This window comes from Ammospiza caudacuta, chromosome 13 (genome assembly GCF_027887145.1).
Source record: "Ammospiza caudacuta isolate bAmmCau1 chromosome 13, bAmmCau1.pri, whole genome shotgun sequence".
Classification (NCBI taxonomy): domain Eukaryota; kingdom Metazoa; phylum Chordata; class Aves; order Passeriformes; family Passerellidae; genus Ammospiza; species Ammospiza caudacuta.
In genome coordinates, this window is record NC_080605.1 from 13,050,709 (window position 1) to 13,194,887 (window position 144,179).

The following is a 144,179-nucleotide window of genomic DNA, read 5'->3' on the forward strand; positions in this document are numbered from 1 at the left end:
CTGACCATGTCCCCAAATTCAGTAATGCTCCATCTCAGATCAAGGCAGGGGAGATGGAAACTCTGTTCTCAAAGTCCCTTGTGATACAGAGGCCAAATAAATGTTCAGCTTATGGGTCTGTGTGATTTCTGAATGATAAACTTGAAGTTCTGGTTGCTCTAGACATGCAGATGAGTCTGATCCCTTGCTTTACTTGACTGTGAATGAAGCCAACGTTTGCAGAGAAATCCTCTGTACTGAACTGGTCCCAAAGAGCATAAGGGATAGAAAAAGCAAGGGGAAGGGAAATATCCAGGGGAGAGAACTGAACAAAAGCTGTCTCAGGATCCACAGTAACCTTTTTTCACTACTCTTTGATGCTGCTCCTGAGAATTTATTATTTTCTAAATGAATAAGGTGATGACATTGTGAACAATATGTCTTCCTGAGGAGTCCAGGTATTTCTCACAGCTGCTGGGATAGGTGACAGACAAACTACACAGTTATTTGTGAGCTATGTAACATATATCTAGGAAAGCATATAAACTTTTGGGACATAATTCATACTTGAAGGCAGATTGGCAAAAATGATACAGTTGGCTCCAGTCTCCATGTTCCTACCACATGTATATAAGCCTAGATAAGATAGAAGCTCTTTTAAAGGGATTTATGCATTTGAGTTTTCTTCTGACTTCTGGCTCCAGATTTTTGTCTATAGATTAAGAAAACTCAAGCATGAAGGATTACCAAGAGTTTTTTCTGAAGGAAAAGATTTGGGAGGGGAGGAGCAAAACAAAAATGTGCCTCTGTTCCCTAAAACAAAAGCATATTCTTTGGAATCTCTCTATAGAGTTCTAAATAGGGAGCATATACCCTGGTCAGTATGTGAAAGGTACTTAGTCTAGTCCCACTGCCCCTCAGAAAATATACCAGGCCCTGGGAGAATCACTGGGGAAGCAGATATGACCTGTAAACAGAATAAGTGTTAGGGATTACCTCCTACCTCATGGAAAAACAAGTACTCTATTATACAGAGTAATAACTCAGCCCTCTATTCATAAAAGTGGGGAGTGAGGAGCTGCCTAATAGCTCTTTTTTGTGTGTTATAGAGCCTTTAAAATTTGGTCTATGAATTTTTACATACAAATACCTATATTGTGTGTCTGGTTTTGGGACAGCAAACGTACTGAATCTTGGAAGTTTGTACATTTATGTGGGGTTATAAAATAGTCTGCATATTTGAATTTTTAATTTTCCAATAAACTGCAAGAGTCAGTAACAACAAGCTGGTTCATACAAAAGCAGTGTGAAACTGCAACCTTATCCAGGGTGGGAGAGAGAAGGAGAGACCATGGAGGGCTGTGTGTGACCCTTTTTAAGTAGGAATCTCCTCAGTCCTAATAGTGCAAGTCTGATTTATAGTGGATCAGGGAGCTTTTGCAGGTTAAAACCTGTATTCTCCATATCACTGCTACTCCTCTCCAAAGAGTTCATTGGGGGCAACAAGGCAGAAAGAAAAGGAAGAACAAGGAGCCTGGAGACAAGGATGGTTTAAGACAGAACTGCTGGCAAAAGCAGCATTTATCTGACTGTGACCTGTAGATGCCTTTGTTGATGTGGGTGTCTGTGAGATTAGAAATATTAAAGGCTTCCCAGCAGAGCTAGTCCAAGGAAATATAAACCAAACCCATTTGTTTCAAGATAAAAAACCTCCTGATCTATCAAAAGGGAGAATTGCCATTATGGAAGAGATGTGATTTCTTCAGCTGCCCCTGGTGAGGCAGAGCACACAGAATTTACATGTACACTTCCCTGCACATATGTGTATTTGTCATATAAAACTGTTGGTAGAAAAATTTCAACAAGTTGAAGTAATTTAAAATTTCAAGTTTCATTTTCTTGACTGCTATTAGAGGCTACATCCAGCTGACTTAAAATGAAAAAAATATAAGTTTCTAAGGCATTTTGGAAATGAAATGTAGTTTTTGAAGGTAATTTAATGATGGTCGACTACTTATTCCATTTGTTGCTAAGACTCAGTCCTACTGCTGTGTATGGTCAAGCTTCATCTCTAGGCACTGTCATAAGAACTTGGTGGGTGTCAGAGTTACAGTTCAAGTCAGCTGAGAGGCACCTTTGATTTTGTGCCATGAAACTAAAAATCAGAACAAAAGTTTTATTTCCAGTTGAATATATGGGGACTTTTTAATCTTGTAAAATGAAAACAATTCTCTGTTCTTTATCTGCATGCAACTCTTCAGTTAAGGAAAATTTTACATTGCTATCCTATTGTCACTCCCTCTCACAAGAGGCAAAGTGAGTTTACGTAGGATGAAAGTCTCACCATAATCTTCTATTTTTAGAACTGAACTTTTTCCCCACAACTCCTGAAGACAAAACACCATGTGTGAGGTTGACTATTCTCATCATATTCCAGCTGAGAACAGAAATAAAAGAGCCAACATCACAAATAAGCCTTTTTCTCACAAGACTTACAGCACATTTTTTCTGATAGAAAGCATTCAGATGAATTTCCAAATTCTTAGATGTTTTTCTAAACTATACCCACATTTTTTAACCTTTTGTAGCTTTCCTTATATCTGAGACTAAAAAATACATTCATCAGGGCCATGGCTTAGAAAAACAATCATCCCTAGAGGATAAATTGTTTGTTTTCAGAGTTACTGCTATGAATTGTGAGGAGGGAAAAGGTTGATTAATTTCTGTCTAAGTGTCTTTTGTCTAAGATTCTCTCCTATTTGAACTAAGCTTTAGCCTGTTTTTCTTGATTTACTATTTCATATACATCTTTCTGACAATGATCCTTTAAAGTGATTATCCTTTGCTTTACTGCATGCAAAATGTCTTTAAAACAATGGATAAAATGAGGGAATTCTTTAGCAATCAATTCAATAGCCCTGTATTTATCACTTCCAATAAGCCTCATTATTTACTGTTCAGATTCATTTTCTCCAAGTTTCACTACTGATCAGCCTCATCACAGCTTTTCTTCTAAAGTCACTGTACAGCAGAGTGTTCCCAGCATTTATCCTGGGATACCATCTGTTCATCCTCCCTATGTTCATTCAGTGGGTTTTTCCTGCTCGTTCAGGGTTTTTTTCCTGCTGTGGGGCTCATGGCTGACTCAGGGCTGGAGCATTTCTCTGGGGCTGCTGTGGGCATGGCCAGTGAGCAGGCTGCTCCTGTGGTTTTGTCTCATGACAGCAGCCCTTGGCAGCAGCACTAACTTTAGCCATCCTTGCTCTGTTCCTGCTGCACCACTGGCCCTGCTGACACAGCTCTTTGTGGGGGTGTCAGCAGGGGAACTCAGCCAGCCCTGACAATCCTCCCCTCTCCCCAAATAAAGCCCAGAGCTGGGCCAGTTCCCTTGGTCTGGCTCACGGGTTGGTCTCACACATGGTCCTGCTGAGGCAGCTGAGCAGATGGGATGCTTGCAGGGCACAGAGGGAAGGAGCAGACCATTACACTGGCATTGCCTAACACCATATTCTTATAAGCCTCAGAGTACAAACAGATGAAAATATTAAATTTATTTCCTAATACTTGTAATTATAACTCCAGTCTAATGGCTAGGTTGCTGATTTTAAGGGAGTAGGTTTTGAGACTTAGGTGTTATAACTTATCATGTAGCCTAAATTAATTTATTTATTCTAATTGATTAAAACATTGTTAGAGAAAAATCCATAGTTAATACACCCCAGTTGGCATTAATGGCAGTCTAAGTAACTGGTATGGATCAAAGCATTGCTTCTTTTGCTAATTAATCTTTAATTGCAAGGCTAATACCATCTTTGGCTTGTTATCTGGCACAGTAAAGATACATGTTTAAAACAGCAACAAAGGTCCTGCAAATGGGGTCAGGTCTGGCTCTGTTCCCTGGATTAGTGTGTGCTCTGGCATTCAGTCAAATTGAACCAATTCCAGTGATTTCTATACTGTACCTGACTTGGGCTGGCTTTTCCTGCAAGTCTTGTAGGTCAGAAACCTGTGATTATGCCTTTGCTGCCCTGCATTCATTCTCCATATATTGTTCTTTGATCAAACCTTCAGAAATCCCATGGTTTAAAAGCTTTTTTTGTTTCTCTCCTCACTCTCTGCAGTTTCGCACAAGGTAAGCAATTGACAATTTCTGTTGAAGCAACAGGTTCATCCTTATTGTTGAAACGGGATGTGTTCAGTTGATACAAATTGCTCTTTTTGTTTTAATTTTATGGAGAAGGTGTGGAGACACAACAATAGAGGAACAGGAAAAGGTTACATGCAAAGCCCTGTCTTTGACATGTTTGTTGTGGCCTCATTGCAAAATTGGTGCATAATGAGAGAGCTCTGGTACACACCCATCAAATACCTCAGAGAGTTGGCTCTGAGGCATAGGCAGGTGGGCTGTTGGTGAAGAAAACTGAGGTGATAAAGGTATGATAGATAGAGGTTCCATCCTGATTTTCACAGGGAAAAACCTTCAGTTTAAGCTGTGTGGGCAGTGTGGCTTATTTAAATAGTGACTGCAAGTGAGTGTCACTGAGTGAGCTGGGGGTGCCTGGCAGAGGTCACCCCTTCCCTGAGCCATCCCACCAGGACATGCATCCCCAGCCCGGGAGGGAACAGCACGGGCTGAGCTGAGTTGAGCTGAAAAACCTGCTTCCAAAGAAAATTACTCCATTCCCACCTTGTTCTGCCCCAGGCAGAAAATTACCACAGCAAAAGTGAGTGAGACATTTCCATCTGGTTGAGTGAGTTTAGGCAGCTCTCATACCGGAGGGTCATAGGGAAGGAAGTGTGTGGAAACCCCTTTTCCACACAGGGAAATGTCCAACTGGAGCAGCCATCCCGCTGCACCTCTGCTGTGCTGCTTCCAGCAAACCACTTGTAACAAGTCATGCTGGGCCATTTGTGACTTCTCTGCTGAAAGATGGTACTGTTCCCATGGTGGAAGTCTCAGGTTTGGTGAAGTTTCATCTTAATTTACTACCTGTCCAAAAGTAATTACAGCTCATGTCACTGTGGGCTCCCAGCAGGGTGGTTAACCTCAGAACACTGAGGGTCCCAGGGCTTCTCTGGGACCTCCTCTCAAACCAGCCTGAAGCTGAGCTGGCTGAGCTCCCTCCCTGCTGCCACTCACGCTGCTGGATAATGAGCCAGTTCAGGGAACTGAGACAAAAATTGCTTTCTTTGGAGCAGGAGCCTCAAGCTGGCTGAGCTCCCTGAGCTGCCTCAGCGCAGCGCTCACATCAGCACAAATCACCAGCAGCACAGGAGGGTGGGGGCCAGGCTGTGGCAACTGTAAATTAGGTTGGCTCAAGGTGTTAGAGAAAAACACCCTGAATGGAAGCAGAAAAAATAGAAAAACTTCCCTTCCAGAATACTGTTTTTCTTGAGCAATTGAGCCACTACTGAGAAATGCAAGGATATAATGTAAAAAGGAATTTAAATCCTGCGTAATTCTAATTAAATTTTTAATTTTGTGTCATATTCGGGCCGCTTAAATTATAAATATTGAAGTAGATTTCCCAAAAAAGGGATTATTTCCACCCCTTCCCTTTTGTTTAAATACCTGTCATTCTGGTGATATTATGGGTTAATTAGTTTATTTTCTGAAATGTATTTCTGGAATATTTCCCCTTTAACTACTTCAACCCATAACCTCATGTTCTGAGAGTTACTTAACCTTTGGTCTTGTACAGTTTACTGGAAACCATTCCTTTCCTTTTAGGATTTCTTATTTGTGATTCCCTTAGCAATATAAACCACATATAGCTACTATTTCCTAACATGAAGCCTCACACAGACAATTGATGTTACAGTTAATTAACAGAAGAGTTTTAGATATTTCACAAAGTTGTTGACACCAGAAATGCTGTACATTAATAGCAAATGCTTGACATCATTTACTGTAAGAAGAGATTGTAATCTCAGATTAAAAGCATATTAAAAAGTAGATCAAATTTATTTTCCAACTAAAGGACTACTATAGGAAAGAGTTAACATTGCTTGGATATCCTATGTGTAGTTCTATGCCTTAAAAAGTTTGGATTTCTTTCAAGTTCTGCTCCAACATTTATTGGCTTACAAATGTTTTCTACACTAATTTTAAAGCTTAATTTTAAACTCTTTTAAAGCTTAATTTTAAACTCAATCAATTTTATTACAGCCTCAATATTATTTGTCAGGGAATCCCCAATGAGAAAAACTCCAAGAAATCCAGTAAGACTATTTTTAATACTCTGAAGATGTATAAATACCAATGTGGAAACTATTTTTAGTTTGATCTTTTGTCTGATTCACTGGTCTGTACCAATTGTTTTGAACCAAGCACAGTGAGAGCCTGGTAGCCAGTTGGACTGGGTTTACAACTTTGGAAGCTGCTTAGACAAATAAGTTTCAAGTACTGTCTTGACTGGAAAAGATTCATTTTCAGTTTATGGTCATACTGTAGCAGACATACCCCTCCCTTTGTAAAAATAAATACAAAACTGCATTCTGTGATATAGATCTTTAATACATTGGCTGGTTTTGGAAGGTGCTACTGTAAAAAAATTTAAAGCATAAAATATAGTTTTTCTTAACACATATAAAACTTGGAGCAAGCAATGTCCCACTTGGTGCCTCTGGTGCTTTAGAAGGCTTTTCCTTTTAATGTTTCTTGAACAACTGTATAAACCCAGGGGATTAGAGTCTGCTGCAGGAGAGCACCAAGAAGGGCAGCTGTTGTTCTCTTGAGCATTTTTTTGCTGAGCCATCAGGACAGCTTAATGCTACTACATGTTAAAAAAGTCATGCATTATAGTGATTGTGGAGACAGCCAGTCCTGCTGAGTCCCTGCCCAGCTGAAACCACTCCATGGCTGATTGATTGTTTCTTCTTTTTTAATTGTGCAAAACTGGAGAAGATGTGTATGTTGGAGTTATAATGGAAAGCTAAGTGGCAGATTCCAGAGACCTTTTCTTATCTGAATATATTTAGTTCAGCAAAAGGGTTTATTAAGGTAAAGCAAAAATTGCCATAAAACTACTTACTAACACCTCCCTGTCTATATTTTACCCATCTTCTTGGAGATGACCAGTTTCCATTATCTTATATTCTTTGCCTCCCAAATGTTACTACCTGGATGTAACTACTGTTATGATATTTTAGCCTAACAATCACAGAAACCAGAAGTAAATGACAAAACTAAAGAGTAGTCTGAACACTGAGCAATTTTCTGATGATATATTTTGCAGTTGTTGTCTGCTTTCTGAGTAATCAACAGATTGTGGACCTTGGTGTAAAGAAATTCTTTATAAAAAAAGGCAGACTGAATAAAAATAAAACTGAATAGTTAATTGTTTTTCCCAGGAGCCAGTGCAACCTTGAATGCTTTAAATGTTAACTAGCCAACATTGTAAATGATAAAGGCACATGACATTTTGTAATAATCATATTTTCAGTCTGTCAAAGTCAAGCAATTATAATGCTCAAAAAATATTATGCAATGAAATATATGAGAAAAAAGATTTTTGAGCACTCTAAAGGATGTATCATTTTAGAATGGATATATTTTGTATTTTAACATTAATCACTCTTAATGTCATGGATTATGGATTTGTTTTATACAAATTTCATTTTTTAATGGGAAGGTAATCTATTTAAGTTTGATACAGACCTCACAGAATTATTTACTAATCAAATAACATCATAATGTTGAATTTAACAAGTTTAGCCTTTTCTCTTACTGTTTTTCTCAATGGGAAAATATTTGTAGCTTATTGGTGTTATTTCTTCTTAATGTATAGGAACACCAGACCCTGGTCTCCAAAGGAGTAAGCAGTAGGTCATTTTATTTTGTACTTGTAGACAGATTTGTGCATATTCACAGGCATCTGTGGCCTTTTTGATAATGAAAGCAAAAGGACTGATCATATGATTTGGTTTTGCTCGATGATTAAGTGACCTGAACCCTTTCAATAAGATTTCTAGTTTGAATACATGTTAAAAATCCATTTTATGTGAGCATTCATTTAAACTCTGTTGTTTTGTTCAATATAAATTACCAGCCAAGCCATTCTTTGTATACATATCTGATGAATACATATATAGTATCTGCAAATACAGCAAAACTAAATTAATTTTAATGGGTGAACCTTTACTGAGTAATATTCTTCCAGAGCTGATTTGGATCACTTTATTAATTGAATAGCTCATTCTCCAGCTAGGAAAAATACTGAGATAGTATTTAATCAGTTATTCCTTTCTGTGTTTTGTCTTTTCTACTTTCCATAAATGTTTAATATACAGCAGTACCTTTATCCCAATCCACTCAATATATAAGGAGCTAGAGGATGCATCTAAGTCTGTTCTTGGGAAGGGGTTAGGGTAGAAAGATAAGGATCAGGACCAGCAGCATATCAGATGACTGGCTGTAATGAGGATTGATTCTGTGACCAAATCAAATAGTTAAAGCTCCCAGCCCTTGCTCTGTCAAAGAAGAACCAACCCTCTTACACTCTGCAATCTGGACATCCAGCCAGGCGGAAACTCAATCAACTAAAAAATGGAGAGGCAAGGGCAGCTAATGAAAACCCCCACCTCTACTCCAATGCAAAGGCAAAAATAAAGGTAAACCACCTGGCTGGCCTGTTTGACTTCAGACTGGGATGGATTACAGCAAAAAAGACACACAAGCACCTGCAACAGCTGGGGGACGGCAGCCGTGTTCCACGTTACCTCTCAGCTGAAACCTGTTGTGCCCAAATTAGGATGTTGAGTCAGAAAGCTCATTAGGTACAGACTGAGCAAGGGGTGAGCAGATGGGCTCTAAGGACTGCACAATGGATCCACAGAGGAACGGTGGAAGTCTGAGATTCAACCTGCCAGGGAGCCTTTCAAGTTTTCCGCCCCACTGGAACCTATTGTTTCATGTTGGCTTAGCCTGACCGAGTCAAGGACACAAGAGAGGTTTGCACAAGGCTGACAGTCCTGCTCACTCAAGAGTGAGCCCATTAGGCTTCCTGGGAACAGGCACATCAAGAAAAGTTTAGTAATACATTTATTCTAGTTGCTTATTCTGAATTATGGTAAAAAGCTGTCATGAGAGAAAATACCATTTTTTCTGCTCCTGAAGATAATTAAAATACTGATGAAGAAACATTGATTTATGGATAAGCAAAGTCTATGTATCATTTATGAAATGACAGTATATAAGGAGGGATGACTTGAGCACATATGATTGTGGTTATACCTAAGCTAATCAAAGGATATCAAATGTATATATGAAATACAGAAAAACCATTGCACCTTCAACTGTGTGTGCATTACACTTGGACAAAATAGAACCATTCCACAGAAGGACCATAGTATTTATAGATCCTAGGACAAAATAGCTAAAGGGTCTGGGACTCAGGTTCCATTTTGCTACTACATTTGGGTGATGCTTCTCCTTGTCCAGTACAAAGAGAAATACCAGCCCAAATCATCTGGCCAGGCTGCTTAAATTTTCAAATGGAGTGTATAAGAAGTATTCCAGACTTGAGTCCTTACTCAGATGCATGTGCAATCTAAGTAAAAAGAGGAACAGGAGTTGTATTACCCTCACCTTAGAGAGAAACAAAGACAATGTTTTTTGTCTATGTAAATAGCAAGTTACTTGTGCCCTTCTGAAGTCTGAAAATTAGACTGCACAAAAAGGGAAGCTTGGAACAGAGCCCATATTTTCTATATCCCAGTACTGTACAAGAGGACTGTCTGCTGGCTAGTGAACATTCAAAAATTAAAGTTAAAATATGGAAAAGTAAGTAAAAAGCCATCTTGGTCTTTTTTTTCAAGCCTAAGAGCTTTTAAAAAACCTCATCTGAGTTTCCACAAATATTTATCTTATGCAAACATCACTGTGCATTAAAGGAGTTTGTTCTTGTTCTGGTAGCAATCTCGGTTGTCATCTGATTTCACTCACAAACCACTTTAGGCTTTTTAAGACTCTAAGGTATCTGTAAAAGCAATCATTTCAGAAGCAAGTACTTGTGCCTGGAGTGTCCTTATATACTGGTATCAGTAATAATGCAGCTGGTAATTTTACTTTGCTTTCACTCTATGATCTGAGAGCAAAGTCTGTGAGGAGAGCCATGCAGTTCAGTGCCAGATTTCTGGACCCTTTTAGTCTTTTCAACATGTGTGATGGTGACCTCCAAATGGGAGGCTTACAACCTGCTCTGTAAAACTCTAGAAATATAAAAAGCAGCAAACTTTATGAAGTAATGTCTGCTTTACATGGCATGTTAAACAAACAATAAAGCAAAGCAATGATTGTTTAATGTAAAAGTATATTGAGGAGAAATATATTAAAGTGTATTTAATATGACTGCAGTAGGTTTAGGAGAGCGATGAAATTTCTTGGGGAAAACTGTAAAATGGTTAAATGAGACTGTGACCTCATTAAGTTTTTATGTGGGTATGTTTTTGTCAACACACACCTTGTCGGCAATCTTTTTTTTTAACTTTGTAATCTTGCTATTACAAATGCCCCATTGATCAAACAGCAAGCTCAAGATCTAGATAGAAGTGTTGTAGCCAATTCCTGACATAGGAAAACTTAAAAGGATGAGTGCAGATTTTCACTGAAAATCTATCAAAGTTCAGTCAAATTACTGTCTTGTACTCTGTTTTTTGCTACTGTGTATTCTAATGCCTGAATTAGCACAACTCCTAATTTTGCTAGAAAACTTTCCAAAGGTCTGCAATCTACTTTTGTTTTTGTTTTGCTTTTAATTCCCCAACGGCAGAAGTTTCATATTTCACCCAGGCACTGGTAATTAGCCAAGGAAATTATTTTAAATGCCAGATGTCACATATTAAATATAAATAACCTATGACCTTGTGTGCAGAATGCAAGCCTATTTCCTATATGACTGCTGAATTTAATCTTCTTCAGCATAGGCTCTGTACTGAAATACTATCTTCCTCCTGCAGAACACCATTCTGCTTGCTTAAACAATGGATGTGCCTTGTTAGCTGGAAGAGACACGAAGGCTATGATAATTTTGTTTGTATGCCATTTGCAAATGAATTTAAGGGTAGTAAGTGTACACATTGAGCAAAAAATGTCCCTTGTTGTACTCATGCTTTCTTCAATAGCAGTTGTAAAAGGCATAACCATAGCTGCAGCCAAGGAACACTATCTGCTCAATCCAGGAGTCTCTCTCTGTGCTTTCTCATCTGCCCTTTCTATGCCACGCTGGTGTGTGGGGCTTTTAAACAGGTCCAGATTCAACCACAAATGGGAATGAGATCAAGCACAAGAAATGCAACCTTCTGTGTTATATTCCTAATTTGAGGCTGTTTGGTTGGTTGAATCATGCAGAACGAATGCCTGACCATGCGTCTTGCAAAGCCTATTCTGGCTACAGTTGCACAGCTGGCTTTGATTTGCTGCCCATAGGAAGGAGGGAGGAATCCCTATTACTCCAACACAAATACAGATCTGGGATGTGGCTGCAGATCCAGAATTCCTAGCTATCCAGTGTCGGATGATGTGTGGAAAATAAAACACAGCACAATGTAGCCCTCAGGTTTTTGGAGCCGAAAGTCACAACACGCCTAAAAAATAGCCACAGCCTGGAAAGGATTCAAATACCACAGGAAGCACGTTCCTTCCTTCTCCAGTCACATGCAATAACTCCAGCTCCTGACCAGATCAAGGTGTATCCCCATCTGGATACAATAACACAGCCTAGAAGCAACAAGGACAGAAACCACCTATGCATATTAAATAAATGAATAAATAAAGGAAACTTCTCCTCACAAAACCACAAGTGAAATAAAGTTGCCCTTGTTACTGCCACCATTTCATTTCTCAGTAGCCAACAAAAGCCAAATCAGCCAGCCATGCCCTGGATCTCAAGCACAGAGGTTGACATAATTCTCTGGAAATTGATGTGAGCTCACTCATGTCAGATGTTTTACCAACTCCCTCCCAGCCACACCCCAATTGCTCTTCAGCTGTGTAGAAGAGGTTTGAAGGTGTATTTCTCTTTAGTTTCAGATGCAGAAAGGATGTGCTTTCTGGCGCAGTACAACAGAGTTAGCAAAATGAAAGCTATGGTGAAGGCAAGATAAAAAGAAAGGATGATGTTGGCAATGGAAGAACAGAATTCAAAGACATACATCTGCTTTTGAAGTAAAAAGCTTTATAAAGCTTACTGTAAATAACTTACCACTTTACCTTTTACATGTTCTCTAAATTCTTACCTTGTTAGCTAGGTGGTCATGTCATAACCAATTGCTCTGTTTATTTTAGGATATATAGTCCATTTTCTTTTTCAATTGACAGCAGTGGGTAAGATTAAAAGCAATACTTATATGCTTATATTATAGCTTTCTGAATGAATAGTGAAGACAAGAAAAAAAGGAGACAAGATTTACTTCACAGTCAAGGGAAATTAACAAGTCATTAATATTAAAATCTTTAATTTAGCATATTCATTAGAAATATAGTCTGAGCATCTTATCAAAGAACATGGATCAAATACTTGTGTTCAAGTCCACCCTTATGAAGAGAACAAGTTTGATTGTAATTTTCACTGGGGACGTTCATAATGAACAATCTACTGGTAGAACAGGAAACTGCTGTGGTTGCTCCATTTGCTGTAATCTGACACAACAATTATTTAACAATAAGACAAAGTCTAATTCAGCTGCTTTGAAAAGCAAAAGATTACCCCAAAGTTTTTAGACAAAAATTAGCTGTTAAAAGTAATTTTATGTATAGTGTATTTTACTGACTGGTTCATCGTAGATCTGTTTTCATTCAAGAATGTATGAGGGTTTTTCTTAACCTCAGTTAATCCAATTACACATACTTTTCCAGCTTGTCTTGCTACGTGACCTTGGATTTAGAGATAAAAAGAGGCTACAGGCCAACTGGCTGTGAGCTCCTTATAAAGGTTCAGGCTTCCTTCAGAAAAGGGAATTGTCTACCTTAAGAGAGCATGAATCTTTGGTTTAAGTGTTGTAAGAACAGTAGCTGTAGCTGCTCATGTATTTTCAGTAAAGAAATAGCTGGTGGTGTGTGGGAAGTGATAATGGCAAGGACAGTGCTTTACAAGATAAGTAAAAAACATATGGCTGCTTTTGCACTAGAAGCAACTTCCCATTTTGGGCAAACTTGGGCAAACTCCTGCTGTCCCAAGTTCTGCAAAGTATTTTTTAATATTATGTGTTCTGTTTCCTCTAGAATTGCAATGTCACAAAGTAGCTTTTCTTTTAGGCTTGCTTTCTTCAGCACAGATTACTGACCTTCCTCAGAAGTGCACAGAGAGAGAGAATTCACAGAGAATTCACTGCACTCTGTTAAGAGCCTCTGGACTGAGGATTATTCACTGTAGCTAATTCCTCTTCACGTGAGCCTTCTTGTCTCACTTTCATTCACAGGCTCTAATGAGAACATCCAGGTACAAATGCATGCCTGGGATTCTGACACACCTGTTGGGATCTGCCTAAACAGCAACAAATATGGAAAGACCCTGTGCATAGAAACAATTGGAATTATTTTAGAATCAAACAATATTAACCTGGAGATGGCCATAGAGTCACAACACACTAACTAGTTCAGATGATTTTTCAACTGAGTAATGAAGCCTTAGAGATAGTGATGATATTTCTGGTTAATATGAGTTTCAAATTAAACTGTGAATATTACATAACTGGCCGTAAGCAAACTTGACTATTTGTGAGTAGTAGTTTAAATCCCATCAATTTCAAAGTTTCAGCTCAAACCTAAAATCTTCCTAGGTCATATGTATTAAGGATTAATATTTTCCTTATTCCACAGCACACAGTGACTATTTCATTAAGTCCAGTCATTCCTTGGACACTCCAGGAATGGTGACTCCACCGTCTCCCTGGGCAGCCCCTTCCCATGCTTGACAACCCTTCCCATGGAGAAATTCTTCCTGATGTCCAACCTGAACCTCTCCTGGCATAGCTGAAGACCATGTCCTGTCAATTTTGCTGATTGCCTGCGGGAAGAGGCCGACTCCCACCTGGGAGTTATAGAACAGGGATAAAGTCACCCCTGAGCCTCCCCCTCTCCAGGCTAAACCCTAGCTTCCCCAGCCTCTCCTCACAGGACCTGTGCTCCAGACCCTTCACCAATTCTCTGCCGTTCTCTGGACATGCTCCAGCACCTCAATGTCTTTCTTGAAGTGAGGGGCCCAGAACTGGACACAGGACTCAAGCATTAAGCTCCCTCAAGTTGTTCTATGATTTCTTAGAGTGCAAATTCTAGATACATCAGGACAGTCAGAGTTTCTGTACTGCCATCTCCTGCAGGGAACAGATGCTCATGCTGCAAGAGCAAATTCTGGTTTATTTTGCCCTTCTTTTTGTCTTTTCATCTTAGTGCAAGGCAAAACTATAGATTCTGGTATGTTATCGTGCAGGCAGAGCATCCTGAAGCTGCTGTGATCTCTCTGCTGACTGCTGGTCTCCCTTCATTGATGACATACATTGCTAAGGAATATTTTAATTATTTCCCTTATAGTTAAAAACTTTTAGATGCAGATCTCGCAAAATGCAAGACTGAGAAGACACTATTCCATACTTTTAAATTCTTTTTGGAATTGCTTTCGGAGGAGAATTCCCCACAGTTCTACAGCCTTGCTGCAGCAGCTGTGGTGACCAGAAAGTGAAGGGCACAAGAAGTGCCACAGTGCAAGCCAGGGTGGCTGGGCACGGGCTGGGCACTGAAGGGGCTGGGCACTGGAACGCGCTGGGCACTGAACGGGCTGGGCACGGGAACGGGCTGGGCACTGAATGGGCTGGGCACTGAAGGGGCTGGGCACTGGAACGCGCTGGGCACTGAACGGGCTGGGCACGGGAACGGGCTGGGCACTGAACGGGCTGGGCACTGGAACGGGCTGGGCACTGAACGGGCTGGGCACGGGAACGGGCTGGGCACTGAACGGGCTGGGCACTGAACGGGCTGGGCACTGGAACGCGCTGGGCACTGAACGGGCTGGGCACTGGAATGGGCTGGGCACGGGAACGGGCTGGGCACGGGAACGGGCTGGGCACTGGAACGGGCTGGGCACGGGAACGGGCTGGGCACTGAACGGGCTGGGCACTGGAACGGGCTGGGCACTGAACGGGCTGGGCACGGGAACGGGCTGGGCACTGAACGGGCTGGGCACTGAACGGGCTGGGCACGGGAACGGGCTGGGCACTGGAATGGGCTGGGCACTGGAATGGGCTGGGCACGGGAACGGGCTGGGCACTGAACGGGCTGGGCACGGGAACGGGCTGGGCACTGAACGGGCTGGGCACTGGAGTGGGCTGGGCACTGGAATGGGCTGGGCACAGGAACGGGCTGGGCACTGAACGGGCTGGGCACTGGAATGGGCTGGGCACTGGAATGGGCTGGGCACGGGAACGGGCTGGGCACTGGAATGGGCTGGGCACTGGAATGGGCTGGGCACAGGAACGGGCTGGGCACTGGAATGGGCTGGGCACTGGAATGGGCTGGGCACTGAACGGACCGGGCACTGAATGGGCTGGGCACTGAACGGGCTGGGCACTGAACGGACCGGGCACTGAATGGGCTGGGCACTGAACGGACCGGGCACTGAAGGGGCTCCCGAAGGAAGCGCTCCCAGCCCCAGAGCTGCCGGAGTTGCGGAGGTGTTCGGACAGGGTGCTCAGACACACGCTGGGGTGTCCTGTGCAGGCCCAGGAGCTGCGGGATCCTTGTGGCTCCCTTCCAGCTCAGCATTCTGTGGTTCTGTGTTTGCCTGACTGCCGCTGTTCCCACTGAGCCGGAAGGCAAGCAGCTAACAGCTTCGAGTCCCGGAGCCAGCATTTGTTACCCAAGCGACATTCCTCAGCTTACGCCATCCCACCTAATTATTCCGGTCATTAGCTGGAGCCAAGAGCACCACCTATTCACATGCGGTGTTTTAGAACGTAACGCTCCGCACGCCGCAAGGGAATTCTGCTCCTTCGCTCGGACGTGGGGCCGTCTGCGCTGTGCAGGAGGGGTCACGGAGCGGGTCCGGACCGGGAGCGGGCTCGGAGCGGGGCGGGCGCTGCCGGCGGCGGCGGGACCGACACGTGGCACCGCGCCCCGCGCGCGGCCCCGCCCCCCGCGCGCCGCTGGCCGCGCCCGATTGGGCGCCGAGCGCCGCCTACAACTCCCGGCAGGCTCCGCGGCGCCCGGAGAGCGGGCGGTCTCTCTCGCTCTCAGTCGGGCGGCGGTCACGGGGCTCTGTCGGTGCCGTGACGTCACCGCGGGAGGGACGGCCGGAGGACGCACGGACAGAAGGGGGAGGGCCCGGCGGGGCGGGCCGGGGCGGGGGGCGCTGCCCGGGGCGCGGCGCGGGGGCGGGTCCAGCCGCAGCCCGTAGTAGGCGCCCGCCCCCCCCCCGAGTGACAGAAGCGTCCGGGCACCGGAGCTCGCGCTGGGGCCGCAGTCGCCGCTCGCGCCGCCGCCCCGCCTCCGGCCCCTCCGCCGCCCGGTGTTATGCGGCGCTCCTGAGGGGCGAGCGCAGCCCGGCTGGACCCGGCGCGGCCCTGAGGGGCGACGGGGTCTCGCTGCGCCTCGCCGGCCAAACCCATGACTACGGCAAACTGCGGCGCCACCGACGAGTTCGACTTCAGGCTGATCTTCGGCGAGGACGGGCAGCCCGGCCCCGGGCCGCCGCTGGGGCCCGCAGGTGCGCCCCGGGGCCGGAGGGGTCGCTCGGGTTCCTGTTTTCCTCCGAACGAGGCGGGGAGGGCAGCGGGGACTGCGCCGGCCCTGCCGCTGCGGGAGGCGGCAGCCCGGGGGGAGCGGCGCCGTCCGTCCGTGCCTCAGGCCGCGGCCGCTTCCCGGCGCCGCTCCCGTTCCTCCCGCGGGACGCGGGGGCTCAGCAGCGATCGGCCGGGCCTCTCCCCGCCGTAAGAACTTTCTTTGCGAAAAGAAACGCAAGCGCTCGCATCGTGCGGGAGGAGCCGCCCCGGGCGCGGTGGCGCCGGCGGGGAAAAGGCCCCGGGTTGGATGTGGTGGCCCCACGCCCCCCGAGCCCGGGGAGGGACCGGGCCGGGAGCAGCGAGGTGTTAACGGGGCCGGAGCAGGGCAGCGCTCGGGCACTTGCGGTGAAAAGTTTCAGCCGAAGTGTTCCCCGTATATAGAACATCCCAGTGTGTTCTGCAGACTTTGTGTACGTTTGCACGGGCGAACACCGCGTGTCGAGATGTGATGGTTTTTTTGGGTCCCTGTGTACAGATGCACGCATACATCTCAGAGTGCTTCCATTTTACTTTGTTTTGTAGTACTGGAGCCTGAAAATCCCGTTTTAAAATGCTCGTATTTCTTGAAACTGCAGAAAACAAAGTATTCCCAGTGAATTGTGGCGTGAAGAATCAATAAGGACCAGCTGTGCCTTGTTTAGCTGTACCACAGTTTGATGGCTGCGTGCTTTATTTTCTAACATACTTGAAATAAGTTTTGATTGGTAATGGGCTGTCTTATGTCTAAGTGTTAGATGATAAGATAGCTTGAAACACGGCTGTATCCAGGCTAAATGATGCAGCCATGTTGTTTGGCTCGGTTGTCTGCCTAAGTTAATTAGAAAAAAATTTGTTTGATACAGTCTGTGTGAAAGCACTCAGGATTAACTCCTTAGAAAATCCCTAACTTTCTTGATGCTCATATTTAATTTGCAAATTCATTCAGATCAGGCAAGGCTTTGTCTATTTTCCATCTCAGTACAATAGCAGATGGTGTGTGTTGTGAAGGGGGCCTGAATTCTACATAGATAAGTGCATTACAGTATCGTATGAAAACAATGGAAAACATGTGAACAAATGACAACAAAAATAATTTTGACACCCCCATTTCTATTATTTTGACATAAAACTGGTTGTCTAAACTATGTTCCTTTGTTGATGACAGATGAGAATGAGAGAAGTAGTTTCTCAGAAAGCTGGAAATACTAGTGTGGGATCAACTCACTGTTCTATTTGTATTTGGGTAGCAGTCCTTAATAAGATGTTCAGATATTACTCTGAATACAGAGAATGTTCCATGCTTAAAAAGTCAGAACTGTTCTTATGTCAAATTTAAAAATGTGATATTTGGACCATGAACTAGTTTGTTTGCTCTAGCTCTCAGTAAGAAATTCTGCATGTGAAGCTCAAGTAATTTTACTGTTTTGTAGAATTCTGGAGATGATCTTGCCTGCTGTGCACAGATGTGGCCTTCGGGGAAAGGGTTAGAGTAGAACTCTGCCTTCATGTCCTCTGTTAAAAGTATTGCCAGAGCTCATCTATTCATTCTGCCCTTGTATTTTACACATGAAGAACTAGAATTCATATGAGAGGTCCCATATTGGAAATCTATTTTTTCCTTTACCCCTCTTCCAAATACATTAGATGAACAAAAAAAAAAGTTCTTAGAGCTCCCTAAAGCATCTATTTCATAATCCCATATCACTTCCTTCAATGGTGATGTCTGTTGTGCTGCAAAGTAAGCGAAGGGTGTATGCTAATAATAAAACATGTAGGTCACAGGGAAAGTTGCCTAATTTGAAAGAAATAATACTAAAATTACTCAGTTTTCCATGATCGTGGAGAACACCTAAAAACACATTCAGATCCTTCGTGCTTTGTCTCTAAAAGTTTGAGACTGGCATTTGGATGAAGGAAGTGTCTGGTACTAAGTTCTTGTGCAAATAACATGGAAATCTATGTTAATGGTGTCTTTTATACTGAGACTAGTGTTGTGAGGATTTTACTCTTTTATATATGTACACATGTAAGTATATACAGTTTCATATTTATATTTAACTGTATTTGTAATCAAAAGCAAGGCAAAGTGAGCTATTCTTTCATTTCCTTGAAATACTTTAGGTATCTGAACTACTAAGGAAGTGCTAGTGCCAGGCAGTAGATTATCCCTTTTATGATATTAAAGATTAAAAGAACAGTAAGAGAAATCAGCTGGGAACTTTAGTTATCCACAGAACAATTTCAGTGGGTTTCAGGATATCAGGACTGACATTTGTAGTTTTGTGCTAAGTGGCAGGACTTGAGACCTGTGTTCTGCATTAGTGCTTCTTTGCTTGATCTGAAAGTTGTAGTTCCTGCTGCAGAGGAGAATGCATGAAAGATGTGTGAAGATGCTTGCAATCCCTAGTGTAATACTGCAATCTTTGCACAATACTTGGATTGAAATTAAAAGGGGTAGCCCATTTCCAGTAGGTTTTGAGTGGAGGTAAAAATTTGCTCAGGTAATTGCTAAATTAAAGATTCTCAAAAGCTCTTCAGCTGCTTTTGAGTGGATGTTAGGTACTGAGCAAGAGTTTCTGCAAACTTGCTTTCTGTTTCTCTGTTTGTTCAGTGTTCTTATCCCAAAGAACAAAGAAATTGTCACTTGGGTTTGTAGTGTTGAGCACTAAAAGTGTTTGGTACAGTTCTGGCTACAGTTCTTTCTTCATCTTTTTATGACCAAGGAATTCAAGCCTCCAGTTCCCAAAGGTGATGCTGTAGATCACTCTGAAGTGAACCAAATATCTTTGCTTTGCTCTTTGTTGCAAAAGTTTGGGTAGCTGCAGTAGGATTGCATTGTGCCACCTTGTATCAGGAATGTCTCAGTCAGCCCGTGCATCACGGAACGTTCAGGTGCTGCACAGTCTGAGAGATGTCACTGGCTTGCAGCTGTCAGTGCCAGTGTTTGATGTGCCCTCTGGTTTGGGCTTTTTGGTGAAGGGACCTTTGGGATGTAATGGGTGACACTGGAGTAACTGAATTAGCTGGAATGCTTTTGTAATGGTGCCCCGATTCCCTTCACCACCACCAGTTTTGCAATTCTATTCCGTGTAATTTGGGTGAATTTGTCTAGAATTTATTAGGCAATTAAACTGCATTGAGTTTTTCACGCTGCTGAGGACACGTTATACTTTTTAAATGCCAAACTTATCAAAATGAAAGCAAATATGAGTTGCTGTAAAATTTTCTGAAGTTGTATTTTAGGGGTTCGTCTTCTCTTTAAAAGAATGAGTTTCTACAAGGTAAAAGCTGCACTTGGAGTATATACTACTAAGCTGAGAATTTGGGATCTTACAGGGTTCTGTGTCATGCAGAACTATTTCTTCCTGGTATATGAAATCACAACTAACTTAAAATTAGAGGCTGCAAACTGTTCAGTATGCAGAAATGAAGAGTTACAGATGAGTTATTGATGCTGCTGTTCAGCCTCCTGCCTAAAATGTTCCTGTTATTTCTGATTAAGTATCCTAAGAGCTAAAGAGGGGCTAATGATTTGTTACCCCGTGAAACAGTAATATGAGTTTCACCTTAACTTCTACCTTTTGTTCTTGGATTATGAAGTAGAGAAGGAGAAGTTAATATTTCCATGTAAATAATCTTCCTTGGTTGATTTTGTTTATTTGCTTTCCCACAATATGAGTGCTTTAAAAGAACTGATCAAACTACCCTCCTTGGGCTTCAGGTTCATAGTACTTATTTTATTTTATTTTATTTATTTTATTTTATGAAACAAGATGAAAATGGGTTCTTCGTATTTTCTGTGACTTAACATTTGGTTAGGTAATGTTTGGTAATCTTGTTACAAATGAATCTTATGATATCTCTTACTTTTCTTCTGAAGAGTATAAAAACCATCCCAGTTCTGTGATGAATTTAGCAACTGTTCAAAACATCTTTGTGAGCTGCAGCCTCGTTCTGCATACGGACACTGTGTTTGGATTTGTCTCTTTCACTGATTTACAAACTTGTACTCCTGTTCTCCTCTGAGATTTTTTTCCTGGAGCTGGTGGGTTATTGGTTTGTTACTGGATAGCTCGACTGAAATGCACATTTTGCTATAGTGACTGTTAGAGTAATGCCTGATTTTTCTGAAGGTTTTCGTGTCAGACCTTTCTCTGTGAGCATCCATGAGCTGCTTGGGCTGCTCTGCAGTTGTCTCCTGCCCACATACCAAGTGCTCTGAAGTGATGATGGCTGCTGGATTTTCCCTCAGCTAGGCAGAGTTCTCTTGTAGTGAAAACTGGCACTATGTATGTGTTATTTCATTTATGTGTGCCATAGAAGTCTTAAAACCATTGATTTATACTGAAACACCACCACAATACTAGTCTTTATAGCTTTGCCTTCATCATTAATATGTGAAGTATCCTTTTCCCCTTCCTAAATGTGCATTCATGACAGGTATTGCTCTCAGGGATTGTTGGTAGAGAGTAGAAAACTGTCTAAGCTGTTGACGGGAGTTTGCAGCATGGTTGAACTTTTTGTTCTTTTCCCCGAGGTTGTGATTAAGGTAAATAATCTTAATAAAATCAAATTGTGGTAAAAAAGAGAGAGTAGTCTTATAATTAGATTGAGTGGGAAATGAAGGGCTGGGTGCTGGCAGTAGCTGTGAACTTATGGTGTGAGTTGACTGAGGATTGCTCTTGGTGAAATTTGATTTTGTGCTCAAAAGAGCTGGTCCAGAACTGTTGCAAAGTTTGCTTTCCCTGGCTGAGTTAAGAGGAGCTTGTGAGACATCTTTTGAAGTCTGTTTACCAGGCTACCTTGCACACCTGTATGTTTCACTTGAAGTTTTATTATTTTTTAAATTATTTTGATTCTATTTAGATTTGGATATCTATATAAATAGGTAGGAGAGAAAGTCTTTGCACAAGATGGTAACTGTGGTTAATATATATAATTTGGGCCATCCATCTAAATACAGCTGTCTGTGCTGCTCTGTTAACATTTGCTATACAAAAGAGTGCTCATGTGGTTAAGAATAGGATCAGCTGGTGCTATTCCAACAAAGGAATTAATGGATAAGTTACATGAATCCATTTATTTTTTTTCTCTCTTAGATATAAGTGACACTTTCTAACAGAAATATTTATCTGATAACTGAGTATTAAATATATAGTGATAAACCACCCCTTGAAGGAAATTGAGCTACTATCATTTTATTCTACAAGGTGGTGGATGCTGGTATCTGCATGTAAAAGATTGACACACAGGGACGCAATGCAAATCAGTCATATAGGCTGTGGTTATATAATCTGCTGATAGGGGGGAGGAGGGAAAACCAAACAGCTGCATCTGGCCAAAACCAGAGGGTCTTGTGACTTCAAGATAGCTTAGAGAAACACTGAGAGAGACCAAAGGAGAATGTTTACTAAAGTGCTATCAATGGAGTCAAGGATTGCCTGGCAATTAAAAGTAAGAGATTAAGATGGTAATCCTGGCAAGCTGACATGTTTGAGTACGTTGTGATTTTTCACAGTATTCTGGATAAATTAAATCTTGCCTCTTTGAATGAAGCTTGACCAGGATGAGACTATTCAGGGAAAATACCAAAATCTTTTGTGTGGTGTTGCAAAGCAGTTGTAGTTGCAGCTAATCTAATTTGATAACTTTTCTGTTTTGGCAGTATGGTTCTTTGATCACTACATACTGCATTGAGAGTCACTAGCTAGTGAGTCACTATGTATTGCAGGGATTTTTAAAAGGTCCCCAGTTTGACAAAATGTCACTTATTTTGTTTGTGAATTCATAGTTGCACATCACTCTCTGTCCCCTTTCTTCCCAACTGAATTGTGGGCAGACTGTAAATGAAAACAAATCCTGAGGTTTGGGCTGAGGGAGATGGTCAGATACAGGTCAGCATTTGGGCTAGTGCTTTTGTCTTACGTATTTCTGAAAAGTATAAATTCCTTGCAGTTTCTCCGAGTAAAAAGTAGCCCTCTGCTTAAAACATGATGGTGCCATTACTTTGGTCTGCATTGTCCAACTGGAAGCGGTTTGTGAGATGCCACCTGAAGTGTAGGCAGCTCTGTGATGTTGCTGTGAATGAGAGAGAATAAATTGGAGTAGATGGGCCTGGGTCAATAGCGAGCAGCAGTTTGGCTGTTCCCAGCAATAACGTAAATACGGGAGCTGTTGCCTCAAGCCGCCCTAGTGGGCCAGGGAGGTACGTGGAGCAGCCTTGGCAGGGAGCCCAGCCAGTAAAACAGCATCCAAGTCCTTGCATTTGTCCAGGCATGCCATGTGGGCTCGAATGACAGTGGAATTCAAGATGAGTGAAAGGATCAGTAAGGCTAAGTAAAACTGAGCAAGCTTATTAAGAAGGCAGCGTTCTCTTCTACCTTTAGTACATCCATCTGTGAGTGTTCTTGTGAAATACTGGCAAAAGAGAACATTAAAAAATCATAGAACTGTTCAAAGTCATTCAGGGAAGATGAATTTGAATCTGAAGCACTGCAGGTCTGCTGGAAGGAGAGAAGAATAAACTTTCTGGAGATCTGACTACAAACCCACGACCTTTCAGCAGTAAAGTCATGAAAATAGAATTCTGTGTGTGGTTTGATTTGGTATTGTGTGATGATTTTGGTGGGTTTTTTTCAAGCAGAAACAAAACCTTCATTTGAGGTTGCATGAAAGATGTTTGTAGATAAAGACATGAGCAAGTACTTAGAGCTAATTTATTAATACCAAAAATGTTGTATCATATTATTTATATTAATATTTAAGTTAATAGGAATTGCATGCTTAAAAATGGTCTCTCAGGCTGCACTTTGAAGATGAGTCATCACTTCTAAAAGTGAGAAATATTTTTAATATAGAAAAAATTCTTCAATGGAGTTGAATATTTCTGGTGTTTTCTGTTTTTTTTTTTTAGCAGGTTGATGGAGAGAGTTAATGAGAATCTTCATGGTTTAATGTCTGCTAACATTGCTTTTTTGGGAACAAATGCTGTGAGAAATGGTTTTTTAATCCCACATTTTAATGGTTTTAATGGTTTTGGGAAAAATGGAAGGATAACTTACACATACTTTGAGAGAGGTAGTATTTGCTCTGTGCTAGAGGGGGAGTGAAATTGTGCCTGATTGTTGTTGGGCTGGGGCAGAAGCTGTCACCTTTTAACTCAAGTTGTTGTACAGAGTAGCCCTCTGTGTCTTCATAGCCAAAATGAAAGTGTGACAGAATGACAAACTGCTAATCCAGTCATGTTGCATTTATTAACTGTTAGTGACAATGATTCATTGCTTTGATGGCTGCATAGTGCCTGTACTAATATCTGCAGTGATGTATAGCTGCTCATGTGTGTCTTTAGATGCTTTCTAGAAGTTGTTCCCTAAGTCAAGGACACGAAGGAGGAGGGAGATTCAGTAACTGATTACAAAAGGCTTTAATAGTGTCATTTGGGATAACTGTATTCAAACAACAAGGCCATAAGGAAATACATTATTTAATCCAAAGAACTACTAAGAAAATCTGTCAATATTTTGTATTTTGCAGAGCTTCTTTAACTGATGTAGGTCTCTGTGTTTCATCAGTGCAATTTGTCATGTTTAGTCTTTTGAGAGCAAATGCTGCTGTCCTTCAAATTGCCAAGCTTTTTGTGTTGGGGGCAGGAGTTAGGCTGATGTACAGTATGAGGTGATACCTCCAGTCCTGCTGGAATAAACACAAGCCATTTAGGACTCTGGGAAGAGATGCAAAGTTACACGTGGCTAATATCACCATCTCTACATTTTGGGGTGTCATTCTGAACCTTGCTGAGAAAAATGGTATTTGTGCTGAGCTTCAGCCTCCTCTTTTTCATTTGGCTGATTCATGTTTCTGCCTTTTACTGTATCAATCTAGCAAAGTGAATTCAAGGTGTTTCTGATTCTACATTCATGCAAGCAGATGGGAAAAGGCCTCTGGCATCAAGGCAGTTTCACATTGTCATTCTGGCTCATTACAGTTGATGTACACAGCCTGTGAGTTTAATGCACCTGAAGTCCACTGCATTATAATATTGGTGACAAGTTGTAATAATTGATGGTTTGAAATACTGAGTTAACTGTGTGGTAGGAGTGCCTGCTGTGGAATGGTTTGCCCTCTGCCGTGCAGGCAGCTGCAGCAGTACAGTGTGATTTGGCCGAGGTGTGAAGAGTTCCCAAACGAGTTTGTTCAGATATTATTGATACCAGTTCTAATCTCTGTGTCATGCTCTGTTTGATAATCAGAAAGGGAATGCCCCCATTTCAGTCTCCCCTCCACTGTGTGACTGCTCCCAACTCACACATCTTGCCTTGGCTTACTGCTCTCCTTTTCTACCAGTTTGCACAAAGACCCTGCTCTGTGTCACCAAACTCTCCTGTCAACTAAAATACAAATTTTCTTGCACGCTCCTGTCTGTTTTCTTTGATACAGCCCTGCTTAACACCTGATTTTGCAAGTTTGGTTTCTGCTCAGTGCTTGCTTCAGGGCTGGAGCAGTGAACTGGCAGTGTCTCTGTACAGAGCAGCAGGTTGCTGTGAGCGAGGTTGTGTTAGAAGTCAGTTGGTGGTAAAGGCATCCATGTAGGAGTTAGGTGAGGATTTCAGTTGATTCTGTTTGACTGACTGGAGAGCCTTTCCATGGAGCCTGTTGGTTTTGCCCCCACAAAGGAAAAGTTGTGCATGGTAAACTGGCCCACAGCAGCAAGAATCTAGGCAAACCTGGCCTGCTGGCAATTACAGCCCACGATTAATTCCCTTGTTCCCTTCACTCGGTATTTGCCTAATCTTCTCACTTACCTTTATGCTCAGTGTACTTCCAGTGGGTCAGGCACAGCACACCAGTTTGGGAGTGATCAGGCTTCTCTCAGGTCTCACATCTACACATCTGAAACGCTGTGGGGCTGCAAGGCTGCAGTCCTTTTGCAGACTCTAACACCTGATCATAGAATAAGAGAGTTCATGTTCAGAGCAGCAGTGTCAGATGGCTGCTCATGCTGTGTGATAGTACCTGCTGTGCCCATGCTCTGTGCTGTTCCAAAAGGCTGTACACTAATGTCTCTGAACTACTGGGTCATGCTAAGATTACCTTTGATCTGACAGTGAATGACAATGAGGTTTCATCAAACTGGAGGGCAGCAGCTTCTGTTTTGTCTACAAGGTTATTATGCAGTGAAGTACCATGTTCTTGAATGATACAGCCACAGATTAAAAATAGAGGAGTCCACAGAACTTGGAGGCTTCTAAAGCAAGAAGCAGATTTTTTTTAACCTCTTATGAGTATTAATGAATAATCCTTAAGTACTCAACCAAAAGCTTTATATAAAAAGTTGTCATTTAAAGACATGCTTCATATCAACCAGAGATAGCAGGAGAGCTGGAGAAGGCCCAGGTACAAACACTGCTGAGCGCATCCGGTTGTTATTTTCTGTTTTGTAACTGAACTTAGAGTGACTAATTCTTGTTGAATCTTACAGTTACAAGTGGAATTCTTTACCTGCCTTGTACATAACCTGTTAGCAATGTAGCTCAGAGCTGTTCTTTCCCTATTTGAAATGTAATTTCATTACTTCAGTGTGAAGCTGGATGTACACTAAGACAGCAGTTCTAGTTTAAATGCGTACCAGGCTGTGGCCTAAGGGTTTGTTTAGTTGCATGTTACGTTTTTATTTGATAGTGAACACCTGCAGTTCCTGTCCTGGTTGCTTGTTTCCTCCCATGTCCTAAAGCTTGCCATTCTGTCAGTTGTACATATACAGGTGTTAGTGCACTGTAAATATGATTACCAAAATCATCTGTGTTAAAAGAACATCTCTTCTCAGTTCCCCTCCCCCTTGGTGTGTGAAGGTGTGTGGGAGGGTGGTTGTTGCTCAAAAAACCTTAGTGTAGTTATACCCCGAGAGCCAGTATGTTCTTATTTTAGTCAGTGTCAGTTGTAAACATTTGATATGCTGGATTCTTCTCTTGTTTAAACTGCTTAAACTACTGCAGCTTCTTTATTCTTCTGTATTTCTACAAAGGATAATGAATTCTTATCCAGATTAGAATTGGAAAAGACTCCTTGAAGAGCTCCCACTGTTGAGAAGGTTCTTTTTCTTTTACATTTCCAGTATACTTACTTAACAAAAGAAAATGAGTGAAATTGTGACTAGCACAACAGAACAGCTTCTGGCATACATGACTGACAAAAGTAAAGTTCATTTTTATCCTTTTTTGAGTAATCTGACATGACCATGAAACAGAGCACAAAACCATCAAAGAGAGTAAACTGCTTCGTAAAATGAGAGTTGTAAATCATCCCTTTCTGAAAACTTAAACTTGCAGTACTTCATGTATTGCTAACTTTGGTCTAGAAGGATGTTTCCCCCTACTCCACCCTGCTACCTTAATTTTTTTCACAATTTATTCTTTTTCAGTACCATATTTGGCTTGCCAGTCAGTTGTACTCCTTATAAACTAATACATTGCTATGTTTCACTATGGGGTTGTGGAATTTTTTAAGCTGATGTTTAAGCTTGTAGGAAGTGTTTCTGGAGAACTGATAGCTCGTAATGGAAAACTGGAGTTAAATATCCAATTATAGAGCTTTAGTGCAATAGTATACCAAGAACTCTCATCAATTGTGTTTTTAAGTACACAAAATAAAAACTATTGATTATTGACTATTTTGTGTTCTCTGTGAAGATTAAGACTCTTCCTTCATCCCAAGAAATATATAAACTTGTGCAAACCTGCAGAGTAATGAAATAAAAAACCTGCCACATATGCTTTTTGTCCCTTTTTACAAATATTTTTGTAACCATTGTGTTCAGAAAGAGGTAATGGTAACTGTCATGACAGAAGTGGAAAACAGAAGAGTTGGTCATTCTTTTTGAAGCTTGTGAGACAGACTTGCCTGAGAGCACACATGATGTCTGTGTCAGTGTTCAGGTCTTTCCTCATGCTATTTAAAGGACTTGATTGCTGATCCTGTTTTCACAGTAGTAGTTTTATAAAACCTAGGTCAAGTTGCACTTTCTTCGTACCTTATAGCAACTCCTATTGTCTGAAAATGTTTATTTATGGGCTTATAAACTTAGAATAATAAAACAATTTGGATAATTCTGGCACAGGGCTCGTGTTCAGACATTTGATAGTAATTGACCTTCCTTCTCTGGAGAAATCTGGCTGAGTGCACAGCTGCACATGTGCATGTGCCAGTACAGCACTGGGGAGTGAACAACTGGTGGGCAAGCATTGCTGGTCCTGAATGTGCACTCTGATATAGCAAGTAGCAAGCAAAATGTACTTTAGAAGCAGTTGTTCTGGATATTATTTAATTATATTCCCCAGTTAGACAGCTTATGTTGAAGTGTAGTTAGCAGCTTAGTTAGGGATGAGCCAGCATTGTTTTAATGCTGAACAGGAGCTTCTGTACACGAGGCTGTTTCCAGACAGCAGCAAATGTACATTCAAAATGAGCAACCTTCTGGTTCTCATTGACAGTGGATGACACACATGCCTGATGTAAGATTGCAATGGAAGTCTGCAGCTTTATTTATCTTATACACTGTGAATATAGAGCATCTGCTCATTTTTGTGATCCCTCAGTACTGAACCTGATCTCAGCAGGGTGGGGAGGAAGACTCCAGTAAATTTCTAAAGACTCATGGCTTCTCTGTGCTTCTCAGTGGTAAAAGTCTTAGTAAGTAAAAACAAAGCTGAGTTTCTTTCTATGCCATTTGTCCAGAAGATCTCATTTGATTGTAAAAGAAAATGTGTTTGACGTGGTTTGTTCTTAGGAAACAGTGACTTGTTTTGTTTCTTTGTCTCCTTTAAAATGCTTGCTGGAACAAATAAACTATTAATACTACTTCTAAAACTGAAGTTGAACTTATTGGCCCATAATCCTTCATTATTTTTTAACCTTTTATTGAGTCCAGTTTTCTTTACTCTGCATTGCTGTTATCTTTATTAGCAGTTTATTCTGTTGGCCTTACCAAAGCAAAAGCATTTAGCACACCTGCCTGTTCAGTGGCATGAAGGGATTTGAGGTGAATGGCATTACTTCTCTTGCTCTGTGTATTTTGCTGTGTCTGTTTTGTCATCTTGCCCCCATGTTTTTGTGGTAGTTTTTGTGCTTTACCTTCGTAGGCTGCCCCAGTTTCTGTGTCTTGAGTGCTTTCATATATTTTATGGTCAGTGAAGGCCTCATGACTTGACCAACTTCTTTACTGTCTTTCCTCCCCCAGTAGGGTTGTTTGCATGTAATAGCTCTCCTATGAAGTAACCAGATTTCCAGAACTCCATTTTTTTCCCTTGGGCTTCTCCATAACTTTTTTCCTTACACTTGCCTATTTTGAGGCTTTCCTTTGTTTGTTTGCCCTCTGCTTCTGGAAGCCCCATGTTGGATTTGTTTTGTGCTGTTCTCACTGCTTTCTCTTTTAAGGGTTATCAACAAAGTTTTTTTCATTCTTTCTTTTTCCCCTCCCTCCCAGTTGTATGCTTGTTTGTATGTTTACTGGTTCCTTAAGATAGGTTAGAGGGCTCTTTCAGCTCTGCAATCTTTATTAAGACAAAAATAATATCTGGTAAATAATCTAGTAGAATTAATGACATGATTTGTGAAGGTCTTAGTGTTGTCCTTTTTGTGAGCAGCTAACAGGTTATTTAAACACATAAACTGTAAGGGGGAGGATTTGTGTGCACAGACTGAAATAAATCTACATGTTTATCAATTGAGTCTGAAAATTATGTGGGTGATTTAGACTTCAAACTGTGTTGTGTTCACAGTGTTTAGTGTGCTTTTGGGATGGGATATTCATTAGGTTTCTTGCTTCCTGTTTTGTGTGTGCAGCTGGGGAGGGGTAACAGCCAGCACAGCCAAACTCAGGACAGGGACCACAGAAACCTGAGTCCCAAAAGTTCTGTCTCCTGTCTGCTCCATCTCTGCCCCTGTTCTTCCCAGCTGGTGCTGGTAATTCTGTGCTAGTCTGATCTCTCCACCTCAGCATTGTGAAAGTTAAATTCTCAATGTACATCTGCTTTTTGTAAATCCCTGCGACACTGAAAGTAGAGAAATTGTCTTAAATATTTTAAGATTTCTTGATTATTGGTGCAAAGGAATAAGGCTCTTTGCAGTGGTGAGAGGTTTAGTGCAAACAATGTGCTGCTACTGTTCCTAAAACAATTAATGACAGTAAATGGTTACACACAGGGCTTGAAGACTTCCAACTGCTGTTTTTCTTTATTATTATTATTAATTTTAATTTTAAAAGTTCTGTGGCTGTAACTGTTTTATTTCTAAGTTTTGATAAGGTATATTATAGCCTTCATAGGATTGCCTTTTTCTTCCCTAGATCTATGCTTTTATTAATGCTGAGTTAGGAAACAGATATCTGTGATCTTGCACATTAATACACCAATAAATGTGGAAAACCTAGAACCAATACTGTCTGCATGTCATGTTTTGTGATGGAAAACAGCAAAAAGACCCTCAAGTAAAGTTTTAAAAAATGTTACCGTAGTGAAAGAACAGGGAAATGCAGTTTTGCTTCTGAGCTTGTGTTAATTGTGTGTGATATGTGCTGTAGTCCTTCCTGAGAATTCTGATTCTTTCAGTGTGTGCATATTTAGAAATCAACTTATGCTGATTTTCAGTGCTCTTAACACATATAGTAATAGTTAATGATATATAATATGGATAATTGTCATACATAACCATAATATGTATAAAATCATGCAGTGTTTATAATATTGCTAAGTACTCCTTAAATGCAATGTATGCCTCCTTCAATAGATTTCTTATAAAGTTGCTCCCTGGTCATGAACCTTCAGCCTTTTCTTTTTTGGTTTTTTTTGTGAAGTCTGAGGAGTGTAGTCCGTTCCTTGGTAACAATGTACTTTCTCTTCATTTGAAAATGCTTCCCTGTCTCTGAGGAGCTGATGTTTTGTTTCTGTTTTAGTTATTTTTAAGCTGATTGCTATTAATGAAATAGACTGACTTCATTAACATACTAAGTTTTTTGTCATGTAAAGGGCTAAAATACATAGCTTCCAGTCTGGATATTTTAACTGATTGTGAGAGAGAATACATTTATTTTAAAACAAGTATTATTAGTCTGCTGGTACTCGGGATAAAAATAATTTTTAAAAAAGAACTAATACCTAGATATGCAATTTATGTCATCTAGCCTGGATTTGTGGAAAATTAAAGAGTGACAACCCTATTTACAAGTGAAAAGAAACAAGAGTGGAATCACAATACCTGCAAAATAAGAAAAAAAAAATGTGTTTTCTACTTTTGTTTCAGACAAATGTCTCCTATTGGCAGTTAATTTAATATTGAGAAATGGGGCAAGAAAATTTGCTTCAGTTCTGTGACACAAAGTTGCTGATTTTGTTAACGGGACTTGTACTCCTTCTCAATTGCTTGTTTTTCTTTGGAATATTTCCTGTGTTTTGGATAAGTTAGTGAGGTCTGAGAATATTTTGTTTTGACTTATTTTGCTGAACAACTTGTGCTCAAACTTGATACAACTGCACTGAAAAATGCTATTTAGCGTAGGCACTTGAGAGTTTTCTAACCTACAAAAAATATATCTTAGGAATACAGTATATTAGTATCTCTAGTAATATTCCTTGTTAGGCCTCCTTTGGTTGAATGTTTTTAGTAGCTCATAATCTTCATTCAAGCTTGAGTCACTGTGAGATGCTTTCTGTTGTTAAAGTAGATCAATATTATGGATGTGATGTTCTGGTGCTTGTAAGTATTGACGGGACTTGCAGAAAGTACCTTCATCCTATTTGTGTCAAAAAGACAAACTTTTAATGATTTTTGATTAAAAATGTTTAATTATAAGTGGAATACAGTTATGAAAGATGAAGTTTGAATTGAGTGTTCAAGCTTAGATCCTTTCAGGATTTTAACCCCTTTTTTTGCTTGCATTATAATTTCTTTATGAAGATGTGTATAAACTGTGAAATCTGATTGAAAACAGGATATATGATAGAAAATCATACTGTAGTCATATTTAGTTGTAAAATAGACTGGGGAAAACTTAAAATTAAGAATTAGCTTTATTTTGTGTAACTAGTGTAATGGGAAATGTCTAGGATGTTAATAACAGTCTGGGAAGCAAAGGATTTTGTTTATGGCATTTATCCAAGTATTGCATTCTGACTCTTACTACTTTTTTTATCTTTTTTAATTTCGTTTTCAGATCTTGAGTCAGATGACTGTGCATCCATATACATCTTTAATGTAGAGCAGCCATCATCCTCTGTCAACCAGCCAATTTGTATTCCTCGCCATGGACTGCAGTCTCACTCCTCTCCTACAAGATTTCAGAGTCACAAGAACTATGAAGGCACTTGTGAGGTACCAGAATCCAAGTACAGTCCACTAGGTGGACCCAAACCCTTCGAGTGCCCCAGCATTCAAATCACATCGATTTCACCCAACTGTCACCAGGGGATTGAGGCCAGTGAAGATGAATTACACACAAATGGCACAGAAAATGAGTATATGGAAAGGCCTTCCCGGGACCATCTCTATCTTCCTCTTGAGCCATCGTACAGGGAATCATCCCTTAGTCCCAGCCCTGCCAGCAGCATTTCATCCAGGAGTTGGTTTTCAGATGCTTCCTCTTGTGAATCCATTTCCCATGTGTATGACGATGTAGACTCAGAGCTGAATGAAGCAGCTGCTCGATTTACCCTTGGCTCTCCTTTGGCTTCACCTGGTGGTTCTCCGAGAGGTCCCAGCGATGAATCGTGGCAGCAGCCTTATGGCTTTGGGCATGCCCTGTCCCCCAGACAGTCTCCCTGTCACTCTCCTAGAACTAGTATTACAGATGAAAATTGGCTGAGCCCCAGACCAACATCAAGGCCCTCATCCAGACCTACATCCCCCTGTGGGAAACGCCGCCACTCCAGTGCTGAGATTTGCTATGCTGGTTCTCTCTCTCCTCACCATTCTCCAACTCCATCCCCCGGCCATTCTCCCAGAGGAAGCATAACAGAAGACACGTGGCTGAACACTTCCATTCATAATGTACAAGGCCTTAACTCTGGGCTTTCACCATTTCAGTGTTGTACAGAGACTGATATTCCTCTAAAAACCAGAAAGACCTCAGAGGATCAGACTGCCACTTTATCTGGAAAAATAGATATCTGTCCTGAAGAGCAAGGTAACTTGTCATCATCCCTTGAAACTGCAGTGGATGATTGCTCTGGATCCCAGCACACCTTGAAAAAAGACTTGCCCGGAGACCAATTCCTTTCTGTTCCTTCGCACTTTACTTGGAACAAGCCGAAGCCTGGTCACACCCCTATATTCCGGTGAGTGATTGCACAGTGGCTCCTTCCTGGCCTTCCCCTCCTGTGCATCTTAAGTAGACATACAAATGCCCTTGTATTTCAGTGATGCATTAAGACTTCTTAAAGAAAACTTGTTGAAGGCAGATGGATGCTATAATTAGGAAAAAACAAGTTGAGATACCAAATACCCTTCATCTTTAAAAACACAGTAGATCATTGTAAATAGGATTAGTTTTATTTAAGTAAAGTTTGGGAATATGCACAGGGCCCAGCTGAATTAAATGTCTGTGGATTTTGTACATGCTTTGCAGTCCCATCTAATCTGAGCACTTGACATGTTAATAGAGCTAGGGAAACATGACTTACATGATTTTCTAAAACTGGGAGGTCACAAAAGAGGTACAGAGTTTATTTGTTTTTGTGTCAATTTACTTCTTTGGGCTCATAAATTCTAGAAATAGAATCAAAGAAAAAATTTGTATGCCATGCTGAAAGTCATCCAGAAAGAATGGATGTCTGGGCTGTAGTTCCAAGGTATTTCCACCATCCATGATAGAATTATGAAGGTCTTTTCCCTTTGCAGTCCTGTCATGTGCTAGCAGGATGATTTGTGGAGACTCAGAAGAGGGAACTGGTTTAATTGAGTGAAAAAGTCCCCCCCCCTTTCCACTTTTTAGATGGATCAGTTCTGTGATCTTTCAAGTTATAGAGCTTGTATAAATTCTTAAGAAGTTGTCATCCAGCTTGGCTTGTTAATATCTAAATCCATTTAAACAATACTTATTCAGCCATTTGGTTATTTTTTGCCTAATTTTATAACCATAGGTTTTAATTTCTCTGCACAGACTTGTACTGATTTTAGTAAATAGAAGTATTTTTTTTTTCTTCTCCTTTAATGTTCTTCCACATAACTGATTATGGATTTTGTTTACTGTAAAATTTAACAGTAAAGATGCAAAACTGCTGGCTGGATCTGTTCTACCAGGTCTGAAATGACTGTGTTAACAGATAACTGTCTTCAAGTCTTGGTGATTTTTAAAATTCCATTGCCATCTGTTAGTAATAGGTGTTCAATCTCTTTGTTGAGTCTTTTCATTCAAACTAAAACAATGATGTTTTAGTTTTAACTTATTTGTGTATTTTGGAATTGCATTATATTTGTGTAGGATACTAAGCAGTCCTAACTTGCCATTTTTGTTAGCTTGCATGCTAACATTGTTCCTAAAAGGTGAGCACTACTGTAGGGTTAGATGTCATGAACAAACAGGCACGGGCTGTGGATCTGTGGGATGAACAAAGTGGTTTGAAACATGGACAGCTCATACCTGTTTCCTCTTGTACTGCAGAGAACTGAGTACAACTGAATAAAAAGAAATTTTAGTGTTTTTATTAAAAAATAAAAATATTTTTTCAAATGTCAGGCTTTATTTAGAAGAAGGAACTGAATAATTTTTGTAAATATAAAATAGGCGAACAGAAGACAATGAAGACTACACCTATACACAAGGAAGCTACATGAACCTATTAAGCTGGGTGCATTTGCTGCCAAAAATGTTGACTGATTATTGAATTGGTGGAAATGGCTGCACTGGCAGCTGTGTCCTCGGTGAAATGTTGAATTACTTAGCAGTTGTAACCTGTTCCTCAGGGGCTATGGCAGTGTGCATCTTCAGCAGGTAAAACCTTCCATTCTGTCATATTGTATTTTGTAATTTTGATTCTTATAAACCTAATTTGACCCTTACATTTTATAAATAAAAATGAAATGCAAGACCCTCTGTTTCTAAATAGTTGATGATGGTGACCAAAAGTGAGTATATTAGTTGTCATAAAGAATTATGTAATTGTTATTTATGTGTTTATTCCATAATGTATGTACAATTGTATTAATTGTAGTATAAATTACAAGATATAGTAAAAATAGTGTACTTGTTAATGTCTTGATTGTGTTGTCAAGCACAAAGTAGTGCATGAAGTAAACAGCAGTATTGATTCCAAGCAGATAAAATAAGTACACACCCAGCTGTAATAACTGACCCCTGGGAGAAGGGGAGTGATTTGCCTTCCATGTTCTGTGGTGTGAAATGTGTAGGTAGCACCTTCTGCTCTGAGTGCTCTCTAAAGTTTTGTAAATCTGTTATCTATTTTATCTGTCAGGCCTTACCATGTTTTCCTCATTCTTCTGTTTTCACTAAGTGTGCAATGCTTAAGAAAATCTAAAAATGTATAGATGCTTTTGAACATTAGTCATATTTCACATGCCATCCAGCCTGGTTTCTTTGATGACTGCTTGTTATTTGGTCACAGAAACTCATAATCTGCCAGTCAGTGGCATATGAGAAATGTCTGTGTATTACATGGCCCAAGTCCATTTCTGCTCCTTGTCAAAGAGAAGTGTGGGCAAGGGCTTGGGCAGGGCCACTGCAGCAATTCCTTCCTCCAAGTGAGAGAGCTAGGCAGCAGCTTCTGAACAGGGAATAGTGCAGGTGGCTGCTGATGGTGTCACTCACCTGCTGTGATGGCAGACTCAGTTGGTCATTCTGCAGAATATTCAGCAACTAACTCGGTAATTTTATTTATTACATGGTTATTCTGGTTGCTGTTTAAGTTACCTCTTTCTTTCAGCCTCCCCACAGGGTGATGGGAAAGACATGTTTCTCATGTTTTCCTTCCCCTCCAATTAAAAAACCCTTTATTGGGATCTTAATGTAGTGATAGTAGATGCAACCTTCCCACTAGCATTTTACTCCAGCATTCCACAAATGTGCTGATTTTATCACTTTCTTTCATACTTGCTGTTTGAGTTTGAGTTGTAAGAGTTCCAGAAAGTGAAAAAAAGGTCTGTTTTACAGTGCTTTTTTACTCGAACAAGGGGAATAAAAAGAGTCTAGAGATCACCTTGAAGTCTCTGCTGAGCAGGTGATATAATACAATACCTTTGGTGAGGACTTCACTCTGCAAGTACAATTCATAAGAGATCAGGAGCATTGCTGGTGCTGACCTTGGTTGTGGCATTGTGGAGTTAAGGACCATCACAGGCATGGCCAGCCCTGGTGCAGGTAACATGGGGCTGTTAGAAAAGTGCTCTCTGATGCAATTGGAAATCATGGCAGTTCTGGTATTTTTGCGTTTTAAAAGCCTTGATTATCTTTTGCTTTAAACTTTCTATTTTAACATGAATGACTAGTGGAACAGTAGATTTTAGGTTTGGTCAAGTGGATCTTGAGAATCTAATTTGTGTCTCAAGCAAACAGGCATTTGCAGGGTAGTAAACTTAATGAGTCATTCTTTTTTTTTTTTCTTTGTTTGGCCCCACGGTGTTTGATGGCAACAAATGGTGCTTTTGTGTCTGGAAGATAACCAGGCAATATTCATTAATGGTCAAAAATCTTGAAATAAGACCTAGTTTCCTTTACTTGCCTCATGGAATTCACAGAGACTTACACATTGATTTCAAAACTACTACATAAATTGGTGTTTGTCTCCAGACTGTTTTGTCATTAATTTAATCTATGACACTGAGAAGTGATGGGACATCAAATAGTTTTTTTGTCCTAGTGGTAATGAACAAACAGGCTTTAACAGACATATTTACAGCTCAGAAATCATTTTAATGGTGGACATGTAATGGTAGCTTGAGAGTATTTTACTGCTGAAAACTAGGATGGCTGACAATGTAATTAACTCATTCAGGAAAAAAAATAGTTTACATAAAGTGGTAGATAGTGGAATACTTGAGGAAACTGTTTCTTTTGTTTGAATCTTTCTCTTGGAAATCCAAAGAATAGAGACGAACAGAATTCTGTCCTATTTTTATCATAACTGTTTTGGGCCTTCAGTCTTAATTTTAAGAACTGCACTCAGGTTGAAAGATTTCTATAGACGAAGTTAGTCTGCCAAGTATTTATCACCTATTTCTGATAAATAGAAATAACACCAGCTATTCTACTAGCAAAACTTTAAAATGAAAATGTTTGCAAATGACTGACTTTGAAGATAAGAACCCACTTAAGTGAGACAAGCAAAGGAACTTTGACCCTTTCAGGTTTTTAATAAGCAACGCTATCACTGTAATGTTTGCACACCATTACTGAATCCAGGGAAATTCAGGTAGTGTTTAGTGCAGGACCTTAGTGCTTGTACCTGTTATTCCTCTCTCTGCTTTGCTCTGGGATGATGGAACAGAGATTTCCCCATGGCAGTTCACTGTACCAGTACTCTGACAGCAATGTGAACTGTTCTGCCAGGAGCAGAATGGTATTATGAATAAACTCTATTGATAGGCCACTGTGGCAGCTGGAATGGCCCCAAATCCCTTAACTTCAGAATTTCACCATCAGGGAGAATATGGCTTTGTTCTAGGCAGTGAAGAGCAGCCACAGCAGTATCTTGGCTCTGCAAGAGACCTTGAAAACCATAGTATTGGATCATAGTTATGATTTGAAATTCTCAGGGGGTTGCTGTCTTGCAACACTGACTTGTCGCAGAATACACTGTGGGTTCATCTCTGCAAAAACTTGGGATGAGGAAAAAATGTGGAATAGCCATTGTATGGTCAGTGAGCTTTTTCTCTTTTGAAATGTTGGGAGGAGTTTTAAGTGGAAAATTATTTTTGCTGCAACTAAAAGTTAATAAAAGTATCTCTCTAGTAGATTTGGGAATCTCAACCAGTGAACTTTCACAACTATCTGGAGGTACTAAGGGGTATCTTTGAAAGGTTGCTACTAGAATTAGTAGCTACAAGGAGGTAGGAACATTTTCATACAGAGTGGCTAAAATGAGCTTTTGTGTCAGTTGCACCTGTGTTCAAAAACAGTGCTACAAGTGGAAGGTAATTGTTTTTAGCTGAATTATGTTAATGAGTCCCATAGGCTTTGTTCTTCCTTGTGTCCCACACACACTGCTCTGGAGCCACAGTCAAAGCAAATCCTGTTTCTGCCCCAGGCTTCTTCCTATGGCAGAGGGGCAGAGTCACCCATGAGCACACCCTGCCTTTTACAGCTCTGAATGCTCAAATCCTTCTGGACATGTCTGGCTGTTCTTATGCTGAACATCAGTTGTTTCCTCATCAGTCAGTTCTGTTTTGGAGGTAATGGTTGCAGAGAAGAAGGTATCTGTTAGATTAATATTGATAAAATCAATTACATGATACCTTCAAATGCTGTTGTTTCTGCTGAAAATGCTGCCAAGGGGTTCTTTCTTTAGCTCTGAGTTCCCTTTAATAGCTGCTGTTCTCCAAAGTCTTTAGTCTTGATGTGATATATATGAGTATGAGCTTTCTGAGACCTGCATTAATCAGCTCGTAAAACTCCCTTGGTATTTCCAGAAGAACATTTGTAGGTTTACAGATTGGTGCTGTTTCAACAATATGCAAAGATTTGATTTCATGAAAGCTTTAGAATGACTGTCACTCATGACTTCCCTGTCCTGATGTGATTTGGTCATTTACTAGTAGGTTATTGCATTGCTAATAAGGTTTTCCATTTAAAAAAAGAGAGAGAAAGCCTTTCACAGAAGTTAAGTCCCAAGCTGTTCTAACAGTAATTTGGCACCAAACTGGGTAGAATTTACTAATGAAACATGGAAATATCTACAAGCAAGTTCCTTCCCCATCAAGACTGAAAAGTGAAGGACTTTAAAACATGAGTTGTTATTTTTCCTAATCTTTTGTTCTAAAATAACTTGAAAAACCCCTCATGGCCAGCAGCTGATCTGGGTTCTGAATAGAAAGTTAGGTGTCTTTATCAATAACACAGAGCTGTCATGCTGTGTAAGCTGGGGAGAGACAGAAAAGTACTTGTTCATTTCTGAAGCAGCTGAGCTGCTTATTCTTCAACATGTTCCAGATACTTTAAGAGCAATACACCACTATAAATTGAATTGAAGTTCTGCACTATCAGAGATTGAGCACAAGTTCAGTGAACCTCAGTGCACAGTTGACAGCTGATAACTGTGGTGAATTAAATCTAGCAGTTCTACTGCTGATCCTCACCTATCAGTGTAGACTGAATAATATTTTCTTGAGAGCAGATCCTTACACGCAGTAAAGCTGGCAGCTTCAGACTGTTTTCCCATATTCAGCATCTGGTACAAAATAGCATTGCTTCATATGAAAAACTATTCAAAACATATGCAAGTTTGTTACTTCTTGTACCCCAAAAGCTGACATAATTTTTCTCATTTGATATTGAATTGTACATAGAATTAAAAAAAAAAAATAACAAAAAACAAAAAATCCCAAGAGTTTGTAGATTGTATTCTGTTGGGTTTTTTAATTGATCTAATGTGCAGTCTTGTGGGTTTCTATGACTTTAGGAAGGTGACAGTGCTGGCTAGGAAGTTCCCACTCTGTTTCCCACCCCTTAGTTCTGCTTGAAGGTGCGTAGGCAACTAGGACTTTGTTAAATTAATAGGATTAAAGAATTTACATTTCAAAATGAACCCAGGTTAGATCACTGATTTGGTTCAATGTGTACCTCTATAGTATTTGTCTAAAAAACGTGTAAGGATGATGTGGAAGCAAAAATACATAAAACTGATACCCTACAAGGCAGGAAGGTGCATGACAGAGTACCCTAAAAGCTGTAAAGAATTCATTGCTGGATAGAGATGGCAAGGAAGATATTCAGAGAGAAACAACAGTTTGGGTATCCAACATCAAAAGGGAAGCAGCTGTAACTGTCAGACCAGCTGCTTCTAGAGAACATCTGTTTGATGCAGTGCAGCCTCAAAAGCTGTGTCATTTACTGGGGAATTTCTTGCAATTTTTTTTAGCATTTTAGGCATCTGCACGTGCACAGTCCTCTTCCTTGCTCACTTATGCTGGTTTTTTTTATTTTTATTTTCTTTTTGTTTTCAAAGAATGACAAAATTTTGAGAGTTGGTTATTTTCTTGTCTCCATGTTTGTCCTAGTATGCCAAATATTTTTTCAGAAGATAATGTGAGTCTGATACAACTTGTGCCACATTATTGTTAATTAATTGCAGGAGGAGTAAATCTCTCTGAGACACTGTATGGAGAGTGGTCATGATCAACAAATACTTTTTTTCTTGATTGGATTTACCATTCAACTTCCAGTAATAGCTCCCAATAATTGTTATAGACTGTGATGCATTAACAGAGTTCTCTCATGTACCATATCTGTCCAGTGTATACCAGCTATTTTAACAGAGAAATTTGGGTACATAAGAGATAAAAAGATTTTCACTTTTAAATGCTCCTAATTGAATTTACTCTGCGAGGTAATTACTGGCTTGAATCTGACTGTTCATCATCTTATTAGAATGTTAAGTCTATAAATCTGTGCAGGTAAAAGGGTAGGTAAATATTAGTTTGAGGTTCTTCCATGTTATTTCTATTACTGTATTTTGTTCTTCCCTGGAGTGACTTTGCTACTGTATGTAAGGGTGTGTCTGTGGACAAGCTGAACACAACTTTGGATGTCTCTGTTGCCTGCTGCAGTAAGTCTTTATGGCTAGATAGAATAATAGTGTTCATTTTAATGATAGCTAACAAAATGCAGTGCTTGCCAAAGGAAAGCAAATACAGCAAGCTGTAAGACAGTGCAGAGTTAAAACTTCATGACTGTCAGATTCAGTTTACACTGTTCCCCCTAAACCACATTTGAATTTGCTTGCTGATATACTTAAGGTTAAAAAGTGAATTTAAAGGCATAGAGTAGCACTGGAAGTGTGGAACTGGGAGGTCGTAGAGTACCTTTCTTTTGCTCAAGAAATTCCATTCTAGTTCAAGATTTTAATGTACCAGCAAAACTGTGTTTTTTCACATAACAATTTTAAGATGATAGTTATTCTCGTTGGATTATCATTTGTTAGGGAAGTGACATCATTGTCTGTGTTTTACAGTGAAGGCTTTGTGCTGTGCCAGGTGGCACCGTTTGTGTAACCACATGTCCTTATCTTGATTGCAGCACATCTTCATTGCCACCTCTTGACTGGCCTTTACCAAGCCATTATGGGCAGTGTGAACTGAAAATAGAAGTCCAGCCTAAAACTCATCACAGAGCTCACTATGAAACAGAAGGAAGCAGAGGAGCAGTGAAAGCATCTACTGGAGGACACCCTGTAGTAAAGGTAGGAAGTCTGGCTTTCTTTAATAGAAGGTAATTTTTAAACTACAGCTCCTGGTATTTACAATGCTGTGAATTGTTACCTTTTGTGAAGCTTATAGCCTTCCTGGGCAAGATTTTGTCCCTTAAATATGATGGTAACTATTTTGAAAACACTGACCAATAAAACCAGTTCTTGTTGAGCTCAGAATAAGATGTAAGGTCCTGGTAAATTAGACTTGGCTTTGGCATCATACTCTCTTTGAAGAGAAAGATATGTGGGTTTGGTCTGGTTAGAATAACTGTGTGCATGAGATGTGATGTGCTGCTCTCTCACTTGGAGTGTTCAGGTGTGTACACAAATATCTTGCTCTGTGCTGGGGAGATTTCTGGGTTGCTTAGGGACAGTCACTGATGTCTCCTTTGATATTCATTGTGTCAGCTGGCTCACACAGCTTGGAATGAAACCCACCCTCATTCACCGAACATGGGCAAATGGTGCTGAGAAACTGTGGGGCTCCTTAAGATGCCTTGTTTATGTTTGCCACATCCTTAGGTGAAAGCAGTGTCCCTTCACTTACCTCAGTATTGCTTAATGGTCTTTATATTAATTCCAAGCCAGGTTAAGACAAAATTTAATGGCTTGTTTATAAGTCAAATCAGACAGCAGTTACAAAATCCTTATTAAAAAAGGAGGGGAGAAAAATCTGATTACATGAAGGTTGCAGCAGGTTTTGTCTTTTCCTCCAAATCCAGGAGGAAATATTTCATGTTCTTTTCCAATAAAGTCAGTGTTTCAGTCTTAAATATTTTGCTACAGTCTAGACATTAAAAATGTATTTTATATATTTATCCTCTTCCAGTAGTCAAAAGTGACTCATTACTATTGGAGACCAGATGCAAAGTGCTGATAGGATTGCCATAATCCATCCTCATTCTTTCTCCTACTCTTACTGTAGTATAAACATGTTATCACTTTTCCCCCTTATTTTATTCCTCCTCTTTGGCAAGTGAATTGTGTCAGTAAATTGTGAAATTTACATCATTACATTTCATCTATATCAATGAAGATATACTAGCAGAGTTTAAGTGTCTTGGATGATCTGCTGTTATTAATTTGTCTAAGCAGCCTCTGCTTCCAGGCTCTTCATCTGATGAATTTCTTCAGCCTGACTCCTAATCATATTCTTTGGGCTGCTCATCACTGTTTCTTCTCTGTTAGCTTACCTTGAAATTTTTCATTTTACACCTTTTTTCCTCTTCAAGTCTTTGCATCATTCCTTTCTCTCCCTCTAAAAAGAGTTGGTTATCTGCATCCCATCTTCTTTCTTGAATGTCTTTCCTTGTTTTTCCATTGCAGTTCTCAGGTTGAGCTCTTCATCCAGCTTTCATGTTCCCTGCAAAGCTGCTCAGTGTGTTTCTTCTCACAATGCTGTGGCCTAACCAGCTGCAATTCTCTCCTTTTGTCAGACCACAGGGTTTCTTAGCACAGCAGAGACAAGGTCAGGTGCTTCTTAGGGAAGTGTGTGCTGCAAAGTAGAGAAATTTGAGGATGCCTGGCCTAGGCTGGGGTTGGAAAGCTGGCAAGACACGTTCCTTCATGTGGAGTGGTGTGTTGCTTCAGTCAGTGGAGGACAAGTAGACACAACTTCCACATGCCAAGGTGCTCTCAGAGGAATTTAACACATCATTAATGAAGACAGAAACCTGAGAGATTTTAGCTGACAAAATAAATCTTTCCTGAACTGCTGTGAACCTCATTCAATATTGTTTAATTTTTTTCTCTGGGTGTTTGTCTTGCTCTAATATTTGCATTAAGGGAATTTATGCTGCGATTTGCAAGATTTGACAAATATGTAGGCTTTCTTTTGCTTACAGCACTAGATGATTCTAAGCTGCAGTACTGGATGCTTCTAACTGCAGTAATGCAAATTAGAAGAAACATCTGTAGTGGGTGACTTACAGCAATGATTTTAAAAGCTATTTATTTGCATTGAAATTGTGAAATACCTTGCTATATGAAAATGCTGTGTTGAAAATGAGGATGGCATTTATGTGTCTGACAGTCTTACACTTCAACACATGCATTGTACTTTGTCTCTCTAAATTAAAATGAATGCAAATGCAAATTAATATTCAACTTTGCAATTTGGTCTCTCTCTTCCAGCTGGACTGCAAATTAATTGTTGTGTTTGATAGGAGATAGGAAGCTGTTATGAAACAAAGCATTGATTTGTATTTACTTTTTACTTACTGCTTGGAAAAATAGCATGGGAAAGGCCAAATTTGGAACAGGTAATACTAATATCTGTAAGCAGGTGGATATTACTTTCATACAAACTGAAATGTTTTCCAGTACTTCTGGAAGCTTATTCCAGAAATCCACATCATAGCATGCACTACTACTTCTTTCTGACTTTTCTTTTTGGTGCTCTTAGCTTTAGAGCAATCACTTCATGTGTGTGATCATTGCAGTAAAGCACTCCACATTTTCCTGTGTGAAATGACTGTGTGTTTACCAGTGTCAGAGATCAGAAAGGAGCTGGGTAAAGAGAATAGAATCCTTTAATTGGAGCAGACCTACAGTGGTTGTCAAGTCTAACTGCCACATCTTTGGGTGCTTGAAGGCCTCTGTGCTTTTCCTTCTTACACAACTTGTTTTGCTTTTGAACATTATATTATAGAAAGCTGGAGTATTTAACCTCCAAACTGTGAAGCCTCTGTAGTTCTGCATATGCACTTGATGTATCATTTAAAATAAAGATTTTAAGATAGTACATGGCTTCAAGCCTTTAATGTATTAGTGCATGTCATTAATCTATTACTAATACTGCACCACACCTGTTGCTAGGACACTAAGCTTCTGACAAATTTGGCATCATCAGTTGTGAGTACATTTAATCAGCTTATTTCCAAATGGGAGGAAATTAAATAAGTGGAGCATCATGCTTTGCTTTGTATATCTCTTAACTTTAAGAAAGCTAATTCTATAATGATGTTCCCTTGTTTTTAGCTTTTTTTTAATGCTAAATGTTCTAAGCAGCAGATAACTTTCATTTTAAGCTCTGCTTTCTTGGGAGTATGTTCCAGCTAATCCTTGTCATCTGGAACAGTTTCTTTTACCTTGGTGGAGAATCTGCATGATAATGCTGACAGTTTACACAGGGAAGGAATAAATAATATAGCAGAAAGGTTTGCAAGGAGAAAGGTGGCATGTTGAGCTTTTGTCATCCAAATGATGTGGAAATTTTGTAGTGCATTGCCAGGAGACAGCCTCTGAGCACTCCCTAATTTTACCATTCTAATTCATAGGTTAGAGTCTGCAATTCACCCATCTAGGAGCCTTTTAAACAAGTAGCTGTCACATTTTATCCAACTCCAAATGAATAGTCATCATTGCTTGAATTTCCACCCTTCCCACGGGTATAAATAAAATCATGTTTGCACTTAGAATTTGCTAGAATGAGTTTTCTTCTGTCTGAACTGGTAGGGTTCTTCATGAGACCTCACTTGGGTAATGCTTATGATCAAAAACAGAAAAGCCTTTTAGAGCAGGTGGGCACCTGATAAGAATCTATTTGGGATAGTTTGGGGTTTTTTACTTTTGTATCCTAGTTTTCTGATCTAAATGAACTTTTCTTTTTTAAATAAACAACAAACTTGTCTTATGTATTGTGTTCCTGTTACTCATGTAATTTTCTGCAATTTTCTGAGCTCAAGGATTTTAAATTAATGACATATTTTGGTAGTAAATCATAAAGCCTGTGTTGTGCACAAGAAGTAGTATTTCCTTTTATTTTTTTGTCTTGTTGCTAGAGAAGAAGGTGATGTCCATGCTGGTCTTCTTGTAACCACACAGAGTGATGTACTGGGGGACTGTGGGCTCACAGCTGCTCCTTAGCACCTCTCTGTGTGCAAGCAGTGTCTGTCCTGGGGCCACTGTGGCAGTCAGGTGTAGGTATGAACTGTGATGGGTAATTGGTTGTACAGCTGATGGTGTAGCAGCAGACACTGTCTAGAACCCACTCACACCCTGGGTATGCATGATAGATTTGGAGTTAAGCTGTTTGGCTGTTAAGAATTTGCCTGGGCCAAAAGTGTCTTTTTCCTGTACTGCAAAGGGCTTAAGCATAGAATCATTCTGTTCCTCTGCCATAAGCAGAATTATTCCTGTAGCAGATTCACAGTAACAGAGGAGGGGATGCATTGTGGAATCCATATGAACAACTCAGCAGTTCTGCAGCTAAAAAAAAGATGTAAGATCAAAAATGAAAGCAATATTAAATAAAAGCCAGTTTATTTAGATGGCTACGCACTGCTACTCACTGACAAGCAGAGTTTTTTGTGTAGGGTTTCATGGAGATCTGTGTCAGCTCTGTTTAAAGTGATTGCAGAGCTTGAAGTCAAGATAAGCGCTGCTATGGCTGAAAAAAGTAAACTAATTGAGCAAAAGTAAACTCCCTTTGAACTGCTTTGAAAGTTCTGAGACAGGAATGTGTTCTCAAAAAGCCTGTCATACTCTGCCTGAGTCCTGATGGAAGAAACTGCAACCAACAAGACAGGATCTATCCAGGCAATGGCAGATGATCTGATACAAGTAAATTAACAAAGCATTGTCTAAACGAGTGTATGTTTCCTGGCCTGTAATTCTGTTGCTGTCACCTTTTCCCAGCTGTTCCCTGTGGCTCATGCATGTAACTACTTGAATATTAGGTATAATATTGGAATTCTCCCTCTTCTCTATGTCCAATAAACAGCACTCTTTTTCTGTGTTTTGCAACCCTTCCCATTCTTCCTGCCTTCCACTCTCTAATTTTCATGTTTGTCGTGAATTTTTTCCTGGTTTGTCCCTCACCAGAAGGCAGGCTGTATCCCAGCTCTAGTTGCCTCCTGTTGATTGGTGACAGCAACCTGCCAATAAATCTAAAACGCAGAAGGTAAATCTCAGCCTGTGTGAACTGTGTAATGGCAAAAAGCATTGACCTTTGGATGAGATTCTAAACCTATGTATCTTTCAAGAACAGTTTGATTTAGGCATCTTCTGCTTCAGAATCCCAAAAAGCGATAGCAAAAGGGATGCCTGTACTCACTCTAGAAAATGCAGTAATTGGTGTGAAAACCAATAAAAACAGTCATCTGCTTTTTGTATCATTGGTTTATTAAAGTTTTCTTTTTTCTACATGTTATGTGGGAGTAACCTCTTCCTATCCCAGCAATGCTTGTCCAAAAACTCTCCATAGCATAATTAGCATTTGGAGTTGGTATTTCAGGAATAGCACCGTTATTTTTCCAAGAGTGTGGTAGAGCCAAGTGCACATGGATGGTTTGATGGCAGATTACATGGGACTGGCAATTCTGCACTCTGTTAGCCTAATACTGTTGTAGCTATTAGATTATATTCTTTTTTGTGTAATGTAAAATGGGACAGGACTAAAACACCCCCAAAAAACACCTGAAGTCAGCATTTAAAACCCTTCCAATCCTGTCTGCAAGCAGAGTGTGTAAAAGTGTGAGATTTCAGAAATAGAAATCCAAGTTTTTAAACCTTGAAGAATGTTTTGTACATGTCTAAACACATGGAACCACGTCCAATAATGAACTGATATTTGCCATTACTCTTTTTGCTTTAGTCCTTTGCAGGATCTGTTTGTTTTTGTGATGACCTTTAAAATGTTTTTAATTGGACTTGTGCCCCTACCTAATAGTTTATTAAAGTTTGTTCCTTTTATCTGTCACTATTTTTTTCACAATTGCAAAGGTCTGTACTATTTTAAAGTCTTGAAGTCAGTCTACTTAATAAGTTTATTTAACAAAACACAAAGGATGACTTTTCTGATGTGTTTGCTTTTCCTTTTCTTTGATGGAAAGGTGCACCAAATAATCAAGCAACAGAAAATAGCACTGCACATCAGGAAGGGATTGAAATAGATGTTTTGGTTTAATGTATTGAACTTTAAAATCAGACATTTAACTTCTTGTAACATTATAACCTCTGCAGAATCAGAATGAAATTATAAAAAGAATCCAATGTGCTGTTAAGACTTTGTGAGCCAGCAGTTGGGGTATTGCATGATAGATCTGAATGGAGTTTCCTTCCATCAGTTTCTGCTGTCTCTTTTAAGCAGTCCACTGGAGATTATAGGTCAGCACTCACTGCACCTCTGCAAGGCTGCAAGGCATGACTGAGGTCATTTTGACTTTCAGTAGCTTCCCTGAGCTCTGCTTTCTTCATTTCATGCCCATGGTTTGCTCCAAGTTTTTCCAAATGCAGCTGTTGATAAATTCAGAATAAATTGTATCACTGGCATTAGTCATGGTGTCTTTTGTTTTAAATTATGTTCATCTTCATGCCCTTGGATCCTTGTCATCCCTTACTTGTCATCCCAAGTCATGGCTGATAGATGTGCTGCTGAGCTTGGCAGATAGCCCTTCAGCTTTTAAACCCAGCCATCCTCACAGTTCTTTAGGACAGCTGCTGCACACCACTCAAAAGGGAAAGTCTTGTGGAGAAATGTCTGCAGGAAAAAGTTCCATTGATCAAAGCCGTTCACTGGTGCCTCTCTGATCCCACTGTCCAAAAGATTCCAGCCTTGTGGGTCATGTCTCCCTTTTCTCAGAGGATCAAACATTTAGATGGTTCAGTTTTTTCTTTAAATAATTTCTTTTTTAAAGAAATTGGCTTTTACTTTTGAAGTGGACTGAAATTTAAGCAGTGAAGGTTCTTTTCCTTCAGGATTGTTTAGGTTTCATAGTGAGCTCAGTCTTCCAATGCAAAAGGAAGAAGCAGCTGATTCATGAGAACAGCTCTTTCTTTTCACCCTCTACAATGGGGCCTGCATTCTTCTCTTTTGTCCTCCTTACCTTGTCACTCTGGGAGTGTTCGAAGGAATACAGAAGTCACTGAAATGCATCCAGCTGCTGTGAGTGTGTCAAGGGGGAAATAACTATTTACAAGCTGCCTTTCATATCAAGGTGTTGAAGAGCCTTGGAAATCTCCATCTGAATTAAATGCTTAGTAAGTGCTTGTAGGTCTTTACACAGATGAGTTTCCTTCCCTGTTCTTCACATTTGAGCTGAGGATCTCTGTATAGATACTGGTGCATTTGGTGAAGATGGATTGTGAACTTTAGGGACTTGATGATGTCAACCTTGCATTGTATTTCAAGACTGTGCCCTATTTTTAGGGAGGCCTATTTGTATGTAAAAGCTTTCTTTCTAATCAGCCTACTTCACCAATCCAGTAATGCCCTAAGCAGTGAATTAATTGTGCAAAGGCAAAGGAGCACTGAAATGTTCATCCACAATTAGCAAGCAAAAAAAAAAAGGCACATAAAACGTTAGTATTAAACCTCAATGAATGTTTGATTAAGCATGGCAATTTCCTAATAAATGCTGGAAAGTTTTGCAGGAAAAATGCTTTAAAAATACAATTAAATAGGTTTTGACACCATCAGAATGTTGTTGGGTATCACAATATGCTTGATAGCTGAGCATAAAACCTAACTGATGAAATTATCTTTCCCCTACCACCACCACCCCATACACACACACACCCAGTTCCATGTTTTCTCTTAATTTCTGAGACTGAAACTGTAGGTGTATGGAATGCTGACATTATTTCTGGATTCAGTGACACTAGTAGGTATTTGGGGTTTTGGATATGTTGATTCAAAAACCCAGACTATTTCCAAGTATCCTAGTGATGTCTGTAAGTACCTGGTTACTGTGAGGTGTCTGTTTGCTCTTGGATGTTTTTTCCAAGCTTTGTTGTATGTCTTAAGAAATGACACTTTTACACTTGAGTAGAGATTGGTAAGACTTGGCCTGCAACAATAAATAGAAAACATGGACAGAACCTTCTTCATTAAAAAAAAAGGTGGAATGAGGAGGTAAAAATTTTAAGTATTAGAGACTAAAAAGAGTCTTTTCACAAGCTTTTCAAGTTGCTGTTTTCTTTAGACAAGAGCATGGAACCAATGATGTGTGAGCCAGCTATGGTCCAAATATAATCTACATGAAATCTGGAAAAATGCTAATTTATTTTTTGCAGGTTGATGCCTCTAAAATAAGGTGACCTCTTTGTTTTTCTCAGCAAGGAAAGGTTCTCACCACTGCCCCAAAATTCCAAGTTTAAATAGTGCTGTCTTTAGTGATCAAATGAATCCATATAGTCTCTAGCGTGACAGATTTTTACAGGATTTTCCACGTGTGCATTAAGAACATAGCAGTGTTTTTGTTGCATAAACTACAGCTTCTTGATGATCCAAAACTCTCTCCTGAAGTGCCTGCCTGTGTAGTTGCTTGGTAAAAGCCCTGAAGTGGCAGTGCCATGCAGGGGTTTCCTGTGTGCAGTGTAGTAACTGTGGAGCTGCTTTGGCGTGAAGCCCTTGTGGCTTATCCTGTAGTGACCTTCAGTCTTTAGCCTTCCAGCTTTAGTTTAACTTACGCAGGCACTGACCTTTGCTATGGAAACGATATAGAAACACAAAAACAACTTGGCTGAGTTTCCTCGGCAGAGCAGTGGGTGGTGGATCAGGATTCTGTTACAGGGGAGGGTTTCTAGAGGTCACTGGTGACACAGTGCAGTAACTTACTGCTTGTCTGCAGCACACTGTTTGCTGCTCCTGGGAAAGTGCTATATATATCTTTTTTTAAAGTAAAACTAGCAATTTTTTGTTTGTAGTGAGCAGCTCTAATACTGCACATTATTGGAATAAGTGCTGGGAGGGGAGGTTTACCTGAAAGCCTTCCTAGGGCTCAGCCAGTAGTTCAGGTTACTGTTCCTCTGTAAGTGACCCATGACTGAATCTTGAGCACACTGATACTGTAGTGCCTTACCATAATGCTTCCTCATGGTGCTGATTCTGCAGCACTTGCCAGTAGGTTGTAAAATGCTGTTTATTTAAATACCTATGGTCTGTAAAAACACACTGTGTTATTTGTGTATATTCTTTACTAAGGTGAACTAAAGGTTCATGGCTTCATTATGTATTTAAACAAAATATAGTATTTTTTCTCCCAAGTTAATTAAGTACTTATTTTCATTGAAAAACAATTAGCAGGTTAGGGATTTTTACTGATTTAAATGTTTGGGCTGTTCAACATACAGAATTGTGCATGAAGCAGACAAGGTGGTAAGAAGGCATCACCCTGCTGTCAATGAAATTAAGAACAATTAATATTTTTTTGAATGAGAGCAAAACTGTATTTAAAAGGAATGCATTTTAAATGCCTAAATAAATAATATTTCCTGATTCGAAGTTGATTTGGGGTTGTAGTTCTCTTTCATTATTCACAAGGTAGGTTTTACATCAATAATGGCAAGTCAGCCTGGAACTGCCAGCTTGCTTATTACACAAGATTTAAGGGGGAAATGTTCATTCTGAAGCATAGATTTGTGTAATAAATTTGGGGGTTTTCTATCCACAATCCTTTCAGCTGCCTGAGTTTCACTAGCACATCGGGCTGTCTGGTTAGCATGCACGGCCTGTTGAGCTCACTGGCTGTTGGCTGTGGCTGCTGGGAGCACAGGGACACTGCAGCCTGTCCCTGCTTGCTTGAGGCTGGGATGTTCCCTTTAATGAGGCTCCATTGGTGCAGTCAGGCCCTGAATTACACTCTGTGCTGAAATACATGGGGGTTGTTCTTCCTTTCCCACTCCCTGGCTTACTTTATTGCCACAGGTATTGCACACATTGGTTATATTTATTCCTTTACTTTGTGGGGCGACGTGGTGTTTATCTTTTTACTTGACCTTGAATAAAAGCAGTAAATTGCCTGCAATACCAAGTATATATTTTTAAGTCTCTGCTACCTTGTCAGAGTATATGGCCATAGAGTCTCCTGGGCAATACCAGTGTGACTGCTGGCATGGGGGATGTTTTACCTTCCTAAACTGAACTCCTGCTCTGCGTCCTCTGCAGAAGATGGTCTTCATGCACTGTAGAGAGACCAGCTTAGTTTTACAAGTATCCCCCACCCTTCCTTATCTCTGGTATCACCAGTATCTCTAGAACTGCTGTGTACATTTCCATTGTTCAGCATGGGGAAGATTAGCCTTAATTGGAAATTAGCTTTGTCACAGTGACCGCATTTGGAAGTCAGTCAAATTTTTGAATAGGTCTGGCTTGTATTTTTTTTAATTCCCAGTATTAGAGTGAACACATTTAACTAACGTCACATTTAGGCTGTATTCCATTGTGTTAAGATTTAATTTTAACTCTGAGGAAAATGGATGGTGGAGTCACAGTGTTGAGAACTTGTGACAAGATGGCTGCTGTAATGCTAAACTAATATGTGTCCTAATTTTCTTTAAACTCCTAAAATAATTCAGACTAATTAAAAAAAATAAATTATTCATTTGGTATTTAATGAAAAAGACACTTCTGGAAGGACACTGGAGTCCTGCATCAAGCATAAAAAGGAACTTATGCATGTGTATATATTTAATTGGTGTAACAGTCCCTATGCTCCACTGTGATGGCAACACTAAGAGGAAAGTTCCTTGTGGTCCTGATGTTCCTGGAGTTTATAGTTGACTTCTGACAGTGAAGGGAGAGAAACCTGCCAGTACACTGACTGTCACAGGAGGTTCTTTACTGTAACCATTTACTTACATGGGAAGCAATTTTGACAATCTAGACTGTCTCCATTCAGTGGCTGAAGGGATAGTTTGGTTTGGTTTGATTTGGTGTTTTTTAAGTGGATTTAGCGCTTTTCACTGAGAACTCCAGGGATAACATATTTGACAAAACAAAGTCTTTCCAGACTTCTGTGTAAACGTATATTTCTATTCTTGACTGAGAAAGCTCTAATAAAAGTGACAGACCTGGTAGGTGCTGCCACTTGAATATAGAAACCAGGCTTTCATTTGGTCCATGAAACTCCCTGCCAGGAGTGCTGCACCAGCAGTGGGGCTGCTGGGTGTGGGTGTGCTTTGGGCTTGTGTGCCGCTGACTACTGGCTTAAATTACTCTTCTAAGTAAGTTAAATTGACATGTTTTGTTTGGTTTTTAAGTGTTAGTTGTGTAAAGAGCTTGGATAATATTGTTGTGTGACCAAATAACTCTCCCTAGAGACAAAAATATTGACATGGCAAAACCACGTTTAAAGAATGACTGTCTGTCCCTCCCTCCCGTTTGAACATAAGTTGATGTCAAAGTCAATGAAATGTAAATCTGCTCCAGTGCTGCTTAGCAATTATATAACTTACAGCCTGCATCAATCTGCCAGTTGCAGCAAGGTGAAGGAAAAGATTTGTAAGAAATATTCTGTAGGCTTCAGATTTATAATAACAGGGGTTAAAGGAAACTGGTGTTACTGTTGTTTATGTTTGTTTCCTTAACAAATTACCCACGTACTATCATAAAATGGGCTTTTTCTTCTAGTTTCAGTTCATAATTTTTTTCTGCTGTTTCAGTGTTGCACCAGAGTTGCTGCAGTTAGCTCAAGCAACAGGTGGTTTTATGGTAACTGACTGCATTGGTGGTTACATGTGAAGTTGAGAAATGGAAATATGTATAAATTACCATTTGCAGAATTTGGGGGTTTGAAGTATTTTCTTTGCCAAAAATAAACCACACTTGATTGTCTAGATATTGATTGAATCTTCTTGTCCTAATTTGATACATTTTCATTCACAAAACTTCTTAAGTTTAATAAAAGTTGCTGTTCCATTTCACAGCAGAAAAGCTAAAAGTTTTTAGTATTTCTAGAATCTAGGTGCATCTTAGTAAAATTGGTAATTGGTAATTAAAAACATTACCAGAAACAGACTTATAGCATAGCATAGCTTTGATGTAGAAATTCTGTAGATAGAAAAATTGTCTTTGAGAGATTCAAAAATAATAACGATATTTTGACATTCATTCATTCATTCCAGTAATTGTTGCCAGTCCTTGTGTTTGGTGACAGATACCTGTACTCGGTTTTCTGAAGTTAGTAATGAAATACTGCTGACTGCTAACTCTTTGGACTAGTTGTGTGTGTGTGGGGTGCACCCACAGGTGCAGTGGGAGTCACCTAACCTGCTCTATTCCTTGTGCCCCCTCAGCTGCTGGGCTACAGCGAGAAGCCGGTGAACCTGCAGATGTTCATTGGCACGGCCGACGATCGCTACCTGCGGCCCCACGCCTTCTACCAGGTGCACCGCATCACCGGCAAGACCGTGGCCACTGCCAGCCAGGAGATCATCATTGCCAGCACCAAAGTGTTGGAAATTCCACTTCTTCCTGAGAATAATATGTCAGCCAGGTACTTCACAGCATGAGTCAGCCGTTTTGTTGCTATGTGTAGTTTTTATTTTCTTTGTTTGCGCAAAGGTAAAAGAAAAGTCCTGTAAAATCAGCGTATTTTCCACAAATCTGGCTCATGATGAAGTGACACATCTCTTATAGCAAGCCAGTGTGAGAACAGTCAGAAGTAAAGGAGCAGAGAGGCAGGGAAGCTCTCGTACAAATGTGTTATATGACCGAGGTTGTGTGTCTCATATGAATAATTGACCACTGTGTGGAATAGCAGCTGGGATTTGATGGGTACACTTTGTCGTTCTCTAGTCCTTTCTAAACTAGAACTAAATAGTGGTCTCTTGCTCCTTGTAAATGACATTTACTATGTTAAATAACTCACTTTGGAGGTTAAACAATGTGCAATAACAAATAATCTTTTAAACGTTCAAAAAAGCAGCAGCTGGACATTTACAAGACAAACCATTTCACCAGTACTTGCTGCTGTTTCCACACTAAGCGTTCTTTCAATCACAGACATTTAAAATAATCCTTAAAATACCATAATGGGGGGAAAAATAGAACAGCTTCATTCTTTAACAAAAGAAAGGCTTACAGAGTGAACTTTGGCAGTAGTTTGATTTATTTTTTCCATTTCTCTTGTGATCCATCTGTCCATCCTCTCCCATCTCCAGTATCGATTGTGCCGGTATTTTGAAGCTGCGCAATTCAGACATAGAGCTCCGGAAAGGAGAGACAGATATTGGGAGGAAGAACACCAGAGTGCGCCTCGTGTTCCGTGTGCACATCCCACAGCCCAGTGGAAAAGTCTTATCTCTGCAGACTGCTTCCATTCCCGTTGAATGCTGTAAGATTGCTCTAACTGTACATCTTCTATACTTATGGTTTCTGCATGTGTCAGGAGTAGTGTCACTCTGACAATATTTATTGCCAGAATTATGTACAGCAATTGTGTAAAAAGCATTGTGTGTAAAGCACTCAATTACCAAGTTAATGTATCTTTAAGTAAAGATGGTACTTGCCAACAGCTTGGAGGTTTAGAGGAAAAACAAGGGTTTGGGCTTTAGCAACTTCAGTAGTGCCTGTGTATGAGCAGAGGCAGCTGATACATCTCAGTGAAAATACTCATTCTAAAGCTGATACCATTTCCTTGATAAGAGTCTTTAGCATGACTTTCCCTATACAGTAATATCTAGTGGACAGCTGAACTTCTAGAGAGTTGATTTGTTAAATGTTGGCACTAAGGAGTCAAGGAATAACCTTAATCTGAGTTTCCGCATGAATTTATTTTATCTAGAAACCACTACAGTAATTTTTAATCCAGTACTTACTCCTAAACTAAAAATTGAATTTTCTGTAACGGTAGAGACTGTTGGCATTCATGTCTTCTTGGTGTTTCTTTTCTGTAATTACGTAATTTCAAAATAATTTTAAAAGCAAAGATAAATCATAGACAAATATGATTTGTGTATGTAAACAGATGGTAATTTTAGTTTCATCCCTGATTCTTCAAGTTAGACTCATAAAATAAATGTCATTATGATTAAAATTGTAAATAATAATTATTCCCTTAATATTTCTAAAGCTCAACGATCTGCGCAAGAACTTCCTCAGATTGAGAAGTACAGCATCAACAGCTGCTCAGTAAATGGAGGCCATGAAATGGTGGTGACAGGATCCAATTTTCTTCCCGAATCCAAAATTATATTTTTTGAAAAAGGACAAGGTAAATACTGTCTTGCTGGGTTTTTTTTTTTCAAACCAAGCTCAGTATCCGAGCTTAATTTTAAGAAATAAGGATGTTTTAAGAGTAGTAATTGGAAAGTTCATTTGGGCACTGATCTGTGTGCTGGTTGGCAGTTATTAATGAAGTAGTCCTTCTGATTCAGGAAGACAGAGGGTAACTAACTTGGAATGTGTGTATTTGAAAGATGCTGTACAGATCATACCATGTATTTGCTCCTTCTTACAAAAAAATGAAAAAGTGAAAATGGGATCTAATTGAAATGTAGTATTTAGCATTGATGCCATGTTACATCTGATTTAATCAATGCATAGGAACTGACTCCCTAGCTAATGAAATAAATGCTAGCTAGAAAACAATAAAACATAAAATCTGAACAGCTTAAATTATCATTCTGGTGACTCAAGTGTCTGATTTGAACTTTCAGGAAAACAGTAGCAAAAGAAATTATTAAAACCAAAAATTTGCTAACCAAGTGCAATTTTTGTACATCTTATTATTTCTGTATATATGTAAATAAGAATGGTGTTGTTTTTATTAGCAAATACAAAATGTTATGTAATCATGTGTTCTGCCACACAAGCTGAACACCTTTGGGAGAGGCAGAGCTGCTGCTTTCCCAGGTTCCCTGTAACAGCACCCAGTGCAGAGGGAGCCGAGTGCAGGGTGCAGGGTGTGGGCTATGCCAGGTCAGGGCACAGGGAGGCTGCCCAGGTGATTGCCCCTCTGGCACGGGCACCTTGCCCAGCTGAGGGTCTGTGCGTTCAGGGCGGGGAGCCCCGGGCCGTGGCCTGGGTTATCTGCTGCTGACTCAGCCTCCAGTCATCAGCAGCTTGTTTGAATCAGCACAAGTGGCAGCAGCAGCAGTTTGAGCACCCTTCAGGAAGGTTTCAGAAGGAGTGGAAAACCCTTCTGTGCCCTGCAGAACCCTTCTGTGCCCTTCCCCTGCTCAGAGCCCTTCTGTGCCCTGCCCCTGCTCAGAGCCCTTCTGTGCCCTGCCCCTGCTCAGAGCCTCCCTGCAGCTCAGCTGCCTGTGCAGGACCTGCACGCTGGGCTGCACTGCACAGTCCTGCACAGCAGCACCTGCACTGGCTGTACTGCTGGAACGCCTAAAGCATCTCTCTAGTCTGTTTACAGTGTGTGTCTGTCAGTTTAACAGCCTCTTTGTGACTGAAAATAAATCCTGTTTGATATTAAGTATTTAAATACTTTTAAGATGAATTATTAAAGTGTTAAGAAAATGCTTTTTGCTTGAATTATTTGTAAATTTTTCTCAACAGATGGACGACCTCAATGGGAGGTAGAAGGGAAAATAATTAGGGAAAAGTGTCAAGGGGTGAGAAACAATTTTTCTTACTTTAGAAAGCTTATTTTTTTTTTAATGTGTAAATTGATATTTTCATTGTTGTTCTAAAATTTAGACTTCATTTATTAAAATAAGTAGATCGCTGACTAATTCTGGCAGACAATTGGAGACTTCTGTGCCTTAGGAAGACTATAAAGTAGCCATTAAGAGGATGCTTTGAAGGAACTGGAAATAGCATGCTTGTTGTGAAAGCAATGAAAAAAGAACTTGAAGATTAAAAAGCGGAAACTTAAGATAATTTTGCTAACCTGACAAATTACTTCCAGTGCATTAAAATTTTTTTAAAAGCTTAATGATTCAAAATGCAGTATTTTAACTGCTAGAAGGTTTTCCTGTGCTCTGGCAGATAAGCAAAGCATCCTTTATATGATATGTCTGTTTGATTAAAGCATTATCTTCAGAGCACTTGTGTTTAAAAGAAAATAAAATTCTCCAAATAAAAGTTTGCCTGTAGTACTGTTTCACTATGTAATGTGCATGAAGTTTGCCAATTTAAAAATATTAGGGTGCTTTAGTTTTACCATAAGTGTTTCAGTTTTTCTGTAATTAACAGTTTCATTTGCTTTTAATGTGTAAAACTTTTTTATTTCAACTTTTCTATAGGCAAACATCATACTTGAAGTTCCTCCATACCATAACAAAGCCATCACAGCTGCAGTTCAGGTGCAGTTTTATCTCTGCAATGGCAAGAGGAAAAAAAGCCAATCTCAACGTTTTACTTACACACCAGGTATCAAATGAAAAATACAAAAGTGACATTTTATTTTGTTTTTTAAAGTGGACATACAAAAACACTCCAGACAGTTTTGATCCTTTGATAGGAACATAGGATTAGCTTTGAACTGTTTGTAAAACAGTTACTAAAGCTTATCTAATTAAAAAGCTGAAAAACAGAGTAGTAAACTCGAGTACTGTGACTACAGCTAGTTATTTCTTCATTACACTTTCTACACAATAATTTTTGCATTCTAATTTTTTTGAGAATTATGATGAATCTTAGAAGCTGCTCTTTAAATAACTCTGGTAATGACATGGTGGATAGTGAGATCATAGAAGAACAAATTTGTGCATTTTTTTCCACTCTCAAATGTCAAAAAAGAAAAAAAATAGGTTTAGATACAAGGAAGGTCAAATTATTTTTCCCCCACTCTGGATAGATTGCAGTTTACTGAGACAAATCAGCTTGTAACTTAGCCAGAAGTAAAACCAGGATATGTTAACTGCAGATGTAGTAAACAGCCTTTTCCTTCCCACTTGGTGTGAGGAAGAGCTTGCAGCAGATGTGCAGTGCCTGCTCCTGTCCTGCCCCTTGCTCTATTTCAGCTGTGTGCCCATTTGGAGCAGTCAGAATTCCCAAGGTGCCAGTGATGGTGGGGACCCTTTGGTGCTGCTTGGAGCACTTGAAGTCAGATATCTGAATGAGTCTTTAAAGATACAGATATTCATATAAACTTCTTAAAACTTCTGTATATGCTGACAAAGCCAACTTCCATTAGTTAACACAATTTAAAATAAGCTGTGCTCACTTGTTGTGCTCTAAAATTACCTACTTTTTAAATTTAGGCAGTGTTACTGAGGTGTCTGGTATGCCAAGTACACATTAACTGTGTTATCAGATTTCTGTGGTATTTGTCAACTGTTCTTCAAGAATATCAGCTCCTAAGATAGTTACACATCTATATTTTTGTTTGAAATATCTCTATTTAAATTATTTAAATGGTGGAACAAAATAATGACAGTTACTACTTAAATAAGAAGCAAGCTGAATTGTAACTGCAGCTGTTACTACACAAGCACTTAAAACACTCTATATGTATTACAGTTCATTTGACTGTAATATTTAGTTAACTGTATTTTATAAAGTAGTAAATGAGCATTTGAGTGTTAGTATTTTTCTACTAGTACTTAAGATCAGTATCTTGTTGTGAGCCTACCAGTAGTTTAAAAAAATAAACCTGTTACTGAAGGTGTGTCAGTTTGTAGCTCTTATAAGAACAGTTTGCTGCCATCACTGAAATTGGGGAATGAGCTTAAAGAGCTGCTGTAATAAAAACGTGGTGCACTACTCAGGCTGGGGTGTGTGTTGCCAAAGCTCAGCTGTCCTTGTGATCAGAGGCTAAGGAAGGCCTGAAGCCTGCTAAAAATTGCCTTCACCATTTCCTAGTGCATGATACTGAGCTCACATCTGCCCATTTTCGGTGGAGCCCAGCAGCAGCTCCCCCCCTCTGGTGACAAGAACGTCCTTTAGATGAACTGGACTTTCTCTGGCTGCTTTGCAAATGTCTTTAAAACCATCCATTGCATAGGAAGATGTGCTGGAAGGGGAGATGCTTGCCCTTGAATACCTGCTGGGAGAGTTGTTCTGGCTTTGCAGGGTTGGGGTAGCAGGCACAGAAACAAAGAAGGTGAAAGCAGAGCAGAAGGGAAGCAATGACACTAAACATGCTGCTGTGGTTATTAAACAGCAGTCAGTGTGTATTTGTCACAGGGTACAGATGGGCTGGAATTGTAAAACTGTTTTACTTTTTTCAGTTATAATGAAGCAAGAGCACAGAGACGAGGTGGATTTGTCAGCTGTTCCGTCCCTGGCCCTGCCGCACGCAGGCGGCGTCCAGGGCCTGCACTCCATGCGAGCCCAGCTGCCCTCCCCGGAGCAAGGGCGCCCCCGTGACAATCTGCTGTCCACGTCACCCAGGAGCCTCGTGTGTCCCATGCAGCCGCCCTACACGGCCATGGTGACCTCGGCAGTGCCACACCTGCCACACATGCAGGGCAGAAACCTCAGTCCAAGCGAAGAGTGTCACGTTTTGCCTCCTGCCGTGGTTCAGTCTTTTCAGGTAACATCAGCACCTCCCGTGAGGCCTTCTTACCAGCCTATGCAGCCTAGTGATGTGTACAATGGACAGCCCGGCCTTCCCATGAACTCTGCCTCCGGCCCAGCATTCGATGCCATTTCATTTCCGCAGGACACGGCTGTACCTCATTTGATAAATCTCAGCTGCCAAGCTCTACCACCGGTGCAGTTCCATTCTTCAAACCCAGGTTCTGTGTCAGCATCAAGTCCAGCAGGGCACGCCCTGGCACACGCAGCTCATTCGGGACAGTCACCTGCTCAGCTGCCGTCCATGGGATTCCACTGCCCAGGCACCGGGCAGGGCTCCCTGCCCTCTGCCATGAGCCGCTCCCTCGGCCAGGCCTCTCCGCAGCTGCAGCAGGTCCCGTTCCACTCTCCGAACCCAGCGGCCGCTTCTTCCCCGTCCCCGACAGCTTCGCACCCGCTGGGCCACTCGCCGCTGTCCGGCCCCTCTTCCCCGCAGCTGCAGCCTCTGCCTTACCAATCCCCCAGCTCAGGGCCCGCCCCGTCGCCGCCGCCCGGGGGCCGCTCGGGGCAGCCCTCGCCGCAGGCCGCCAGCCCCGCGCTCGGAGCCCTGGGCGCGGTGTCACCCCTGGGGCCCCACCCCGGCTGTGACTCGTCTCCCTTCGCGCCCGAGGGGGCAGCTGTGCACATCAAACCAGAGCCTGAAGACCGGGAATTGAATTTTCAAACCATAGGACTGCAAGACATCACACTAGATGACGGTAAGTGGATATAATATTGCATTTATGTTTTATGGGCATTAAACTACCAAGTGGGTGTGGGAGGGTTGTTCTGTTTAGAACACACTGCTCTTCAAAGAAGGAAATTTATATCATCAGTCATGGAGTCATATTTTTGTGTCCAAAGCAACAAATTATTTAAAACTAATTATATCAACTGTTTGTAGATACACAAGTCAAGCATTTTAGTCTGATTTGCCCACAAACTTTGGTTTTGCCATAAAATAAGGCTTGAGGATCAACTCTTACACTTTGACACCTTGTAGTCAAGAAAGTCATTTGAAGTCTTTTCTGATTGTGTCACTGATACGTTTCAGTAAAACTCATAATACGATATCTAAGTTGCATAGATGGAGTTTGGACTCTTGTTTCTTGGAGTTGTCCCAGTTTTGAAGGGCAGGCTGGTGTTTTGATAATCTATCACATGCATTTTGGCACTGTCTTGGTCTCCTCACAGACATTCTGTAGATACTGTCATCATTCAGCACCTCTGCTCACAGTGGCTGTTTGCTTTCTCCACTCTGACTACCTTTTTGAGAAGTTCACTTGTTTAACATAAACAGAACAAGGACATTATAATGCTAAAGGCCAGACTATAAAGGACTGTATTGTAAATATTTGGACAATTTTAAAAATTTAGTTATTAATTAAATAGTTATTTTCCAATCAAGTGAAAAAAGAAAAATATCAGATCCTAAACATCAGACTATTTGAGGTGTAGATGCAAAGCAACTTAAAGAATATGTCATGCTAATAAAGTCTGGAAGAACAGAAGGCCTGGCCTTAAAAGTTGTGTAAAATGTGTTTGGTTTTGATGAAGGGAATCATGCCAGTGTCTCTTTTCTAAAGTAGTCATAAATGTTGTGGTTTAGGGTTTTTTTAACCATCCCTGGTAATTACTTAATTGCATCAGGAGTAGAATAAAGACTTAAGTGTAGGCCATCTGTTAAGTGTCTGTGTCAGTCCCAACTCCCTGCATAAATTGAGCTTTGCTATTGTTACCTCCAGACCGTAGTAATAAAATTTAGTAAGAAATGCCTTTAAAGACATGGCACAGTAGGAGGAAAACGAGAGAAACCAGTCTAGTTGAGCTTTCAGTTCAATAGCCACCTTAATTAAACAAAGCTCTCTTTTTAGAAACAGTGTTTATCAATCAACTTAAGTTTATTTAGAAAGGAAGGAAGAGACTGATTCTGTCAAGGACTTGCTGAGGGGAGAAAAGCAAGGCTTTATGAAACAGCATGCAGCAAAAAAATAGCATTTTGTACTTCTGTATAGAGGAACGAGAGGGAAATCTAATGTTTCAAGAAGTGTCAGGTTAGAACCTACCTTTTTCTCATCCTTCTTCTCTCCACACCCACAAAAAAAAGTAGAAAGAAATCAAATATAACTGAATACTGTGGTTAGACTGTTCACAAAGTAAGCAGAAGTGTTTAGCACTTATGAATATCTTGGCAGTTTGTTTATAATTGTTCAGAAATTAAAATGGATGCACAGTAAAAAAGTTTTTTTCTTTATGTCACAAATATTTGTTGCTTTTTGATACTATTTCCTTTGCTTAGCACTGAAAGCACTGCCTTGTTCTGTGCTGACAAAGCCGTGGAATCACAGGAGAAGCTGTTGGAGCCCCACTGGAAGCGTGGCCACTTGCTGATGGTTCAGAGTGCAATGAACATGGGAGTCAAATGGCCACAGCTTAATTAACTTCTTTTTTTAAGTGATTGTTGTAGAAAATTCAAGTTCTGATAACTGCTGATTAAACATACTTCATGTATGGAGAACTGAGCATGGATTTAAGTGCTGAGCTTGCCCTTGGCAGCAGCCCTGGGTTTGTGAGCAGCGCCTTTCCCTTCCATCGTGCGATGATTTCCTGGGGTTGGCTTTGGGGCTTGTTTGCCTTTCCAATCTGCAAATACAAATCAGATGTTGAGCATGAAACCTGCTGTTCCCAAAGTCTGGAAGGGCACAGGGACAAGAAGCAAAACTGCTCAGTTCTCTCAATGTGAGTGAATACTTCCTCTGCTTAATCAGCTTTAAGGGAAAAAAAAACCCCATGTTTAGACAAGAACACTTTTTTCAATAATTTATCTGACATATTACTCTGGTTTAAAAAACAATTCTAAAATTTCTTTTTCTTGTATAATTGAATTTTAGTTTCTGTACAAATAGTGCCAAGCACAAATAGCAAATAGGCTATTCTACAATAATGTTATAACAATTAAAGAAAAAAATCCAAACATAATTACATACATAAAATGAGTGTTGTTACAATATGTTCTCCCAACTAATACATCAAACCTGAAAGCTCTACTTAGTTGGCAAATAGGTTTTTGAAGGTTACCAATTAAGGCAAATAAACCTCTCAAAATAAAACACTAAGGCAAAGCCAGTTGAAAATTCTTTAAATCATGTCTGGCTTACCGGCCTTAAATATTTAAATCAGTATTCTTAAAATAAAAAACTCTGAGAGCATAAATCATCTTCTTTCTTTTAAGTAATGTATACTGTTTCAAAATTAAAATAGTATCTATTTCTTTGCCAAGAAAATAAAATATTTCAAGAAATATTTTACAAAATTTCAGTGTAGTATGGAAGTGCTACCCCATGATAAATAAATCACAGAATTACTGTGTATCTTGACAGAATTGGATTTAAAATTCTTAAAGACAAAATCCCAATTAAAAAACCCACAAAACTGAGAAATCCCCACCTCCAGATGTGACTGTGTGCATATTAGTTACATAAATTCATTTAAGTAAGACCCCTAGAAATGACTCTTACTGCCTCTTCAACCAACATTCAGGTGTTTTCTTAAAACCACACCAAAACCCCTTCCCAGTCACTGCCTAATAGAGAGCTACAAAGCTGCTCCATCCATCTGTGCTCAAGTCAAGAGCATCTGGATTAGTCTTGATCCAGCATCTCCTGGAAAGTGGAACACATTTGCAGCTTCCCTGCAAAGTCCAAGGTGTTTGCCAGTGACCAGGTGGAGAACCTTTTGAAATGTTGCTGTGTTCCTTTGCCCTTTCCCTGGCTCTGTTCACTCTGTGGTTGAACACAGGTTACACAATGGAAGGACAGATCCTGCCCATGTGTCTGGCAAAGGACTTTCCTTTCCTTCCTTTCCTTCCTGCTTCTTTCCTTTCTCCCCCCCATACTGAACTTTGTGTGACTCTTCATTGTCTTGTTTTTCAGGAGGACCTTGTTGATATCCTTAGACTTTTCTAATGTCCACCTTGAATTTACTTTTATGTTTTGTTTCCCCTCTTCCTATCCTTGCATCCTACAGGGAAACCTAATTCACTTGAAACAAGGGATCAAAATGCATGAGGTCACATAGATACAAAATTCAAATTACAGTATAAAAAATATTTGAAACATAACACAATTTCAAAGTAGTATTGTGTGATACTACTTCAAAGGCATTCTGAAAAGTTCTCTTTTCTGCTTAGGTTTTGCAGTTGTGAGGTTGCACAAACTCAGAAACTTTTGGGCTGGAACTAAGTAAAAACAGCTCCATGCACTTTTATTTGTCCCCTCTACCTTTTCTGTCTCTCAGTGTGTTGGACCTTTTTTCCCTCAGCATCTCTCAGCAAGTCAGCCCTCTGGCCAACACCTCAGGGTAACATTTCCCTGGACAGACAGTGGAGTTTTAGGGCTGCAAACAGATACAAACAAGGCAGCTGAAGTGACAGGAAACAGGCAGCTGGTCGTGTCTGGCCTTTCCCATATCCATCATCCATACTGCTGCACAGCCATCTAATAAAGTTTCTTCCCCACTTCAAAGAAAAGCAACCCAAAGTTAGACTCAGTCTGGTTATATGATGAGGCTTAATTAATCTACCCCCTCTGTTTTTAAAAAGTGCTCCTAATGTAATGGTTTACCTATTCCCACTGTCAGGTTTTAGGTTTAAAACTGTTCCAGTACTGTCGATCTCAAATTTAATCTTTCGTGGTTTCCAGTTTAGGAGGGAATTTACTGTGGATTTCATGGCTTTCTACAGTGATGACATTTCTAACATGTACACCTGTATTTAACCATTTTTAAGGTATTATTTGGCTAGATTCAGCAAATCAGGACGACCTTCTACTAATCCTCTTATATGTTGTTACTCATTGCATCTCCATTACATAAAGCTGGAGATTAGAAAATCCAGTATGTGCATTTACTATAAATCATAACCAGAAATCCCCTAAGCACTTTGTGTATATAAAGCAATGAGGCTGCTTTGTCAGACACATTCCATGTAGAACTCTAGGCTGGTAGCATTCATTCATTTTAATAGTTCTGTGATAACTCTCTAGCTTATAAATTCTCTTGCTGAGAAGCTCAGATTATTCTGATCTTGGCTAGAAGACTTGTACATCTTTGCAGGCATATTTTTAACTGTAGCTTCAGCTTAATTTCTGGAGAATCAAAGTGTTGAGTAATAAAGTATTTGAGAAGGACTATACTTTGTACTTCTGTCTGTATTTAAAACTTACTTATTAAGATCAGTGTTAATTTAAGCAGCATCCTGCCACTGGAGGTCTGCAGAAGCACAGAAAGTACTGAATGCTGGAGTCTGCTGTAGTGTGGAGGAGAGCAGCTCAAACTTGAGATGTACATCTCCAATGCAAGGTGTTTGTATTGTCTCCTGAGTACAGAGCCAAATGTTGCACCTTGCAGTGTGCCCAGCAAGGCCAAGGACTCTGACCTACCCTGGGCCTGGAGCTGTCAGAGCAATCCTGCCCTGAAAGGCATTCTGAAAACTCTACCAGTATAGACTGTTCAGTAAAGTTGTGTTCAAACTCCTCCTTTCTTAGCATTCTGATTATTAAATCTGCATTGTCAAGCAGCACGAGGCAGCAGTAAAAAGCAATCCTGCAGTGAGATGTTGAGGTGATAAGGCAGAACCTGAAATGGATTGAAAGAGAATGGAAATCTACTTTGAGAAAATGTGTGTTATGAACACAATGAGGATCCAGACCGAGCAGTGGTCTAAAAGCTGAAGGGTGGAGCAGTGAGCAAAGGTGAAATGTTTTGCATCAGGGTTGTCAGCAGTTAAAGGGTGCTTTGACTGTATCTTCTAGGGGATTCACTCACTGTGTCCATAAAATCTGTGTCAGTGATGCATTCCAGTTACAGATTTCTAATGTGTAAAGATGTCAGCTAAATCCTCAGGTGTCTGTGGCCAGCTCTCCCTGGGAGAGCCACAGAACATCTTGTAACTAATGCACAGTAAACTCAACTGACTCACCACGTCAAAAAGATTCCCATTCAAGAATTAGAAGAGGTTAGAGACTTCTTCCATCAGTGCAGGTGGCACTTCTGCACCAAGGTGTGGCTGGTGGCAATCACAGCAGCACTGGAAGGAGCTCAGTGCACCTTGTGACCCCAGACAAAATCCACACAGACCCTTCAGCACCACTTTCCACTGCACAGCCCATGTGTCCTCTAGAGCCCAGGCTTGTCCTGGATTCTGTGTCAGACTCAGCTCTCTTCTTGTGTGAGAGAAAAGGTAAACATGACTGCAGTGAGTTGGTTTCACCAGGCTACAGAAATGCAGAGTGGGACAGCGCGGCCAAGCCATGAGCAGGGTATTTGTTACTGTAGCAGATAATTGCAGAGCTGGTGCTGTGATTCTGCAGGCACATTTCATTTTTCTGTACATTATGTGCATGGGAAAACTATACTCCAACATTCCATACAGTTAATTGGGGAAAAAAATAGTACTGATTAGTGAAGTTGGCATTAAACCTGAAATTACTGAAAGCAAGCCTGGCCTATGGCTTGGAATGTGACCTGCAAGGCACCCCCCTGTCTGTGGTAGTTTGCCACAGCCTGGCCTGACCTGTGACAGGTTTGGTCCCAGAGCAGCACAATCAGCTGGCTGCTCCAGCACAGACTACTGAGGGTTAATTAGAGCCTGGCAGCTTCTTCTTTTTTGTTAGGGAAAGTTGACACTCACTGGTCATGTGGAGTCAAAACCAGGCTAAATATACTGCACTAAGCAATGTGACAGAGTTGAAGAGGTTGTTCACATAAATTCAGCTGGTAGAGCTCTGTCTGAGGCTGACAGAGGAAGGTGCATGTCCCAGGAAATGTGTGCTGCACTCTGTCCATAGTTTTCCTTGAGGTTTGCTGGTCCTTGTTACCTCTGTCAGGAGAGCAATTCACTCACCTGTCCTCTAAAACACACAGTGTGTATCAAACTTCTTCTTATGAGGCACATTAAAAAACTCCACTCTCTGCTACTCACTGAAGCAGCACTGCAGACAATCATGCATTCTAGAATATTTTGGGAGATTTACTCTTCTAAAACCAGTATATCTTCTAGGTTATGTCCCACAGCCTGCACATCCTGCTCCAGTTCAGCAGCAGTAAAGGATACACAGGCCAAACTTTTAATCAGATAGTGCTACAAAAACAGGAAGTTAATTGACTGCTGTAGGAGGAGACCCTGAAAACCAAATGGAATGACTCCAGGAGCTCTTTGGTCTGCCTGTACCCATAACAGAACTCTAATTTCAAGTTGACTTCCTGCTTTCACCCAAACCGAGTGCTCATAATTGAGGGTTTAAAGCTTTTCTTAAATTTTCTTTACTTAAAGACTGAGTCAGGCCAATGAGTTCATTCAGAAAAGTATGAATTTTTGATCAGTTAAACAGATCTACCAGGTGTCATTTTTCTTGATTTTTGTTTGAGCTTCTTAGGTTTTATTTTGGCTTTATATTCTTTGGGTACAGAAAGCTTTCTCAAATGTTTAGGGTATTACAAAGTATAAAGGTATTTTTAATGTATATTTTTCTGGTACCTCAAGTTCTGCCTAATATGTGTGTTAGAACAAAATCTTTATGTGTATCACAGGGTTGAAAAGGCTGTTGTTTCATGTCCCACGTTTCCCAAACAAGAAGCAGTGTGTGCCTGAGGGCAGTGCATGCTCTGTTCCAGAAGGTGCTGGCTGGAGATGCTGTGTGTGCTGTGCATGGCACAATTTGTCAGGGACTGATAAAAGCAAACACTCACCACTGTCAGCAGCTTTGGTAGTGCATGCAAGAACCTCAGGATCTTGCTAAGGATGAAACTAATTAGAAAAATTGCTCAGAAATATATTTTCCTGCCAGAGTGACATATAATCCTTACTGTATAAGCTGTGCTGTCTTAATGGTGCAGAGGCTGTTGCTTTATAAGCTAATGAACTCCACTGTTCTCTCTGGAGGCTTTTTGGCAGTGTTTGTTGTCTGCTCTTTTGAAAGCTTCACCTTTCCAAAGAGGGTTGTTGGTACAGTTAATTTGTTTCCTCACGAGGCAGATTCCTGCCCATCTCCCTGGATTCATTAGATCTTTATTTAAATATCACTTTCTTGCTGTTTCTACCGTAATTGATGGGGGAAAATGATCTTTTTTAATCTCCTATTATTTGACAAGAATTTATCCTTAATTTACTCCTTTCCTTCACAATGGCAGCGGACATTTTCATTGAAACCCAGATAATGCTTTCCACTTCCCATTTAAACATGTGTAATTTTACACTTTGAACAATTAAGCATAAGAAGTCACCCAAAGAGGTAATTTGAGCTGCTTGAATTTCAGAAGGAAGTAAGAGTAGATTCCTTTGTTCTCCCAGGAGTCATCCCTAAGCAGGGCTTAGATACCATGCTGGCAAAACAAGTGTGTGCCTCTATCCAGAAGGCACAAATTAGCCAGGGTCCAGAGTAATTTTCTTAATTGTGTTAAAGCCTAGTGGACTAAATTTGCAACCCTGTCTTGGGCAGGGAAAAAAACCAAATCCAGCCCTGTTGTAAGCTCTGCCTAGCCACTGATCACAACTGAATAAACACAGACTTGTTGGTTAAAATAATGAACACACTATTTGACATTGATTTTTCCTCTAGGAAAGCAGTTCCATGAAATGCAGCTCTGCACTACCTGCAGGGTTTCTCATGTGTCCCAAGGCTGAGGGAGCCACCTGTGCCAAGACAGCACTGAGTGTCCTGGCACTGGAGCTGTGGTGGCCCCACTGCAGGGCCGTGCCTTGGGCAGGGTGTGCACTGGGACAGCTCCCTGTGCTTGGGGCAGAGGCAAAATGGCACAACAGGTTTGCTTCACTAGGACTCCTTTGCCCACCCTGGAGTTGCTGTCCAGTGCCACAAGTACTTCTAATTTGACCACAGTAAGTAAAGCAAACTGAAAAAACTGAGGGAAGAATGTTCTAAACACAAATACTAAAGTCAGATTTAAGTAGTATAAATGCATTCATGATGAGGCAACTATGCAGACATCCAAAAAAATAACCATTACTTTTATGGCTCTGGCTGCTAAATGAAAGTAAATATACAAGTAAATATACAGGAAAAGTGATAATGTTTTAAATAAGCACTCTGATAACTTATAAATAGTTACTTATGTCACATACGCAGTGTTTGTGAATGAAATGGGGGATTTCAATTTAGTGCTATTAAAACAAAAATGAAAATCACTTCCTGGTTGAGTGAACTGTAACTTTTGGTTTAGTCCAGTCAGTAGTTATGTCTGTCTTCTTCTCTGACACAGACAGTTTTATCTCTGACCTGGAATACCAGCCATCAGGTTCAACAGAGAAATGGACTCAACATTCAGCACTCATGTCCAACTCCTTTGTGGAAAATCTAGAGGGTGAGTCTGCTTACTGAAATGCTTCAATGTTTGAAATTGGAGCACAAAGGAAAGGGGAAAGTGTTGTAAGAGTTTTAAGAGCTGCAAGTGAAAAGCACTGTGTAATGCTGAAGTATTGCTATAACCAGACACCTGTGTATTCTGAAATAGTTGGAAATTTAGCATTTGTGAACCAGGTGTACACTCATTCAGTAAAAACCTCCACTCAGAGTATACAGAGCTGCCACAGAACTTCCTGTGTGCTGTAGGATCTAGTAAAATAGCAGAAGAGGATATGAAAATCTGAAGCCAAATATGGGCAAGGTAGAAGAGTGGCCAGATCAGTCAACTGAGAAATTTGGAATGTTTCTCTTTTTCAAAAAGATGAAGCAATGTCAATTTAAATAGATGGAATACAGTGGTATGCACCTCCAGTCAGAGTATTAGGAATACAGGTCCATAACTAGACTTAGAGTTGAATGTGCATTTTAATTGGGTAAGAATATCTGGATTTATTATTTCAGCTTCTTTATTTCACATATAAGCGAGATAATTAGGCCCTATGACTCTTCTAAATACTAATGGTATTAGAATTGTTGCATGGTCTATTGGTCTTGTTTGTGTTTAGACTTTAGTGGTTTTCACTTTATTACAAACATGCCTAAAATGCCAAAGAACTATGCTGTCCTTTTTCTCTCAATACATGCACATATACATTGTAAAGACTTATAACATTTTCTACTTTCTCCATAAATTTGTAAAGGTTAATAACTGTAAATGTACAGTAGATTTGGTGACAGTGAAATAACCAAGCTCTTCATAAAACTTTCACACAATTACTGTGTAGACTGATCCTAAGTTTGCCTATGAAGCTGAAATAAACCACACTGGTCTTTTGCCAGCTTTCAAGAAACTTAATTCTGCTTTCCTTACCTATCAAAATGTTGTTAGTAAGGTAAGTAGCTCCTATTTGGAATGGCAGAGCCAGGGAAAGGACTGTACACCAAGCTGACATTCCTGTGTCTTTAAACAGCAAATCAATTAGTAAAATAAGAGTTATAACTTACTTAGATTATTTCAGTGTTCTGCACTATATCCTGTGCAATTCAGAATCTGGTAGGTTCAGAATAATTTTTGAAGAGCAGGAGTTCTTGAAAAATAGAAATCCAGGCTAATAATAAAATAACCCTCAAATACCAGTGTCCCCAGGTGAAAAATAACACATAGTGTGGTAAACCCCAAATTTAGGCCTATGAAATGTATGCTGACAGGTCCCTTTTATAAAGGGCACACAAACAGAAACACATTTACACACAAGTGTTAGCATTTGACAAATGCAATTGAGAAACATGGCATTTTTTAAAATGAAAATAATGGGTATTTTGTGTATTTGGCACAATGTAGTGTGGTGTTAATACAGGATAGGATACAGAGGAAAGTAGGATGGTTTTGTACCTTGAAGAATGCTCAGTGTCAAATCAGACAAGTTAACTGTATCCACTGCCAGTACAGAATTTTTACAGAGCTAATTTTCAGGCTTAAATTCGGAAGAACACAGCTTCTAAATTATACTGCTGAGGAGGAGAGCAACTGTGACTGCAGTGTGCTGCAGGAGATCAGAGCATCTACAAAGGCAGGAAATAACCAATGGAATACTTGAGTCATCCTTTAGAGGAGGGGTAAGTGAGGTGACTGCTACAGGGAGTACCAAAACATGAGGAGAACCCACATGAGGAAATAGCTCTTTATTTGGTTGAAAGGAGTGCACAAAAACTTCTTGAAAAAATTAAATTTTGTTTTGTGGCAGTTTCAGCATCACAGACTGTGGCAAACTTGAAAAGGCAAACTGTAGAAAACAACCAAGCTTATGAAAATATAATAGATGGTCAGAAGGGTCACACAGTTGCAAGCAGTCTGCAGATTATTTATGAAGGTTCTTAAGTGTGCAATTACTCTGCTGTGAGAGAGACTACAAGCTGCTTCCACACGCAGAAATCAGAACAGAACATAAAAATTATGAAGTTAAATGGGAAATGTAACCAACAGATGACTAATCAGTTACTCAGTTAAAATTAGGTAAGTGATGTTAGAAAGTTTTGTGTATTGATGTTGACAGTTGAGGAACTAGAGATTCTCATGCCCAGAATCCTTTGAAAAAGAGACATGTGGCAGGATCTGCCTCAGTGTAAGGTGTCAGCAGAAAGGTTTCAGAGCAGTGACAGTGACAATTGTCCTCAAGTAGATGACATGGCAGACAGCAACTCTGGAAGAGCAAGCAGCAGTTAAGTGTAAAGTAGAACCTGATGTGGAGCCTGGGTAAATGTGACACTGCTGCTGCTCTGCTTTTCAGAAGGGTGAAAGCCAAAAACTCTCCAGAAACCTCTACAGCAAGATCTTGTGATTAAAGGAAACCAGGTAGTTAAAGTGAAATGAGAGTAAGGGAAGGAATCAAACCTGCACTCATCGATACAGTGCTAACTATTCTCATTTAAAGCTGTCTTGAATTTAAAATGAGAACCATGAGAACTTCTCAGTAGTGTTAAAAGTAGTCTTGAAAGGGTGAATAAATGCTAGGATTGTCCAGGGAACAGCAGAGAATAAGAAAATGCTACTCCTTAGATCTATTTTGTGGCCACATTTTTGTCCCTGATGCCACAGAGGAATTAGATGAATGCCTGTTGTTGGATCTGCTAGAACTCTGCAGCCAGAAAAAGGAATGAGGAGAAAATGCCAAATACAATAAAATGAGTGGGGGGCACAGAAAAGGTAATGGAAGGTAATTCCTGGGAAGGAAACCAGTAAGTGACCATCAAGTAATCCTGGGGCAGGTTCAGCACATCTGAAGAGCATTGCTATTGCTATGGGGAGTTAAGCTTTGCAATCTGCTGTCACAGAATGTTGCAGTTGACAGAATTTTGCACAGACCTTAAAAGATCCTAGAGAGAAAAATCCAAATGGGAACATTTGGCACAAAAGATGCTGTCTCTAACTCAGGAGTTCCCTGGGACAAACACATTTTGGAGGCTGATGGAACACCCTGGGGAAGCATTGTTGCATCTTGCACACGTCTCTGCTCTTGCCCATTACAGTGGTCTGTAATCTGAACTGGTTTGCCTGAAGTTCTCCATAGAGGTTTTCAGGAAGTCTTTTTGACTTAGAAAAACCTAAAATGTTTGGTAACTGCCAATAAAGATACTTGCTTGTCCTGTAGAAAGTAGATTAGTGGCTTCCTGCAAGGAAAAAGAGGTTACTTGCATTATTCCCTGAAAGGCCTGTAGGTTCATGAATTCCTTTTCTTATATTCTTATAAAAATATATATACTTAGGTATACTTCTGTTTTCCTTTGTGCTCCAGTACAAAATATTTGTCTTTTAGCACAATGAGAGGGGAAATTAGATACAGAGCAATTCAGAAGCATGTCAGTTTTTGCTTGGCATTTGATTAAGGAGGATAATGCCTTTACTTTTGATATTAGAACTTCAAACACCTTAAAAACACCTTAAGAGAACTTGTTACTCTAAATTCATAGTTCTGGGGGGGGGTTAATTTATCCAAAACATCCAGGAGTTTATTATTAGAAGCACCAGCTTCTAATGCTGATGTCTTGCTTCATAGCACAAGAGCTCTGTTCTGTTCAAGTCCGTGAACGTGGATCACTTTCTGTAGGTGGGGATTTCTCCAGAGGGTTGCTCAGTGCTGGAACAGCTGATGGGATCAGCACCCACAGCTCTGGGTGTCACTCACTGCACAAATGGCTGAGCTCTTCAGCCTAACTTTAGGTCTTAAAACTGTGCATAGCAAGTTGCAAAGTTTGAAGAGCTCATCCTGAGCAGCCTGGCTGTCAGGCTGTGGCTTTGTCAGCTGTCCAGGGCAAGCCTTCAGTGAGAGGCAAAATCCTCAGGGGCAGGGAGGCCTCAGTGCTCCAGCTGCTGCCCCTTGTGCAGTGAGCAGGGACTGGAAATAGGCAGACAGAGCACAATGGGAAATGAAAACCATGGGAAGAACCAGGTAAAACAGAGTCAGTGGTTGCTCTTATTTTACAGCAGATCCCAAAGTCAGAGCTACTTCTACTCTGTTCTACCCATATTGATGTCAGGATGCTGCTTCATATTTTTCAGTTTTTCATTTTGTAGGCTGGAGCCTCTGTCTGACATTTGGTGCTTTCTCAGTGCAATGTGTTGCTCCTTTCTCGATGCAGCACAGAGAGGGAAAAGCTTTGCAATGCAACATTGCAGTATCACCAGTACTGACCAGGCCAATCTAATCTGTTTGTAGCAGATTTTCTCCCCACCAATTTAACTTCTGTTCTGCACCCTCTGTTTTTAACTGTTAGTATAAATTTGCCAGCCAGGTTATGTTCTAGATAAATACAAAGGGAGGAAAAGGTGAAACTATTGCAAATAAAGTAACAGCTGAAATTCTGAAATCTGGGAAAACTGCCAAAGAGGTCAATTACATAGACAGAGAAAAGTTGCTAAAATAATTTTCATTTCACAACCCAATATTCAAAAAAGGAGAAAAAAGTGTTTTAAAAACCTGCTGTATCACATTTTGATCTGTGCCATATCTGACAAGTTTTCAAAGTGCAGGTATCAGTGTTGTATGGAGGAATGTGCCATGAGTGTACACAGGGTGGTGTGTGCACCCCTTTCTCTCTTTGTCTGCTCCAGTTGTCATTTCAGGATTATTGACCTGGACTGTTAGCACAGGAAACACTTTGTGGCATTTTTGATATCATCCACTCAGTTGACACTGATCATTCAGAATGATTTTAGGTATCAGTAGGTACCAAATGATTACTAAATATTAGCAAGGCCTCTGTAATGATTCAGTGTGTAAGGCATTTCTGGTTCCTCCTGACTTGAGGAGTGAGTGGAGGCTCCAGGCTGTGGGATCAGCAGTCAGCACCTGCACCACAGGTACCAAACAGGCAGGGATTAACTGGAGGGGCCATGCACTGAAAAGTCAAGGTCTACTTGCACAACTGTTCATCTAAAGTCTAAAGAAACTGGCTCTCTCCAAAGAGGCAGCAAAAGTATGAACTACAGAACACATGAACCCGGCAGCCAGAGCACAGAGAACATGAAAACCTTCCTGGAGATCTGTATTGCAGAATCCCAAACAAGCTCTGCATCCTTCCCCTGCAAACTTGTGCTGAAGAAAGGAAATGGTATCAAGACAAGGAGGTTTAACAAAGCCATGCATGCTGCTTTCCCAGTGTCTAGTTGCTAATGGGATGGCTCTTAAGGTTAAGCAAAAGGGAGTATGAAATCTTTATATTTTTAGGACAGAGTAGCCCCTGCAGCCCGTAGTCAAAAGTAGGAGAGGTAGGAAAAGTGGTTTTATAAAAGTAAAGAAATTTTCTTTTGTTTATAAAGCATCAGCAGTACAGCCTGAGCTTGTCCTTTATCAGAATTGTTGAAATTTGTTCCTCTCCCAATTTGTCACCTGAAGAATTTGAGTTTTGCTAGACAATATTGTAGAAAACCTGTATTTATGCACATTAATTAAGATTTCAGATTTAATCACAGACTGTTACATCTTGTGTGCTTGCCCCTCATTGGAAGAAGGTGACACGTCATGCATTCAAATACTGACCTGGATTTCTCTTTTAGTCTTTAATATAAAAAGGAAAATGTTGGATGATTTCACCCTCAGCCTTGTACATTTTTATGCAAGATTTTATCTCTTACTGACTACGTGATTTACATTTGAAACTGCTTTAATTTATACCATTCCCCATCAGAAAGACAAGTTCTGATAATGCTGGTATTATATGAATATTATATGTGCCATGAAAGATTAGAGACTGATCTGCTGCCTTCTGCAAGTTCTCCTTTCTCTGAAGCCTTTATTTTTATCCTCATCTGTACCTCATCTAAACAATGGAGAGTCTTCTGGAGTCTGCAGGCTCCCCCCAGTCCATTTGTTGGGTACAGAGTTCCAGACAGCTGAAATGGACATTCCTGCAAAGTACAGAATAGGAAGATGTGTTAGTTGGGAGGCCAAGGTCTGTAAAAAAATGCCTTGGTCAGACACAGCAGGAAAAGCATTTTCAGCCTTTTCTTGAGGCCTGCAAGGTGCTCTAGCAGAACACTGATTTACATCTTATTTTGAAAAAAGCACACTTGAATACTGGTTGGTTTTATAAATTAGCAATTCTTGCAAAGTCACTGGGACAAGTAAGGTTCTTCCACTAGAATTCTTCATTGGAATGAAGACATTTGTCTAAGAAATGGTAGATATCTCTAATGGAAATCCATGTACACCAATAAATCTGTATTCACCACATCTAAAAGTATTGCAAAAAAACCCCACTGAGCTACAAACAGCTTCTTATAAACAAATCAGTGATTATTTGGAATAAAGCAACACAAACTAACCTGTAGCTTTGATATTCTACACAATGACTTCTGCAGAAGTTTGGCAAATAAAACCCCATGTGACCAGCTATTGTCTTCAGAGTAATGTGTTCCAAGGAGAGTGCAGTGCCAATGGCTACGTGCTGTTCAGTTAAACACCTCTGCCTGTGGGAGCTACAAAACATTGCAGGACAGACCAGTTTGTGCTGATGGTGCTAGTACAGATACAGATCAGCCATCAAAACTTAAGGGAAGTAACTAATCATTTCAAAATACTGAACTTCAGAATGTTATTGGTAATGTTTTTATTGTAGCACTCATGAAAGTTTTAGCAGTACTGAGCAGCTGGGACACTGGGTTTGCACAGAGCTGCTGTTCAGTAGATAAGAGCTGTTGGAGCTCCTGAGAGCAGGCTAATGAATGCCCTGACAGAAGCTGCTGGAGCGCAGTTCTTATGAATAAGCATCTATCATTTGTTTAAAAAATAAAAAGTTGTGGGTTTATTTAGCAGTTTTAAACTTATGTATTGTGTTGGCCTAATCAAAGTACTTAGAAAAGTGCCCTACCTGCAGTCACACAATTTGCAGTGCCCTCGTGCAGTTAGGTTCATTGAATGCAGGTTTTTCTAAGCCAGATGAATTGCACATCTTGTAATGCTTGAGGGAATTGGCTGTTCCACGGTGTGATACACCCCTGTTGGAACCCTTGGGTTCAATACCAGGGCTGTAACAAGCTGTCCTTGCACTCGTGAGGAGAAAACCATTGCAGGGATGAATAACAAACTCCTCCATTACACACAGGGCTGTGCAGGAGGTGGTTTTAATGCTCTCCTGAGTGACACAACCTCTTTTCAGAGCTGAATTTTCTAAGTTACATGGACTTCAGCATATTCACATTATTAATAAATTTCCTTTCAGAACTACTTATGGATCCTACTGCAACAAATGGCAATGCTCAGGCTGTTCAGTGCTAGAAACACAATTTACACCAGCTGTAGATTGGTTTTGTTATGCTTCTACCAGACAGGAATAGTTGGTAGGAAAGTAAATCCTGCTATGGAAAATTAAGGAAGCGTTAAGAAAGGTGATGAAGTGCATCAACACTGTCCTGTAAAATTACCCAATAGAGTACAAAGTAGCAAAAGCCTGGGTTCCAGATCTGTTAAGATGTTCAATAGAAGCAGCTTATTAGCAGAACAAAACGTTCTAAACATAAAAATGGTCCTTAGTCAACAAAAAGATCCATTAAATACCTGTTTGTAGAAGGTCCAAGCAAACTCATGCAATGATTAAGGAAAGGCCTCTGTAATTCAGCCTATTCAAAGTCTTGCTGAGAAAGAGATAACTTACTGCCCACTCAGTAATGGGAATCAACAGGACTCATTGCTTCTAACAAGGAAATAATAATTTAGATTGTGGTTATGGTCCAATATTTTTCTAAAATTTGTCATTATTATTTAATGATATATTTTTCATGTCCACATAGAATGTTATTCAGTTTTCTTTGATAACATTACCAAGGTCCATTTTTGTAAAATAGACATTTCTATCACTGCTTTTACACTTAGCCTTAAAAATTATAATTTTTATCATCTTCCAACCTCAATTGTCCTGCATTTAATTACATAGGATTTAGAGTAGGACTGCAAGATTATAATTTCTTAATAACCTAGGTTAACTTTGTCACATTCATGGAGGTGTCCCTCACTTTTAAATAGTACAAGTTGATTAAACTTGACTGAAGTTGACACAAACTGGCCTGTATATTAGTCCATGCTGAATCTTCACTGTAGGGAAATTGACTGATATAATTCAGTTACTGTGGTTTCAGAAATGCAAGTATACAGAAAACTGGCCCAATTAATAGGTATGTAGTGTTTAAAAAGAATATTCTCTTAACCTGAATCCAGGTTCTTAGGAAGTTCTGTAAGTAGCCTGAAAGAGCCAGGAGTTGCTGGAGTTATTTGTTGTGCTTGTCACACTCTGGAACAGAAGGAGTTCTGTGGGGAAACCTCAATAAACCTGACCTGTGCTGTGCCTTTCAGTTACCTGTGTGTCATGAATGCTCATGTGCTTATTTTCTTCAAGGAGCTTAGGGATTCTCCTGCATGGATTATGGCAGGACTGTTGCTGAAGCCAGGCTCCTCATTCATCTCCTGTTACATAACAGCATCAAGGCTCAGCTCTGAAAGTATTTATTTTTAAAAGGGTTATGCTGATGAGTTCTGGCTTTTGGAAAGTATAAAAGCTGTCAATTTTTAATATTTCTTTTTTTTTATAGTGAATGAGATCATAGGAAGAGATATGTCCCAGATCTCAGTGTCACATGGAACACCAGTGGCCAGCCAGCCTGCACATCCGTGTCCTGGGTCTCTGGAGACGAGAATATCTGATGGAATCCAGTAATGGATAAGCTAACGACTCAACGTCCATGACAACGTCACAGTTTCTCTGAATATTTCTTCATCCTCTTCCTCCTTAGACTTACTGTGCTTCCAACTCTGTGGCCTTTATGAACTGGAACAGTGGATCCTTGCAAAGCCCTTTTAGTGGGTTACATTTTTGATGTAGAGACAGAGCATTTTAATTATAGTTCCTCAGATGCTGTAAAGAGACTTCTTAAAATGGACACACAGAACCTACACCAGATATTTTAACTGTTTTAAAGTTACAAACAAGCTTTGCTTTTTGCATTTAAATAGAAAACTTTTATATTTTAAGTGCTTCAGATGTGTGGAGGTGTTAGTTTGCTCTTATAATATTCACAGTCCTGAACGTGGAGGATTTAATGCACATCTTCAGTGTGCTGCTTGCCCTTAGAGGTAGTATAGTTTGTAACTGATGATTTGTAACACCTTTTGGTCATTTTGGAAAGCCTTTAAAGCTTCTGTTGTTTCATTTTTTTTTTCTTAATAAGATCTTCCAGTGGCAAGTTGTACCTGTCATCTGAAGCCAATGCCACGGAAGCCATTGTGTATATGAATACTGTAGTGTTTTCTTTCTTAGATTCATAGGAAGCAAAGCCAAATGTAGATCTGCACTTGTTTATAAACTGAAGATGTTACTTGATAGGCTGCAAAAAGACCATTCCATCATGAAAGTGTTGGGATAGAAATTACATTCCAAAATTTAACTTTTATAACTTTGTGGATAATCTTCCTGATCTTTATTAGCACAGGCTCCTTCTTGAAATAGCTTTTTTCTTAGCAAGTTACATTTGTAATCAAATTTGAGCAGTAGGATTTTAGTTTAAAGAACAGCAACGTCAAAGCCATGTTAGATACAGGAGAAAATTTAATGTTTGCTGAGGATCTAAATATTCCCATTATCCCTGCAGAATATGGGTTTGAAATCACCAGTTCAGTGGCGTTCAAGTTTTCAATGCAATAGATCATCTGATCACATCTGTTATCTTTTATATTCTGTATGCCCAACCATGCCACTTGGGAACTCCTAAGGAGATGACAGTTGCAGTTCCTTAAATTCAGGCTGTTTGTAAATGTCAGTTTGCTAAAAGTAATTTACTGTGAATAGTGGTTGGGCAGTACCATGTGTCCACGTTTCATTTCAAATGTGTGAAGCAGGAGCTACCAAAGAAATACACAAGATTCAGCAGCAGCAGTAAACTCTGCTGTGCTCTGAGGATGCATCTCCTTTATCCCCATAATCTGATGAATTTGAAAGAATCTGTTTACATCATTACTTAAAAATCTCTGCCCTTTCCAGTCAGACACTGTGGAGAGGATCCAGCACTGCCTGTGGAGGCCACAGCCTTTTCCCTGCCCCAGGAATCACTCATTGCAGAGCTTCCCTCCATGGAACACACAGGGTACACCAGTCATGGCAAAGGCCAGCTCAGAACATCCAAGGTGTTCCTTTTAGTTGCTCATTTGGGTGAGCCATGACGATCTAACAAAAGTTAAGAGTGAATTAACACAAAGAATTAGAAAATTGGAAAATATATTTGCATTGGATCCAGTTCAGGCAAGTGTAGCCATTTTAGCAGTTAACACATGGGGAGCACATGCCCTCTGTAGACTTCAAAGGAATGAAGGGGTCTGACAGTGGAGAGCAGTGCTGAGTTACAACACCTGGGAAAGCAAACACAGCCTCTACTGATGTTGCATTTTGGCAAACAGTGGTGGGGAGAACTTTGGATTGAGCCTTTTGCAGGCAGAACCTTACACCTGGAGTGAAGTCAGTGCCCAAGCAATACCACAGCTGTAATCTCATCTCTGTAACAGCTGAATCATGAACTTCTAAAGACCATATTAAGTGGGTAAAATTGTAATTTTATCATGTACTTCCTTTTAAGACTGCAGCTTGAGGCTACTAACTTGATGTATCATAATTATTTCAAACAACTTAATGCAAGGCCACTATGTACCTGCTGGGAATCTTAAGCATCCTTTTTGTGAATGTACTGTTGAGTGGTGCAAATCTTGACATTTGCAGGAAATAATTGGCAGGGCTGGAATCTGGAAAGTGTGATATTGCAATTGTCCCTCAGCAATGGTGCTTTTCTCTGTCCTCTACTCGTGTGTGTTAAAGGTCCTAGAAAGAACTCACATGCTCAGAAATACATCTACTTCTGTTTTTAACACCTTCAAAACAAACCAAACCACACAATGCTGTAAACCATGTCATTGTCTCACAGTGTGTGCTGGTGGCAAGGCACGTTCCAGTTTTCATTCATGTATTGGGTCTTTTGCATTAAGCATTGTTTGTAGGAGAATTCTGACTGAAAAGCTTTTCATACTGTATGGGATTTATGCTCCTTTATCCTGCTGGTACAGACTCTCCTTGCAAGTTCTCCAAGTAGCTGGAATTCACACTGTACCTAAAGTATAGGAGCCCAAACAATCCGGAGTTGCTATGCACTAAATTTTCTGATGCCTTTAAATACCTTGATGCCTGTAGACATAGAAATGCTTTCCTATTTAAAAATGAAATTTAAAAAAATATAGCTTTGGATACTAAAGCAGTTTTGTATTTGCCTTGTAAAAGCTTCAATACAAGGGTCTTAATTTTATTTTAGCTTGTGTGATAACGTAGATAAAGACTGTTAATCTTGTATAATTTTAGTGATATAAAAAGCACATGATCTCTATTGGACTATGCAAATTTAATTAAACAACAGAACCCGGCAACTGTTAATATTTTGTTGGCATCCACTTCCTTGTCCTTAAGTCCTGTCTTCTCCCTGAGTTCTTTCCCAAAAAATTTTAATACTTAGATTATCCTGAAGGAAAGCCTTAATGATGAGGTCGCTTTTCTGTAAGGAGGGTCAAAGATCAATGTTTGGGGGAAAAAAAAGGGGGTAGCATATTAATCCAGGGGGACAGGGGTGAGTTGTGAAATTACCATAAACTAGGAATCTGAATTTCTGTAGTAAAACTTACCTGTTATCAGGGAACTGCCACCCTTTTTAAACCAAAGAATGAAAAAATGGTTTTGTTCTGATACAAAGCTTTGAAACTCTATTTTTGATACTCATAATGGATGTCATTCCTTGAGGTTTGGAAATCGTTCAAATTGAAGTTTTATATTTAAAAATGTGGGACAATAAAGATTAAGTTCTAGATGTTTACAGAGCCTTGTATTGTAATTTCATGTACATTTTGTATTTTAAACATTTTTGTAAGTTATGATTGCAGTGCTACTTGCAGAAATAAAGGGAAAAACTTGCATTTAGGCTCTTAAATCATAGTGTTCAAATAAATAAAAATAATGCAAATACATTGTCATTTATTTGAAATGCAGACCCAAATGTAGTGGGAAGAATCTCCATTTGTGGTGCGGTGTAACCAGCTGTGCCAGGCTGGGACAGGGGAAGTGAGGGGCATTGGCTATTCCCCCTGGAAGGGCGATCTGACAGAGACTGGGGCTCAGATTGGAGCCAGCCTGTGACCCTCCCCCTGCCTCGGAGCTGATGGGCAGTGCTGGCCGGGTATCAGCCTGCACGGTGCTGCTGCTTCCCTAGTTGCAACTGTTACTGCTTCAATTAAACAGTCACGAGATCATTTTGAAAGATTTTGCCAGAAATTATTATTCAAAAGAGTTCATAATAAAAAGTAATTCCCATTCCTGAAAGTATATTATCATAGATGTAGTTAAACAGTTTCTGAAAAAAATGTGAAATTCCAACAAAGTTCATAGTACTTGCCAAATCCTGGCTGATCAGGCAGCCCGGAGGGAAGTCCCTGTGGGTACAGCCAGGCCTTACAATGTGTATCTCATCTCGGTGATCTCGGTGCTACTGGAAAGGTTTTTATTTCCCTTGCAGTTTCCTGCCGGGCCCTTTCCCTACCCAGGGAGGTGCGGGGCTGTTCCGAGCCGAGCACGGAGCAGAAGCTGCGGCCTTTGGCTGCCACGCTCAGGGAGAGCAGCGGGAGCCGGGATCGGGCCGGGCTGGGAGCAGCGTCCCGCGGAGCGCCCGTCCCGCCCCGTTACCTTCAGCTGCATTTGCCTATAAATACACCAGAAAGGGGATGCTCGAGTGGCACCAGCCGAGGCACGGTAAATATAGCCGAGCTTTAGTAAAAATAGCGCCGGCAGTTTGAAAGCTGTTCACATGTTCTGCAGGGTGATTACCCGGGGTATAATTAGCACACACCGACACCAGCAATAAGCCATTGACTGCGTCTCCTTTGCCGTCAGCTCAAGTCGCCTTTCAGATGCAAATGGGCTGGAGGCTGCTCCGCTCGGGGCTGGGGGGGCACAGGGGCGCTGGCACACGCGCGGCTCTCGGTGCACAGACCGGGCTTTATTCCAGGCGCGGTGGAAACGGCGCTTCTGCCTTGCACAACACTGGCTTGGTGTTGCAGGTAATCAGAGAAAAGGAATGTCCTGTGCAAGTCAGTTCCTTCAGAAGAGTAACCAGACGTTTTCACTTGGGACCCAAACCCAAAGGAAATGCTAGCAGAAATCAAGGTCTTTTACTTCTCATATTGTAGCCAGTATTTCCTTACAATATTCCACAGCACACACTCGTGCTATCTTCCTGCTGCTTGTTTCTGGTCCTCTCTCTCCCTGCCTAACTCAAAATACCAATGTATGTTCTGTATCTACCACACGCTCCACTGGACTGAATGAGGTGAGGATTGAGCTGTTTTGTCCCTACCTTTTTTCTTTGCCCTTTGGCTTCAATTAATTTACAATAACAGTATTCAGGAACTAGCCACTGCTGTAGTGAGTGAAGTATTAAGATATGTAGAAGGCCATGGAAAAGAAAAAAGGATTTTCAATATATTTAAATTCATGCATAGTTTTGCATACAGACTTCTCTGGTAAAGGAAGTTAACTCAGAACTTTATTCTGCCTGGTAAAAATATAATTTTTATCAGTCATTCTTAACAAACAAAAAGCATTGCCATTGCAGAGATCTTCTAAAAAATTATTTTACTCTAACCTACTGTTACTTTTGTTAACACCTGCTACATGCAAAAGAAAACAGAAGGGAAAAAAACCCAGACTAAGATACAGAAGAAATTTAAAAGAAGTATTTACTTTGCAAAGACTTGGATGTTCCATAGATCCTGTTTTTGAAGAGATTGATCCACTAGAAAAGTCAGGCTATACAAGTTCTGAAGTTGCAAATGTAAAATTTTCATTTCATTTGTGGTTTTTATTACTGGACACCGAAAAATAAATACTTACCTCTTCCTTCCTGTCATTGCTGTGACACCTGCTGGTAAGAGCTGGAAGAATGTTTGTAGTCTGTGCTTGTTCTTTCCTGTAATTTTTGATCAAAGAAAAGTGATGCACCTAAAGAGGACTTGATATGAAAATATTGCTTGGGAATGTGGTGCTGGATAATCAGTGGTGTCATATGAAGTAAGCTGGAGGGAAAAGGGAACAACTACTCTTCCAAGTTCTTCTGACAGTGGAATGATAAATGACTGATTACTTAGAAAGGTCCTTCTTGTAATAAAAAGCAGGAAAGACAGGGAAGCAGCAGTGTGGAAAATCCTGACTGTTGGGAAGGCAAATGTTTTCTAGAAAATAAGTAATTATAAAAACCAATAACCACCCTATGTATTAACAACTGCAGCATCTCTCAATAAATACCTCCACGCATTAATGACTGCAGGTTCTGGAATCAAAGACAAAAGTTCCTAAATCCAGCTTCTCCACATCCCCAAGGTTCTGGCTGCAACACCAACATCAAGGATTTAGGCTGGCATAGAGCATTTTTTAGGACAAGGCATGAAAGGTCAGGGTTGCTTTCCTAAATTTACTACAGCTTGGTACAGAAGGTGTGATGGATTCTTCTCTGCCAAGGAGGTAACAAACACACAGCACAGAATAGCTGAGTTTTGTCCTACATGCATCATAATTTTTTTCTCACAGCAATAAAAGGATCTGTTTGTAAATATTCCAAGAACTCCCTGGTGTATCCACCAGCCAAGTGTTTCTTGCAATGTGTTGGAAAAGGACAAGACAAACTTCTAGCAGTCAGTATGTCACTGTTTTCAAGTAGGAATTTCTCTAAGTATGATGCAAGAACAGATTTTTCCAGTCTTCCATCACTTGAAGTAGTTCTTCCAGAGCTGCTGCATAGCCTGTCCAAAGCACTGGTTTTCTATGATTTCATGAATTAAGGTCGACTTTCAAGGTTTGCCATTTTGAGAATTACATCATAATAAAGGTACAACAACCATTTACAGGTCAGAAACAGCTGCAGTTGACAGCAGATGTGCAGATTTCCAGTCAAACTGCCATTGGTTCAACTTTACCCTGTGTGTTTTCTAGGCTGGGTCTCCATGTGGAAAGGTTGCTCAGCCATTAATCCTCAGCCCTGCCTGTCTCAGCAGCTCCTGCTCAGGTCTGTGCTGTGTGATCAGTTCCTGCTGCACTCATCAGCACACACAGTTTTGCCAGCACATGCATTTCTGCATTTCCATGTTCCCACCATTTCTTCCCTTACCAGGAATAAAAATTGGCTGATAAAATCTTCAACAGAAAGCAACTATGAGAGGTCAAGGATAACTTTATCCAAGTAACAGCAAATACCAGCCTGTGACATTTGCCTGGCTGTAGTCACAGTAGCTGGAGGAGGAGTATAAACCATCAAGCCAGTAGGACAAATAAGGCAATACTCAAACTGAATTAAGTGCTACTATGGGATTATTTTTTTCTTGGGATATGAAAAAAGAAGCTATGCCAAGAATGTCATCATTGCCATCTGACCTCAGCACTGACAGAAGTTCTAATGGAAAAGCTGCACAAACAATGGAGGATAACAGGCAGTCCAACACTGGCCAGATCCAGGCTGGATGACATCGTGGCCTGGAGAGGCACAGCCATACATTTTGTACATTTTGTGGCTGTCAGCAGAGTTTGCTGAGAGACTCAAATGCTGCTTGCCCAAGCCTGAACCCTTTGGAACTAATCCAGCTGCTAAAATGACACTGGAGACCAATAAGGTTTCCTTAGCTAGAAAGAGGAATACAAAACATACAAAAGACAGAGAAAAGGAGGAAAAGAAAAAAGAGAAAATATTTTTGGTACTGAGCAGGTCTGTCTCCAATTACAGACTTCCACTCCTGTGAAAGGCTGACCTCAACTACTTCACAGCAGAAAGCAGGAAAATCTCCCACAATGTTCTTCTTAGATTTATTTTTTAGATAGCTGTAAAGCTGCAAAAATAATTTTTTAGATAAGCAACAATTAAACGTAAAGCAGGGCACATTCTAATGTAAATTGTTCCATTTTTCTGTGCCTTTTGTGCCCTCCTGTCCAGACCACCCCCACAGAGACTCTGCCTTCATGACTTTGTATCATTTTCACATATAGTACACTAAACTCAATATTTTTTCCAACAGCACATGAACTTTTAGCAGGTCAAATACCATCTGGACCAGATGAGTACAATGGAATTCCATCACTTACAACAAAAAAAAAATTTCCTGTTTGGTTGGAAGGACATGACCTAAAACCAGAACAATTCTGAGTGACATTAAATATTATATTTAAACAGCAACTCAGTCTTTAATAATCAAAGTAGAAAAAATTTTGAAAGCAATTAAATGTTGTCTTTACTCTCAGCTTGTAAGATAACTTTCAAGCTACCTGGTGTTTCCTTCATTCAAAATGCACTTGGTTGGCTTCACTGAAGGCCATTCTGCAGACAGCAGAGATGTGCTGCAGACAGGCCCAGCAAGCAGAATCAGCACTGGCTCCATGCAACATAAAATATCCTCAGGGGTGGAGTTAACAAAAAAGAAATCACATTGCTGAGATTCAAGGAGCTCGGTTGTTCAGTTCTGAAAATGTCCCCCAAGCTCTCAAATTTGTTTAAACAAGTGTCAAACCCTCATTTGGTGTTACTGGCACTCTCTCAGTCACATAGATACCATCAGGATCACAACAGCAAAAAGATATTTAGGATTACTTTTTTCTTTTTTTTTTTTTAAGAAGGCAAATTGCAGCTTGGGCATGGGGCCAGGGGTGTTATAAAATTTAATTCACATAGAGATCCTATGCAGTTCTAATTGCCCCCAAGAAAAGTCAGGGTAAGAAAAGCTGACACAGCACAGTTCTCTTGGGTCTCTTTTTCTGGCAAAATGTGTGGGTGCTCAGGAAACACACACCTGAATCCAAGTTAGCCTTCGTGAGCTCCCCAAAGGCACAGACATTTCGGCTTAAAGCCAGAAGTTAATGGCAAACCAGTTTTAGCTTTCTATTTGCAACTGAAAAGGAGGTTTAAAATCACATGCAGTTTGAATTATTTCTCTCCATTTGTGTATTTTGAGTCACTTTACTCTCAGTGGGACTCCCACAAAACAAACATAAGCAAGCAGGAATAGGAGGTGAAATCTCACATGCAGAAAGGTCACTGAGGGAAGCAGCCTCGCTCTGCCTGCACTGAACCAGCCGGGGTTCGTCGGGAGGGTCACGCTCTGCAGTGTCCCTGTCCTGAGCTCAGTCACGCTCTGCAGTGTCCCTGTCCTGAGCTCGGACAGGTCCCCGCTGCTCCCGCCTCCAGCTCATGCCGGGACCACCTCACAGCCAGAGGAGGGGAGCGCCTGACAGCTCCAGGATACCGTGGGTCCAGCTGAAAAGCAAAGCCTGAATTCCTGGGAGTGCTGCTGATTCTTCACCTCAGGGCTGGCCACAGACGAGTTCAGGGGAGATTTGCTTCTAGAACCAGAAAGTGCTGGATGGAGAAAAGGTTGGGAATCTGCTCCCCCTGAGTGGTGCTGGGTAGTGCCAGGTCTCTCAAGAGCCAGCAGTGAGGTGACAGAGCCACAGCGCTGTGCCCGCACACACACACTGACACAGGGCCGCGGTGAACAACAACGGGCATCATCTACGGAGGGGACAGAATTCCACACCTCATTGAGGCAAAACGCCTCAGCAATTTAGTGAAAGAACTGATGCTTAATGGCTGGAAACAATTACATGGCTATGGAAGGGAAACAGCCTTTATTGTAACTAAAAGGGTGGCCCAACTCTCCTGCCCAAGAAAAGAGAAGGATCTGGAAGAAAGGGGGTATCAGCTGAGATTAAACCTGGATAAATCTTCTACAAGACTTGAAAGGGAATAAAGGCTGTAAAAACTAAAGATACCCCACCAAAAATGTGCAAGGCACAAAAGCTAAACCCTTTAGTGAGGTTATCAGAAGGGGAAAGAGCAAAGCTGATTACTGCACAAAGAGAAAGCTTTCTCACACAGTATAAATGCAACTAGACTAAACACAGCACTGGTTGCTTATCTATTTCTATGCCTATATGTTTTTTGAAAAATAAAACAACTAACCTGACTGCTCTGAGCATTATGATTAAACACAGATTCACAATCTAAATCACTCTTAACTCATGCTAGTTAAAGTAATCTGGGTAACTGCAAGGCATTCCTTATCCTCACACGTGGTGAATGTAAAAACTGAGACCTCAGGACATTTTAGCAAGTGACCCAGGACATCTTGCACCCAACTGAAACACCAACAGAGCAGGTTCCCCCTCAAAGGGCACAGCTGCAGGAAGGGTTGCAGCACGTGTGCCACAGAAGCACATCCAATTCCTGGTAGCTGCTGGCCATACTGGAGGCTCCCTGCTGGGCATTCAGGTTTTGAAAATACACTGGAACTGCAAGGCTCACACAGGGCAGAACATCACAGCATTGAAGAACCTTTGGTAAAATAAATGGATGTCTTAGGATACCAATAATTCAGTATCACTGTATCATAGATGATTTGTGCTACAATTTTGTTTTAACCCACTTTCTGTCACGAGGTACTTCAAATAAATGTCAGAAAAAATCGTGTTAGTCACCAAGAAGACAACCTCCACTTAGCTGGAATGCAGCAAGTGTTTAATATTTATAATAAAGGTCAAGATTTAAGAAATATCGGGGCCAGCTGAATAAAGGTGAGTTTCAAGTAGGTATTATGTAATCACCTGGGTTTGTGCAGGCTACTAAGGTAAATATTTTCTTAAGCAATTATCATTTGAAGTCCAAGTTATTTTCCACTATGTCCCACTGAGATAAGAGAAAATCTGGTAAGTACTGTGATCTCCAGTTCCCAGAACTCAATATATGTTTTGGTTGACATTTCAGGTCACATATATAAAGCATTTTAGAGTCTTATTGGTTACAAAGTGCACCTTTTAGTCCTGGTCTTTGCAAACATATTGATCATGAGCAGTTCCATCACAATCTTTCCTGTAACTCAAACTTTCAACAATTCAACAGCTTTTTCAGCAATTTCCCTTCCTACTTCCAGAAAAATTCACCATCTAAAGTGAGCCTGAAACTAAAGGAACTTTAGGCTGCATTGGCTGTTTCCCCCTCAGTGAGTCCATATCAGATTCCAGTGGGAGAAGAGAAGGAGCAGCTCCCAGTTAAGATCAGGAGGGTTTGGGTGGGGCACTCACACCCAGCCCTCCCTGTGCTCCCAGAGGAACAAAACATGGGGAGGGAGCAGGACAGAGCTGTTCAGGGGCTTTTCTTATCTGCAACTCACATCTGCAGTGGCAGCCATGCCTGGAGCCAGCTCTTGGTTAGAGAGCCTTATCTCACTCCATTCTGTTCCTATTATTTCATATTTAAAGTCCTCCCACCCAGCTCCAAAATTCTGCTGCTATGAAAAGCTACTTGGGTTCATCTAATGCCTTATTTATGCCCCAGCATCACATTCACTTAACTAACAGATGGTGGTTGATGAACCCTCGAAATTTTTAACACAGGCTTCTAGTTTTATTAATTTAAAAGTAATGAATAATTTATATATAAACAATTAATATGATGTCCCTCTCTTGTTCTGACAGCAGCAGAGAAGCATCCAGACCACATGAAACAATTGCTTCCAACACCAGCTGTGCACAACTGCCCAGGAAGTCTCCCATCTGGCCCTGCCACTAAAGGTACTACCTGAAAGTTGGTATTGCACCACTGGTGGTTTCCACAAAACAGATGCAAAGCTAAAGGAACTAAAGAAACTAAAGAAAGGACACATGAAGGTGTATTTAAGAAAGGCAGCATTCTGGTACCCCACACTGGAAGTCTCAAAAAAATGGACTGAGGAGAATCGAATCAAATCAACCCCCTGTAGACTTATTTTCTAAAAAGCAGTGCAGAAAAATCACTTTTGTAAGCAAGAAGAGATGTGGCAAAAGAGGCTGGATTCAGAGGCATGGCCAGGTAGGACTGATGATTCAGGGTAGGCTTTCAGGCAGAGGAGCCATTTTGGAAATAAAAAAATGTGTCCTTCAGAGAAAAGGTGTTCTTGCTACAGTGGGGTTAAGAGGAAATCTTTGCTGTTTGCTCAGTGTTGGGAACATTTAAATTATTTTCTCTTTTTTTGTCTGCATAATTAAGGCTGGCCTTGATTGGCCTTCCAGCAACAACTGCAGTCGCTGCAGTGGCTTCCCACAGCTGGAGCAATGTTTACAAGGGTTCTCAGAACAGGCTGGGTGGGCTGGGAGCAGGAGGCACTGAGTGTGCTCACCCTGCTCACCAGCACCCACCGCTCCCTGCTCAGAGCCAGACACTCACCTCACCTTGTCAGGCACTCCTGGTACCTCCTATAAATACCTCCCAGAATTGGCCATTAAATTACTTTTACAGCAGAGCAGAAAGGATTATTTATAAAGTTCCACATTAGCAATCTTTTAGGGAACGCTGCAGTAAGATAAATGTAAAGGCACTTTTGAAAGAGAGGAATGCTTTCCCATCATGGAGCATTATCAAGAGAACATTATCTTTAATACTTTAATAGACTTGAGACAAAAGGCTGGATGTGTGGTTTGATTATTGGTGCATTTACTGTGTTCACAAAAAATTACTTTAAAAAACCAACTTTCTTTGTGCCTCAGAGTGAAAAATTTATGTGGGGGGAGGGGGTGAGTTAAAAAAAAAATCACAAGTTCCCGATCTTATTACTGTAGAGATAGTATGTGGAAAACAAAGATAATTTTAGACTAAATATTAACATCATGCTTCAAATGTACTCAAATGGGGCCCGAACCAGATGAGCTCATTCCACAAACAAAATCTATACTTGGGGCATATGAGGGCAAACCTGGGCTGCTGTTCAGGGCAGATTGCTGAGCCAGGCTGTGGGTGCAGGCCAGGCAGGGAGAGGCTCAGGAGAACCCCCTGTGCAGAGCACACACAGAGCACACCCCACTGAACATGAACAGGGCACATTCTGGAGAGGGAGCGAACACACAAAAACCAGTGTGAGACCCCTGAGTGTGGAGCACAGCCTAGGCCATGCCACTAAGGTGTTCTGGAAGCACAACCCCAGCAGCTGCTCATGATCTCACATGCAGGACAAAAGCTTTCCTTTCACACTTCTGTTATGTCATCCTTACCATAAATTGCCACTTTCATTTTCATATCTAAAAACCCCAAAACAAGCCTGCCATGCTTTACTGCTTTTGGCACTATGGAGCCACCACAGGGACAGGTACTGGTTTGGGTTGCTTTCCATGTTACTGATGGTTATCTATTTACAAACCTCACCACTGATGGAGAAATCAGATTGAGATCTTAGGATTTGTCTGCCATCCCTGAAAAATATCTGTTGGCTTTGGAGTCATGAAGGGCAGCAAGCATGAAATGTCTTTATGTAATTCCTAAAGCACAGCAGCAGAACCCACTTAGGAGAGAAGAGAGGGTCCCAGGTATTCTCCCAACATCTCCCAGTGAGGGGGATTGTCACAGCAGCTACCAATTCTGCACAACTCCATCTAAACAGGGATCTGCAAAGCACTGCATGTTCCAAAGGTACTCACAAAGAAAGCTACTGAAAAACTCATCTCTGGGTTTCAGTGTTCCACTGCTGATTTGGGAACACATGATGGAGTGTTTCTAACATGAAAATTAAAAAAACACCCTATGGTTTATGTGGGTAAAAAATAAAAATTAATTTTAACCACAGGATCTTATTTTCCCTGGGTACACTGAACAATAGAAAAAGCCATTCAAGTGGGGGTGGGGATGGCAGTGGTTTTGAGCATTCAGGAAAAAATGCAAGTCCTCTTACACAAAGAGTTTCTGGAGTTCAATTTTCAGTGGCATAGTCTGCTAAAGAGTAACCATTTTTCCCCTGTAAACTTCACAATTTTTTAATCTGAAGCAAATATGAAACTGAATATTCCTGAAATCAACAACAATACATAGGAATGAGAAGAATTTCTGAAGAGACGATGTGCTTGCTAAATAGAATTTAAAAGTTACTCTAATTCAGTAATAGCTCTTCTGAAGGATTTCTGACTCAAATTGCAGAGTTACAAATTCAAGGGCTCCAAGAGCCAGGCGTGTCTGCTTCATTACTGGCTCCATAATTATTCCTCAAAGTTCCTTTTTACAGCGACAGCCACACAAATTCTGCATGTCCCCCCTCACTAAGCCTTGTTTAAAGCAATAAAAACTGAGGTGCTGGCATAAGAAAAACTGTTCCTTGGCTCTTCTTTCTGATTTCAAATCCAATTTCCTATTCTGTATCTAGAGGCTAAACATCATTTATGCTCAATGACATACACGCAATGAACGATCTGCAATTGTACCCAGTAGCCCCTTCTTTCCCCCACTTTGGTTTGTCCTGATTGTCTCCAACAATTCTAGAGCCTCTAAGTTATAATCAGTTGTGAGTGCAGCTGCTGAGAGCAGCAACACGAGCAGAGCTGTGCTGGGAGCTGCATTCCTGCTTGCCCCATGCAGCTGTGCTCATGGGCTGAGCCTGGGCTGCCTGCAGCTCTGGTCCTGCCCACCCAGAGCTGCTTCAGCTCCATCTACAGCGCACTTGGGCTGATTTCTGTGTTCGTGGCTTCCCAGAGCTCCCCAGGAGCAGTGTGCCAGCAGGGCTGCCCTTTGCTGCCAGCCCGTCCCAGCCCACCGGCAATGTGGGCCCATGCTGCCTCCTCAGCACGTTTGCAACCTGCTTTTCCTGTTCAAAACAGGTCAGAGAACCATCCCACCCCCTAAACCACTACAGGAGTCATTATCCTGGTCATTGCAAGCCCTCTGGAAGCTCCAACATCCAAGGCTGAGCTTGCTGTGAGTTCCCACAGTGCAGCTGCACGGGACCGTTCAGCCAGAGTAGCTGGGTCGGAGAGGGAACCACTGGTGGAACCTGGTGCCAGTGAACAGAATTAAAAAAAAGAAACAAACAACCCATAAATCCAAAATATTGTCTTCAATGCATCCACAGTCTCCCCTGTTGTTAGCACACTCTCTGGGATGTATTATCAGTGTCTACGTCCACGGCCTTACCATTTTCTTTCTTCCCCAAATTATCTCCAAAACCGCCTCCATTAGCTGAAAATTTGGAATCCCTTCTTCTCTGGGGCTTACTTTTTACAAGACAAGATCAGGTCACTTTAAATAAAACCACAGACATGCTGTTATCAGTTACCAATATCTTTTAGCTGAACAAAAAGATTTTACAGACAAGCAGAAGCCACATTTGATTGAAAATATGGAGCTGCCATCCTTATAGGCCTTTTCCTCCTCACAAGCAAGAGAAAAGGTCAATTGCTGTTGTGAGCACTACCAGGTGTAACTCCAGCTCTAGGACACATCTCATGGCCTGCAGATCATCATCCATCCATCATCTCTGCTCCAGACACCATCAGGAATATGATGCACCTGACCTCGGATAAAACATTTTAGAGCAATTTAACACACACATACAAAATACCCAGCATTGTAAGCAATCTGGCAGCTTATAATAGCAGATTTAGATTTAGACAGTTTATAATCCCAGACATAGATTATAAACTATATAAAAACTAAGTAAAAACTAAGCAAAATTGATTGGTTTTCTAAGTTTTTGCATTGCTTTTCAAAAAAACAAAATAACCAACCAAGCTCATCCCAAAACAAAACAAAAAAGACCAAAAAGTCCTGAACTTTTCAAGAACATTTTCATTTCATGCTATTGCTACAATTAATATTCAGTGTAGCCTGTGTGGATTTTCACAGTGAAGTTCCCAATTGCACAAGGACTGCATTGCATCAAACAAAAGGGGCACACCTAATCCAATGGGAATGAGTCCCACACTTTCAGGGCATGTTTGGCCAAGAATTCCTTGGACTAAGTCTGGTGACAAATGTGACACTCCAGGTAAGGCTCAGACTGTCCTTTCCTCACTTTAACCTCTCATGCCCCAGCCAGGGAGGAGGAAGGACCTGTTCCTCACCAGCCTTTGCACCAGGCAGTTCCACCACACCTTTGCATTTCTCCCACAGCAGAACTTTGTGTGCCTCCCATCCCTACTGAAAGCAGTCCCAGAGAGATCCCAAACACTGAATTAGTTCAGAAAACAGCAGGAAAAGATCTTACTCTTCCTAACAAACCCAAAATCTTTCATTCAATGTGGCACAGACAGCTAAATTTTAATGCTGTTCCATTGCACACAACAGATTTCAGCTTTTTGGAGCTTCTCACAGAAAAATCCAGTGAGACTCCCCCTTCCAAAATACATCATTTTTCCTCTCCTCAGTTATTGTGTTGTTTCCTTCCACCTCTCACCTATTCTTGTGGATAGTAGTAAGAAGCAATAAAACAATATTTCATTCATTTTGCTCTTGCATACTTCTAAGTATTATTATTTAAAACGTATCCAGAGTGAAGATTTTGAATATTTTTGCACACAAATACAATTTTAAAAGTTGCATCAAATTCAAACATCCCAAGTTATTTTAGTAGGGGATATACACATTCAAGTGATCCATACCAGCAGCACATTAACTTTTCCCCTACCTCCAGCAAGGAGAAGATAAAGTGCTGATAACGAGGAATGATTAAAACCAAACAGCAACAACAAAAAAGTCTTTCAAAAGTTACAATGCTGGAACAGCCAAGCTGGAAGGTAGGGACCAGTACAAGACACTGGTATAAACCAGAACAATTGCACCTTCATCAGGTCTGTTGTAAAAGCTGCTTTCCCAAATTAAGCACAACAGGTTCTTCTTATTTTCACTTATTGCTCAACAAGAGAAGAATGTCCTAGGAGGTCTAGGAGCAGTAGAAGGCCCTGTTTAATGTCCCCAGACTTCAAAGCAACAGAAATTCACAAGGATGACTCTGGTGTTTGAGGGTTAAGGGTTGTGGGTGGGAGGCTTTGTTCCTTTTTCTAACTAGTGGAACTACTGATATGCAACCCCCCACACTCCCTCCCTTTCCAATTTCTCTTGAAAACATTAGGCAGCCCCAAAATGTGGCAAGTGCTGGAGCAACTCAAGATTTAATACAAAACATTAAAAACCTCTCCCCATTTTTACCCTTCTTCCTATATGATCTGAACTCCACAGTGCAAGTGAGTGTGGTACTTTTGGGGTCTCCCATCGTTGGGAGGAAATGTGGAATCTGACTCCATGTTCTTAGAAGGCTAATTTATTATTTTACTATATTATATAAAAGAATGCTATACTAAAGAATAGAGAAAGGATGCAAACAGAAGGCTTTACAAGATACTAATGAAAACCCTGTGACTCTCTCCAGAGTCCTGTGACAGCTGGACTGTGATTGGTCACTAAGAAAGAACAATTCACATGAAACCAATCAAACAAGCACCTGTTGGATAAACAATCTCCAAACCACACTCCAGAGCAGCAAAACACAGCAGAAGCAAATGAGATAATGTTGTTTTCCTTTTCTTCTGGGGCTTCTCAGCTTCCCAGGAGAAGAATCCTGAGCAAAGAGGGCTCCAACCCTGTTTGTTACTGCAAATGCCATCTGCTGTAAAGCCTTTACACTACAATGCTGTTCTACTGATTTCTTTCTTGAAGCCAGAGACTAAAGAGTAATTTTTCTTTCATTTTGGTCAACACAGTATGTTTTCATTAGGGTGACACTTAAAGCACTCCTTTTGTCTCCAGTCATTGCCACTGGATTGCTAGCAAACATTTGATGCATTTCATTTTTAGAGCAGTTTTTAAAAGTTAATTTTTTCCCCCGAATAAATGCGGTCAGATACCACTGTGATTTTCACACCTTGAAATCAGTTTGAACATTTCAAAGCAGCCGTGTTGAATATCAATGAACTCGGAGAAAACATTTATAACAGAAAAACAAGGACAAATTTGGGGGGGGGGGAAAAAAAGGAAAAAATGAAAAAACAACACAACCAACTTAAATCAACAATTTTATGAGCTGCAAAATGACCTCGGACTTTAAGGCTCTCAGACACCAGAGTGTTCCCGGACACTGGGGCTCCCGGCTCCAATGCTGCTGTTCCGAGCTCCTTCCTGCGAACCCCGATGGAAAGGGGACATCTGCTGGCAGCAAAAGATATTCTCCCAAAGACACAGCTAACATTGAATCGGCACAGTTACAGCAGTACCTTAGTAATGTTTACAGAAGGGAGGCATTTTATTTATACTCAACTTTATATTATCAGCAAGTACACAGAAAGCCACAAAAATTAGCTATTAACAAACTCCAAAAACATGTATTTAAAACTATTTAATACAAAAACATGTATTTAAAACTATTAATACAAAAACATGTATTTAAAACATCTTTTAAAACTATTATAAAAACATTGCAAGAAAAGAAATTGCAATTAGCAAGAGTAAATTAACATGCTGTCATCTTTATTTGAAGATTTGCATTTCAGCTGCATATCCAGCTAAATAACACAGTAGCCCTCATCTATTCCTTTTCAAAAGATTTATAACAAGTAGATATAAAAAGGCAAAATTTACTACAGGCAAACCTTGGCACATCAGGAATTTTCTGTTTCAGAATATTTCAAGTTTTCCTTAGATGCAATCAGCTTTTAGGAGACACTTCTAGCAATAGACTCAAAACATATTATAACAGATTATAACAGATTTATAACAGTTCTATGTAAGACAGGACCCAGGAGGTTGAACTGCCAGCCTTCACCAGCAGTTCATTTTAACTGGCTGAAATAGAACAAATACTATTTCAGAAATGAAGGTGCTGAAAAGCCTTTATTCTTTAAAAAAAAATTTAGGAATTGAATTCCACTAATAAAATATTTGTTGAAAATATCTCAGTTCAAATAAACAAACAAAACTTTTAGGCCTGTCTTGGGCAAGCCTGCTCTGCAAATGAGGAAATCCCAAGGAGAAACACCTGATCTGGATGCACAGCTGTAACTATTGAAACAGAGAACATTTCAAACTCTTCAGTCTCACCTCCAACAAGTATAATAAGAATAAGCTATCTTCTCTCTAAGCTGGGCAGGAACATCCCATGGGATAGGCCAAGACAGAAATCATCTCCAGGTAAAATTGTCAGTCTCAAGAGAGTGGGAGCAGAAATGACTAATGAATCATCTCCAAACCAGCACTGTCAGTATTGTGGAATACTGAAGAAATACAACCAGTGGTAATTCTGTTCTGCAGTTACTCAACATGGCAACACACATGCAGGTGAAGGATTTTGTGATTGCAAGCACAGAAAAAGCTTCTTTTTGAGAATCCAGTTTTGTGGCTGAGTGTGAGGACCCTTCCTTTAACAACAGTAAAAGTCAAATCAGAGTTCTTTACCAAACTTCACTACTTCTTAAAGCTTAACACTTTTTTTATTTTTCTATTAAGCTACATGCATTTAAAGACAGGGATTCCTCTGATAAAGCTTTGCAGCACAGCATAGTCTAAAACTTCAATCACAAAGAGTAAATGAATTTATCAAAGAACACAAAACACTTCGGCCTTACCCCAAGCTCCCAGCATTCACCAGTGATGGAAGCCATCATCCAAACACGTGTCATGGAAGTATTTATCTTCTATTTGGGAAGGAGAGCTCTTGGAATTGAAGCCAGCTCATCAACTCTAAAGCAAAATTCCAGGTGAGCAGCGCCCAAGGGACACTGCTGGTGGCCGCAGCAGCAGCAGAGGTGAAGCTGAGGGCTCAGCGCAGCTCCACGGCCACGAGCTCTGCCTCACCTGAGGGCCCGGCGCAGCCCAGGGGCCGGGGCACAAAGCCTGCGGGCCGGAAAGCTTCAAAGGCCGGGTGCCAGCCCAGCCCAGCGCGGCCCCTCTGGCCCTGCAGCCAAACTCGGGAGGACCGGCCCGCTCGGGCTCGGCCGTCCCGGTTTAACCGAGCCAGACGGCAGCGCAGGGGGCGGCTGGCGGAGCTCCGTGCCACGGGGCCCGGCCCGGCTTCGCCTGGCCGCTCACAGGCGCAGCCCCGGGCAGAGCGCAGTGCTCGCAATGCTGGTGCCGCGGGTTCGATCCCCGCGTGGGCCATTCGCGCTACGGTTGGGTTGGGTGGTCTCTGTGGGTCCTTCCCTACTCGGAATATCCTGTGAATATGATGGATCCCTGCCCCAGCCACCGCCCTATGTTAACATCACCTCGTTTTTCAACGTTCCCCCCTTATTTTTTTGTCTTTTATTCTTTTTTTTAGACAAGACCACAGTTTTCAATATGACCAAGAAAGTCAAAGTTCACAGAAGAGCATCCTCAGGCCTGGTCTCTTGTCAGCCCCACCTGGAAGGCTCTGGGCTACCCAAAATGCTGCCACTCCCCTTGCAGTCATTTTACACTAGTAACTGCTAAAAACTATACTCTGGTCCCATGTTCCACATGTTTGGTTTCACACAGAAAACCACACAGCCTGGAACACCCCCAAGTTCACTTTCTAGAACTGCTTTCCACCATCTCATGCTAAACAGGGAATGAAACAGCAGTGGGTGATAGGTACAGATTTCACACATGGCAGAGCCTGTTTGCAGTTTGTGATGGGCATGGGGCTGATCCCCAAGCAGAACTGTGATCATTTCCAAGTAAGTCACAATGGTGTTAAACGAGTAGGGAAGAGTGTTTGCATCTAAATCATGACTGATATGGCTGAGGTTCTCCATTCCAGCCCTGCCTCACCTTGCCAAGGAAGCAGAAACCCACAAGTTCCATTTGGGTTTTATAAGAGGAAAAATGAGAAGGTTTCAATAGCCTGCAAAGCTGTCACCAGCTGGACTGTGGCAGACTGTGTGTGATAAATGGACTACACAGCTACCAAATTTTCCTCCAAGGCACAATGAGAAAGGGTAATTATCCTTCATACTGTTCAAATTACTTTCAAAGTAAGATTTTTTGGTAGACTTCACCAAGATGAATATTGGAAGTAGGTTAGTGTAAACCCTCCCATTAAAAATAAAATTAAAAAGCCTTCCCTCCAGTCCCACCTGATTGTGCTGAAACTTAATTTGGGAGATTTTGATGATGAAATGGTATCTGGTATGAGATATGTCTGACTAGAGAGAAACACACCTTATCTTGATGTGATCGCCTCCCCCTGTTTAATTTTCAGTACAAAAAGGCAGACTGGCTGCATCTTGACTTAAATGTAGCATTTTGGGTTGCACAGATAAGTGAGTGACCCGTCAGTCAATGAAATGCAAACACAAATGCAATTTCAAGTTCAATACTTTGTTTCCTCTGGCAACAGAAAGAGAACAGTAAGCATGTAAACAGTTACGTCATGTTGCCTAAAATGCGTTGCACTAGGAGAGAAGCAGGCATCATACAGATTTCTGGCTTACTAGAACATGCAAAAAGACAAAATGAAAAAAAAAAAAAACAACCCACAAAACCAAAACCACAAAAAAACCACCACAATCCCCCAAAAAACAGAGATGTCACAAAGTACAAATGCTCATCTAAATCTAGGAGAAAAGTGTGTAAAGCTATTTATCAAAGCCTGATGCTCTGTGAAAATACATTAAAGCAAAGCATAAATTACTTTCAAAAGGCAATGCACATTGTAAGCATCTCTTTTATTGTGATATAAAGAAGCATACATCATTCAGTTCTTTAAAGTACAACTCAAATTGTACACTAACAAAAAAAGATCAATTCAGACATCCATGAACATGTCAACAACAGAATTCATTACATTTTGCTCTGCTGGTATTGCACTTGGAATGATTTAGAAGTAAGGCACAGTAAAAACAAAGTCATTTAGTGCTTCTACAGCAGATGTCTTTTTTTAAACACATGCTACATGACGTAAAAGTACTTCTAGCTTATGTATATACACATAAGGGAAAAAGAAAAAAGCATGCACTAGAGAATTCAGATTTCAACATATCTTGCTGTTTCATAATATACAAATAAAGTAGTTTAAAGATGTAAACAAATTGCATGCACATAAACTAGAGCAAAATCTTTAATACAGTATCTGAAAGCTATTATGCTTAAATAAAAAAATATAACTTATTAGTACTCAGGTTTATGTGCCATTTTTGGTCCTGTAGAGATTAAGAATATGGGGTTAGAGGCAGGATGGGAAGAGTGGATTTTTCTGGTTTTGCTGTTGTTTTTTTTTTTTGCTTTACACATTGCAGCAGTACACTGGTAAGGTCAAATATGGCTTTTGCAAAACAATGTCTAATGAAAACATGAAAAAGCACAATTGGTTCAGGATCCAGCATCCTGATATTTTCCAGTCAAGAACAAAACAAAACAAAAATCAATATGATCTACGCTTTGAACTGGGTAAGACATGCATTCCAAAAGACCTTTCTAAAGACATTTAAACTCTACAAGAATGAGACACTTTGTCAAGTGTAAACTCTTAAAAACTAAACACAGAAGGATCTGAATGACTCAAGCATCGTTTTCCACTTCAAATGCTACTGAGTAAGTTTCGCCTGTGGCCCCGGTAGCTGAAGTGATACTGGACTGTCTTCAGAATTAACTGCATGCCAGGAGCAGCTTTGCTTCTTTTTACACAGGTACATTAGAAATTAAGTAAATTAACTGCACAATTTTTGGCTTCACTTTATCTTTGGCATGGGAGATGCCATTTTTCAAATTAAAAAGGACATGCACCATGCTGCATTCGAACAGGTTATGCTGAAAAGGCACATTTGTTGCTGCCTGGGTGGCAAGGGAAGACTTCTTATTTTGCAGAGGGCAGGGTGTTGAGTGCAGCATCCTCTCCTCATCCTCCAGAGTGTTCAGTTAGACCAGGTACAGTTGTACACTGTGGCTGCCCAGGAGCTGTCCATTTCTCTCAGCCACTGCTTGCTTAGCTAGATCCAGGCTTGGAAAAGTCACCAACGCCTCGCCACTGGGCTGCCCACTAAAGTTGTAAAGCATGAGGATGGAATCTGCTTGGAGCTGCAATGGTACAAGAAGAAAAAAATTAAAAAAAAAACTATTAAGACCAGCAACAACACCTGGACACCTGGAAATGTAGTTTTTAATGCTGGTGCATTTTTTAGTGCTTCTGGCTCACTCCACTCCTGTGTCCATGGTGAAAACATTCTGGAAGTTAAGAATGGGAAGGAGAAGGAATCAAAGATTAAAAGAAATTTTAGCTTGGCAAACTGCAGCAGCTCTGACTCTGCTGGAGTGCTGAATATAGTGATGTAGACATAATTCTGTGCAAAAATTTTTCTAGAGAAGCAATTGAGATTAAAGGAGAGAGTTAGATGTTAATAGGAGGTAAATGGAGCAAGAAATTCAGGCACTAATAATTCTTGTACTATAGGGACTACTGGCCAAGTGACAAAGGCTTTTAAGGCATGTCAATACCCACACACAAAGTTTAAAAAAAAACACCAACACACATGCCAAAAATAAAAGCGCTGTGTGAGTTCTGTGTTGGGAGAATGAGCTGAACTCAACACAGGTATACAGCACAAGGAAGATTTTCCAGAACAATTAAGTAAAATTTGGTGTAAAATTGAATTAAATAAATATTTATTGTAATTTTAACAAGGCTAAGGAAAAGCAGGTTAGCAGACAAGATTATTTAATCATTGCAGTTGATTTACTTTTGAGCGCATTTGCCCTCAAAGTCTTAAAAGGCAGGTCCAAATTGCTAAGTTCAAAGCAGACATTACAGTCAGCCCTATTTTACCCCATCCATTTTCCATAAGATGCAGGAAATTCTTCCAAGCTAAGTTTGAACTCCTGGTTGCTGGACAGAAATGAATCTCAGTGAAGTTTCACAATGAGAGACTGAAGGACCAAAAGCTCAGCATACAAAGTTAGTTTTTTTGAAAAACAGTGTCAGACAAAGCAATGCTGGAAAACCAACCAGTTTTATGAATATTAATTCAAGTTATGTTCATGTGACATATGTTCTCTTGAGTTTATAAAAGATTAAAATGTTTAAGTGTTTCATTTCTGTAGAACTTGTGTGTGTCTGGTAGACTACAAGAAGCAGCAGACTTCTCAGTTATTACCAATAGCATTTCATTCATGTATCATACCATATATCAGCTTTACATTCAAACATATGAAAATAAATCAAGTGCATGCTAGAGCTTCACTCACCCAAACACTGAGCAAGTAAAAATATTCTTAAAATATAAGCAACAGCACACTTTAAAAACCAAAACCATGCATAAGGCAGTTAGTACAAACTTTCTATCATTTCTTCTCAGAAAACTAAAGTTAGTTAAGAAATAACATGCAAAAGATATAAAAAAGACAGATAAAATACATAACCTCTAAAGCCCACTTTTAGTTTGGAATAAAACAATCTTGTCTTATTTCAGAGTAACCCCCTCTCAAAGAGAAAGCTGTACAGAACTTGGATTGAGCTGCAAATCTGACTTAAAAGATCCTCTGCTCTAAACCAGCTCTTTGCTGTTAATCCATATGGGATTACTCATTTACTATCAGTCCAGAACAGAATTTTAATATTTCAGCCCAGAGTCAGCTGAAAACCATATGGAACACAGTTAGACCTCTGAGCACAGAAGAGAGCTCTAAGAATATAGTTTAAATGGCAGTATTGGTGTAATACCAATGTAGGGGTCTAGAAATTCATGTTATGAGAGCTGCACAAAAAGTTAGCAAAGAAGTCTACACATTCTGCAAGCAACATAATTAAAAGGACTAAATGAACCTCTTCAGTTTAATTTTAAGATATATTTGGTTTAAGTACTTTATTATTATACAAATAATTCTAGAGAAATAGATTTTCTGTATGTACACATGTGTTTTGAAATTAGCTTCAGATTCATGCAAATATTTTTCTTGATTTTCTTTTAAACTCTCTAACAGTGGTACCTATATAATACTACCTTGTACCACTTACAATTCAGACTGAGCTACTCCATGAATTGGCCAAAGACTGTTTCCATGTCATACTTAGTAGAAACCAAGTGCTGATCTGGTTTTCCAGTTAATCACCAGACCATGCAGTCCATCTGCTCCTTACAGATCAAGAAAACAACACAAGAAAACAACTAATTTGAAAACAACTGACTTGGTGGTTGTTAGTGAAAGTACATTTGTCTATGATAGTAATTCTCTTAAGGCACAGTATGTGACTGCCGTTTTTAAACTGAGAGGTTGTTCTGTTTTTTTCTTAAGGAAAAAGAAAATGTACTAACTAATCAGTAGACTTTTGAATGGAATACAGTAGTACTGTGGCATCATGTAGTTCACATAGGCCATAATAAAATTTCTCTGAGAACTATGTGTAAGTGCCAAAAAATGCAGGCAAATTTACTGTTAGCAAACCTAGATAGTTGCATTAGAAAGTCACTATAACCAAAAAACCTCCTCTGGAAAAACTAATGCAATAGTTCATGTTGCATTAGGGAGAACAAGAAGGAGACGTTAATCTCTAGCCAGTTATATGGTACAGAAATACACAGCCAGAGGTCTGGGGGTTTTCACACACATATTTCTGTGTTCTTCCTAGCATTACCAGGGAGAAAAAAAAATCATCTTCTATGACTTTACTAAGAGAGAAATATTGGACTGAAAGGTTCACATGAGATACAAGCATCAACAAACCATTCTGGAGGTTGAACATACCATCTGAGCAGAACCAGGCAATCACTACCTCCACCACTGCTGCCCCAGCAGCCACAGATCACAGCCAGCCCATTTCCTCGGGTTAGTTGATTTTTGAAGCAGGAAGACTGAAAGCAGGATCCCAATGCAAGCTACTAAGGGGGAGAGCCACAAGCAAAGGTCTCTGTAGCACCAAGCCCTTCTTTCCCTTCCCATTCACCTCTGGAGAGCCAGGCTCTGGCAGTCACAGCTTACCTTCTTCAGAAGTTACAAAGTTACAAACAGACCCACTCTTTCGGTGCTTGTAACACACTCCTGGCTTGATCGCTCAGCTGAATTAGGCCATTGTAGTCATCAGGTGCATACTACAGTACAAGTGTGACATGGGACAATCAGCAAGAGAAGGAACAGTCTGGCACAGCAAGCCACACAGACCATCATTTGCAACCACAATTAAGAGCATCAGCTATAACAACTGGCAGGAGACACTGAACTGGACAGAAACAACTTTTATGTAAGATAAAACATACATTAATTGCATTACTGGTTGTAGAAATAAAGTAAGTGCTTGTGGGGAATGTTCTAAACTGTGTATTTGAACTGCTCCTTATCAAGGAAGGGAAATAGCTCAGACCATGAAGTGCTCCTTTCTTCCTTCTACTCATGAGATGGCAGCACCAGGTAACCAAACCCTTACATTTTCATAAGCACAATCACAAACCCAGTGATGGCTCTCATTGAGACAGATGAGCATCTTCCATTCTGCACAATGAGGTGGGGCATCAGAATAATTGTATGGATCTCACTCAGATCTTTTATGCACTCATGGAAATGAAGTGTAGTTTCTCTAAGGAAGAGTGAAAAACACTCCATAGGCTACACGAATGTAATGAAAGAAAATCAATGCCCCAGCATGAATGCACTCACAAGGTAAAATAGCATTTATGCTAGTGTAGTGTATTAGAAAATGAAATAAACTATACAGTGTAACTGCATCATGACATATTTGAAGAAACAATATATTAAAATGAAAATAATGACTGCACAGAACAGTCACACTATCAAATTAGAACAAAATCCTCATATGTGAATCAGATCTAAGAATTCTTTGAGATGCTGAATATGAACAGTAATCACTCATACTACTGGTCTGGTACAAATATATATCGTCAGGAAATACATCAATATGAAATATTGTTCTTAGCACATAATCTTTCCAAATCACATATCCTGGGAAGGGACTGAGCATTCTTACACATGATGCAGATATTACTTGAGTGGTTCCTGTAATCCAGAAGACAATAGTTTTTAGCATAACCTGAGTTGTAGAATATCTTTTCAGTGGCAGGAAGAGTTTCCTGTCTCCCCCCCTGACAGACTAATGCTTTAGATGATTGCCAAATGCACACAATGTAGGCGCACTGTGCTGCCTTTCCTTTAATATTTCTATCATGCAAAAAGTCTCCTGCCAGCTTAGGGAGAAAAGGAGTATATTTGGGCATACAGAACACATATCCATCCAAAGGGAAGCTGAAAAGAAAAACACCAACCATCTTGTACACACCTTTCACAGAAAACAATAACCAAGAGCCCAGAGAACACAAAAGAAAAGAACCCCCCAAAATTTTACTACTGAATTCTAGCCACATCTAAACCCATGCCATTAAGTAAAAGACAAATATAAGAAGTATTTTCTAGATAGTCTCTGCCAGGGCAACCAGACCGTGCAAATATTAGATTTATGATTCCCAGACCTGCCCTTGAAACAAATCTACAAAATGTAAGTTTACTCTTTGGCAGGAATGTCTCAAGATAGTACATACTTTAGATTATCAGTAGATGTACAGTAGGCAAAGTTCTACAGTTTTACTCTTGTAAGGGACAGTATTTCATAAGTTACACTTGAAATGGAGTAAACAATGTAGAAAATATGAAAGTTGTAAAGATATCCTGTACAGAGTTGTCAGAGCTTAGGCAAAAACCTAAAGAAAGTGAGAAAGAAAGAAGAAAAATAAATTCATCAAAAGACCTAGAAATAGAAGTAGCATCTAATCACAAGGATAGGTGAGAGACTGCAGTCAATTAAAACAGAAGCTGTAGAACAGTAAATTCTTCAAATAAAATTAAAACTACCCTAACTTGCCTAAGTAAGCACATGATTGTAAATCTTTCTGATTCAGTCTGCATTTCAAAACCCATAAGAACAAAACAAGAACATCCAACCACACAGGACCAGACCAAGTGTAAACTGGTTAATAAAGATGCAATACACTAAACTTCCTCCTTGAATTTTCTTTTTCTTCAACCTATTTTATTTCTTTGTTCTTCTCTTGCTGAGAGAAATATGGGAGTGTCTTCCCCTCACAGACTGCGCACAGATTTAACCAGGTCACTAACCAGTAAGTCATTGATTTCCATTTCATTTTTACAGTTCCTACAGTAAATATTCAAACTCAGTCTAAAAACAGCACATACAAAGCAATCTAGAGAAAATAACCCACTGCTAAAAAAAAAAAAACAGCATTGAAACTGGAAAGTATATTTAGACACACTCCAACTGGGAAAAACGGGAGCAAATGATAGAAAAGGAAAACATCATAGACAAAATGGCCACTTCAGGAAGGCAGCTGCCCGTAAACTTTATCACAGAACAGTTCCCAAAGAGAACTCTCAGACTCCGGAAAAAAGCCTAGCTAGACTCAGCCTGGAATACAGGTTTGATGGTAGATAACTGCAACCTTGTGCACAAGAGTCAGGAGAAATACCCTACACTGGCTTTGCCCCTAGAAGCACATCAATTGTACCATAAGACTGCCAACACAAACACCCACAAATACCTGAATTCTGTGTGGGAAAGATACCACCTGAACCTTCTGTATATCAGAGACTGAAACAGGTAATGCCTGTTCCAAAAATACAGAGGGTGCCACTTCAATCTCTTGCTTCAAGCGTGGGAGGCAACAGACAGAAACTGTAACCTCTAATTTACTGGTCCCAGTCACACAATGCTTTCTCCACACAGGCAACATTTCCAGGTGGGAGATAAATTTAGGAATAAAGCAAAACAAGCAGTGTGCTCTATTCTGAGAGTGTGGGGGTGAGCATGGAATAGTGTCTGTGTTGCCAGATGACTTCCAACCTCAGTAAGTGGGAATTAATTCTTCCTCTGCCACTTCCCCCTTCCCTTCCCTAGTCAGAGGGTGCCATGCCTAGGACTGGCACACAGATGATGGGGTATCCCCCTCTCAGACTGCAGAGAATCAGATTCCAAAAAGATCTTAAAGGAAATAGAGAATACTTTGTTTAAGCACACATTTCAGAGAAAGAAACTCCTAATCCCTAAAAAGTCAGCAACAATGAAGTCTGTTGTCCTGACAGAGCTGAGAAATGTCATTAGTACCTTTGGAATTCAGCCATCCATCCACTTCCCTTCACTTTCTTAGTACTGTTTTAACCACAACTCATCCTCCTCCCCTCTACCAGCAAGCCTTAAATTCTGTGTCTCTGAAGCCTTGGAGAATTAATATACTGCAAAAACTCTTTATAGCTGCAGACAAAAGACACTTAAGGCCAGTAGGGCTTTCAAGAACACTATTTATTTTACACTTTTCTTATGTAGAAACATGTACACAAAGAAGTCCTTACATTTCCAATCCAGCCTTTTTCAGCAAATTCAGGGGGCTTTTAAAAAGTTCAGGTGGTGACCTTGGCCCCTAAATCTTAGTCATCTTCTAGTCTCTTTGCTGGGGTTTTTTTTAACAGCTATTCTTACACACAACTTACCTAAAGAGCAAGTCTGCTTTCTAAGAACTAATCCACAGGGTCTTTTCCAGGCAGGCATGAGTTCACATTCATGCCAACCTCCAAGAAACTGGGCAAGTACTACCAAAAGGAGGCTGAATCCTGGCCAAGACAACAGCTGAGAATTGGTTTTTGGTCAGCTAAGACCACAGGCACAGCTAAACTACCTCTGCTTTTACATTAACCTAACAGTTCTTGTTATGATACCAACTCTGCCGCTATTTGCATTCTCAGAAAAAAATTATTGAGAAACTGCACACCAACAAAAACCCACACAAACACACACAAAACCCAAACCAAACAAACAACAAAACCAAGCCAAATAACAACAAAAAGAGAAAACTGAATGAGAACCCCTACCCCAAAAGAGTCTCCAGTATTTGGAGACTAAAATATTTTGCATTAATTCCTTTAGTGGCTAAATAGTAAAACCTATTAAGTATTTAGACATTAAATAAAGAAAAATAAAAATTCTTCAGCAAAAAATTTTGTCCTGCTATGTGTCAACTTCACATATATTCATCACAATTACTACACCTGTTCAATAATTATTTACTGGAGTTCTCTCACTGCTTCTGCAGCTACAGAGTGATGGCCTGATGTAACACTGAGGAGTTTTGCTGTATGTTATTACTACATTTGCACCACCTCTTCCACAGACTTCAGCCCATGATATGAAATACGAGTTACTTTTCTGAATTCCTGAAGAGTTTCCTCACAATCCCATCCATGGATCACTCACTTCAACATAAAGCCCAGAGACCAGGATATGCTGAGCAGCTGATGAATGGCATGGTGAGGGTTTTGTTGTTGTTTTGGTTATTTTGGGGTTTGTTGCTTTCTCAATGTGGTTTTAGTTGGCTTGGATTGTGTGGTTGCTTTTAGCTATCCTTTAGCTATGTATCCAGCACATAATTGGACTCAAATCAATGGCCCTATTGCTTTACACTAACACTAAAAACAATTTAATGTGAATTACTGAATCAGAGAGTACTAATATTAGTTCTTTTGAGGATTACAGTATACTACAATATTATACAGAAAGGTGATGGGGAAAATTGCCATCTCCCTGATTTACTATTAAAATTCTTCCCAAGTTTTTCAATTGCTTAATCCAAGTTACAAGAAATACATGGGAGCTGGAAGGAATTTCCACCAAAAAAACCCCCAAGAAAACAGAACTACAGGAAGAAATTGAGCTGCTGAAACACTAAACAAGAGGCTAATACTAATAAAATTAAAAGAAAATTAAAATGCTGATCTGCAGACTTTTAAATTATTTCTTTTTAGAAGCATGTACTGATGTTGAGATCAGCTTGTTGAAGCCCATGATATCTCTTAAGAGGCAGGTCTGGTATGAAAAGTGCCTTCACTTAAGTAGCAACAGGTGCACACATGCAATATACAGAGCCCATGAAGCCTGAAGGAAAAATTCAGAGGAGAATAAAGCAAGAACTAAAACTTAAACCCTGTTCCTTCCAGACAAGGACACACAAAGACAAAAATCACCCTTCCATTTCAGCACCTCCGATCCGTTCCCAGAATACCAACACAGAACACCATTGAATACCAACATCAATTAGCTGTACACAGATTAAAACCATGCCCAAACCACTGATGATTATTAAGGGCTCACTTTATGAACGAGCAGAAGCATCGTGCAATAAATCCTTGGGCAGCAGCAGCAGAAAATGAGAAAACAATGTGAAGAAAGGGGAGGAAAAAAGAAAAAAAAAAGATTAGTTGTTGCTCCAGAGATGTAATATTGTCCCATTAGAGTAAGTCACCATCTCTTTTTCCCCTGAAGGAATGAAAGACTATAAAATTAGCATTACCACATGCGAGATTCCAAGAACAATTCAAAAGAATTCCTGGTTCCCTTATAAGATCTTGAGCCTGATCTCATTTGGACAACATCTTCTAAAGAAGTCAGAGAGGTGACCAATTTAATAACAGTAACTGATGATCACAGGAGGTTGCAGCAACAGAATATAGGTTTCACCTTGTGGCAAAATTTCTGTTCCTATAACCATTTAATTGTGCAATACAAGCACCAGGAATTGCTCTCCAAATGCAGAAATGAGGAGAAGGGCAAACTTAGCATGAGACACAAAGTCCAGGTTCACTAAACTGAAGATTTAACAAAAGGCAGAGGTGCTAGAGGTGGTCACTGATCTGTTCCATGCATGGACAGGTTCAGGCCACATTTTTCAAAGGTAGTTACACTTCTAGCTGAATTTCAATTTAGCAAATAAGCTTCCATACTTAAGGTTTTAATACATCCACCATCTATCCACCAAAACCCCCAGGCAGCAGAAAACAACTAAAAGGCAAAATATCGATGGCTAAACAATGGGATGAATGTTTATTACTTCTCTGGGTATCATGAAAGCCACAAATAACTGAACTCGGTTTGAACTCTGGAAATATCTGTGGAACAAAAAGCCCTAAAATACAATATGCAGCTTCTTTTTACTGTTTGTCAAAATTCACCATACTTTTTATGTGATAATCTTTTTCCACTGAAAAATCGAGTATGCAGAACTGCTTTCAAAACAAAAATGTAATGTTCAAAGAGAAGACACAACAGGTAGAGCATTGCATCTTCCAAATACTCAAAACTTGGAACATACACATTTAAGCATTTGTTCTCAGTCTACAATTATTTGCATACCAGATATCTGGCTCAACAAATTAAAGCTCATTGTCTTCTAAGAATCTAAAGGTTAAAAAAAAAAGAAGAAAGAAAACATACCATGCCTGAATGTTTCCTATTACCTCTTGCAATATCACTGTTATCCCAGAATGTTGAAGGACAAACATGCAAATATTATTGCCTTTTGTCACAAATCACTTGTTTACTTGCAGTGGTTTGAGAGCCATAAAGAGGATTTTAGGTCAGAGCTTCTAAGTAGTACCCAAAAGGGCAGAGTTGGAACTGTGTAAGTGCTGTTACCCACAGGGGTTAAATACTCACCAGAACATATTCAATTACCTTTCCTTTTAGCAAATATGTCATGACAAACCATGGATATAGATACAGTATCCTCTGAGACAAAAGGCAAGAAGACATCAAATAAGGGCTGCTGGAAAACAGTGTTTGTAGCTGGTGCCTTTTTTTTCTTTTTAAGACTTACCAAGAAGATAAATTTCTATTTGTTCACCTGAGAGCATTCCATCAGTCCATACAGACTGACATTACCTGTAGTATATTTGCTGTCAAAATGGACAGCATGGATAATACAGATTTTCTTTAGTTTGCAATGTAATATAGCTTTAATGAAAGATGCTCCTGCCTGTAACCAAAATTATTAGCAACTGAAACAATGTTTGACCAAGACATCTGTGTCTCTTTTTGCAAGTCACCACACCCAGCTTACAGCTCTCTGTATTAGAAATCAGCAAACTTTCAGTGTTGATGGTCAAACACTGACCCTACCAAAAGGATCCCACCACCAAGTGGCCAGGACAGAAAACTTCTGGCATTCCCTGCTTTCCTGTGGCAGCCTCTTTGCAGCCCCACTCCCACTGGGGCTCTGAGCTCTTCAAACTCAAACCCAGACACCAAATCACTGCTTCCAGATCAGGATTTGTTTATTTAATGAGAAGGAAGGCAAATCGTGTGTTACTCTTCAGTCTGCCAGTTAAATATACAACAAGCATCTTGCAGTTTCCAAAAGTTCTTGCTTGGTCAGTTTGGCCTTCACTGATCAATACTCAGAGGTCCAAAGAGGTCTCAAGGAGAGGGCTACATACTAACCTGGTACCCCTGGAAGAAACTGAGTATCTCCTTCATTCCTGTGTTATATGGCAAGCCCTGCATCCGGACCAAGGCTCCAGGCTGGGGCAGGATGGGAGTGTGGGTGGCAGTGGCAGCAGCTGCCACAGCTCCTGGGGGAGCTGCAATGTACCCCACCGTGGTAGGAGATACTGGAGGGCTGAAAGAGAGAGAGGGAGCAAAATTGTTACAAAACCCAGTAACTGGTTCTACTATGAAACCAAAAACTTAGATTTGAAAAATAATCCAAATATCACACAAAAACAGAGTCCCGATGTGGATTGTTTTGAGGACTTTCTTAATTTCTCTTCAGTGTCTCATGATCTATTTTTAGAGAAGGGAGGGAAGGGAAAATGGCTAACATTTGTAGTTAAAGACAAAAGGAGTGGCATTTGTTATTTCACAGGGGAGTAGGAAAAGTAGCTGCAGATGACTTGTTGTAAGATCGTTAATGAAAACACAAAGAAATAAAGGGGAGGGGTGTTGCCATAGTATGAAAAGGAGGAAAACACCCTAATCTGCCATTTCTGAGCCACAAAATAGTGAGTAATTAGCATCTCCATCACTGGTCAGGGCTCATTAGGAAATTCCTAGATACTCAAGCTAGCAAGTGTCACACAAGCCTAGGAGCTATCAGTGAACAAGCTATTTCCCCACAACCCCTGTACCAGACTTCAGTGACTCATGCTGATACCATCGGTGGAAGGGAAAAGGTGGAGATTTGCTTTGCTTTCACATGTAAAAATGTTCTTTGGTCTCACTGATGTACAAAATCAAACGAGTACACCAAGTACACACCTATGAGGAGTCTTTCAGCATGAAAACAGTTTTGTAAGTAAAAGAACAAACTAAGAGGTGAGGGTAGAGGTGTGGATTGACACAGTTTCTCTTCTGGCCAAGAAATAGAACTGCCTTGATGACATTGCCTCAGTACCAAAAATACCCTTTTTGGCCAACATTATCACGAGATTGAAGCAGAACTTACAGAGATGAATCCCCTTACAAGGTCACAGAGAAACAGTTAAAACGGTTTCTGCCTCTGTTGCTGAACATTAAGTTCCCAGGACTACCTACACGAGAAGTGCAAATTTAAGAGCTGTTCACAGGTGACCACAGAGTCACCTACTGCACTGGGATGAAAGGTTAAGAGGAGCAGTGAAATCTCGGGGTCACCTGGGATAGTAAGCTGTGTAGTTCATGTAGAGCTGAGCAGCCTGAGCTGGGTAGTAGGTAACAGTTGGAGGAGCAGCTGCAGAGGCCTGGGGCGTCCTGGTGGATGGCAGGAGGGCTTGTGGCTGGTAAAGGGCTGCTGCCTCTGCTGGGATCACAGCTGCTGTTTGGAAAGCAGCATAAGCTGGTGGAGAAAGACCTAAAACCAAATCAAGACACAGCAACAAAAAAGCAATCAGAATGGAGAAGTCTCAGATGAGTAACTCCTCTCCTACAGCAATGTGATTGAAACCATCTGGGCATGATTGATGAACCCTTGAGCAGAGACTGCTCTCTAGCCTCTCCCCTGGAGACCTTTGCTACATTGCCACGAAAAACAACTCGGGCATTGGGAATGAGTAATTCCTAAAAGTTCACAGCTTCTAGATGTGAGCAGCCTTGTCTAAATGTAAATGGAAAGTAGGGAACTACAGAGTTAATAAAAGAAAGCATAAAGCCATGTGCATAGAGAAAGCAGGCGTGCACACCAACACACCTTGGTGTTTTCTAACAGAAGTTGTACTCTGTGGGACAAAAGCACCACAATAGTGCTTGGGCATCCACATGGGTGCACACATGGGCAACCATAACTACTGACCATGAGACTTCATGTATAAGCATCCTGAGACTTCAAAAAGTATTTTTAGGAAACAGCAAATGGAAGGGAGAATACTCCACTAGATCACCAGTCTGATGGTTTTTGATGAATAAATACCTAATTTGTCCAGGAACAATAAGCTTGGCTTGGTGTGCAGTCAAATTGGTTTTATGTACTATATTTGGCAGCTTTTTATTATTTTGCAAATACATCAGTATCTGCTTTGTGATTTGGTAGTGAGACTAATTAGAACAACACAGTAAAATTCCATTATAGCTCCTCAGTAAGGTTCACTGTAATCTTAAAATAAAAAAAATAAAATCCATCCAACTTCACCACTCTATGGTTGGTTAGTATATCATCCCAGTGGGTGTTTTCCTTCAAAAACAAGCCCAAAGAGTACCTTCTGAATGCTCTGAGGCAAGATAGCAAGAGCACTCATTGGCAGCTGGAATATAGAACTTCTCCCCATTTTAAAAATCCCTCTTATTCCAAGTAGGTTTCACTACAGGCAAGTCTACTGCAGAGCTCAGAAGAACAGTACACCCATAAAAAGCAAAGTGTGCAACAATTTCACTGGCAAGGCCTTGCTGCCCTCTACTCACCACCGAAAATACATTAAAAATGCCTCTGATCAGTCCCATTATTGCCCAAAGGGAACAATTCCAATCTTAGCATGTACACAGATGGATGATTATTGATCATGGCAAAACCCGAGTCAAAAGGTGAAAGGCCACAAAGCTTCAGCACCTACCACATATCAGCCTTTAGCAGCAGAGAGCAGAAGAATTGGAGACTTACATGGTAACTTACATGGCGGTGGGGATAAGCCACTACGATTTAAAGTGCCACCCATTAAAACAAAGTTCATCTCCTCTCCAGAACACTGGAATACTTCCACATAACGGTCCTTCATCATTTTTTTGTGACATTTTTGAGCCACCATAAAGGCTTTGTCAGCAGATTTCATTTGGATAAAAGCATCACCTGACGGTCGTCCCTAGGGGAGGCGGGGAAGTAATTGTAGGTCAACCTGTTATGAAATCACCCAGATCACAAGAAATGCAGAAAGGACTAAGATCAAACATCTCCTGAAAGCCTGTATCCTTATTCCTTTTCTGGCACAAATGACTCACAACTCAACAATTCTATTTAGGAGCAGAAAAATCAAGACTCATGCAACAAGTGCCCAGTTAACACAATGCTGCTTCAGTCCTCTGCAGAAAGAAACAGAATCATGTAGCATGGAAAAAAATGTGGAGGTCTCTCATCCAAAAGCTGTTCAAAGCAGGACTAACTTTCAATTTACGTCAGGCCACTCATGGCCTTCTCCACTTGAAATCTGAGCATCTCCAGGGGTGAAGGTTCCATATCACCTCTGGGAATCTGTTCAGGTGCTTCGCTAATTTCTCATTGTGGTTTTATTTTTTCCCTTTTCCATCAACTGGAATGGGAGTTTTTGGATGTAGTTTATTCACATTGTCTCTTATTCTTTTGCTCTGAAGCTCTAGGAAGAGCCTGGCTTTGCCTTCCCTACAACTGCTTTCAAGGTAATAGTACAACAGCATAAAGTTCCAGATCCTTTCGTAAAGTCCATAGCTGCATTGGAAGTTGATTTCCAGGCCTGATTTTCTGCAATCTGACAGATATACCTGTCTGTATAAAATACAAAAAACTTTCTTAACCTAAAAAATATACACACACAAAAGAAACTCCTAAACAAATATAGTAGATCAGTCATTTGTTTTCTTTAATACCTCAGTATTTCTCTCATTAAGAGCTTACTTTTAACACAAGACAGCAGGGAAAATATATCTGTATGATCACATCATTAAAATACACCCAAACCACAATTTTTAATTATCAACTCTCTTTAAAATCTGAGCAACTGCTAATCAAATTAGAAAAGCTCATTTTGACACAAAGAGCACTCAACACAGCAGGAACTCTGAAGTTGACAGAGCAGCTATGCCATCTAAAGGAGAGATTTTTGTAATGTATCTCCAGCTTCTGGCTGAAAACAACCTCCAGGATAAGGTTATCATTCAAAGAACAAGCTTCATCTTTCCCAGGCTGATGCATCTATACATACAGAGAGAGAAAAGCAAGGGTGTATGTAAAAGGGGAAGAGAAATGAGGCAAAGACAGATGAAGAGAACATTACATTTTCCCAAGGCTGGAGAAGACTAAAGCCAAGATCAGGTAAGCTGCCCTGACTCCTAACCTGTTCAGTCAATGCAAAGTTACTCCTCCCATGCAAAATGCCTTACCTGCTGATTAAGGACCATGTGAACTCCATGGGGCTTGATATCCCCCGTGGCATCTCCCATAAATTCCAAGATGTCATCAATGCCAGCAGTGTAGGGAAGGCCCCTGAGCCGCACGCAGTCGCGGACGCTGCCCGTGGCGATGGTGTACGGAGGGGGGATGACCGGGATGATGGGAGTTGGAAGGGTTGGAATAAGAGGTGTTGACATGTATCTATTGAGTACCTGTTGGCAGAAAACCCACAGCAATGCAGATTTACAATCATCTGTCTGAGCACAGGGCAGTTCTCACAATACTATTTCCAACAAACCCTTCTTATACTAAGTCACTGCAGTTACTTTTCTGTTGGGCATTTGAAAGTTTTAAACTCAGAAAAGAGAGAGGAAGGCTAACAAATTCAATTTGCCAGACCCCAATGACAGACTTTTCTCATGTCAATATAAAAAAGTTAAAAGTCTATTACTGTTTATGGCATCTCAAAAAGGAACATCTGAAATCACATCTGTGCTAATAAACCAGTATTGCCACATACAGTTCTTAGTTAAATCAGGGTAAATTAAAACCAGTCATTTTAAAAGGACTGAGACCTGAAATAGCCAGTAAGTGAAAGTACTAATTTTAATTTATTTTAAAAACTGATTGGTTAAGTGAGAGTGCTTATTTGTTTAACCCCAGTGCTCATCTCCAAGTACAGATTTTCTGAGGAAAAAATAAAAGTTAAAGATAAGAATATAGGAGACTTTGATCTCAACATTTTCTCTTGACTCATTTCCAAATGACAAAGGGATCATACAACACATGTAGGGCTTACTGCTGAAAACCATTTCTACTGATGATTATCACAAATAAACACATTCTGCCAAAAGAGCTACTAAAAGCAGGTCACAAAGCTTTAGTTTTGTTAAAAGTTATTCAGCTTAGGGAGTTTGTTTCAACAATGTCCTTGTAATGCATTTCAGGACAGAAATCTCTCTCAGTTGTGTGGAGAATATTGCAATTACTTTGTACTAACACTAAATAGATGAGAGCTGGCTTTGATTCTTGTAATTACTCAAACAAGTAGCCCATAATTTCCTAAGAAATAATCTCTTGCCCAGGCAGCAAAAAAGTTTGGGTGTCAGCCTAGACAGATGTCATAGAGGAAGAAGCAATGAATATAAGCTATATCCAGGTCTCCCTAAAAAAAGTGGAAGCAGAGACTTGGTTGCTGTGACAGAGTGATTTTGTTCCTTAGAGGATTTTGCTTCCTTCTCCCTCAGGAGGGAAGTTATGGGGGACAGGGAAATGCCACTTCCCAATCCTCACAGCCCACAGATTCTTGGCTGTTGTAATATTCATATCACAGTAGTGGCAATGATCTGCAAGTGTGGATATCCTTTCCCTTGCCCCATCCCTTCTACAGAAAGATTTCACCTGTCACATAAATTGCACAGTAACTGTATTATTACAGTTTTATAGCCAGTGGTTATGCAAACACCAGACCAAATCTAATACTGGTTCCCCCTGGAGCCACCAGTCTAGAAGTATTCTGTGTCAGGAAGAAAAATACTATATGTGATATTTTTCATAGGGACAAGCTGCTGGTGACAAAATATAATGGTTTTACCAGTTTAAGAAGGTAATGATAGGAACTGGTGAAGGACAGGGGAAAAAGGAAACATATCACCTCAGGGAAAAAAAAATCACTTCCTTTCACCAAAAAAACCAGATATATCTTCTTAATTCTTAGTTTCCAAGAAAGCAGTTGCTCATTTCATGCATCCAGATTTGGATTTAATATTAGAAATTCTGTACATGGAGACTAGCATTTAAAGACTGCAGATTTTCAAGAAGTATTACTACAACACTATCAATCTACTATATTTTTAGAATTATTTTTGTGATTTCAGTCAGCCTTTAAGGAGAAGAAAAACATGATTTTCACTTTATAGCCTGAAGGAAGGTAAAAATAAAACCACCCAAGCAGTGGCAGCTTAAAAAAAACCCCAAAACCAACACCCCCTCCCCGATCAAAGCAAAACCAATGCTGCACAATTTTCCATGCCCATTAAAACCAATGCTGCACAATTTTCCATGCCCATTAGGAAATATGTATTGACCTTTCCTGACATTTTTCATATAATAAATGTTCATGATTCTCTACAACATATTTGTGTGTAAGCATTAGAAGAAATGTTTCAACTGTTCTGTTTTGAGTCTCACAACCAATAGTTACAACCTGTTGGACCTCTGCCGCTGTGCTCCTGAAGAGTTCAATGTAACGTTTTCCAAGTATTTCTTTGTGCTTTTTAAGTGCATTCTGTGCATATTCTTCACAGGAAAACAACACAAATGCATCTCCTGTGGGCCTGCCATCTGGGTACTTGACAAAGAGAAGTCCCTCTTTCCCTCCTGTGACTGGGCACTCCGGCCCCAGGAAGCCCAAGACATCTTCCTGGGTAGCAGTGAATGGAAGTCCTCTCATCCTGATGATAACTTGATTCTCCTTGGACAAGAACTGGGCCACTTCATTGGAGGTGCCTGGCAGAGAGAACAGCACGTGGTCAGCTAAGAACCTGTGGTCAGGGCTGGGCACCCAGTTCCAGGGGATTCAGCAGCAGCGGGGAAGCACTAAGGAATAATACAGTAGGTAAGCAGCCAGCAACAAAACCAGACAAGACCCAAAACACTACTAACTCTCAGCAATCTGTTTTGAGGGGAAAACCTCTTCATCTGCAAGTGCTTCATATTTTAATAAAATTGGAGCAAAGATAAGATTAGTGTGAATTAATACAGGATACATGGATGCTTCCACTGCAAAGGCTGGTCTTCCTCCAAGAAGGAGGAAAGTCTGTGAACATCACAGCTCAAATGCTCACAGCTCAGTTTCAGCAACTTGACAGGGTCAAACATTCTTGGAAGACAAAACAGGAAAAGCTACTTCATTATCCATTTGCATCCTCAGTCAAGGAAAGAAAAAAGAACTTGAACAACATTCCTACGAACTGAAGTAATCACACTGAACTCCAGCATCACTTACCTCCTGCAATTTTTAAGAATTCTTCTCCAGTTGCTTTGTAAACCTTGAAAGAAAGAACAAAACATATGAAAATCACAATGTTCAGTTTTAAATGACACATATACTTTCAAGAGACTTGTGTTTTGGTACTTTGAGCAAAACAGAAGTGCAGTTTGGTTTTAAATGAGAACATAGCTTAAAATATTCAGGTTTCTCTCCAAAGACTTGTTTCAAGTCACAACTTTTTACCTCAATGTATCTGCTACCCATGTGATGCTTGTGCCTTTCCAGGGCAAGGTCTCTCTGCTCAGAATTGACAAACCGAACCAAAGCCTCCCCATTTCTTCTTCCTTGGGAATTCAGGCAAAGAGCCACACCACCTCTGGAAGGTAAAGCCAACAAATATAAGTTTAGTCTGAATCTTTAATACATTTAATAAACAACTGTGTAAGAATAGTAAAGGAATCAGACTTAAACATGAAGCTTACAGATGTAAAAAGAAATTGCCAATATCCAAAATTTAATTCTTGTTGTAACAGAATTATACTTTAAAATCTGTTTAATTGAGCTCGTGGATCTCATGTTGTTCATCATTTTCTCAACTCCCATAAAGTTGCAAATTTGTCCCTCCTATTATCTCAGATGTACATTTGAAATTCCTCATCACTCTAAATTAAAAAAAATATATTTTTTCAGTGTTGGAGGTCTGGAATATATATTAAGTGACAAGTATGATAAATAACTTCACTCTCTTCATATAGAGGTATACACATAAATCTATACATAGGTATATACATGAATCATATGAAAATTTATTCCAAACAGTACTTAGAAGTTTCTGAATGTGGCCTGTTTAGGAGGTATATAAGAATAATAAGTTGGCACAAAATTAAAGCTTTTTTCATGTCTCGGCCTCTGCTTTGATTAATGCAGTAGGAGTTTCTCCCTTTTGATACTAGCAATAAATGAATGTATATTGGTTTTCCATTGATAAGTCTCTTTTCTTCTTCACACATTTCTAAACTTTCTCTTGCACACTCTAAGGCTGCTAAACCTGTTCAGCTGTCATGGCCACAGCATGGGAAGAGGTCAAGTGGGGAAAGACTGAAGGACTCCAGTGGGGAAAGTGGGGGATGTATGTAAAAGAAATATTAAAGGGACTTGCTATTAAAGGCAAAGTGATAAAGTGATAAAGCAAGGTAAATTTTCCTTATCTTACTTGGCAATGTTGAGTCCTTTGAAAAATCGAGCGATGTCCTGGTCTGAAGACTGCCATGGCAAACCTCTGGCACGTATTACTGTCTCACTGTCCACAGTTTCAGACTTACTGCTGCACAGAAAGAAAAAAGAAGACAAACTAAGCTTTCATCCAGGTTTTCCAATATTTTACCAAACTTCAGATTGCAACTAACTGAATTGTAAATTGGGAGCATATTTTCTGTTGAGACTCTCCTATCTCCATTATTCCTTTCAATAAAGAAATGGAAGATAACTTGGATAATTCCTTTATATCTACAACACTGTAGATGCACAATGTTGTCACCACATTGCAGTTCCTTAAACAAAAAAATAGGAAAACTGCCTCAATGCAAAGTAATGAGGAACTGAATTGATTTTATTTGAAAGATCTAGCAATCCAAGCAACACAAATGACTTATGCCTAAAATATTTCAGTCTGGTCACTGAAATGCATTTGTAAAGAATGAGCCATCCTGTCCCTTCATGCCTGAACCCAACACCCAATTCAGCATGTAAAAGCACTTTGGGAAGCACCACACAGCTCAGCTCATGCAGGGTGCACTGGCCATCAGCCCTGTTGACTTAGGGAAAGTTCACAAATATTTCTTCACCCTGGGTAAGATAAAACAGCCTCGCTGCCATGCAAAACAGAGGCAAGAGAACAAAGAGCATTTAACTTGCAGTGACTTTAAAGAGGTGGACTAAAGTGCAGCATTCAGCGTGCCAGCCACAGTCTGGCTGCACTGCAGTGACTGCTGAGTACACTGGGCTGTTCTCAGGAGCCAGCCTGCTTTCACATGACCATGGGGAAATATTCACAAGCTTTCCTTGCCGTACACAAGACTCATCTTTGTTTGTAAACAACCGTGACAAGGGCACTTACCAAGGACCTGTTTCATACTTGTGTTTCACAGTTTCAGGCTCAGTAAATATGTGATCTGTGACAAAACAAGAAGTTTAAATATAACCAGAGTCAGAGATTACTTAAGAATGACAGCATCACTGCCAATTCTTTCAGAAAAGAAGGATTTCAGCATTCAGTATAAATAGTTAACTTACTACAACCTTCTGAAAGCATGCTGAAAATGATAGCCACCATGGTCTTCACTTGCCACACGCCAAAGTCCTCCTCTGCTTCATCTGTCCCTAAGCCTAGATCTAAACAGGTGATTATAGAAAATAACAGACTTGCACAATCCTTTGTAAACAAGTCATAAGGCTTTCCTGAAATTAGCACAGAACTAATAATCAAATGTACTGGTCTTAAGAGGGACATGTGGCTATTAGACATGTTACTCTGCTCATAAACTGGTTTATATTCACTGCAACAGACAACAGTTTGAAAACTATTGAGAGCTTACATAATCTCAGTGTTAATAGTCCAAAAAAGGAAAAGCTGACTAAGTTCCTATCACTTTAAACATAACTGAACTTCAATCCCATTCAGATGGGCCCCAACAATCTCTCTAATTTGAACTGAGATATAGAGTATTGTTTGGGTCTTGTTTTTGCTTTATTTTCAACTCATTTTAGTCAGGATCATGCAAGATAACTATTATCTGCAAACAGTGGAAACCTGCAGGCCAGCAGGTGCTGAAAAAGCCCACTGACAGCTCAGCTTTTCCTTTAAGATCAAGCACCAATGCAAGTGATGCTTTTCTTTGGCAGATTTACTAAATATGGTTTAGAAATCAATTAGATTCAATTTGGGGGGGGGGGGAAATACAAGGAGAGCCACTCCCCTGACACACACTTAAGTAGACACTCCTTTCACTTTCCCTGTGAGTTTATAAAACCCACATTTAGTTTTATTTTTCTAAACTTTGTAATAATCACAGAGATAAAACTCAAGGAACTGAACTGCTTGTGGGATATAAGCTGCAGCAAAAGGATACATTCTGCCATGGTCTTGATAGTCTGGTCTTTCACGGCAGCTGAACTAGGGTAGCAAGTGTGGAATTCTTTGCGCAGATCATAAAAGGAATAGAAGCAGTCTGACAACAAGAAGTTCTACAAGGAAGGCAAAAATATTTGGTTTATACATGCTAATCCTTTAAAGTTCAAGTAATACTTTTGAACTGAATGAGGCACTCTCAGAAATTACGTAGTTCCACATCACCAGCTTGTAGGTGATGGAACAGTTTGGTTCCTTTGTAACACAGTTCAAATTCCATAACTCTACAGAACTGGATGTCTACATGAACAAAGTCAAATAGCCTCTGGGAGTCAGACCCATGGAAAACAGCTGGAGAGGATGGCTGGGAAAAAAATATTTTAATATGTCTACGTTTTACTGTTAATTCCTATTTTTGACACTATTTTATCTTTTGCGGCTACACTGAAAAGCAGATTTGTACCAAACCACAATGACAAATTTTAAATAAATATTGTCACGGAATACAAAATCTCTTTCATCAACTTTCAGAAAAAGATCCAATAACTGGCCAGCTCCTTCTATGTCAGCAGGTCTCATTCTTGTGGGGCTCCTGCAGACCCTGCTAAGCCAGCAAACTCAAGAGTCACCACCTTGCACAAAGGCAAGGTTCTCCTCCCTGTGCATGACAGGGTGCTCTAAACCCTCCAGGAACTTGGAGCAGAAACTGCTGCTTCATGTGAGAGTAGCAAACAAGATGCAGCTCTGCTTCCCACTGAATAAATGCAGATGGGGAACCACTGCCAGGCCACACCACCACCTGTACGCTTACCCTCCACAGGACACTGGTTTAATACAAGCCTAAGCAAAGCAATAGTTCTTCATCACTTCTGCTGAGGTTTGATCTGTACCTTGGTTTATACTCCACACACAAAGTACTTGTATTGCCTCTGTCTCTATCCTGTTTTTCCTAATTTTCCTCATCCTTATGCTCATCTGGGAGTCCAAGCAGTGTGGCTGACTTTCAAGAGCAAGTGCCTAAAATAACTACTCGTGGCTCAGGCAGGGAAGGGGTCATCTTCAATAGTCTTGGGACACTCCAGCTCCCAGGTGGAACTGTATCACTCCCCTCCCAGTGCTGCCTCTCTGCACCAGTTCTGATCTTGTACCTTCTTGGATGTTTCTGGGTGGATAACTTGTCGGATGAGTAACTGGCCATCACTGCAGAGTGTGTAAGAGCTCCTTCCAAGTACTTTCAAATCACTGGATACCAGTTGACTAAACTGGAAAATGAAGAGAAATTTTTATTGTAGTGACTGATAATTTCATGCACCTGCATTACTTCAGCACTTTTTAAAAAGGATATAAAGTAATTCAACATTTTGTAAAAGTTTTTGAAAAAACATGATGGAGAACAGACATGGGCTCCTGATTAAAGAAGGCAAATAAACTGCATGAATTTGTGGAATAGCAAACAAGAACACCCAGAATATAGTAAAAAAAAAAAAAAAAAGACTAATTAGGAAGATACAGCAGAATTATGAGTTTATATGAAAAGTGATAATACTATACTGGTAATGTACAGAATCTGGACTAACTATAATTTAAGTTATTAAATATTTGAAAGAACTTTGAAGATAAATCACAACATTGATTTTGCAATACCCTTTCTTCACCTATAGCACCTCTGATTATATCCTTAATAATTTTTTTTAAGTTCAAAAACAAAAAACCTACTCATTAGGTTTTAATTATGTTTCAAAAGTCATATATTAAGAAAAGCCAAACAAATAGTGATCTAATATCTTCAAAAGTAAAATGATAATCAAGTCACGTCCAAGCTAAAAAAGTTCTTGGTATAGATAAAATGTTATGAATACTAGATTTAAAAAAATTATTCCCAGCTCTAGGGTGGCTAACCCCCAGCAGATTAATTCTCAAGAGGAAAGAGCTCCAGCTGTCTTATTCTACTTTATTTTCCATCCTTAAGATAACAGTTTCCAGCCTTTTATTACTCTATACCAGTGTTAAATTCCTAGCTCCTAATAAGTCAGCTAGCATATTATAGTACCTACATGTATCAGTAAGCAGTAGCTTGTTAACTAATTTTCAAGGGGACAAATGTAATTATTCTAAGCTTCCCTCTTGATGCTACTCCCTCCCAGGAAAGCATCTCCTCACAAACAAGCAATAATTACAATCACAATGCAATAGCCACCCACTGCTCTCAGCAACAGACTATAACTCCAAAACAACCACCCCCAAAAGCAAATTAAAAGTTGACTTGAGACTTAGACAATATCTTTGTGCTGTCTTTTAACCTCTGTATGGGGAGAAAAGAGAGTTGGTTTGTTTTATCACAACACATGTGACACTACATCATTACAGTCTCTGCTCAGGAAAGGTGATGTCCTAATGACCTGATCCCACAGCTACACAGAACCCACAGTGTGAACAAGAGTTGCAGCACCTGCAGCCCAAAGTTAAGGCTCCACAAGGGAAAACACGTGTATTGAACATGATTTAGAAGGAGCAGAGACATGATCATCCAAGCTTTATTTCAAAATAACTGCTCAAACCAATCCTGGGGCTTGGGCAGCTGACTAGAGTTCCACTACCATTCTGAGTTCAGAGTTCTGTAGTAGTGGGTACTACATCAAAACAGGGAACTGAGGGGCAGAGCTGGGTAAGGGGGGCACTCAGCTCAGCACCTTGTGTTAAGTTGCTTCATTTGCAGATATATTTACAGATATAGACAGGAACATATCTATAAAGTGAAGTTACTTAATAGCAGAGAACATATTTGAAACTATAAGAAGGGTGAATATCCCCACAAAACAAAAGCTTTTATAATGCAATTGTCCGCACACTACCAAAACACACAAAAAGAACAAATACACCACCAACAGATAGTGTATAACTAACTAAAACAACTAACTAAAAATCAACCATCCCAAACTTGCAGATTCCCAAAGCCTGTTTCCTCCCAATTGCTAGTACAGGTTGTGGTCCTACCACAAGCCGAAGTCTTGAAGAACCTGAGGCTTTAAAGCCAGTTATTGTTCAAAGATGATTTAAAGTCAGAAAATTGAGATCTGAGAGTGCTCAAAATACCTCAGATGATGTGTAAACATCAGAAAAAGAAGAAAATTCCAGTGGACTCCAGAGGAACCACTTCAGAAAAGTAGTTCTGTGGATGGCCACAGTCACAGACCAACAACAAATATTCTCACCACAATAACACACATGAGAATTGCTTTCATACTAAATGCAGCAACTTATTAGGTTTTTTTGTTTAACTAATGCACACAGTAAAGAGCAAATATTTGTAAAAAGGGGTTGGAAATGGTGATAGGAATCAGCCTCCAGAGGGGGTGCACAGGGATTCTTGCTGAAAGGAAGAAAGTCTTACTGATGAACAGCAATAAAACACTCCCCAAACCTTCAACTTTGTACCCTGTGTTACTGGAGATGCTCAAGAGCCAATACAGGCAGTGCAGTTAGGGAGCTATTTTGATCAGGTACAAGAAGAAATCTAACCCACACAATCTGAAGAAAGCAACAAATGTAAGCAGCCTCCTGCTGTACACATAAAATGTAAGAACTGTAGATCAAAAAGATGTCATCAAGTTATAAAACAAAAGGAGAAAAATGTTTGCACAAGGGAGGAAATGCTCAGGTCAAATGGTGTAAGTCAAGTTAGTAAAAATCAAGACTGTTGCACTGAACTATTCAAATTTTTTCCAGGTGGTATTTCCCACACAACCTACAGCTGAAAAGAAAACACAGATATTTTCAGAAGCCTGTACTGAGAAGATGCCAGAGTAGTAAAATATTGCATAAGGACACTGATAAGCCCAGAATTCCAACTGCACTAAGGTTTAAAGAACTCCCAAGGATCAGGATTTGTTTTTATTTGTACCAAGCGTTAGTACTTGCACTGCATATTTATTAAATGTCAGTGATAACATTCAACATTGCAAACTCCTTTCCAGTGGAACAATCAACATGTCAAAACAATACTCTACTTTTCTTACCAAATGCCTGCAGCTTAAAGTGCCTTAGATAAACTGCCACAAGGTTGGCAGGACTTGCTGGGAGCTTATTTAGAAACTCCTATTTTAAAGCCAGCCTGTTTCAAACTTTGGGGTGTACTGCTCTGGAAGAGGACAAGAAGACTGTGGGAAGAATAGTCAGGAGATATAAGCAACCTTTGTTATCCAAATCAGCTCAACTATGGCATGGGTTAACTGAGGAGAGGAGGGGGTAGCAGAGTGAATGGGAAGATTCACTCAGAATCAGAGCATGGGGCAAAACATGCCATTCCCAGAGGAATGGCAGATATTTGAGATTAGCCTGAAGTAGCTTCTTTCACCCACAGGAGATGTCTCCTAATTCTGCAGAGGTTGAGTATCAGAGCCATAGCTGTGGACCAGCTCTTGCTGCTATAGATGACACTGGACCCTCAAGTCTTTCAGGCAATAGACCCACTTGACCCACCCATGTGTCAAACTTGTTAAAACAGCTAGGGCAGATGTGTTTGTAAAGCCACATTGTTCAGCACAACAAGCCACACCAGTTAAGCAATTCAACACTGCCCAGGAAAAGCCATCTTCAGCCTCCTTTCTTGCACCACAGATTTCAGGCAGCATTTCAAAAGCCAGCCTTGAACCAGCATCCACCCAAATGGAGCAAGCACAGGACAAGTTAAGACCAGCACCAGATTTACATTACGTTTTTCTGTCTCACATGTTGAACAACCTGTCCACAACTCTGTCATTTCATAAATTCCGTCTCCATCTCCTTCACTCCACTAATAAAATCCATCTCAGCTATTTACCTGCTGTCATTCACCTTCATGCTGCCGTCCAAGCACGCCTCCACTGCAGCAGGCAAAGCTGCCCCACCTCAGCACTGCCCCCACCAAGCTCACACACCCTGTCTGCCCTGCTCCTCTGCTCCTTCCACAGCACTCACACTGCTAATTACCTCTTTGCATCTTGCAACCAGCCCTCATTCTGACTGCAAGAACCAGTCTATTAGCATCATCCTCCACCTCTCCTGCTTATTCCACCAGATCAGTCTCTCCAGCAAAGCTCTGATGAGTCATTCCTTATTTAAAGGAATTTGTTCAATAATTCCACACCAAGATTAAAAACTGAACAGAGGGAAGAGGAAGAATCAAACAAACTGCTCTGTATACTTGCCTCCTCGAAACCTAAAACAGTTCTTAGAGAAAAGGTGGTGAGAGGGAAGGACAGACTTTGAACAGCAGTTTGAAAAACTGGCTAAACAGGATTTTGGTCATGTAGCTGAGAGTACAAAGAGATTGAAGAGACATGTTTTGCCAGCAGCAAATCTGGATGAAAGCCAGCACAAGCTGCTGTGTTTTTTACTGATGAATCCCAAGGGACTAAAATAACAGCCCACTTCGTGTTGCCTTAAATATAGCTGAGCTAAGATGTAGATCTTGGAGAAACAAGAAGATTCTTCATTAAGCTTTTTCTACAGTTATGATGCACAAAAAACTAAAATAAACATCTGTCTATTTGGATAGTCTCATTTTCCTTACTAAAAATAGCTGCCATCCTTGAGAAAGGCCACTGCATCTGTGCTGTATCTGTGCCTGGCATGGTAATTAAACACAGATAATTCAGGCACAGAATGCATCCATGCTGTCAAATAGAACCATTTCTAAAACACCATGGTACTCTGGGGGGGTTCTTTCTTCAAATCACCTCTGAGAAGTAACAGAAAATTCAGCTGTCCCTTATGCATCAGATTTCCAGCAGCTCCTAGTGAGTCTTTAAAGCAGCATCCTTTCCTTTAGTCATGCACAGAATTTCTCTGTTTTGCTTCTTTTGGCCCTACTGACCCATCACAGCTAAGACAAAATCATCCACAAAGCTTCAGAATTAAAGGCATCCTTGCAGTTTAAGCAGGTCTGGAATTCCATGCAAGTATAACATAAAAATCAAAAAACCAGCTTAGATTGTAGTTCACACTGAAGCTAGACTTGAATCTATTTTCAAGTAGAAAGATGAGTTATATTTATCAACATTCTTTGCACAAAGAGTGGTCCTCACAGTGTAGGAATCTGGTTTCAAATCAGTAGTATCAACAGGATGTTACTAAACTGCCCGGAGTTTACAATTTGGTGATTGCAGATGAATACATGGTCAACTTCCTGCCAGATCAGCATATCAAAAAGTGCTCATTTTTTCTTCCATGCCATCTTTAAACTTGGGAGGGTGAACAGATCATATCTGGTCCAGTCAAAATTGGAGACATGAGACAGAGAGATGATAATTGATTTGGCTTAAAGCCTGTCGAAAGACTTTGAACAGGTTTAGCATACTAGATTAGTGCTTTGCAAAAAAAAAAACAAAAAAACAAGCAAACAAAACAAAAACCACCAAAACAAACAAAACCCCTGACAATAAAACTTTTTCAGGAATGACAGTTTTTTGTCATTATTAAGAAGAAAAATATCAGGAATAACTTAGAAGAAAAATTATTTTGGTTAACTTAGGACTTACATTCTGATATATTCCCTTGAGCTTAAAAATCCCTCATATTACTAAAATGAAACTGTTCTAGAGAAAATGAAAATAAGATTCCACAGATCTGTAAAGTACCCTGAGAAGAAAAAGGTTTTATCTGAGGCACATAAATGTGCACTGCTTATACCTCCTTTGTGCAAACCTATGACTAAAGCCATACTGTTTATAACCATGGATGTTTTCCAGTCTAACTTGTGTTTTAAAAAAATCATCATCACTTATTAGACATTACTGCAATTCACAACATTAGAGCTTTAGACTCTCAGGCTTTTGGTGTGAGTCATTCTTTGCTTGTAGCATTGAGCATATAACAATGATCAGTCTTCTTGGAAAACAAAGGATAATCTTCAAAAAGGTTTCACTAAAGATTTTCTATTCTCAGTTCTGTTTCAACAGGCAAAAGGCACTGCAGTTGTTGCCTCAAAGCCTGATTTTATGCTAAGTCCTCTACAATTTATTCCAGAGAACACCCAAACCCAATTATACAGTTGCAGGTGTGGTTCCTGAAAGAAGATCTCCAGCAGATGAACAATGAAAGAGGCTGCTCAGAGAAGTTGCAGATTCTTCATCATTGAAGATGCTAAAGATCCAAGAGGTCATTGTCTTTGGCAGCCTGCTCAAGTGTCCCTGCTTTCAGTGCTTGGGCTGGACAACATCTACAGGTGCCTTCCAGCCTCAGCTGTTGTGTGACTCCCTGCACTTTGGATTCTGTTTTGCCCACTCTGCAGCTCCACCAAAGATCAGGACACCAGTGGCACCACAGTGTGTACCTGAGGGGCTGGGGGTTTTTGGGAAGGGACATGTTTGCAGGATGGGGGGAAGTGAAGGAGATCAAGAGTTGAGATGCAGCCAAATCTCATTAACAGAACCTGTCTGCCACTAAAACATTAGGAAGATTGGAGCACCACTGAATTCTGAAGTTTGTCCAAAGACTTAAAGGGTCTAACACAGCATGAGAAAAGTCAGGAGTAACAAGCCATGGCTTTGTTATACAAGGCTTGCATACACACAACACACCATGACATGACAGCCTAGGGAAATATTTTCACTTGGTCATTGTGCCTCAGTTCCTACACTCATGAGGGTTTCACATTTATTTACAATACTCTCCATGAGCAGTCTTCTGCTCCTTCACTCTTCCACTCCTGGTGATAATGCCAGCCTTATCCATGCAATGGAGGAATTTAAAGCATGTCAATACTACTGGGAGGTGCACAGACTGCATTTCAGCACTATTTACAAGTATGATAATCCTTTATTGTGCTGGGTAACTTTTTAAACAGAGAATCCTATAGTAAGCCCTTGCCTTTGTTCATCTGTTAACTGATATTCCACATGGCTGATAATGGATACATGGTGACCTTGTACTGAAATTGCTGTATGGAAAGAAAACAAAAAGCATAACCCCCAGTGTAGCCAAAAGCTACAAATCACTTATTTTCCCCTTCTAGCTAAATAGGGGTAAAAATACAATATTTAGATACCAATCAGACATAAACATGAAAAAGAAATTGCCCCTTAGTGTGAATTCATTGCTGGGCAAACAAGGTAGCCCAGGTTCACTCACTAGAAATGTTCAAAATAATATTGCCAGTTGATTTCTCCTATTAGGAGGAAGGCAATTATTTGCTCTACTGAACACTAATGCCTGAGATTATTTAGCGACTGCAGACTAGCTTGAACAAAAGCATGGGGCCCATTTCCAGCTTGCCAGAGAATCTAATTTTGCCCAGTATGACCAGTCAAGTTACATATCACCTTATACCTCTGGATGGCCTAGAAACTACATTAAATAACAGAAGGATCAATCAGTCACAAAGGCCATCATAAATGTACTCAAGAGAGACATTACATATCCAAAACCAGTTAGAGTACAGATCCCTCTTGGAATTTGCAAGTGTAAGAGCAAATTTACCCTACTAAGTCTGGAGGAGAGGCAGGATGTGGCACTGAGCTTCAAGCACTGGAGACTGCCTTCTCCTCGAGTACATTTTGCTGCTTCTTACACCTGATAATCTGCTGTCACTTTGTCTTCTTCCCTGAACAGAGGTCCAGAGCAGGTGCTGCACACTCTGCTGCTTCTCTAGCTGTTCCAGAGCAGTTTCCTCCACAGCAGCTGCTTATTTAGACAAACCCCTGTTGTTGCCTCTCACAGAAAGAAATTAATTCTTTTCCACTCATGCTGTGAGCAAAAGGTGGCAAGAGGGTCTCAGCTATCCTAGGCTTGGGGCTCTGCCATGAAATTCCAGTCACAAATCTTCAAAAGAAGCAGTAGTTGAAAAACACAGAATTATGCTTTTAAGTGTATTTATGATAGTCACTTTTATTTTTTACTTTGTTGGGAAGCTGAAGTTACAGGAAATAATACCACCTTGTCCTCCTTGTTGTCACCTCACAGGTCGCTCAAGAAAAAAAGGTCTACAGACACCTCTTATAATTACTGCAAGACTTCAAGGGGGAAAATGGAAAGTATTCTTCAAATTTATTGCATCCTTTCACTCCATAAAACAGAGAAAATTCCTTTAAAATTCATTATACTCCTTCAGAATTAATAAAGGGACTGGCTACTTTAAACTTAGCTAGTGAGAGTAGCCTACAGCTAATTTTCTGCATAAAAATAAGTTTGTTCAGCATTGTTCAGCAACAGGTGGAACATGAAATACAGAAACAGAGCAACAACTGTCATGGTTTGTCTATCCAGTGATACTCTGTGGAGCACAGAAAACAGCCCATCGTTACTCAGGGCTGTGGTAAACTGTTTTAAAGATGAAACTTCCACACTATTTCTTTCTGTGGTTCATTTTAATTGGACCTGGGTCTTTGTGCAGCAAAGTAAACAATAGCTAACTAAATGCTTTAATTCTTCCTAGGAAAGAATGCAAACATCTAACCTTCTGCCATGACAAAGATCTGTCCAAACCATGCCACTTGAGCACTTTATGACCATTTTTGATTAATTATTTCTTAGATGGATGTTTGAAACACCAGACTATTTGCATGCTTTCCAGCTATGGTATCTACAGCATCTAATTCGGGTAATGCATTAAGCATAAAAGGCAAGACCATGGCTCAGGCCATCTGAATGTCACAGCAATCAGGTCACAGGCTTTTATCTTCAAAAACACAACCTGTTTTAATAAGAGAGTGTTGAAATATGCAGAGTACTCCACAAATAAGCTACTTGAAGTTAGCCTTGTGTAAGATAAAGCACCCCAGTCCAGCAACATAAGAATTTCAGCGTTTGTGGACTTACTTTACTACTACATTATGTGTCAGGAAACTGCTAAATAAAGAAACACTTACTGAGATAAACTGTTTTCACTTTAAATTAATCTGTGTGAAAGAGGCCACAGCTATCAAAACCAACAAAATAACACAAAAAATATGCATATCTTCTAAAATACGTAATCATTTGTTAGCAGAGATTATTCATAAGTCTGATTTTAAGCAAAAAGAAAATTTTGAATACTACTTATACAAAAAAATCCCTACTCTGTCAACCTTTTACCTACATTTCAAGCAGGTTTACAATGGTGCCTCACAGTCCTCACAGGCTGCTTGCTATCAGCTCAACTCACAGAGCAAGTCATTACAGCCTGAAAGACAAGGTTGAACATACTTTCCAAATTCTAGGTTTTAATTAATGCCATGACTGCAACATTTCCCAAAGTCTTGATATAAGCACAAGCTCTCTCTCAGTGTTCTATACCTCCCCCACTCCCACTCACCTCTGTTTCAAGGACAAACTTTTATTAGCAATGTGATCTTTAGCACTGGCTCTATTGACTGTAATGCTTGGTACTGCTCTATTTACTCAACACTACCTCATTGTTTGTAGTGCAAGCTTAACCAGTTGTAGGAGAATAGCCAATGCCTGCAAAATTAAAACTTTTTTTTCTAGTAGGTTGTTTCTCAAGTTGGTTTTTTTTTTTTTTTTTTTGTAGTAGTAGTACTCAGGGAAAGTAAGAAGATGAGGCAACACCAAAAGAATGAAGACACACTTATCATCCACAACCCAGTTTCCTGCATGATTTTCTCATGCTCCTGCCTCTCCATTAAACTTGTACTGTAAGAATATAATAATCATGGACTTTTCTCAATAACAGTCTTGAAATTTATGAAGTATCTTTGCTTATGTAAGAATCCAAGTGATTCTTGATCAAACCCTTACAAATACCAGCAAAAGAAAGTCAAACTGTCTTGAATTGACTCTGCTTTGCTTTGTAAATGGGGGAGTGTTCCCTTTCTTGTACAAACATGTTTTCACAAATAAATAAAGGACAAGTGGAATTAGATCCCTAAATCAGTTTGCCTTCAATCTCTCAAACTTTCAAATCACAGATTAGAGCAAGCATCAAAAATTGGTAATGACTCATAAGGAAAAATGAGAGTGAGAAACTATTAGATATGATTTTAGCAGTTCACAACTGAGTAATATCAAAATTTACACTTGGTCTTCCAAAGGATTCAAACCTGGCCAACACAGAAGGACATTAATGGTTATATTACTTGGATGTTGCTTCCTCTTACAGAACTACATCCTCCCTTTCAGGTAACTTTCTGCTTCCAAAGCAAGTTCCTTATGACCAGGAAGGCTTGACATGAGTTTGTCTGGATGTGAAGCAAGTCACAGCTTCTTGTGCTCAAATCTTAGTATCTGACACTTATAGAGAAAGGATGTTGATTTCTATTTTCTTTTGTTTCTTTAAGCATAACCACCAGAACAGCAGTTTTATTCTGTACTTCATATTTACAAGGTGCAATCTCGCATGCTTTACAATAATCTGAAGTCATGTATAACTTTAATTCTGTTGTAAAAAATAACACTGAGACACTCAGGTTGCCAATCAAACAAACTGCAGAACTCTGTCACAGTCATATTCTTGTGACAATTATGTATTTCCAACTCTGTATCTCTCATGATCCCACTCCCATCCAATGGTATTTGATTAAAGAGGATTGGTGTGTTATACAATGTTAATAAAATATCAATTTCTCAATCGTTTTTTGCAACACTCTGCCCACTGCAGCTCTACAAAGAAAGGCAGCAGAAGGAAAGAGAAACCAAAGTATTTTGAAATAGAAATTTGAGGGAAGTGAGAGAGTTGGTTTTAATTGTTTGGTTTTGTCTCTCATCAAAAGGGGTGATCATTTGAATTTCTATTCCCAATACCTTTTGCTTAATATTTATCCCCTTACATCTACCTTCACAGCATGTGGAATTAAGGAATGAGGGACAAATAAGCAAAGCAGCTGTTTGTGAACAAAGCAAGAACAGAGGCTATTATATAGAAGTACACTGGAGCAAGTTGTGAACAGTTTAAAGAACATCACCTCAGTTTACCACTGAAACAAGATTTGTAGAACAAACTTGACTTCTGACTCAAGACACTCCTAGAACACATGTCAAGGTGTCTTTCAGAGCATCAGCATTTCCTCCTTTTTATTGGAATATGGTTGTAGCTAACAGAAAACAGCATGAGATCTCTACAGGAAAGAAAAAGCACTTCTCGAGAGCAGAGGAGATGGCAAAGACATGAACATGAGGGAGAATTACTGTTTTTGTTTCTAATTAAGAGATATAAAATTTCCTCTCTAAATGACAGAAATTATAAAATGAGAGAGGGTTGACATATTGTTGCTAAAAATTAATCTTTAATCGGCATTTTTAGTTCTGGCCACAGCACTGCTTTGCTAGCAGTATCAATTCCAGTAACTGTGCATCAGTCTGAAACCCAACTGCTCTGCAAAGAAGTGCTGCAAGAGATTGACAGAGACATTGCCCTCATTTGGCAGCACTCAGCTACCCAAGAACTTCATATATAACTGAAGAGTGTTGGTTCATTAAAAGAGGGGAAAAATCAAGTAACCAACATACAGACTGACAAAGTGTGCAACCTTTTCCAAAAATTACCAGAGGAAGAGAGAAAGAGCACAGACTTTCAGACAAATCCACACAGTTTTCTAAGCTGCTTCCATGTTAACAGCAAAAACAGATAGAAGCACTGCACACATAATTACTGCCAAAATAATAGAATGCAAATGACAGAATCATTTAGGTTGGACAAGAACTTCAAGATCACTGAGTCTTACCATTAACCTGACAGCACCAAGTTGACCACTAAACCATGTCGCTAAATGCCCCATCTACATGTTAAAATCCTTTATGCTTCATTTATTCCTCAGTCACTTTTGAAACCCCTGACAATAATTCATTAACACACTTCCAGTGATTTTTTCAGTAGCTATTTAGAGCAAGTTAGAGGAAAGAAGTTCAAAGTCCCTGAGGACCATGCAATCCAGCAATCTTTGTATTAAAATGGTTCTACCCTCTATTTTGCTGTCTTTCAATGATGTAAAAAAAATCCCATAAGAACAATTTCAAGAGAAATTCAAGTGTTTAGACATATTATAGGTGTGGAAACATCCAAATGTATTAGTAACACAGTTTACAAACATGGCACAACATCACTCCCCGTGAAGACAGGCACCTCAAGCTGTTCTGCAAGCTCATAGTAAAGTTTATTTGTCCATATATGCTAATCTCAGACTTGGTAATTAATTGTTACTGTTCCACTTCACCAGAAAATGTAGCAACATCTGCTATCACAAAAAAGTCTACTCATATCTTCAAATCACTGGGCCAAATTATTCACTTCTCATGAATACTGTCACTTCTAGTTTTAAGAGAAGATAGCCCAGCTTGCCAAGGCTCCCACACTTTTATGCCTATAAGGAAAAGAATTCGCAGCTTTAGACAAATTCTTTTACTAATTAATTCTTTGCTCATTCAGAAGTGAAACACCTAAATACAGGAACAAAGCAAGGAAACCTTCCTATTTCCTACAGGGAATACTTGAAGAATTCAGATAAAAGTATTGCAGCATTTGGAGAAGGTAAGGTCACTGATTTTCCACACAACATAACAGAACATAAGTGCTACCAATAACAAATGGATTCCCATGGTCTACATATGCATATTTCTGTATACACATATATATATTTAATATACATAACAGAAGAACTGTTTATGCTATCAAGTCTTTTCTGGGCTTTTTGAGGGACCAGATTTGAGTGTTTCAAGAACAATGTAATGGGCTTCAGAGCTGGGTAGCACTGAGAATTTGTAAAGACAAAAATAGTTTATCTAGGCCATTATCAATAGAATTGCAACTAAGGTTCTGAAAAAAAAAGTTAGCCATAGCTAAAAGAACAATAAAAATCCACACTGCAACATCCTACAGCTACAGGAAGCATTAGCACATAAGACATATGCAACATAATTTAACCAATCCTCATCTACATTTATCCATGAAAATAGGGAGCTATTGGATGTTAATAAATGTGAAAACTCTACATAAGGCTACCTGCATACAGGACACTCAGCCCTCCTGTAAGAACAGGAATCTATCACTTACCTACCCTGGGAACCTGAAGGCCCTTGTGTCTGTCAGGAAATCCTCATCACTCACTGCTGATGCCAAACCAAGGCCACAGTTTCACATTAATTGCTCAGCGCCCTACCTGTATTAAAATGTTACCCTCCTTTCACCCACACCTTAGTGCTCTGGCTGCCCTTGGGAAAACTTTCTAATCTGCCACATGAGCATCAGACAAAACCACTCCAAACCAGAACTGCCTTCAGCTCAGAACAGTGCCCTGCTCCAGCTCCATCTGCAGCCCCAAAGGCTTTTGTACAGGCAGAATGCAGGAGGGAGGGCCGTGTAGCAGCACCTGCCTAAGTGAAAGTTGCCACTGAAGTGCTCAGGAGCAGAAACAGCTTAAGCTGGTATCGCCATCAAACGTGTTGGATCATGAAAACACAACCAAAGGGTGTAGTTTCACAGGATGTGAGCTTGGATAGCAAAGCAGTTTTAAGTTCCCAGCCCATCTGCTCATTTCAGTGATCCTGTTTACAGCACAGCTTCACAAAGGGTTTTACTGACACAACAAAAAGATGGCAAAGTCTGGTGCAGGGCCAGGGGAGAAGCTGGCTTCACTGCTGAAGCCAAATCTTGTGAAACGACACCCTAAGTGTTTGTTGTGGAAAGAACAGCCTGTCTGGTAACACTTGCCAAAGATTCACCAAACACCTGCTCCAAACCATCAGAACTCAGACCCAGCAAATACTCCAAACTCTGTTAGAAGTTTTATTGAGGTGATGCAGCCAACAAATAATCTGAAGTTGGAAGATCAACTGTAAGACTCAAAAGAAAAAAAGTCACCCTGCATTTTCAGATTTTTCTGCAATTTGAAGACTGAGAGGTGTATTAAAATGAATTTTATAAATCATTTAACCAAAATGAAGATGCGACAGCTGGCAAGGGAGCCAAGAAAACTTTCTGCTAGCACTTTGTGAAGAAGAAGCTGCAGAACAAGTTTCTCTTAAAAAAAGGGTTGTAACCGGTTTATCAGGTTAGAGGAATTCATGAGTTCTTCCACCTCTCCCCCCATCCCATTTGTTTCCAAAAGCTCATTTAACCAGCTTGTTTCTTGCTGAATTTGCTGAAAATAAATTACACCTGCAGCTCAGCTAGGTGATCAATAGGCATCCAAACATGCTTGAGGGAACTGGCAATTTGCTATCACCTGATAAAGTGGCAACCACTCAGTATTTTCAATTTGAGCATTATTTAGGGGAGTAGTGGGGGGCAAAGGCCCAGCTTTGTCTCTCTCTCTATAAGAATATGAATCAAAATATTCACTGGTGTATTTGATTGAGTATATTCAATCAGCAAGACAAGGAGAGTCTTTTAAACAAATTTTTAATATTTTAATATCAATCCATAGATTAAAAATGAATGTTTTTAGTAGGTCCAAAAGCAAAGCCAGGTCTCACATGGGAATGTCTCCCTTTTTATGTATATTGTTCAAAGAAAGATGGTAATTACAGCTAAATACTGCAGACAGTTCTCCAGCATTATTAGCTCTTCTTAGACATCTTTTTTCAGGAAGACATGCAAATATTGCCTTGCAAAAGGAAAGTAACATGTCTTAAGGCGAGTCATGCTGATTCAGCCAGGTTTTCTATATGGGAGGGATTAAGAAATTCACAACACTTTCAACTTCGTATGGGATCTTTAACTTAGAGCCCCCGTGGCTACAATCAGAGAAGCACATGAGGATGGCAGCTTTTTGATGACAGAGTAATGGGGCTGAGAGAAAGGCAAAGTTCATTTTGGTTTTGCTCTTTAAAAGCAAGGTTCCATTCCTACAAGGTTTCAGAGAGCAGCCTGAGAATAACCGCTCTCCCTTAAAAGCTTGCAAAGTGGGGAACTATAAAGCTACAGCAATTAATTAGAAAAATATAAATAACATGCTAAATAAGCCAGTCCTGTGATTTGGGGATCTGAACAATGAAACTGGCAAGAATGTCCCAGTCATGCAGGAAGAGAACTATTCCCTTTGGTAAGTAGTGTAGTTGATACATGTTTAGAAGCTTAGATCACAGACTCAAGAGAGTTCCAAATACACACTTGAACAAGAGATCTCCCACTTTGTTAAATAAAAATCCTCAGTTTTCTACTCAGTGGCATTTTACAACATCTCAGCAGCTGTGAGTTCACCATTACTGGTCTCACATTAGAGGTAAGTTATTAATGCCATTTTGAACCAAATACATCAAGCAAGGGGCTCCCAAAGGGCAAACATTTTATAATTTCAGGTAACTATTTCCCTGACATTTGCACATACTCCACCCCCACAAAGGAAAGCTATCACAACCCTGCACATCACCTATGAGAAAATACAGATGGATCCCATAGCTGCAGTAGTACCTCTGGAATCAAATGCTTGTTACCCCTGGACAAGTACAGTATTAAACACCTTGCAACAAAACATACAGAGCATATGCTTCAGCAAGCAGCTTGGTTATTTGGGGGCAGTGTGCTTCAGGACTTTACCTTGTACAATTGCAACAGCCAAAATTTATTGAGAAGGAACACTACTTCAGAAAACTTCAAGTCAAACTCAAGTAGTAAGTGTGCAAAAATATGAAGTAAAATTAAAAATATGCATTATTTGATGAAGTGCCTGGCTAAAAGCAAGACTTGACCATAGGCTACAGGCCTTTGGTAGACCCCATCATTGCTGGAAAGTAAAATATACAGCAATAGAAGGAGACTTTCTGTGGTCAGGGGAATGACTCCAGACCCACAAAAGCTGATCTGCTGTTTGCCAGCTACAAATCACTGATTCAGAACTACAGAATGTTTGAAGTTGAAAGAGGCCTCTGAAGCATGGATAAAAGTTACAATGGATTTGTGCTCAGTGGTTCTCACTTCCCTCTACGTGTGGAGATTGAGAACCCAAGGCAAAAAACCAGAAGCCGACACAACTTTCATTTACATGATTGAGATATGTGCTAAGGTGAGCAATTTTCAGCTGCATCATCAATTTTCTACCACAGTCCAGGCAGGGTGTGGAAAGCTAATTTCACGTACTCTATAACATTATCTCAAATCAAGGTACAAGTCTACTTCCTTTTCCTCCTCCATTTCAAATAACCACTTCAACTACCTGTTGCTTTTGCTAATCAAAATGCTTAACTAAGAAAAAAAATTTGTTGTCACCTGATTCATCCCTAAAATATATGATGCAATTAAAATATCCTGTGGACTTGTCTTCAAAAATGCAGGAAAGGATTTACTAATAAAGAATATGGGGTTTTGCTTTTTGCCACCACTGTAAGTGGGAAGTTGAATTAATTCTCTCCTAATTCCCACAGGAGTCAGGACACAGAGGGGAAGGGAGAAGAGTTTAGGTAAGGTGATGGAACTGGCCACATCACAACTGGCATCCAACAATTAACAGCAAAATCATTATTTAGTTGCATAGATATGCAAACAAAAAGGAAAAAAATTGTTGTTTTTCAAGAGTCTCTACCCACCTACACACAAAGGTAGTATTTCCTTTTATTTGCTAAAGCAGACCCACCTACAGTGCAATTTACAGCAATAAGATACAATCTCTCATAAAGTATTGGGTATAATTAAAGTGTGTCTGTTATAAAGGTAAACAGAGTGTACTAGGCTAAGCTGTTCCAGATGTCTTTAGTGCAAGATCTGGGACAAGATCAAACCTGCAGCTGCACATTTTCTCAGGGGTTATTATGGAGCTTTAAAAAAAAAAAAAAAATCACCTCTTGGTCCTGGACTCTAACAAAACAAATGCAAGCAGAACAAATGCCACTGCAGCCAATGCTGACAGATGTTAAGCCACATAGAAATTACGTGTTCAGAGACACTCCAGAGTGTAGTGTTAACCATGCAGTATCAAAGAGGGTTAGGACCAAGTCTGCCAAGTTATCTGTGTCACCAGAAATTACAGCAACATCATGAACCTGTTCTACTGCCTAAGCAAGTTTCTGCTGAAACACACCTACGAATGATTCAGACAAGGTGTGGAAAGGCAGGTTTATATGTTACACAAAAATGCACTATTGTATTTTTCCATTCAAGCACATTTCATGGATAGAAAAGACAGTCAAAGTAAGCAAACTTCTGGGAACTGCATTATGTGTACACTATTTGTGCTAAGTTTTTTCAAGTAGCTTAAGTCTTCTTGAGCTGTAAGTATCATACAAATTTTAGATTTACTGTCTCAATGTGATATTAAATGAGACAAAGAGCAAAACTACAGACATCAGAAAATAATCAAACCAAATCACTTTATAATCCACTCATTAATCTCATCTGTAAAAGAATGATACACAACAAGCATATCTGATGTTACATGAAAGATTTTGAAGATTTCAGCTGATTTTAAGAATAACAAATGAGAAAAAGGTTTTCAATATACATTAGAGCAGTGAACCTGTAGATTAGAATGTACCATGTGAAGTTTGAAATTTTGATTAGCACTGCTTTATTAAGCAGTACTCTTACTGGCCTACTCTTTCAAAGCTTAAAAGAAACTTGGAATAAAAGTAGACCCATCAAAAAAAAAAAAAAAAAAAAACCCACAGAAGTCAGATCTTTCAAGGACTCACAGCATCAACTCAAATAATCTGGTATCATACACAACTGTTTCAGAATTATGGAGTTCCCATTTCAAATGGTTCAGGTCTCTTTTGGGTTAGCTTAAAAACAAGCATGAAAACTTGGCTAGTGATTTCAAAGTGAAAGACAAAACTAAAATCCGTTTCCTTTTTCAAATCCTTTAAATCTCATTCACAGGCTTCACTCTGAAGAGCCCCTGCTCCCAAAAGCAGCAGCTCACCTGCTGAAGAACCCGGTCCAGTGGTTCAGCTTTGCCCAGTCCCTCTGGTGTTAAGCCGCTGACTTCGCGACACTGGTCACTTAAGTCCAAGTTGTCTGCTTTCACCAGGGATTTGTGTAGTGTCCCTACCTAAAAACATTCAAGAAATTATGGACAAAAGTGAGGAGCAATCGAAATAGTTCTTTCTAGCATTGTGTTGAGACTGCAGAAAAATCAGAAAGGTGCAGTATCACCTCCCGATAAACGCCAGGAAAAACCGCATTTGTCTATTTCACAAATCGAAACCTTTGGCCGCGGTTTCTCTCCCTCCCACCCCGGAGAGCCACGCTCTCTGCTTCGCAGTATCCAAGCCCATTTCGTGGGAGGCCTTTTGCAGTTAGCACCGACTTTTGCGGGAGTTGTTAAATACAAAGGGAAGATCACTAAATATTAAGGCAGTTTCGTGAATCCACTAATGAAATTGATAGTTTGTTTTATCAAAGCCCTTCATCTCTAGGGGGTTATTTATGATAGGGCTTTTGGGGAGAAAAAAATACTAGAGATGACTTTTAGGTTGGCCTAAGAATTAAAAGAAGTCAATATTCTCTTAAAGGTTATCCAAACATTGGTTAAACAAACAAAAAGCAGGCCCAAAGGGTCCAACGGTGACCGTGAGCCGGCTCCCAGGGAAGCGAGCACGCTCGGAGCCACCGGGGGGAACTTTTTGTTTTAAAGCTTCAAAAGTCCGTAGACATCCTCGAAGCTGCACATGATTTAAGGCGGACGAGGCAGTGGGGTGTGGAAGCGGCCAAACTTTCTTGAAAAGTTACTCCTTCCCTGAAGACGGAACAAAAAGGAGCTCCCCGAGCGAGCGGCCCGGGCAGGGAATGAGCCCCGGGCAGGGAATGAGCCCCGGGCTCGGGCCCCGCGCCCTCCCCTCCCCTCGGTGCATTTGTGAAATGAACAAACGGCTCCGGGCAGGCGGCGATGCCCGGCACAGCCCGCTCGCCCCGCGCCGGGGAACGCGCCCTCGCCCCGGATATCGAAGCCATACCTTCTTGTTCTGTAGATCCACAACTTGCCACACCAAGAGAATTAGTTCCCTCTCATCCGAACCCAGTTTAGCCCCATATGCACCAGCTGTTGCCCCAAACAACACCACCAAAGAGTCACTGTGCGAAGCCGTCATGACCACAGGGGGAAACAACTACAATCAAAAGCAGAGGTCAAAAAAAAAAAAAAAAAAAAAAAAGAGAGGGAAAAAAAAAAAAAGCAAAAGAAAGACACACTAACAAACAAGGAAAAAAAAATTAAACCAAAAATTTCCCACAAGGCTCACCCCCTACCTCCAAGTAATCAAAGGGAAAAGAAGCGAACGAGAAGTCACGATATAAAGAGGAGAGAAAGAGCTATTTAGGATGTTGGGTATTTGAGGAAAAAAAAACATGGAGAAAGAAAGCTCTCATCTCTACCTGTTCCCGGTGATCTCCTTCCCGGGGGGCCGATTGGGAGATGAAATTAGCAAGCTGTGGGTTTCTCTACCTCTGACATCATGGCAGCTCAGTCTGGGCTTGGGCTTTTTTTTTTTTTCTCTCTCTCTTTTTTTTTTTTCCTTCCCTCTTCCCCTTCCCCTCTCCTGAGTTACCTGCCCTTGGTGCAGCTCATGTGACTCTAGTCAATCTCCCAAAGGGACAAGGCCATTGGGCCTCTGGAAAAGGTGTAGGAGGGACGGAGGGAGAATCAACGCCTGGCTGATCCGGCCTGATTGGTTTTTGAAGGAGATCAGAGGCAAACTCCCTTTCTCTGTTGAATTCAGCCTGCAGGAAGTGCCTCTACCTGCTTTCAGTGCGGCGGGTGCCGCCCGGCGCTGGGTGCGGGCTGTACGCTCCCGGCGTGCGCGGCACTGGGGCTCGGTGCGATCCGACCCGCACCCCGTTCGGGGCAAATCTGAACAATTTACGTGGCTAAAACACAATTTATGACTTAGCACTGAATTCCACGAAAGAAAAGTCTTTACCTGCTTCTAAGTAATTGCCCTTTGTGCACGTTGCTGTGTGTGTATCCAGCTACCGACACCAACGCTAATGTGTAATGAAAGTGTAACATTCCACACGGATTTTTAATAGATATTCCAGGCAGAGAGTACTTTGCAAATTGGGCCCTGTCTTTAATATAATTTGTGAAGATGGGTCTCAATGGAACAATTCTTTTTGTTTTGAGAAAGGATGTGTCTAGGAAGTTTTGCAAAAACACAGTGTAAAACCTGCATTTTCTCCCCTACAAGTGCTGGATAAGGAGCTGTCTCCCGGGCATTAACGGCAGTCCAAGGTGGGCAGCTTTTCTCCACTCGTCTCTCCTCTCTCACTGGTGAGACTACAACGGGATACACCACCAAGTTTAGCTGCTATGAAAACACTCCTGCTTAACAGCAGCGGCAATATTTGTAACATTGGGGACTGAGAAAAATTTCAGGGATATTTTCAATTTGAAATTTTAAAGCAGAAAAAAAAAAGATCAAAAGGCTTCTAAACTCTTTTGAAAGTTATTTTTTTCTACTGCCACCACAGATGAGTTACTAATGATTTTTAAAGGCCAAATGCTTCAAGTTAGACTAGTCATAATTTTTCTTTTGTTTCATTAAGTCTTCAGTTTATATTTCAATATTAGTGTTGTGTTGAAACAGAGTTTTTACTGAACAAAAATTGGTTCTGCTATTGAGCTACTGATGTCTATCCTGGGAAAATGAAGATCTGGGCATTTAACTATGAATATCTGATGGCTTAAATCATTAAATCACATTTTCTCGTCTTCTTTCAACATTCCAATTTTATAATTGATTAATTATAGCAGTTATTATGGACCTCCTTCTAGCAAGCGCTGATTCCTCATGCTAACGCCACCAGCAAGACTAATTCCATTTATTTTAATGAAAACAAATTACAGTTCAATGATGCTGTTCAATGTGAGGTACCTTAGAATTCATGTTTTACAAGTATTTACCTAACAGAGGCCATGCAGGAAACCTTGCACAGGTGCATCTCACTGGACATCACAAGACAGTTAAACACCTCTCAGCTGTTGTCTCTGCAACTCACGCAGCTGCCTGAGAAGCAATCCTGGAAATACTTTGTTACAGAAAGGGCAAATTCTTGAACAAAGTTGAAAACTTTAAGCTGCAACATGTATATATTTATATATTCAAAATATTTTCAGCATTGTATTTTCTAGCATTGCTGAATTCATGCCACAGCTATATTTTCCTCTGTCAATGCATTTCCAGAAGTACTTGGTAGAATAAACCCCATTCATTTTCCTTCTGTTATATCCTTTGGGTACAGTGGTAATGAAACAGTGTAACAGACTGTTATTGAGTGTGGGATGATTCTTATCCCTGACGTCTGTAATAAGCACCATAAAAATGATTGCAAGTGTGAGAACTGTTCCTCTTTTCCCAATCTGTTCCCTGCCTCCCAAACTCACACATATATATGGAGGTGTTTGGAGAGAGGCAGTGTTTGTACAAATAAGTGCATATACAGATTAAGTGTAAATACAGATTTTAACTGTAGCTATGTTCACAGCAAAAAAATTCCAAGCTGTGGCAATTTAGCTGTCTTCATGAGGATGTCATGTTGTAGCCCTAATATGTAAGTACTTCCTACATAATGGGATTTTAATTAGCAGATTTCTATAGAAGATCATACACATGATAAACTCTTGGCCAGGTTGACACATATGCTCACAGGCTCCAGTGAACTGGCTCAGAGAATGCCAATACATATGTAGTTGTCTTTAGGATCTAATGTGAAAGAAAAATGGTTGTAATTCACTCAGAGCAATATCTCAGATTAAAGAAATCCTCCTCAAATAAATGACAAACACCCTTGAAAACTGATTTGAAATCTACACATGGTATTGAAGGCTGGTGAGCCCAAAAGCTTCCATGCTTTTTACAATTATATTAGTTCATCTCATAAAACGTAGCCTCTCTTCATAGAAAGCCCATCTGGTTTCTACTTTTAGACTGTCTTGACTCATATAATTCTACTGTTACTAATTTATCTGAACTATTCTAGCTAAATGAACTTAAAACATATTCTAAAGTGTTTAAAAACAACCCTTAAATAAATGCTGGCCTTCCTGCAATATCAGACATTTAAAAGTATCAGATTATGCAATCAGCTTTTCATTCATTTTCTATCCACAATCCTCCCATTCTCTGCTCTGAACTATACTAGCAATTTATTGACCCAAATAATGTAAAGGAATGACATCGTATGTCTCAACAGAACAGCAACAGGATCCAGTTCCTGAAAAACATATGGGACAAGCCCCTGTACACTGAGCATAGAAAAGTTAATTTGTAACCAAGATCTTGCTGAAATAGTTATTGCTCACCTTTAGCTTTAATCCTGGCAGGCATATTTAGAGAGGTCCATACAAGGATTATGTCTCATAACTGAAACTGGGTGGAGAAGAAAAGTTTTAAAGATGGACACTCATTGTTATGCAAGCTCAGTACTGAGATTATTTTCTTATTAATCAAGCAATTAAAACTGTAAAATAGATCAGTTTTACAGTTAGATCACATGAGACCATTGAAGATACTCATTAAAAGCATTGTGCTTGAATGGATAAATTTGTAGTGGCATTTTCATTCAGGGAAGGGAAGGGAAGGGAAGGGAAGGGAAGGGAAGGGAAGGGAAGGGAAGGGAAGGGAAGGGAAGGGAAGGGAAGGGAAGGGAAGGGAAGGGAAGGGAAGGGAAGGGAAGGGAAGGGAAGGGAAGGGAAGGGAAGGGAAGGGAAGGGAAGGGAAGGGAAGGGAAGGGAAGGGAAGGGAAGGGAAGGGAAGGGAAGGGATCTCTTTTACTACATTATTAAAAATTCCTGTGAACTGAATGTCCTGATGACTGAAGTCCTTTTGTAAAAGCCTGATAAAAGGAGTATGAAACTTTGAGACATGAGATCTGAAGTAATATCCTGGCTGCATTTAGATCTAGAGAAATACCTCAATAACCTTTCAGGGAATATGGAAGTCAATCATTTGTTCCAAACTAGTATGATATTGAGAAGTTATTTGTCCTCATGAATATTTTACTCATCAGTTAAGAGGAGGAAAATAATGATGATATTTATCCCTGTAAAATAGTTTGAAATACCCTGAAAAAAGTGAATTAACTTTGAAGTTGGGTCTAATTTCAAAATTGGCTATGGTGGCAGGGCAAGGATGTGCACCAAAAGATGTCCAGAGGTCTCTTCTAGCTAATTTTTTTCCTATGATTTTGAGAAACAGAGATATTAAATGGAATAAGTATGGAGCCATAGGGATAGTAGTAAATTTTCTGCATGCCTCAGCTTCTCCAAACTGAACTGGCACTGGAAGTAAAAGATCTGTAAGTGATGTGTAAGCAAATGTGAGAAGACAT

The 144,179-nt window shown here is 40.2% G+C and overlaps 2 protein-coding genes across 6 annotated transcripts; one reads left to right on the plus strand and one right to left on the minus strand.

Moving 5' to 3' along the window:
* Window positions 1-16,468: 16,468 nt before the first annotated feature.
* Window positions 16,469-80,771, plus strand: NFATC3 (nuclear factor of activated T cells 3). Of its 2 annotated transcripts, XM_058813348.1 has the most exons (11): window positions 16,469-16,676; window positions 31,934-33,053; window positions 40,964-41,126; window positions 53,154-53,353; window positions 54,021-54,193; window positions 54,932-55,072; window positions 56,371-56,426; window positions 57,060-57,186; window positions 58,989-60,035; window positions 68,590-68,691; window positions 77,314-80,771. In XM_058813348.1, the coding sequence occupies exons 1-11, from the start codon at window positions 16,577-16,579 to the stop codon at window positions 77,436-77,438; spliced, it is 3,354 nt and encodes a 1,117-aa protein (XP_058669331.1). In that variant the 5' UTR covers window positions 16,469-16,576; the 3' UTR covers window positions 77,439-80,771. The 2 variants fall into 2 exon arrangements, with proteins under 2 accessions (XP_058669331.1, XP_058669332.1); XM_058813349.1 differs by lacking the exon at window positions 68,590-68,691.
* A 17,450-nt stretch (window positions 80,772-98,221) lies between these two features.
* ESRP2 (epithelial splicing regulatory protein 2) lies at window positions 98,222-140,387 on the minus strand. Of its 4 annotated transcripts, none has more exons than XM_058813417.1 (17): window positions 140,226-140,387; window positions 139,808-139,960; window positions 138,775-138,903; window positions 121,162-121,275; window positions 120,015-120,129; window positions 119,179-119,277; window positions 119,003-119,057; window positions 118,100-118,210; window positions 117,130-117,262; window positions 116,902-116,944; window positions 116,101-116,402; window positions 113,885-114,106; window positions 112,428-112,614; window positions 110,981-111,176; window positions 109,790-109,967; window positions 102,484-102,593; window positions 98,222-99,588 (listed from the first exon to the last, which is right to left on the minus strand). In XM_058813417.1, exons 2-16 carry the CDS (start codon window positions 139,940-139,942, stop codon window positions 102,504-102,506), a joined length of 2,109 nt encoding a protein of 702 aa, XP_058669400.1. In that variant the 5' UTR covers window positions 139,943-139,960; window positions 140,226-140,387; the 3' UTR covers window positions 98,222-99,588; window positions 102,484-102,503. The 4 variants fall into 4 exon arrangements, with proteins under 4 accessions (XP_058669400.1, XP_058669398.1, XP_058669399.1 ...); XM_058813415.1 differs by having other exon boundaries at window positions 112,416-112,614; window positions 140,226-140,382; XM_058813416.1 differs by having other exon boundaries at window positions 112,416-112,614; window positions 119,185-119,277; window positions 140,226-140,379.
* Window positions 140,388-144,179: the final 3,792 nt, after the last annotated feature.

Excerpts from the sequence above, each read along its gene's own strand:
- NFATC3 (XM_058813348.1), top strand. The coding sequence starts at position 16,577 with ATGACTACGGCAAACTGCGGCGCCACCGACGAGTTCGACTTCAGGCTG. Across the intron at positions 33,054-40,963 it reads GGTCACACCCCTATATTCCG|CACATCTTCATTGCCACCTC; the intron begins GTGAGTGATTGC and ends TCTTGATTGCAG. Across the intron at positions 56,427-57,059 it reads TTAGGGAAAAGTGTCAAGGG|GCAAACATCATACTTGAAGT; the intron begins GTGAGAAACAAT and ends ACTTTTCTATAG.
- ESRP2 (XM_058813418.1), bottom strand. The coding sequence starts at position 139,942 with ATGACGGCTTCGCACAGTGACTCTTTGGTGGTGTTGTTTGGGGCAACA. Across the intron at positions 138,904-139,807 it reads TGGATCTACAGAACAAGAAG|GTAGGGACACTACACAAATC; the intron begins GTATGGCTTCGA and ends GAATGTTTTTAG. Across the intron at positions 116,945-117,129 it reads TGGGTAGCAGATACATTGAG|GTTTACAAAGCAACTGGAGA; the intron begins GTAAAAAGTTGT and ends CTTTCTTTCAAG.